At 53.8% G+C, this 101,835-nt stretch overlaps 1 protein-coding gene across 3 annotated transcripts; it reads left to right on the top strand.

The window, feature by feature from the left end:
• The first annotated feature begins 993 nt into the window (after positions 1-993).
• CDH22 (cadherin 22) lies at positions 994-78,674 on the top strand. 3 transcript variants are annotated; one of them, XM_050982173.1, is made up of 12 exons: positions 994-1,127; positions 26,309-27,250; positions 31,108-31,402; positions 41,199-41,318; positions 50,235-50,402; positions 51,336-51,523; positions 52,366-52,619; positions 59,631-59,767; positions 66,720-66,841; positions 67,107-67,293; positions 74,064-74,315; positions 75,706-78,674. In XM_050982173.1, exons 2-12 carry the CDS (start codon positions 27,026-27,028, stop codon positions 76,242-76,244), a joined length of 2,487 nt encoding a protein of 828 aa, XP_050838130.1. In that variant the 5' UTR covers positions 994-1,127; positions 26,309-27,025; the 3' UTR covers positions 76,245-78,674. The 3 variants fall into 3 exon arrangements, with proteins under 3 accessions (XP_050838130.1, XP_030087554.1, XP_050838131.1); XM_030231694.2 differs by having other exon boundaries at positions 67,107-67,224; XM_050982174.1 differs by lacking the exon at positions 74,064-74,315 and having other exon boundaries at positions 67,107-67,224.
• Positions 78,675-101,835: the final 23,161 nt, after the last annotated feature.

Raw genomic sequence — 101,835 nt, forward strand, 5'->3', positions numbered from 1 at the left:
CTCTGGAGAAGGCACCAAAGAGCTGAGGTGGGTGCTGAGGATGCCAACAGTCATGGCCACCTGGTGCACAATGGGAGGGGGTCTGACAGCCCGAGCCTCAGCCCCAGAGATGCCCAGAGCCCCTGACAGAGCTCCTGCCAAGACGCCACTGGGCCATCAATGTCTGGCACCACTCAAAGGCAGCAGCAGCCTGGGCTGGGGTCTCTGTCCCTGACCTGTCTGATGCCCTGGCACCCCGGCTCACTCCCGTGCTCCACGCACCGAGTTAGATCTCAGCACTGGGCACAGGAGGCTTGGCCCTGACCTGGGGGTGGCCAGGTCTGCCCCTGCCCCTGTCCGCGCCCCGCTCCCGCCCCCGGGGCGGCCGGCAAGGCACCGGGCGGCGGAGACGATGCGGGCTCCCGGGCGGGGACACCGCGGGGTGGGGAGCGGACCCGAGCCGCGGGCAGAGCCTCGCCGTCCCGCCGGGGCCGCGCCAGCCCGCGGGGATGCGGGGCCGCATCCCGGGGCCGGGCGGGGTCCCTAGGGCGGGTCCCTGGGGGAGGCCCCGGGGCCAGCCCTGGCCGCGGACCCGGCGCTGCATTCTCAGAGTCTCCAGCAGAGGCTGGGCCGGGCAGGGCTGGGCAGGGCTGGGCTGGCGGGGAAGGAGGGGAGGCAGGCAGGGAGCGAGGGGGAGGAAGGCGGCTCTCGCCGCACATGCAGCCCCCGCCGCGCACCCGCCGCCCGCGCCCCGCCTGCGCCCTGCCCGCCCGGTGCCAGCACCGGCTCCGCTCGCCGCCGCCGCCGCTCGGGGCTCCGCGCTGCTGCCGGGGCTGCGATCCTCTCCGTGCCGGGGCGCAGGGGCTCCGCTCCGCTCCGTGCCCGGCTGCCCGAGCTGCGATCCGCTCCGCGCCCAGCTGCCGAAGCTGAGATCCTCTCCGTGCCCTGCTGCCGGGGCTTCGCTCCGCTCCGTGCCCCGCTGCCGGGGCTCCGCTCCGTGCCGGGGCGCCGGGACTGCGCTCCGCTCCGTGCCCGGCTGCGGGGGCTGCGCTCCGCTCCGCGCCGGGGCCGCGCCGGCGGGTGCAGCGCAGGATGCCGCGGGAGGCCGAGCGCCCGGCGCGGGGGAGCCACCGCGGCCGCCGCCCCAGGTAAGAGCCGGCGCGGGCAGGGGCTCGGGGGCGGCGGGGGAGCCCAACTTCTCCGTCCCTCGCCGCGCCGCAAACTTTGCCGCCGCTCGGCGGGGCTGCGGCGGGCGCTCCCCGCGGGTGAGCGCGGGCTCGGCCCGGCCCCGGGGTCGCCGCCGCCTCGGGCCGGGCAGTCCCGGGCCCCGGGGTGCCCCGGAGTGCCCCGATCTTCTTGGTGTCGGAGGGCGAAGCCAGAGGTTTGATGCCTCCGGCGCGGCCGCGCCAGCTGCGGGTCCGTGCACACCCTTCAATTAAACAGTCCGGTGCTTGAAGAGCTGCAGCTCCTTTTTAAACCGGTGGTATCTTAAAACATCCTCTTTGGGCTCCTTCCTACCCAAGATCCATCTCCCCATTTCTCTCGCTGAGAACTGAGCGTTCATACCCATTCCATGCCCATTCCGCACGGAATCTGCTTTGGGCGCCTGGATATGTGCTGCTATGCCCGAGAAACGCAGCGGGAGCCCTTAGAGCCGGCCGGGTAGCATCTCCCTTCACAGAGCCACATTTTTTTCTAACAACAAACTAAAAATAACTGTTCTAAAACTAGCACTTTCCTCATTTAAAATGTGGTTCCCAACCGGCTGTGCACAGGCCTTCTGGGAGCGGGATCTGCAGCCGCATCTGCTCCCCGGCGTGCCCTGGCCCAGCGCTGCCCCGCCAGGTGCCGCTCGCCGGGGAGCCCACCCTGAGCTCCTGCGGGCACTGCCGTGGGTCTGGGAGTGGAGGGATGCAGTTGATGCCTCTTCGTTTTTCTTTGGTTTCTGACAGTTCTAACATCCTGCTCAGTCTGGAGACATCTGCCTTGTCTTCTCATCTAACCTGGTTTTATGCATGAGCAAGACCAGTTGCAGGGGTGATGGTGTAGACAGCGGCGAGGAGGGGCAGGCTCTGGAGTTCAGACATAACTTCATAAGACAGTGCAGTGCACCTCAGGGGACCCTCTGGACCTGAGAGGGCTACGAAGGATGGGTGCAGAGCTCTGGTTCTCCAGAGCTTGTTTGCATGACCTGAGGAAATAAATGGGGGAGTGTGCCTCTCTGTCCCTGCTCCTGGGCTGGTACTTGCGCTGTTAAAATGTGGTCTGTTGCAACACAGTCTTGCATACCACTGAGGAAATCCCAGCTCATGACTGTTTCTTTGGGACCTGTTTCTGTCTCTTCAGAGTACCCAGTGCACAGAGCATGGCTGAAGCCTGCAGTCTCTGTACTCACAGATTGCATGCCCAGCTCAGAACCTGGGCTTTGCCATGTTTTCCCTATGAAGCTGATGGATGCTCTCCACTTCTTTCAAGAGCACTGGGTAATGAGTATTTGCAGCAAACAATTATCAGGGTTGGAGATCATTGTCCTGGTACATCAGTTTTTAAATGCTGAAAATAAATTGTTTCTCTGGCTTTAAGTCTGGAATGGCTCCTCTGTGCTGGTGCTGTGTTTGTTTGTGTTCAAGGCCAAAAGGTGTTTGTGCTGCTCATTGATGAATTCCCTGAAATGTTGACAAAACCCTGAGAGTAGCACAGGGTAGAGCCCGCTGAAATCTAAATAAGGTGGCCCAGATTCTGTGCTGACTTTTGTCTCACGTATGTCTCTGCTCCAGGGAGGTGAGGGTCAGATCAAGTGAGGTTTGGTCTCTGTATGAAATGCCGGCTGCCGAATAATACAGCGCTGAAATTGGTGGGCTCATGAAAGAAAAAGTATCTGCTGTTTCATAGGTAAAAAAGCCAGTTTTGTTCCTTCTGAAAAAAAAAATGCCCTTTGCTTTTTGGTGCATTGACACTTTATAATATGATATGGTGATTTCATACCTATGACAGAGAAGTGGCTACTGGAACAAGGTCAGTTTTAAAACTCTTTTTCAAAAGAAGCTAGCAGGCCACCGGGAAAAAAAAAAAAAAGGAAAGAAAAGGTTGTATTTGGATTAAAAATAACAGTTAAAGTCCTATTCTTCTGAGCTCCATCCCCAAAAAATATTTTATTTTCATGATTTAAATGTCATGTTTGAAAAAGTCATCGTTCTTTCTTGTGAGTAAGGATTATGAGAAAAGGGTCATAATTTACTGTTTGTTGTTTATGTTGTCTGGTCAGCTTTTGGGGTTTTTTTGCACATTAAAAATAATATTGAGCTAGCAAAGCTTTTTTTGTAGTAAATTTTACTTTTGAGCACATAATCACTATCCCATAGCAGTAAAATTTGGCTGGAAATGTTGCAGAGGGAGTGTTTGTTTATTTGAAGCCCCTTTTTCAACCCACAGACTTTATTTCATTAGAAGGATTAGATTGTTTGTGAAAGCTTTGAAACAAAACTGGACTTCAGGTGGGATTTAATCTGCTGCTAGTCCTTTAAAGTACAATTACTTTTTTTTTTCCAAATAATTAGCTTTTATATTTTAAAAGCCCACATTTTAAAAGTAAAGGAAAGCAGTTTGAAAAAGAAATGGTGTGGTGACACTTGGGTTCTTCTGACATCATGTTGCTGAAGAGTATTTGTGCATAAGGATACAGCCATGTATGAATTTGTGTTGTTATCTTTTAACCATGTGGTTATGCAACTGTGTTTGGGTTTACAAGCAATGACACTTCTCTGCAGATAAGTCCATGCATATCCCGAGGCACAGGCCATTTTGAGTGATCTGCTTTCTTGAAAAATTTCATGTAAAGATGAGGTGGGTGTGAATCCCAAGCAGATTGCTTGCCCGAGGTTGTAGGTGGACACGGTGTACAACTCCTTGCTGTTCTCAGGATCTCTTTTGTCTCTACCACCAGTTTATCCCGTGGTGTTTCTTTGTGGAAGGGGTGCCTGATGGGGAGGGATGTCACCAGCTCGGCCTCAGGCTCTTTGTTGCTCTGGGAATGTCCTGCCCGTGCCCTCAGCACCCGTGTGCTCTTGGCTCTGCTGGGAGCAGGGTCCCCTGTGTCACCTTGTCCCCAGGTGTGTGGCTGCCCTGGGCTGCAGGTGAGGGCACAGAGCTCTGTCCTTTGGCTTGGCTGCTGCAGTATTCTCAGGGCTCATGCCTGCACGTCCCTGTGAGCTCTGTCACTTGTGAGGTCCCTGCTCTACCCCAGCAGAAAAGCCAAATCTTTGTGACTGGATTTTGACAGCAAATTGCTGCAGACTTGGAGCTTGGGGTTGGACTTGGAACTCAGCTGTTCACCCAACATGAGCTGGGTGTCCACTGCCTGCTCAGCTCTGTGGGACATCTGACTCTGCAGTTGTGTCCAGTTTGTGCGTTAGTTCCTGCTCTGGAGAGCTGTGGAGGGCTCAGGCATGGGGCTCTCTGCTCCTGCTGGCAGCCACTGCAGAGACCCATCCTCCCAGTTAGTTCACAGTTTCTTTTTCATTTAGTCATCACTTTCTATTATTTGCAAAGTCCATAAAAGGAATACAGCACATTACAGTAATTTTCAATTTTATCTTTTGCAACAACTCTGCTTTCAGAGACTAGTCCAGACATTACTTTAGCCTGGCTCTGTATTTCTTGCATTTTTCTTTCTTTTTACTGTCCTTTGTGCTGTGGCAGGAAGAAGGGAGTTCTGTTTTATCCTGTTGGGGAATGGTTGTTGGATGGCATTTTTGTGCTGGTTCTGGGTAGCAAAAGTAGATCTTTCTCCAGCAGTGTGTGCCTTTTATTACCCCACAGAGCTGGCTGGGATTCCTGCAGACGGTCTAGGTCTAGCTGTGGGTCTTCTTGGTGATGCTGTTCCTCAGATCCTTTTGCAGTGTGGTTGGAATTCTTCTTGCAAATGGATGTCTCAGCTCTTTGGCATCACAGCACCTTCTTCTGAGGGCCTGTGGGACACTGTGGCCCTGAGCAAGTGGCAGCTGGCAGCTGGGTATGGGGCTCACAGCAGCCCCAGAGCTCCCTTAGCTGTAGATGTTTCCTGGTGCATGTGCAGCAAACAGGAGTGCAGGACTGGGCTGGGAGGTGGGAGCACAAGGAGAGACTGTTCACAGCACGTGGGCTGCCTGGGGTGCCTGTGCCTTAGTGGCTGGGCATGGCTTTGTGTTCAAACAGGTCTCCAGGTGCTGTCTCAGCTGCTTCCACACTGCTGACCCAGCCTCGGTGGTGGTGAGGGCACACACCAGGGTCACCTGGGGGTAGCTCTCAGACCTCCCAGAAGGCATCTTTGCCTAAAATGTGGGGGACAGACCCTGCTAAGCTGAGGCCCCTGCATTTTTCTTCTTGAAAGCAGGTGTAGTTGTGCCCTTGGGCATAGGAGAGGCAGCCAGCCCAAAGCTGGTCCATCTGTGCTCCAGCCCAGAGCTGGACCATCTGCTCCAGCCCAAGGGTCAGGTTTGACTGGATCATTCATTGCTGCTACACCTACAAGCTGAAAATCAAGGTTCTTTCTAGAAAGTGTCTCCTTTCTGCTGGGTGCAGGGCACTTGCTGTGCCCTGTCCTGCTGTCCTGCTTTTACTCACTGCCTTGCTCTGGCAGTGCCATCCATGAGCCTGGAGAAAATAAACCCAACAGAACTCATTCAGTTTTGACTCTGCTCAGTGCTGCACTTCCTGATTTCTCTTGTGGGAGAGCCATGCCTTAGCTCACACTCCTTAACCCACTCCTCTGGGCTAAGTGCCTGTTAGCACTGCTGTCACACTGTTGTGGGCAGGGTCTGCTCCCCAGACAGAGCCACCTTACTTGTCTCACACTGTCACTGCTGTCACATGTGCTGAATTTGGCCCTGCCTGGCTCACGATGGAAGCTGAGGCTGTGATGGAGGTGAAGCACCCACGGATTTGTGGCTGCCCTGTAGGAGCATTTAGTGAGGTGCCCTGTAGGAGCAGAGCTGGGAGCATCCTGACTCTGACAGGGCACTGGTGTGCCAGGGCTGGTCACTGCTTGGGCTGACGTGGTCCTGTGCTTTGGTTGTGGCAGTTCTGGGAGCTTTGCTGATTGGGAAATCCTTCAAGGAATCATGAAAGCAGAACTGTTTGTCCAGTACCCTTTTGCAGAAACCCCCTGCCCCTCTCTGTTGCTCCTCCCTGCTGCAGGACTCAAGAGAACACCGAGGGGAAGGAGACATGGGCTCACTCCTCTTTGACAGTGCCGTGCTCACCATTGCCTCTTCCTCTGGGGCTTTGTAAATCTCTTCCCAATTTGCTGTAGCCAGTGGAAGTAAAAACTGCAGGTGACTTGAAGCTTGAGGCCCTCAGCTCACCTGAAGCTGCTGATGGCCAGAAGCTTTCCACAGCCAATGATGGGATGTGAAGGTAGTCGCCATAGAAACATCTTGGGCAATAAATGGAGCCTTGAAAGCTCTGACTGCCTTTTGGCAGGAGCCCATGTGTGAATGTGGGTGCAGGTAGTGGTGTTCACCCTGCAGACCAAGGCTGTGAGTGAGACATTTGGAAACAGCAGCTGTGGGATCGAGCACAGGAGCTGAACACTGCTTTGGTAAGCTGGCACTTCCCTGAGGTTTTGATGGCAAAAGAGAGTCAGAGCAGGAGGGTGAGATGTGGTCACAATACTGGCCTGGCAGGAGGGAGCTCGTTCCCACAGATGAGCTGTCCAGGTCTGTGCAGCAAACAGCCCCTCCTGGGTGCTGCAGCCCCAGGCTTGGGGCAGCTTCATCCCCAGTGCTGTGCGTGGCAGCCCCTGGGGACCCAGCACAGCCTCTGCAGGTGATGCCTGTCAGTCTCTGGACTCCTCCTTGAGCACTGCTGCCCTTCCCTGTGCTCTGGTGAGCTGTGTACAGACAGACACCAGCCCAGGAAGGGCCCCATGCCCACCTGAGAGGTGTTGGAGCTGGGTACCCTGGGCTGTGTCCCCTTGGCCCTGGCCTGGGTCTGGCCCCTCGATGCCCCTCTGCTGCCTTTGGGGCAGAGCCTGGGTGCCCCTGGCTGGCTGTTTGCTCACAGGCTGGCCAGGGAGTCTGATCCTCTGCCCTGTGGGGCAGATGGAGCCTCTGACCCCACTGTTGGCTAGAGTCAGCCAGGACAGATGAAGGTTTGGCTGGTCCAGAGAAACCATACTGGTCTGGCCATCCCAGGAGGGAAGAGAGCTGGAAGATGTGGGCCAGACCCTTGTTCTGGCAGCCTCCTGCTCTGGAATGGATGCTCCCTTGAGCCAGAGAGTAACTTCTGTGTGTGCCTGGGGATGCCACACTCCCTTCTCCCGTGCCGCTTCCTTGCGTCTGTGTCTGTCACACTGGGATTATCTCCCTCTGCTCCTACTGCAGCTCCTTCCCGGAATCCCAAATCCCCAAAATGCTGTTTCTCCAATAATCCTTGTCATTAAAAGTGGCTCCTAAGCTCCAAGCACCTCCTCCCGTCCTCATCACCCTCTCTAGAGAGAATCAGTTTGAGTTGTGCACATACTAATAGTGAGCAAATCATCTTGTTAACCTGGGACAGGAAACTGTTTTGCTCCCCCCCACTACCAAACTGCAGAGTTACCCTTGAATCTTTCTGTATTTTCACTATTCAGTGTTTTTAGCTGTGTGGAAATGTGATTTCTTTGCTATTGTTGTGACCCCATCTAGGTATGTGGCCATTGACATGTGACAGCGCTGTGCCTGTGTGGACAGGGAATTGTTTCCCCTGCCACTGGAGTCTGGAAGGTTGAGGACAGACAGGTGAGGAGGGAGGCATTGCTTTGAGAGCTGGACTTCACCAGCTTTCTGAGCTTGGCTGCCTTCCCATTTATGAAATACAGCTAAACCTTTTGATGGCAGGTAGGAATAGCTGAGCATCAGCAGAGTCCTTAAGAAATTACATTCCTGCTTAAACTTTTTAAAAGTCAGCTGAACACCCGTTTGCTACAGCCCTCCCAGGCTGTTTCTCAGTGGCACGGTGTTTTTTCCAAAATACCTCCTGCAGCAGCAATAGTGTCCCAAGGCAGGGCACCCGTTCCCTGGGCACCCTGAATCCTTGCAGTGGCAACTCTGGGGTGTTGTGGTGGTGTAGTAAGGCGAGCCCCCAAAGTGTAGTAAAAAAAGGGCAAGGAGACCTGCCTTCTTTTTTAGCACCTTGATTTATGAAATCAGCTCTGGGTGGTGGCCCGAGGGGTCATGCACAGCGCTGCTGCTCCCTTCGGTGACGTGGAGGAGGAGGTAGGCAGCTTTGCCGTGTAGCAGAGCTGGGGCTTCTGTCCTCACGGGAGTGCCTGGGAAAACTGCAAAGCTCGTCGTCTGAAGTCCTCATCCCGGTCCTGTTCTTGTCAGGTAATGGTGACAGCCCTAACACACCGATGGAATAGAGCAACAGCTCCCGAGTAGGACGTGTCACTCAGTCTTTTACACCACAAGCTGGCTCTTCTTTTTAGGGTGTTCTTCTCTCGAATGGTTCGTTGTGTCTCAATTTACCTGTTACACACGTGACGTCACCTTCTCGATGGTTAAAGCCATTTCGGGAAAAAAATGGGCAGGCAAGGGGCCGCTGGGTGAGGTGACCAACACCACTGACAGTTATGAGAATCAACGCATTCAGCTGGGTAATCAACATTTAACATCCAACAAACAGGGCAAACATCGATTTACTGAGTTATCCTATAAACCTGCTCATGTCAGCGGCGCCGGGGCGGGCTCCGGCTGCTCCCGGTACCGGGGGCGGACGCGGACAGGGGGGTTCCCGGTCGGGCCGGTGCCGGCAGAGGGAGCCAGCCTTCCTCCGTTCCTGTGCGCAGCCCGCCGTGCCAATTAACCAATTAATCTGAGAGCTGAGCTGAGAATAGGGTCCTCCATTGGGCAGTGGCTCTGTGGTCTCTCTGAGGCTGAGTGACTGTGTCCTTCCCAAATCCCTCTTTTCTGCTTTGTTGCCCAGATTCATCTCTCGGGTGAGCCCTTGGGTGGGTCTGGCGTGGCCCAGCTTGATGCAGGACAGGAGCAGCCTCGGTGGCAGGTGTGGCAGAGCTGATGGCAGCGCCTTGGCCAGCTGGGTGTGCGGGCAGGGGACCAGCCCCAGGTGCGCACAGGGCTGGGGCTGCCACTGTGAGTCCCCATGGCACGAGTGACCAGGGGCTGTGGCTGACCCTGCAGATGGAGACATCATCATCAAGACATGGCCTTGCCCAGGAGCTGACAATGGATTAGTGAAGGCAGACACGGGGTTTGGGGCTGGAGCTCTGCAGTCCTGTCTAGAGGACTGACTGTTGTGCTGACAGATGATGCTGCTCCTGTTCTTGGTACCACAATGTGATGGACGTAGGGAGTGGATGCAGGCACTGAACCCTCCCCAGCTGGAGTAGCCACCACAGGTGAGCATTTATGGATTTTTCTCTGAAAAAGCGTTTTGTTTTCGTGTAATGGGAGATTTGTGTCTGGTGGGAAGGATGCTGGAAGCATCAGCTGAGGCTTTAATTGGTTTTTCACCTAGAGTGCTAATGTGTTTCAGTGGATTAGATGGGAAGTGGGGTGGTGCTTGGCTGCTCCAGAGCTGGAGATGTGAGCTCTCGTCACAGGACTGAGAGGCTCAAAGCATTGTGCAGGGAGAATGGCAGAATGGAGAATGGCAGAATTGAGAATGGCAGCTTGTCCCTCTCCCTCTCTGCTGCTTTCTGGTTAGTGCCTTTGGAAGGGTGCAGTCTGATTTCCTCTGCTCTGCCTGTGAACGTGGCCTGTACTGGTGCAGCCAAGTGTTTTGGGCCTGTTGTGGGATAGCCTTGGTAAGCAGCTAAGCCCCACACAGCCAATTATTCACTCCCTCATTCCCAAGTGGGTCATGGGAAAAGGAAAGGAAGAGTAAAAGCAAGAAAATGTGTGGGCTGAGATAAAAAAGGTTTAATAAATGAAAGTGGAAGAAGAGAGAAAGAAAACAAGGGATGCAAAGGCAAACACTCACTGCCTTCTCTGCACAGAATGATGAGCAGGAGTTCCTGAGCTAAGGGTGGCAAACCCCCCCAAGATTCCTCCTCTCCCTTTTTGTTGCTGAGCATGCTGTTAGATGGGACAGGGTGGCTTCGTGGTTGACCTGGGTAATCCACTCCCAAACTCAGTCTGTTTGCTGGGGACATGGTGAGAAGCAGAGAAGGCTTCAACACTGCAAACACCATTTGGCAGTAGCTAAAATATCAGTGTGTAACCAGTTTTGTTTTGGTTACAAAGGTAAAACTCAGCACCAAGTAGAGCTAATTAATTCCCTCCCAGCCATACCCAATACAGTTAAACACCTTTTAGTGCTCATACTGAGGGAGATGCCTTGGGAAAAAATCCTTGCCAGACCTGGGCAGCAGGAGATGTAGCCTCTGTCCTGTGGATGTGCTGGCCAAGGCACACCCAGGCTGACCAGGACAGAGGTGTGGGGTGCTGCCAGGCATGGTGTGTGCTGGGAGAAGCTGGAGAAACAGCAGAGTGCTGGAAAGCAAGCCTTGGTAAGCAGGACTGTGTGTCAGTAGTGAGCTGCTGTAAATGATCCTCAGTCCTTCAGAGGGCTGGAGCTGGCAGGACAGGGTCTGACCTGGGACTGCTCAGGGCTGCTGCTCAGCATCTGCCTTCAGCTCCTGGCCACAGGCTCCAGTCAAGTTTGTTCCTTCTAGGGAGGCATTTTCCAAACCTTAGGCTGTCCCAGAAGGAGAAAATCCTGCAGCTGAGCTTGTATTGCTTATAGTAAGCACTGTCAGGGTTGTGAAAATCTGCTGTGAAATAGAATCGAGAAGGAGGGACTGTGAAGCACCAGGCTGGAAGGTCTTTTCTTTAAACTGCAGCTGAGCTGGGCTTAGGCAGAGGTAGGACACAATGTCTGGTCCTGGTTTCCAGAAGGCAGCACATGCATTTCCCTTGTGAGAGATCAAAGGCTGGGACTGAGAGTCATCTCAATCTTTTTTATATCTAGTCCATCACTGTGCTATCTGGTGCTTCCCAAGTATATATAGAAATAGCTTTTTTTTTCCCTTTGTCCTCTTCTAGACAATGCCTGGAGTCTTTGCTGACTTTTTTATGTTTTATATGTTTTTGTGTGTGAGGTCTGGCAGTGCCTCTGTGTACCAAGATGTGGAAAGCTGTTTGATGAGTGAGTGCTCTTGGTGTCCTCCACCACGGGGGCCCAAGGAGTGCCCAGATGCAGTGCTTGTGTCTGGCTTGGTCCTGAACCTCTCAAAGGTCTGTAATCAGCCCTGCTCAGGGCAGCTGTGTCTTGCTTTTCTGTTTTGGGATCACCATGACTGTGTGTTCAAGGTGTGAGTTTTGGTGGCACACCTCTGTGAGGTGTGATGGGAGAGGTGAGGGGCAAGACATGGACAGCAACTCAGAGGCCCAGGGGGGCTAGAATGGCTTCTTGGCTGGACACTGCTTGGCTTTGGATGCCCAAGCTCTGCCTGAGGTTGCTGCCAGCCCAGCAGCCCAAGTTAGGTGGTGGGTTGGAGAGGAGGACAATTTTGTCAGTGCTGCAGTCATGGCTGGCACAGTCCAGTGTCCAGCTGGAGCAGTGGGGGCCTGAGGGTCGGTGTGGCAGCACTCAGGGGGTGATGTGCAGTTTGGATTTCAGCACTTGTGCAAGTGAGAGCATGGATTGGGTGTGGTGGGCTCTGGACTGGGGCTGTGTGAATGGGCTCTGACATGACTTTCATAAAGGAGCTGTGAAGGAGTGTGCAGGGAGAAGTGGAGCAACCCAGAGGACAGAGGGAGTGCAAGCAAGGGTGTGCAGTGTAGTGACAGAGCAGGATGCAAAGGGTTAATGTGTGTGAGGGTGACAAAGCTGGAGGAAAGCCATAGAGGAAGGTGGCTGTGTCTGTAGGTGTGTCCTGCCTCTTCTCCCTCTTCCAGGCACAGAACTGCTTTGGGGGGAGTGGGGGTGCCCAGAGCCAGGGTTGGTGTCTGTCTGTCTGTCTGTCTGTCTGTCTGTCTGTCTGTCTGTCTGTCTGTCTTTGGTTGTGGGGATCTCTGTCAGAGTGGCTGCTGCCCTGACTGGAGATGGCTGGGTCAGGGGAGCTCTGTGTGTGCCCTGGGTGTTCTCAGGGAGATGCCTTGCTGAAGCAGTGCCAGGCTGGCAGCTCCCAGGAGGGAGTGCCATTTGCAGCTCCCAGTCCTCTCAGGAGGACTGGGAGCTGCAAATGGCTACACCTGCCTGTGTGAGTGTCTGTGCCCTCTCCTGCACGCCCACGCTCCCGCATGTTCCAGCACAATCCTGCTTGCTCACGTGGATGTATATCCCCTTGCTCTATTCTTCCCCATGCACTTTGTCCATCTGCTTTTCTGTCCTCCCCGTTGCTACTGTAATCTCTCTCTTTCTTTCTCCCTTTGTTGCCTGGGCTGCTTTGCTGCCTCTTACTTCACCGTGTCCCTCTTTATTCCTTTTGATAATAATAACATTAGAACCTACGTACAAGGCCCCAAGGTCCCAGCTTTGTGCTGATACATGAGGAAAGACCCTTCAAAGCCTGGTGCTGGGTTGAGAAGATTCTCACAGCCTCACTGTTTCCAGGAGTGTCAGAGGCAAAGGGCTGGACTGTGAAATAAGCCCTGTGCAAAACCTCACGCTGTGTCCTCTGTCCATCCAGGAATGTCAGAAGTGAAGATGCCAGTCTTGTTTGATGGAGTTTTACACCAAAGCCCTGAACCCCTGTGCCTGATGGAGGAACTGAATGATTAATCCCCCTTTATCAGTTGTGCTGAGCAGAGTGGTTGTTCCCAGGGCTCCCAGTCTGTCCCTTCCTCTTTGTGCTGTTGGTTTGGTAGTGACATTAAAGTGAAGCTACTTGCAGATTCTGTTCCAGTCGGCTGTGTTCACGTGCTTCAAGCTTTCAGAAATGTTCTCCCTTTCAACTGCAATTTGCACATTTGGCCTCTGCTGAGAGGTGATGCTTCAATGGGATGCTGAAGTCTGGTGGTTGGAAAGCAGAGTTTCTATGATGCACTGAGCTTTGCATGTGTGGTACCCACTGTATTTCCTGTGCTTGAAGGCCCTGTGTGGCTGCTGGGTGCTGGTTCAGTCTGCAAACACAGCACTGGGGGAGTGGTGGAGGAGGAATCAAACCTTTTTCTTCCCTTGACAAAGTGGTCAGTGTTCCTTGCAGAGGGAAGGCTGGTGGTGTATCTGGCTTGCAGAATCACATCCAGAGACCCACAGACTTGTCATAAGGACGTGTCTCTGCTGTGCTAGTCCATCACAATTCAGAGCTAGCAAAGGGCTCTGAAATTAGGAGACACATTTAACACTTTTGGTCCCTCTTAAAGTCCTCCAAGGAATGTACTTCCAGTGTGTAGTGATCTCTTTCAGCCTTGTTCAGCCCCACTCCAGTTTTCTGATGCTTCCACTTCAGCTCTCTCATAGGTGAACCTTCTGTTATTTATGCCTGTGTCCCAAATCTCCTTGCTGAGAGCAGGATTTGGGAAAAGAGCAAGCAGTAAAATCAAAAGCCATCACCTGTTCCTATGGTTTGCTGCTCTTTGCAGCCCTTTGAGTTTATGTACAGCAAATGTCTGTTGCAAAGCCTGTCCCTGCAAACAGCAATAGACTGTTTTGGGGTATTTGCTTCCCCCCTCTGAGCAGCTCATGACTGAAGTACAGTAGATGGGGGTGGGCTGTAGCAGGAGGACCCTCTGGTTTTGTCTCTGAAGTAAAGGGGCTGTAGCACCTGTGCCAGCCTCTTCCTGGGCACCTTGGAGCACTGTGGAGCATTTTTGCCAGCACTTGCATTGGTCACTTTGTTGGAACTGGCTGTCAGCAGGATCATTTCCTTCCTTCTTTGGGCAAAGTGCCTCAGAGAGCCTGAGCACACTTTCTGAGGAGAAACTTGGTCTCTCCACAGACCTGGGGGAAGATGCCATCTGTGGATGCAGCAGGGTTGGCAGCTCTGGGTCCTGCATGTGAAGATTTTGGGAATTCTACCTGGGTGCACCTATGTGTCAGTGCTGGCAGCAGAGAGCAAAGCCAGGGGCTCCCAGAGCAGGTGACCAAGGTCCTTGCTGAGATGTCTAGTCCTGTCCCAGGCTCACCACCCTGGGAAGGGGAAGTGGGTGGTGTTAGCTGGTGCTGCCCTTAGGTCTGTCTGCCCCTTGTTGCTCTGCACCTTCCTGCAGCACTCAGGAGAGTCCCTGATAGCTGAAGGTGGAGGAGGAGAGTGATTTCTCCCTGGGGAAGACATGTTGGAGAAAAATAAACTGGATCTGGCCAGGTGAGATTTTTGAACAGTACTTGTAAGATCTGTTGGGGCTGCTCTGTGGTGGCTGCTTCTCCAAGGGTGTGCATTGCTTTGGACTCATCCTGAAGCTGTTTGGAATGTGGAGGGTGGCATCATTTTGCTTACAGAGGGCTTGTGAGAGGTGTAATATTGCTGGCAGAGCAGGGAAAATTGGTGTCTGTCCAGTACAAGGCACTTCAGACAGGACAGAAATTGAACAGGACTTCGTCACCTGTTGTAACATTTACTGGTGTGTATTGGAAGATTTGCCCTTCCTCTAGGGAAGGAGGAAGGACCAGCCTTGGAAAAGCAGAGTGTTGTAGTGTGTTTTTGTGGTTTATAATGGTTTTGTCTTTGTATCCCCTTATTCTCTCCAAATGGTTTACCCCAGATTGTATCCCCTCCCTCTACCTGTGTAATCCCTCTCCTTTGCTGAGACCATCCCCAAATCCTCACCCCCCAGCCCCACTGGCTCTCTGTCACTCACTCAGCATCCCATCCCCTCCATCTAGAACTTTTGGTCCAGGACATCGAGTGATTCGCCAGAGGCCAGAGGTCAGCCCCCCAAGCATTACCCCATACACTGTCCCAAATGTCCATTTCCCAGTATCCATCCCTTCATTGTTCTTATCGGTCAGTAAATGTTATCTACTTTAGGTTTCCACGTCCCTTTAAATGTAACCTTGGCACCTCTCCTGTGGCTCCCAGCAGGAGAACCCCTGAGGCTGTAGGGGCTCCCCAGAGCTCCTGAAATAAACCTTGGATTAACATCTGCTAAGAATCGGCCCCTTCATCTTCTGTCGTTGTTCCAGGGTCTCCTCTGCTGCAGGAGATCAGCCCGGCTGCCCTCTGTGCCCCCGGGGCACGGGAGAGTGCCCCCTGCCCGCTGCCCGTCGTGTCGGGGCTGGCTGGGGTTCCCTCAGCGGCACTCAGAGAGATCAGAACAGTAGTGGGACTGGTGTGTCACTCTGAACTGTCCCATCCCTCCTGGTGTGCAGACTCTCCTCCTCTTGCTGGTTTATATTAGCATTCCGTTTGTGGAGCGGGCGATGCAATTAACACAGAGGTGCAGTCATTCATCCTGGCTGCAGGACCCGTGGGATCAGATGTGCTGGGGATAGGAAGTGGAGGCTTTCTGCTGGGAAAGAATGTCACAGCACAGCGGCCACAGAAATGAAAAGCTATTAATAATGATCCCGGAACTTCACTTCCATCAGCTGTTTATTTAAAGGTGCTCCATATTCAAAGCCTCCTGATTTATGTGGGCAATAACACTCACAGTCCTGGGATCACTTTTTTAAGCAAGGCTAATGGGGTGAAACCATCATACTGCGACAGTAGAGATCAAGCTGGGAAAATGATACTGGAGAGAAAAATAAACTATTGCCTAGATAATCCCTGAGCAACGCTGGGCTGGGAGCTGGCGTGAGCTCCCTGCTCTTCCAGCATTTATTAAGTCTTTTGCATCCTTTTTTTTCCTTGGTCTTTGTGAACAGAATTTAGTGGGCATGGAAGGACATCAAAATTTGATTTCTACCAGACTGGATGCTAAAATGCTTCTTCATTTGCATGTAAGTGACCTGGGACATGTGGTCTCTCTGTCCCTGCCTCCAGAGCTCCCACCTGCACTTGGTCCATTCCCAAAGGACTGGTTCCTCTGGGGAAGGGTGTCTGTGCCCTCTGCTGTGTGGGTTTTGCCTGCAAAGTGGCACAGTATTGCCTGGGGGGACACAAATGAGATATCCTGGGCTGTGGCACTGAGGGACAAAGGGCTGCTCTGCTCTGGGGGTGTCTCATTTCCGTGTGGGTTCTCTTTATGGGGCTGCTTGCCCTTCCAGGAAGGACTTCTTGGTGGGGCCCAAGTTGGACCATTGACATGTGAATTTTGCAGAAACTCATGGTGGTTACCTTGTTGTGCAGTTAAACCATGACAGGAGGCTGGGCTCAAAGTGCAAGATGGGCTCGGGGCAGAAGAACATGAGTGTGGTGCTGGTTTCTCCTGACTGCAGGTGAGCCCTTGGTGGACAGGAGCTGCTGTCAGCAGCTCCCTCTGGACCTGGGGCAGTGTGAGCAGTGCCAGATGCTGGCCATCAGAGGGTATGTGGTGTCTGCAGGGCAGTGAGCAGCTTTGGGCAAAGGCTGGATGTTTTCCTGGGGAGGTGAAATAGCCCTGAGCCCACCGAGCTTGGTTGGAGTTGCTCTGGGCAGCGAGTGGCTCCTGGGACATGACTGCAAGCACTGCTCATTGTCAGGAGCTGGTAGTGGTGGTGTGATTAGTAGAATGAAGCAAATGATTCCAAATAAATAATGCATCAATCATTAATGGTTGAATGCAAAATTTAGCCTGTTGCTGTTGTCTGCAAGTGGCTTACAAGGAGGTCAGTCCTTTATTTTGCAGGAGCTGTTATCTGCAGCTCATGGGCAGGTGCTGTGCTCGGAGTATTCCTGGCACATCTGCTCCAGTGTGCAGGTCCCTGGCCCTGCAAGAGGCTCTGGTCTCCCCTGCTTGTTCTTTGTGAAGGGGAGCTGGGCTTTGTTTTCAGTGAGTGTCTACAGGGTGACATCCAGAGGCTCCTGTGGGGCTGTGGTGCTCTGGGGCTTGCTCTCCAGAATGCTGCTCACTGCTGGCCTGTTTGTGCTCAATGTGCAGCCTCAGGGACCCAGGAAGGGATGTGGGAGAGCTCTGATCATTTGGGCACCCCCTCTCCTTGCTGGGCTCCTCTTGGAGACGTTGGCTTTCAAGCAGACTTAGCCAAAATGTGCTACCTGTGTTGGAGACTCAGCTGCCAGGGATTCCTGCCAGCTGTGGTGGAGTGTTCTGCACAGTGCTGAGTCTTAGCAAGCATGTTTGCCTCCTCCCTGGGGGATGAGGCTGTGCACCATTCTGCTTCAGGTTCCCAAATTCCTGTGGTACCCAGACGCCTTCTTTTCTTCCTGGTGCTTAGGAATTCCTAAGTAGGAAGGTTTGGAGCATCTTCTTCCAAACCAGAAAAGCTTGTCTGTAGGCAGGGAGGTGTTGGATTTTAGCAGGATGTTGCAGAAACAATTTTCTTACCCATTATGCTATCTTGTTTCTAATTTTTATTTAATGAGCTCCTCTGAAAAAAAGAAAATCGTTGTAACAGTTTTCTTAAGTGTGAGAGATCAAGCTGAAATTGGCATTAAGGAGACTAATTACACTCATTCTTCCACCTTCCTAACAGCTGTTTATTGCTGCAGGCTTGTCCTGAGGTGCTGAGGAAGCCACTTAGCTTGGACCAAAGGCACTCAAAGAGGCATCTGCAGTGGAAAGTAGGTACAGGCTTCTAATCTGGGCTGTGCTCAACCAGATGATCTTGTTACACTGCAGAAAAGTGCTGTGAAAACTGCAGGTGCAGCCACCCAGGTCTTGTCCTTGTTTTTTTGCTGCTCTTCTGTCCTCCCTCACAACCTCTCAGCTTCATTGTGAAGGATCCTGTAGGGGCCTGGTCTTAGTCTCAAAATCCCAGTGTGCTGTCAGGGGAAGGGACTTCCTCATGCCTTCTGTAAAGAGGGGTTGCAGATCTCCTGTCAGGAAGACTGAGGGATTTCCAAGGACAAAATTGCTAAGAGGATTAAGATGTATAGGGAAGAAGAGTGAGCAGCAGCAAGAGACCTTCCTGAAAGTGCTGTGTGCCTGCCATGGTATTTATTTCACTAGAGGACTGAGTCTGAACGTGACCTTGAACCTTGAGAAGCAAATTGGAGGAGGTTTCTTTGAACCTTTCTGACTCACTATAATACCCACTTGTTATTCTGTGTAGGAATTTGAGGAGTCTTTCACAAGAGGTAGAAAGTTACAGACAGAGCTATGAACACCTTCAATTTTCCATTTAATCACACAATATTGAATGATAAATAATTCATGCATCTGCCAAACATTGGCTTAAAAGAGCCCAATTCCCTCCCCATTTGTCAAAGAGGAAGAATTCCATTCTGTGCTTTTTTTATTTTACTTTGTCCTCTAATTCCTATCCAAATGGCCCTTTGTCTGGGCCATCAGCTTTGATTCCACCTGTCCTGTTTTGGGCTCATGCCCTTCCTTTCTTGTCGCTTTTGCTGGTGATCAGAGCCAGAAGAAGTGCAGCAGGAGGCAAGGAGGGGAGCGATGGTGGTCCCTGTGTGTCCTAGGGCTGTGCCACAGGTGCAGCTCTGGCAGGGGAGGCTGGGGAGGGTTCTCTGCCCCACTGCACAAGAGCCCTTCAGGATCCTCAGGAGGTGCTGGGGCATAAAAGATGCAGCTCTCTCAGGAATGCAACTTCTGACTTTATACAGGGTGTTTGTAAGGGAATGGCTTTTGGGTACAGCTCTGTGTCCAGATCCCAAAATGAAAGGCTTGGTCGAGCTCTAGAGCTCTCTCACCACAGCAGGAGGAGCTCTGTCCATCTCAGAAGTTGTGACAGAGGTGCTGTGATGGCTGCTTCCACCTCCGCTCAGAGACTGTTTTTAAAGACAAATTAAAAGTATTGTATTCACGTAGACAAGGCATGAAAATTCTATATTTGGAAAAGAATTGCTGCAGAGCGAGACCGTTATGGCTGTAAAAACCTCTTCCCTAGGGCAAATGTTGAGATTTTCTTTGCAATTAAAATTTCTTTGAAACTTGGACTAGAGAAGATTTGGAGGAAAAAAAAAACCCTCCTAAACTTTGAAAATACTTCTTTCCAAACAATGCTTGTGTGAGAGCTTTAACAAATACTGTTCCTCACAGTGTGTCTGACAGCAGAAAGTGACTGAACATGAGAAGTCAAAAGGTTGTGAATAGCTCCTGCTCTGGCAGTTGCCTCATTTTTCTATTATAATTTCTCAAGGCAGCATCAAAGGGGACAATAATTAAACTTAAAGCAGCTTAAAAAGAAGGGAGAAAGAGGCAAGTTTAGTTATACAGACCTGAGCATTGTGTAGGTACACATTCCTCTGCCAAAACAACTTTTCTCAACCCTGTGCAAGCTGATCTGAGAAGAAAGGCAGATGAAGGAGTTCCTTGCTGGGAGAACAGTTCCAAGGAAGCAGAGAGAGGAAATCCAGAGATTTACTTCAAAAATAAGCATGACTTAACTTTTACTATAGATAATGGGTTTTCTGCCCTGTTGTCAAAGCTGAGGCTATGGTGACATCAGAGAGAGAACTTGATTTTATCATTGTCTGTCTGTCTTCTGTGCTCTCTATCAAGGCTAAAGACTTGCTGAAAGGCAGATTACTGCCAAATCTTGCCTTGCACATCCTGGACCTGCATTTGGGATATGCTTATCCAGTGACTAGTTATATGACCCTTTCACTGTGTAAGTAAAGACAAACGTAATTTAAATATCTTAATTAAAAAGCCTCTACAGTTTTGAATCCTTTTGCCTCTCCAGCATTTGTACACGATGTGATGCTATGTGCTATCCAGGTTAATGTCTCTGGCCATCTCTTGCTAGATTGGCAAAATTTGGTGGTTTTCTGGAAAGAACACTGAGTTAGACTCTGCCTTCTGCAGGGTCCATTTCAGCAGAGGGTGCAGTGGGAGTTTCAGAGCTTGCAGTGGCAAAAGCCTGTCTAGCTTCCAGATGCTCTCTGTGGCACCAGTATTCTGGCTCTTTGTCCGGCTTTATGTGAACATTGAGACTTAAATGCCACTGATGGGATCTGCTGGAATGGGAGCTTGCAGTGCAGTGGCTGTGGTCATCATCTGTCCTGATGTGAGTGGGCATCCCACACCTTTGCTCTCAGCAGTGCTGCCATCCCTTACAGAGTCAGTGATGTGTGCTCATGTTTTCCAGTCAAGGACACTGGTTTGTGGGGGCTGCAGCCAGGTTGTGCTGTAGGTCCCTAGAGTTCTAAAGCTGCAGAGAATTCCCTGTGGGGCAGAGGGCTCAGTGCATTCCACTGTCCAGCCCAGAGGGGGAATCCTGAGGTGCCTCTTGAATGCTGGAGAGGAGCTGGGGGAGGCTGTGGGGATATGGGTGGGTGCTTGGCCAAGGTGCTTGGTGTGGTACTGACATCTCTTGTCAAGAGACAGCGTGTGGGATGTTGGAAGCTTGATTGTGATACACCTGCCTGGCCTGGAGTTGACAGTGTTTTATGTCTGCTGAGATTGCCTCATCTCTCGTCTCTATATTTCAAGGAGAAGTTTATAAAAAGAAAAAAACACTGTATTTGCCTCATCTTGTCTTACAATATCCAGTAGAGAAAGTGAGCTCCAGAGAGCCTGAGTTCATGTCTTAGCCTTAGGCCTGGAGATTATGAACCATCTTAAAGCTTTGCAGCAGCCTTGCCATGCTTGTATTACCTGCACACAGCAGATCTGGGGAGTGTGCTCTAGCCAGCCTGCTCCTTTTCCCAGGAAGGGGAGCTTAAGCGGATTTGAATCCTGTTTAACAGGAGGAGATGTGGCCACAGCCCGTGCTGCACTGTAGGCAGTGCTGGAAAAGAATTGCTCTTGGAGTAATTGCTGCTTTTTCCTGCCCCATCTCCCAGCAAGGGCTGTCTGAGGCTGGGCTGCTGTGCTGCCCACGCTCTCAGATGTGAGGCAGGTGGGCTCCCTGTGGGGTGCAGACTGAGCTGGCACTAATTTGACCCCCAGAGCTGCTCTTGTGCTTGCACGTGGCTTCAGCTGTTCCCTTGAGGTGGCCCAGCTGACATGTGGATGGTGCTGGAGCCAGTGCACACCCTCTGAGCTCTCAGGTAGAGGCACAGTGGGGTCAGAAAGAGCTGGGCAGGGAATGGAGGGGGCTGGCTGGTGCTGGAGGTTGGCTCCACTCTTTAGAAAGCGTCTCCATATGGGTTTGCATGTTCTGGGAACAAGCTGGTGTGAAAATTGTGCCCTTCTTGCTGCTCTGACAGTGGGGCACTTATGGCTGCTTGCTGGGAGTCAAGTCTGTCTGGCTTTCTGTCCTGGGTTGTCTCTAAAGGTGCTGTAGTTCTGCCTGTTGGAAGCAGAGCTGCCTATCATTGACACAGCTGTGACTGTGCTCTGTCTGCACCTCCAGCCTGCCTCTTGGATCTCCCCATGCTCTTCTCTGTAGCCTCCCTGTGAGGCAGCTGTGGTCAGTGCCAAAGCTGGCAGAACAGTGCTGGGCCTGTGTGGCTTCCTCGTGACTGGTCAGAGATACCTGCTCCAGACCCTGGGGATGCAGGCACTCTGCAGCTCTTCTCATGCCCCCTTTGTCCCTGCAAGGTCTGCCCTTGGGAGAGCACACTGTGAGGAGCAGCTCTCTGGCAGCATGGGAGTCCACAAGGTCCCAGTTTTCAGCCACAGGGTTGGGATTCTGCCTGCAGGTGCTGTCCCCACCCCCAGGACTGTCCCTGCTGTGCTGCTCTCTGCTCCTTCCTTGGCTTTGCTGGGTAGCAGGGCTGGAGCTATGTGAGGGGTGCTCCATGAGCTCATTCTGCAGGCAGCTAATCCAGCAGCAAGAGGACTGTGGGTGTCAGACTGAGGTATTGTCTCTGTCCAGCAACTCTCCTTCTGCAGCCTTCATTTCCTTGTGTCCTCTGGGCTGTGGTAAAGCAGAAGAAAGCCAAAGTTTTAAGGAGCTCCTCTCATGTGCTGGGTATTCATGCTGTGGCTCTGCACTCTAAAGGGTGGCACAAGCAGTGCCTTGCTCTTGCCTTGCTCCTCAGCAGCCTTTGTAGCATCCTCGTGGCTGTTCTGAGCAGCTGGAGCAGTCCTGATGCTCCAGGATGCTTGTGCTGGTGGCTGGTGCCACTCTGCTGGGAGGTGTGGGGAGCCAGAGCAGGACATCCAAGCTCTCATTTGCTGAGGCTGCAGACTGGGGTTGAGAAGAGAGGGCTCTCCTTCCCTGCCTTTGCATCTTCTGGTACCTGGTGGGCAGTTCTGTGTTTTCTACCATTTATTAGGGCTTATCAGAGGAGCAGTACTGGTGTGCCAGCCCTTCCAGTAGAGCTATGTCCATGGAAGGACTGCATGAGGTCCCAGGGATGCTCCCTGGCCTCTGGGTGGGACAATCCTCCCTGGGCTGCTGGCAGCAATGCAGGGCTGTGGTGTACTGGGCACTGCTGTCCTGCTGTGCTATTGCTGCCCCTGTCTCCCCCCTCCCCCTTCCTACTTTCTCCTGCATCAGCTTGCATTTGTAAAATGAAATAAATATTGACATGGACGGGATGCTATTCAATTTGTCCTGATCACTGGGCTGCGGTGAGTTCTGACAGAGCACAGTGTAAAACAGAAGCTCAGGATGTAATTTCTACTGTCAACATGATGTACAGTATAGCTGTGCCAAATGCACACCAACAAACTGCACGAGCTCTGCTGGGGAGGGGAGGGGGGAGTTGTGCTGATAATTGGAAGTGGGGATGGCAGAGCAGCAGCAGAGGGGACATCACCCTGGGCCTGGGGCAGTGTGAGGGTCTGGTGCTTCACACTCTGCATGGAAACCTGCTTGGTGTGCTGGGCATGCTGCCATGTGTGCTGCTGTGGGCTGGGCTGGCTGCAGCAGCAGCTCTCATGGTTATTCACAGCCCCACTGCTCAGGTGTGGCAGAGGGAAAGGGCACTTCCAGCTGTTGGTGAAAGGTTTTCAATAACACAGGGAAATAAACACTGTGCTAGTCCTGGTTCCTGTGTATGGGACCTTCTGGGGTGTCTTCATTCCTGCTGCTGTAAGGGCATGAATAGGACTTGGGGCTCCTGGCTTTGCAGCCTCTGGAAGAGGTCTGTGATGTGGCAGCTGGAAAGGTTCTGCACACCAAGGAGAGACGTGACCCTGAAACTGTCACAGAAGTGACACGGGCTGAGAATTTGCCTCTGGAGAAGAAGGATCTGTTTGTGGCAATGAGCCTGGCTCCAGATGTGTCTCTGGGCCTGCATTTTGTGGTGCAGGGGACTGGAGGTCACCACAGGTTCTGCAGTTGGGCTTTAAGGTCTGGGACCTGGATGAGGCAGCTCTGGTTACAGCACCTGCAATGCTGCCCACAGGAAGAGCATGCACACAGCTCAGCTGAGAGTAGCTGAACTTTGGGCATGTGACACTGTCACCAGCAAACTGCATCAGCTCAGATGAGAAATCTGTGAAATATAAACCCTGCACAATAGCTGAGACTCTACATGAGGTTGTGTTTCCCACAGCAACGCAGCCCAGCCCCATGGGTGCTCAGCAGGACTCTCCTCTCCATGGCAGAATCTGCTCTGTGGAGTGCTCAGATGCAACAGGGCTGAGCAAGTTGCCTTGGGAACTGTGGGCCAGCTTGTCTGCCAGCCAGGGAGCAGCTCTGCTCAAGTGGAGCTCACCCCCTGCAGCATCTTCTTCTGCCCTCACTTCCTCCCTCCTGCCTTGCCTTAGTGTGTGCATTTAAGCTGTTATTGTTACTGGTTTATTGATGCTGCTTGGGACTGTGCTGCTTCCACTGGTGTGCTGTAACTCTGGTCAGGCTGACAGAGAAGGCTCAGAGTCCATTTCTGTGCGCACAGGGCTGCCTGCAGTGAGTGCCTGGGGTACCTGTGTCCTGGAGGAAATCAGATGCCACTAAGGTGTGAAATGGTGTGATGAGGGGAATGCAGGTGGCTCCTACTGCTGTCACAGAGCCAGTGTTGGTGCCTTCTGCCAGCTGTGTGCCCAGGTGCTGGGTTCTGGAGGCAACAGGAATGTGCTGACTTCATGTGCCAGCTCAGTTGGACACCCTGGATGCTGATGTTAGTTGTGGTGCCAGGATTTGCTCCACTGGACTGGCTTTCCTGCAGCTTCCCCATGTGTTCAGAAGGCCTTCAGTGTTGCAGAACTGCACCCTGGCACTGGCACTGCTGCCTTGTCAGGCTTCTGGCAGGGCTTTATAAATCAGTGTGGCTGGATCTGCTCCTGGATGGCAAGGACAGGATGCTGGGAGGGCAGAATGGGAGACTTCAGCAGGTGGTGGCTGCTTCTCCTCAATGCTCTGGCTGACATAGCTGTCCTGAGAGCACATGCAGATGGATTCTTTTTAAAATTCTCTTTCTGGCCGTTGAGTTTACCAGCTACAACTCCTTGTACTCAGATTTTGGATGCAACTGGAGATGTTTCCTGTAAAAGTGCTGCAGAGTGGCAGGCAGAGATGCTGGGTAGGGTGTTCTTCCCACACTTACTGTTTGCCCTTGCTGCTGACCTGAAACTCTTGCTCTGGCACAGCTTTTGCTGCTCAGTTTATTGACATGTCTCGCTGTCTGGGTAACCTACTCCAAAATAACCAGAGCTCTCCTAGGTGTGAGAGCTGGGAGAGGTGCTGTTTGTGACAGCAGTGCCCTATGTCTTGCTGTATTTATCTTCTGTTTACCCAGTTAAGTGTGATAAAGCACACTTGCACTTGTGCTGGTTTTGTGAGTGTCTTGCTCTGGAGCCTGCTGTGGGTTGGGCAGCCTCAGCTCTGCTGCTGCAGAGCAGGGACCCCGATCTCTGCATTTGGTCTGTGAAGTTGCTTCACCCTCTGCGTGGGAAGAGATGGCTCAGTCCATCTCCCACCTACAGGACATCTTGCTCCCCTGAGTGTACAGTGTTAAATACTCTGGGGTTTGATAGGGACCCTCACCAGCTGCCCTTTGGGAGCAGGGACAGGAAGCACTTCTGCGTGGGGAGGCCTGGCTGCAGGACACATTGCCAACAGCCTCATCTGGCTGGTGTGGAAATATCTTCATAATAAATGGGCTGGCAAGGAGGAGGGTGGGGAGCAGTGTTACTGCTTCTGTACCATGATTGCTAACATAAAAATACACTGGAGACCCTGTTTTCCTTGGAGCATGAAGTGCACAGGGCTGGCACATGTGACAGCTGATGTGCACGTGTGAGTGGAATGTAGTGTGTGTATATGGGGAGGAAATGTGTGTGCACACAAATGAGACAAAAGAAGCCTGTGTGTATGAGTGATCTTGGCTGGGCATGGGGTGGGATGTGTGTGAGACCTTTTGGTGGACAGATTTGTGCACATTGGGTGACACACAACTTGTGACCCATGAGCAGGCAGTGCAGAATGATGCTTCGTGGTTCCCAAGGAAGTGTTTGTCCAGACAAGTGACTGCAGACAGGAAAGAGTGAAGCAGACATTCCCTGTTTGGGAAATGGCCCAATTGGTGGAGTCACACAGGGGAATGGCAAGTGGGGGAAAGAGCTGGAGAAACACGTGGGAGCTGTCCCTCCTCTGAACTGTTCAGATTTGTGCAGGGGTCTGTGCAAAGCACAGTCCAGTTCCCTTTCTGTGGGGGGTAGATGGACATCTAGCCCAGGATCATTTGCCTTTCCATTCACCCTTTTTCTGCTCCCCTCTACTCCTCCAGAGTAGCAGCTGACAGGAGATGAATTCTGCAGACTGGTGCATGTTTCATGAGTAGATCAGGCTGTGGCTGGTATTGCAGAGCTCTGGTGGAACCTCAGGGTGTTGGTGCAGGGAGAGATGGATGCTGCATCCCCATCTCCTGATCAGGCTCCTTCTCTCCATGTGCTCACTGGGTGCAATGTACCCTGGGCTGAAGGTCTCGTGTCTCAGCCCTCAGTGCCTTGAGGGTGGCTTGAAGCTTATACCAGAGCCTTTTTTCAAACTGTTACCCTCAGAGTCGGCCAAGTGGCAAATTCTTGAACAGCTGCTTTTCTGCTGTCCATGGCTGCAGAGGTGAGATCACAGAGAGGTTCTGCAGGGGGGGCTTGCAGGAGTGTCTGCACAGGCTGCACGTCCCATGCTCAGGGGCTGGTATCCCTCAGTTTGAGCCTTGTCTGCCTGTGCAGGACTGCTGAGCTCTGGTCCTGTGCAGGCACCAGCAGCTGTGCTGTGCCAGGAGGGCTGCTGCACATCTCCTAACAGTGTGGGTGGGCACCAGTGGCTCCCTCCAGGCACAGACCTCACTCCTCTCAACAGCCAGGACCATGTGGTGAGAAGGTGCCCTTGTCAGCAGGATCCTTGGTCTCTGAGTCCCTGCTGGAGCAGATGTCTGCAGTGCTGAGAGCTCTGCAGCCCACCCTGTTGTGTTCCTGCTTTGGCAGGACCTGTGGGATTTGGCCTGGCTGTGGAGCACCTGGGGCAGGGCAGGGTGGGAGATACTGAGCAAGGCTGCAGGAGCAGCACAGGGGGACATTGGGCCATGTTTTCACACCAGCTCTGACACCTTGGCTTTTTCCAGGCTCCTGGAGATGCTGCTGGCTGCCCTGCACCTCCCTGCATGAGCCAGCAGAGAATGGAAGTGGCCGGAATCATCTGGGCAAAGGACCCTTCACCAGGCACTGGGATGGTGTCCCCCTGAAGATGGGAGTTACAAATGGCCTTGTGAGCTGCACCTGTGGCACAGACACCTGCCCTACCACACCCCTTGCACAGTAGTCCCAGGCTGCCACAGGACAGGCAGGCGTTGGCCGCAACATCTCATCCTGTCAGCTCCTCTGTGAAAAGCTTTGTGGAAGAGCTTCCTTCTCCTCCTGTGCATGCCAGCAGTGGGTGTCAGTGCCCCGTGTGCCCACAGGCAGGGTGGGCAGCAGGCTGAGCATCGCCCCCTTCCCCAGCCAGACCCACGGCAGCCCAGCACGGAGCCCTGCAGCTCTATCCCCGGGGACAAATGCCAGCTGCCAGACTCTTCTCTGGAGACCCAGGAGCAGCCTGCGAGGCACCAGCACTGACTGCTCCCACGCCAGCAGCGGGCAGTCAGGGCCACCTCTTGTCACAGATGTGACTCAGGCAGGACAGGAGCGCTCCAGCTGCAGGGCACGGCATGCAGCAGGGCCGGGGATGCTCTGCAGTGACCGGGCGGCCTCACGCTGCTAGTGTGGACTTTCCTCCTATTTGTCCCTAAAGGATGCTGGCTGCACATCCAGAAGCTCCTGCTGATGCAGCCTCCTAGAGTGCCATGGCGAAGGGTCTGCGGGGCTGCTTGTGCACCATGCTGCTGCTGTTCTGTGCCATGCAGGAGCTGGGGTGCTGGGCCATGCACACCCCGGGGCAGGGCCCTGGCCTCGGGGAGCCCGGGGACCCTGCGCTGCTGGCCGGCGGGAGAGTGAAGCGTGGCTGGGTCTGGAACCAGTTCTTTGTGGTGGAGGAGTACACGGGCACGGAGCCGCTCTATGTGGGGAAGGTAAGCTGGCCTGGTGTCTCCGTGGGGCTGACAGAGCCAGGGGCAGGGTGGAAATGCTGTCAGTGCTGAGCAGAGAGAGGGCCCTTGGGAAGGTTGTTCATGGGGGCCTGGCTGGAGAAATACTTTGTAGACTGTGATGGCAGAAGCCTGGTCCCTGTTGGGGGTGGTGAGGTTAATATGCTCCCAGAGCTGATAACAGGACACACCAAGATTTACATCTGTTCTTACAATCCTATACTGGCTTCTTGTGGTGTCTGGGGGTGGGTGCAAGAAGCCCTGTGTCTGTGGGACAGGTGACAGTGCCTTGCTGGGCAGGACTGGGTCTGCAGGCAGGAGCTCACCACACTTCCCTGGTGTGTGACCTCCTGGGAAGGCTGGACATAACCTCTGCTCCCTCCACTCCTGGTGTCCCGAGTCTGAAGGAACATTTCACTTGGGGTTGCTGGGCTTTATCCTTTTCTGGGAGCTTTGGAGAAGCAGCTGCCCCACATGTCAGGCAGATGGGTTGTTTGTATTTGGGTGAAGGCAGTGCTAGCTGTTGGGACCAGTCAGTGGAACACACTGAAGCTGGAGGCATCGGCTCACCCCAAAGGAAAGTGCCCAAGAGCTCATGCAGCAGGGTTGTCTGATGGCCTCGGCTGTCTGGGCATGAGTCTGGAGGAGCTTGAAAATGGGTTTCTTGGCTGGGGGCCAGCGGGGATTTCAGTGGTGATTTGTGTCCGTTTCAGCAGACACTCAAAGCCGCGCTCCCGCGCCGCCCTCGGAGCAGGCACAGCTAATTCATGGCTCCCCTGGGAGCAGCACCGGGCTGTCACAGGCCTGGCAGTGCCTCTGCTCCAGCTGAACCCAGACCTACAGCTCACCCGTTTTACAGCCCCTTTCCACATCACCCACCACATCACCCGCCTGGCTCACAGCAGCAGCACTGACAGCCCTGCCTGTGATCCCCAGGGCTGAAAGCAGCAGGGCCAGGCTCTTCCTGCTGCCGGAGAGGATGGAGCGCTCGCCTGGGACACTCCTTGTCCCCTGCAGTGTGCCAGCCCTCTTAGCACAGCCTGTGGGTCCGGAGCCTTCTTGCACTGGGGCTTGCCCTCCATGGATGCCTCTCACACACCTACATGTGCTTTCTGAAGGGCCAATACCATTTCCATAAAATCTGGGTTCTCTAGCTAATCCTTCTTCTGAACTGTAATTTCCCCTGAGGCTGCTGTCAGTTTGATGTGGATTTCTTTGGGTTTTTTAAATAGAATTATGGGGTCAGCACTAGTTACAAACTTCTGCATGTGGACAGATCTATTTTAGATAGAGGAGAGGATTAAAGGGAAAAAAGCAGATTTAATTAAGTTGCTAATATTTAAAGAAAATTGATGAACTCGGGCTTTATGAGTTGGAGCAAACAGAGTGAGCCTTTATTACAGGCTAGTTTTTATTTGATTTTCTTTCTTTTCTAGCCCCAGAGTCATTTTTTATTTGTGTATCTGTGCTTTCTGTTTAATTGCTTTTAATAAGGAATGTGCACCTCTGTTCATATTTAATTTTGATTTAATTATTAGTATGTAATTAATGGCTTCGTAAGAATTCTGGTTGTAGTCTTTTAGGACAAGGAAACAATTTTCCTGTTTAACAAATGGGACAGATCAGCCTATTGTCCTCCCTCTGGATGTCCCAGCTCTGCAGATACTGCTCTCCTTGCTTGGGGCTGAGCTGCAGGCAGGGCTGGGTGGTCCCTCTGCTCTCGGGGCCCAGTGTGTGCCAGAGCTGCGTGCCATCAGTCTCCTGCCGTGCCCAGGGGTGGAGGGAGCCCTGAGGCTGCGTGGCAGTGTGGTGCTCCCCAAGCCTGCCTGCTGTAAAGGGAGGAGAGAACATCCCTGGCATGTGGTCTGTGGCATCTCCCCTCGTGTTTCTGTAGCCTGCCATCCGGCCCTCCCCCATTAGTTGTTGTTTAGCCAAGCAGCACAGATTTAGCTCTTTTAATCTTCCCCTGTAAATCAATCTCTGCAGCCCCTTGAGCCCAGGCTCCATTTTTCTTCCTAGCATTCCGGTTTGCAGGGATGCTGGTGTCTGCTCCAAGCAGTCAGTGATGAGCAAATATGTGAAGAGGATGTGCTGAGAGCTCAATGTGGTGCTGGATGCTTTATCTCTAGCCTAATTATTAATCATGAGCCCGGTGTTCAGCAGGAAATGCAGGTTTCTGCTGCCTGCGCTGTACAGACCTGGTGCTCCTTCATTCTGAAAATCTCACGGAGTAGCACTGAGAACTGGGAGAGGATGATAAAGTGAAGAGGGCAGCAAGCTCTCCACCAGCCAGTGGGAAGGATTGGGACTGGATGGCCAGGATGGGATGACCATCCCCACAGACCAGGGCAGGACGCTCCAGGTGGCCAGGGCGGGGTGACCGCCCCATAGGCACATTTCCAGCCAAAGCCATCACGGTGGTCCCAGACTCTCCTGGGCTCACAGCCCTATTTGTGAGCTGAGTGAAGGTCTCCTTCCAGGCAAGCCTGGAGAGATCTGTCACCATGGGCAGTAATTTGTGAATGTTGTGCAAAACGCACTGAATTGCCTAACGTGTGGGTCCCTCACTTGTGAAATAAATACATAAACTGTATCTAACAAGACAAATATAATGAAGGCATCGTAAAAAAAAGAGGCAGCTCTGGTATAAATTCTCGCTGGTAGAGCTGTATGTCTGAAAGGTGGATTATAGAACTGCAGTTTGGAAGATTGAATGGCCCATAAACATTTTCATATTTCATTAGCCGATTAATGGACGGCTTTTTTCTTTTTGTGGAGGGGGGACACAACTTTGCTGATTCTAAGCAAAAATTGTAGGAAACAAATGAAAGCAGCTGATGAAACCTTTCCAGGGGCCTGTCCCATTATGGATTGTCCCAATTAATGCCCATGCTGCTCTCTGTCAAGATGCATTCTGCCTGTCCGGTTACTGTTAATAGATTTCTCATAAGTGGCTGGATTGTAAAAACCTCATAACTCAGTTTAATGCCACCAATAAAATTATCTCTGGACGTCTGGCCTGGATTCCAGTCAGCTCTTGGTCTGTGGGGAACTGCTGTTTACCCTTTCTTTTCCTAATTTCAAACATTGTCTTAATTAAAAAATGAAGCAGCAGAGATTGCCTGCAAAGGCATCTTCCTCAGGGTCTGTTTTTAGTCCTGAACATGAGCAGATTTGTCACACTCTTTTGTGAGATTTTGTCCAGGTGGGGCTCTGGGCATTGTGATGGGATGTTGTGACCCCTGTTACCCTGCAACATAAACACAGCAGAGGGGTGCAGCAAGTGTGTGAGCTCTTCAGCAGGGAGACTCGTCAGCTGCCTAGATTGTGGAGGGTGGCTGTGGCTGAGGCAAAGCAGGTGGATCAGGATGGACTTTGGGCAATTTGTTGTGTAGAAGGGGAGGGATGCTGATTGTGCAGCTTGGGAGAGGTGATACCATGCTGCCAGAGTCCTGGGTCGTTGCCCAGAGGGAAGCCTCTTTATTTGGAGTGCAGTTGAGTTGTCCTTTGCTTTTCCATCATCTCATAACCATAATCTTATGGGGTTATCTTATCTCATAATCTTATTAAAGGGGTTTGTCCCTTGGTTTGTAGTGGGGGTAGGCACTGGCAGAATCTGTAACCTGCAGAGCTGTAATGGCAGGCCTGAAGTTTCAGTTTATTGGGCCTTCCTTCATGCACAGGAGTTGTCTGGTGGTGCTCTCTGTCACCATCCAGTCCAACAAAAGCAGAGTGAGCAGAGGGGCATCACACAGGGCCCTTGGGCATCTTGTGCAGGTGGCTGGGGTTGGGTACAAGCACATCCCCAGCCTGCTCCCACCCTCTCCCTCTTTCCCGGGCAGATCCACTCGGACTCGGACGAGGGAGACGGCTCCATCAAGTACACCATCTCCGGGGAGGGCGCAGGCACCATCTTCCTCATCGATGAGATCACAGGTGACATCCACGCCACCGAGCGCCTGGACCGGGAGCAGAAAACCTTCTACACGCTGCGGGCACAGGCCCGGGACAGACAGACGGACCAGCTGCTGGAGCCCGAGTCTGAGTTCATCATCAAGGTGCAGGACATCAACGACAGCGAGCCACGCTTCCTCGAGGGGCCCTACATCGGCAGCGTGGCCGAGCTGTCCCCTGTCGGTAGGTCTGCTCGGGCTGGGAAAGCTGCACCTCTCCCCTGCCAGACCTTTGAGCCCGCTGTACCCCACAAAAACCACTTGCAAATCCCAGGGATTGCAGAGCTAGGGAGCCAAAAGGGAAAAATAAATAAGGTGGCTTAAGAAAAACAAGTGGATAAATCCTCTGAGCTGATTGCCAGCCTTTGGCTGAGCGCTCAGTCTCAGCCCTAAGCCGTGCTCTGGGGACGGGTCGTGGTGGTGCCAGCTGCCTGCTGTGCATTGACTCTGGCTTTGCACAGCCCCCTCCCTCCTAAATGCTGGGTGGTTAGACTAAACCCTCACAAATCAAGGGGCTCACGTCTGCCTGTGGTTCAGATTGGTCTGAGTGGTGCTTCTCCCCCAGCTCAGGCCATCCTCTGTGTGCTGCTTTGCTGCTCTTCTGAGCCCTGGGGCTGCTCAGACATCATCCCTTTGATCGTCCCCATGCAGAACTGCCAGGTCCTTCTCAGCTGGATCTGCCCCTCTCTGAGGGGCCAGGCCTTGTTGACTGAGGTTGGGGAATTCATATCCCTGTGGCAGAAGTGTGTCTTACCTGTGTTAGCCTTAACTGCCCATCCCCTTGGCACCAGGCCCCTCTGAAGTGAGTTGGTGATCAGCCTCACTGAAGCTCTGAGGGCCAGGCTGATGATGATGAGGCTGCGTGAGTCCATCCCGCAGGCATGTCAGAGCAGGACAGGCAGCATTGTGCTCACCCAAGCTTCAGCAGTGGTGCAGGGAGGTGATGTGTGAGCTGCAGCACTGCTGCCCTCGCTTCTGCTGGGTTCCCCTGCTGCTGAGCACAGCTGGAGTCCAGGAGAATGGCTGGAGCTGCACTGCCTGAAGCCACAGAGTTCCCTGTGCACGCTGGGCTCTGTCCTACCCCTACAGCAGGCTGTGTGTGCTGCAAGAGGAATTGTAAATCACTGTTCCCAAAGGCTATGTCCAGGTAGCAGACAGCTCGTAAAAGGCTGGCATTGAAGGTCAGGCAGGACCCCAATGCTCAGCAAGGGCTGAGTCAGCACAGGGGGCAGCAGCAGTGCCAGGACTGCAGAGAGCCCCCAGGGGAGGGGGAGCAGCTGAGAGCACCAGGGGCTTGAGAGGCCAGCTCAGGGGAACCACCAGGTCCTGCTGTGCTGCTGCAGGAAGGTCTGGCTGCAGAGGGCAGGGGATGGTGCTCAGGTCTGCACTGCCTTGGGACAGAGCTCTATGGCTCATGTACAGCATATTGCAAGGCTGGTGCGTGGCCTCCAGCAGGTACAGATGTGCAGGAATTGCACCAGAGGAGCTGCTGCCGCCTGGATTCTGTTCATGTATGGAGAACAAGTTCTCCTGAGGCATCCCAAGCTCTCCTTCTGCTTCCAGTTACCTGTGCAAATCCTCCCCTCAGTCAGAGAGTGACCCTTTGAACTACAGCTGGGTGCTCCTGCAGAAATGAAAGACAGCATGTGGGCACCAAAGCAAGAGGCATCCTGTTCCCAAAGGGAAGAAAGAAATTAAATTAATCTAATTTGCTTGAACAACATTTTAAAAAGCAAGGAATTCTCAACTCTGGGTATTAGACAAGGATCCCAGTTCTTTGAAAATCACTAACAATTATGGAGCTGCCTGATCAGACTGATGTGAACAAGACATATCAAAGGAGACAGTTTCTATGCGAAATTGGAGATCAGAGGGAGAAAGAAACACGGTTTCACAACATGAAAGAAGGCGATTCCTGCAAATTAAAATACTCGGAAGTTAAAAGTGAGAAGTGCTGTGAAGGGCGTGGGCTGCATTTCCCAGCTGTGCGCTTACAGAGCTGAGCTGGAGCCAAGAGCCTGCTCTGCTTTCCAGGCTACCTGCCTGCCACAGCCTCGGAGCCTCCTGCAGTCTGGCCATCCTGGGGAGTGCACGGGCTCCTCCAGAGCAGCTTTGCCCTGGAGATGGCCAGGGAGGGCCTCACACATCATCCCCCCGTGGTGCTGCTGCCTGGGCCCCAGCAGTGTGAGCGCAGAGCGGGAGGGACCCGCATGCTGCTGCTGCTGCAAGTGCCCAGCTCTCTCCCACTTCTCCCTCAGCTTACCAGTGCTTTGCCCAGGAACAGGCAGCACAAAGGACAAGATGGACACAGCCTATGAAAGCATAAACAGGCAAGGCTGGCAAGGAGCTTTCTGCTCAACCCTCTGAGGTTTAGCAGGGAGGTAGATGGGGCTGGTCATGGACCTGCTGTGAGAAGTTCAGCTCCAGATGCTGCAGGAAGGGCTGAGGGTGCAGGATATGGGAAGCTGCTGGGTCAGGGACATGAATTTCTGGATATTCTTGTGGAAAGGGACCTGCCAGGACCTTTTTGTGTGGGAGTGCTCCTTTTGTGGCATCAAGGCTGGGTGCAGCTGTGCTCATGGCTTGGTTGTGGTTGGTATTCATTATTGATATTTGCTGTCTCTGAGCTGGACAGAGCATCTCCCCTAGAGCTGTGGGGTATTTCCATGAGAGTGACTGGGGAGTGTGCCTTGCTGCCTTCCTGAGGGTGGATGGAGGTGACCCCAGCTTGGTGCTGGCCAAGCAGGAGAACAAAGGCTGGAGAACTTAGGTTGGTTATTAGTGTATCAAGATCAAAGCCTGGGGACCTGCTGGCGGCCATGCCTGCTCTCAGCACCACTTGGATTCATCTGTAGTAGATGAATGTAGCAAAAAGAGTGACTGGGTGACTGGGATGGGGCCACTCCAAGGGCAGGGCTGCTCTCCAGCTTGGAGCTGTAGGGAGCTGCTCATTCCCTGTCTCTGCTGCTCTGCAGCCTTTGCTCTCCATCCCAGCCTGAAGAGTTAAGGGCGACCCCTTCTTCCTCCTCTTCTTCCTCCCTTGGTCTTGCCTTCCCAGACCTCGCTGGGGTTTGTGCTTGGGTGGTTTTTGTTCTCACTGAAGGCAGCTCTCAGCTGCACTCTCCATTCCCTGCCAAGAGCAGAGTCCCAGCTCCCAGAGGTGGGTGCCTTCCTGGGGCGTGAAGAGGAATAAACCAAATACAGTCAGATCCGCTCTGTGACAGCAGGAGCAGATCAAAGGACATTATTTGCATAATGAAGGAGTACTAATTGGGAGGGAAAGTCATTTGATTTCCTAGTGTCTAAGAGGGAATAACAAATGAGAGAAGTGCACAAACTCTCAGAGTAACTGGGAGTGCTCTGCAGCACAGCTGCCCTTGCTCTGTGCTGGGGCCAGGGCAGTGTGTTTGTACGTGCTGCCTGAGACTGAGACTGAGGGTGCACTAAAGGGCTCTTTGTTCCAGGATCTTGCCTTGGCAGTGGTCAAAGTGCATTCTTAGGAAAGAGGAACAGCACACACAGGACATGTGATGCTCCTCTTAATATTCTCCCAGCCCGCATCTGTTTTCAGCTTGGAAATTTCTTTGGCTGTGGGTGGTTTCTGGGGGTTTAGTCAGCTTTAGTATCTGTCTTCCATGAACTCATCCAGACTCTTTGTAAAGCTCTGCAGAGGGAAAAGAAAAAGGATTGCTGTTGTTATCTGATGGATCAATAGTGGCAGATGCAGGATGGTCAGGAGGATAAGGGATTTGTAAAGGGCAGAGGTGGTGCCTGGAGCTAGCCCCAGCCTATGAGCCAGGCTGGAGAAGTCATTGTTTTCTACACAGGGATATCCTGCACTTGGAAGAAGCACATCCAAAATGGAAACCGACCCAAGAGCTTTCTCTGGCCCCCCTTGGCACAGCAGAACCTGCAAAGCCAGCAGTCGGCTTTTCTGGAGAAACCTGGTCTGGCCTGGGCCATCAGGAGCAGTGCTGTGGGAGATTTGCAGCCTGGCAGGGAGGGCAGCTGTGTCTGCAGAAGGTTGGGGACGTCCCTGCTCAGCCCCCAGAGGGAGCTGGGCGGGAGGCAATGCCTGGAGTCACCCAGGCTGAGGAAGCCAGGGGCTCCTGGGGAGTATTTTCAGTGACTGCCCTGTGCCCACAGTGTGCAAACCAAGGAGCAGTGTGTGTGCAGGATGGGGCCTGAGCTGCAAATCCTGTTTACAGCTTCACTGCTGTCCTGTCACCTCTGCTGGTCAAGAGCTTGCAGGCTGCTCTGTGCTGGCACCCCAGGCTCAGCCTCTGTGGATACCCCTGGGTGGATCTCTCCCAAACATCACAGTTGAGCAGAATCCAGCACCAAAGGGAGAGAGCTGCAGCTTCAGGAGAATGCAGGATGGGACCCAGCCAACTGCCTTGGAACTGCAGGAGCTTCACCTGGTTACAGGAGGTGCTAAAATTAGCTGTAGTTTGGGCTCCTTTCCTGATCTCCCTGGGGTGTGCTTAGCAGCTGTCTGCTGCACTGAGGCGTGAGCCCAAATCCAGCGCACGGTGCCTCCTGTTAGACAGCTCTGTTGGTTGCACAGGGTGGGTGTTGCAGCCCAGAGCTCACTTGTGGGGTGCTTGGGGAGCAGGCAGGGCCTGGAGTGAGGAGCATGCCAGGAAAGGCATATGCTTCCATCAGAACATCACTCCTCCCTTGGTGCATTTCACTCTCATTTTTCTGTGTAGCACCATGTCCAGATTAGAGGCGATTTGGCTGTACAGACAGAAACTTGGGGTCAAGCCCTGACTCCAGCACAAAGCTGGCTGAATGCAGAAGTGATTATTGTGAAAAGAAATTGTTTAATCTCCGTGCTGGAAGCAGAGAAAAACACTTTGTTTACCGTACAGCCAGAACACTTGCAGGCAATCGGATTTCCCCCCCACACCCCCCTTGCTAGAAAGTGCTAAAGTCACTTGTGTGTATCTGGAAGCTGCTGGGAGCTGGGGCTGCCCTGTCTGTTTGTCCTTGGTGAGGGAAGTCCTTCCCCTTCTGCACTAGGTCACAGGCCAGGCTCCAAACACCGCCCTGCCCGAGTGAGGATCTCATCCAGGCTGTCTTTGGCAGCCCCTCAGGGACCTGAGCCTCTCCATGGGATGCTGTGGTTTGCTCCCCATGGCACCACGTTTACCTGCTCCACGCCAGGGGCTGGGGTGCTTTGTGCAGGGCCTTTCTCTAGCCAGACACCCCAAAAGAAGTTTCACAGTAGCACACTGGAGTAATTGCACCCTGCCAGGTTACTGCCCTGGCTTGTCCTGTGGGGTGAGAGGGCTGTGCAGTGAATCTCCTCTGGGCCTGGCTTTCTACCAAGTCAGGATGTTCATGAGATTGCAAAAAACTCACTTCTGCTCCAGTAATTTTTAAGCTACTCTAGTTCTTTTTTTCCCTGGTGTCCTGCCTGAATTTGTCTGGGGTGCCCCAGCCACTGCAGGTGTTTGGGGCCAGGCAAAAGCTGTAAATTGCATTGGTTTTAAACTCCCACCTGCCTCCTGCCCCATGGCACCCAGGCACCTGGGATGGGAATGCTGCACGCTGGCATCAGGCCAGGGAATGTGGCTTTGCATGACACAGCACTCCTTGCAGGGTCCCCGATGTTCTGTGAGCTGAAGTGCCCGAGTGCTGTCCTGGAGCTGGCCAGACCCACCCAGAAAGGGCTCTCAGCATGGCCAGAAAGTGTCTCTGGTCTCTGCCTGAGCTGAAGGTGGCAACTGAGCCCCAGAGCTGGTCTGGAGAGCATCTGGAGGCTCCTGGTTTCACCACAGAAGGGTGGCTGCTGCCATGAGGAGGGACAGTCAAGTTTAGCAATTGCTGGTTTTTCCTGCTGCTCATTTGCCTCTTTGCCTGCCCAGAGCCTGGCTGTACTTTTGTCCCTGGGGAAGTGACAGGTCCCAGGCACTTGCTTGTGGATTCAGTGCAGGGCCTCTCTGCTCGTGGATGTGTTTGGAGTTTGCCTGTCAACATTTCTTTTAGCTGAACGTGTTTGGAGTGAGTGGCATAGCAAGTGGTCTGGAGCTCTCAGCCTTTTCCTGCAGGGTCGCTGGGATGCCCCAGAGCTCTGGGTCCTGTGGGAAGGCAGTCACAGATGCCAGGACAGGCCTGCATTGGCATTCCAGAGGTGTCCTGCAGAGCCCTGTCCATCCCATGCAGGGCACTGGGCTGAGCTGCTGTGCCCTGCCAGCCCTGGGGATACCCAGCATGGCAGGGGGGCTCTGGGGGCTGAGCTCTGCCCTCGGGGGAAGGGACCCTGCAGAGACACAGCTCCTGCAGCTCCTGGGGTGTCACCATGATATTTTCTGGAAAATCCCTTCACCAGGATTTCTTCTCCTGGAAAGAAGAGAAGCCTCAGCTTCTCCGTGTTTTGCTGCTCTGGAATGTGGTCTGGAGATTGTTTATTCAAACATGGGAATTGTTTTTATTTAATGACCAATCACAGCCAGCTGTCGGACACTCTGAGTCAGTCACGAGATTTTATTATTCATCGTTGTTAAGCCTTCTGTCTGTATCCTTCTCTTTAGTATAGCTTTAGCATAACATTCTTTAATATAATATCATAAAATAATAAGTCAGCCTTCTGAGAACATGGAGTCAGATTCTCATCCCTCACCTTGTCCTGGGGACCCTCACAAACATCACAGTGGGCCCCCCCTGCCCTGCTGACCCTGCTCACAGCAGGGAAGGGATGCTGCTGGCAGAGCTCAGGGCTGGCTGCTGGCCCTGGCAGCTCTCCAGGATGGCTCAGGGTGTGGAATGGGGACAGCCCAAGCAGGGCCCATGGGGACAGAGGATGGCTGGCAGCCACAGCCAGCCAGCTACTGCTCTGGAAGTGAGGGTCTTGCTTCCCCCTTCCTTCTGGAGGAAATCAGGGTCTGTTTGATCTGCTGTGCCAGATCTCACCTTTTCAGAGGGAGAATTAGAGATGGATTCTGACCTGTTAATCTTTATGTAAAATTGTTGGTTTCCTCTGATCTGTGGGGTGAGCTTGTCAGGGGAGGAACCAAGGTCTTATCTCATTTTACATGTCTAATTATCTCTCTGGATATGGGCTCGGGCTTCTTGGTTATGGGAGGCGGGTGATAGAGTACATGATGGATGTTTAGATTTTATTTAGTGTATCTTTTATGGCTAAGGCATGTGCCAGAAAACTAAATAAAAGCTGTACATTCTGTACTTGCTGTGGGCAGTGCTGTGCTTGGAGAGCAGGGACTAATATTGGAGCAGGGTGGGAGCCAGGGAAAGCTTGTCTCTGCAGGAAGGAGGGGACCAGGTTAAGCTGAAATTGAAAACCACTGCTCTTCCCATGGAACGGGAAGGGTGGGAAGGGGAGGATGCTGGGAAGTTAAAACAGTAAATTCCTGATACCCTTTAGGTGACCTTGAGCAGGCACCTTTGCAGACAAGTCAAGGCACAAAGTGGGATCAGTGTTCCCCACCTGGCTGATGTTGCTCTTTTGTTAGTGAGATGGTGTGAGGGCAGGTGGGGAAGGGCAGAGCCTTCATCACCTGTGGCATTGCTGGCTGCAGCCCAAGGGCACTGTGGCCCATCTCTGCCTCTGAGTGAAGGTGTCTTGCTGCAATGCTCCTTGTGCTGCTTGGTTTCCCTTGCCCTTGAGCAGAAAACTCTGGTCCCAAACATGGGGCTCACCCCTGGGACCTGGAGGTGAATCTGCTGCCCTGTTTTTCCAATTCTTGGGCGTGCCCAGCAGCTGTGGGCCAGGAGCTCTCAGTGCTGGCACAGGAAGCCTGAGAGCAGCAGCCCACCTCACCTGTCCAAGGTATGGCTTGGAACGGTGACACAAACTATGCTCTGGGTGGGCACAGGTCCTGCCTCCTCTTCAGACTCTGCAGCTTGGCAGCATCCAGGTAAATTCTGGAACACAGGGAGTACAGCTGTGCCTGACAGGGATGGATTAGGAGGTGAGTTATGCAATTGAATAAATGAATCTTGAGATGCACAGTCTGATGCAAACATTTAGTGGCCAGCCTGTCTCTCATGATCCCTAGCTTGGGATGACTGCACAAACAGGGCTGGAACAGGAGGCTGTGGTGTGGTCTTGGGACACCTGCTCTGTCTGCAATTGTGCAGTCCTGAAACAGGTATACAGGGCAAGGGCAGGGAAATAAACTGATGGGATTGGGTCCTGTGGGTCAGGTTTGAATCTCCTAACCCTCGGCAGGAACAAGCGGTTCTTGGAGAATGGGATGTTAGTGCAAGGTCAGCAGGCTCTGCCTGTGCTGCAGGTGCAGGAGGGGGTGCTGCTGTGGCCACTGGGCTCTCAGCTGGTTGCTGCCAGGCTGCCTCTCTTGTTGCCATGGGCAGGTACTGCTTTCTGTGATTCTGAGACTTTGGCACCTCCAGTATCCCTGGGAGGCTTCTCTAGTGCAACTGGGAGAAGGATATTGGAGACCCTGGTGTCATTTCCCTTCTCTGGTCCCTTTTTTGGCTTTCTGATCAGAAGCTTCCCAAGGGAACATGCCAGGCTGCCCAAGGGAATGTGCAGTGCTGGTGTGGGAGTGATCTGCCTTGGCTCATACCTGCCTGAAGGAGTTGTGTTATGGCAGGGAGAGGAGGAGGAAATGCAGCAATAGTATTTCTTAAACAGTTGTTTGCGAGGCAGAGAGCCAGTGTTGCCGTGGTGTAAAATCTGGACGTGCCTGGCAGGGATGCACCATAACTTCACTGGAGACAGCAAAGCATAAATAAGTTGACTCAAACTAGCTTGTTGCTGAAGACTGATGAGGGGGATTCTCCTGTTATCAGCAGAGCTGCAGCTCTGAGAAAGCTGCCAGGGAGAATGAAAAGCAACCATGGTAACTGCTCGTTTCCCTCAGTGAGCACCCTTTCCAGGAGATCAGAGTGAACTGGACTGGGGGAGCGTGTGTATCCCAGCTGCTCACAGCAGTACTGCTGTCTCTGCTGCCTTATCTCCTGCCTGAGCCTGGGCAGGGCTGGTGCAGGAAATCCCTGCCTTGCCTGCAGGCTCTGGGCTTGGGGTCTGCTGACAAAGGAGGAGGAAGGCACCAGGGATGGTTTCAGCTCCAGATCTGCCTCCTGTGACACAGGAACAGAGGCTGCTTCTGACTGACTGCTGCCAGTGCTTGACCTCTGGGCAGGGATCTGGTGCTGGAGGTGAAACAGGGTAGCCTGTCCTCACAGTGCTTTGGTCACACCACCTCCTTTCTCAAGGTGTCTCTAGGTAGGGGTAGGCTCCCCTTCCTTTCTCCCTTCTGTTGTCTCTCTACATCTCAGCTGCTTTGCTGCTGCCCCCACCTTCATGTCCTGGGTCCTGCTTTTGTTAAATTGAACATGATGTCAAATTAAAGCCATCACAGGGACAGTTGGAGTGAAGTACCCAGTTTAATGAGGCAGCCTTGAAAATCAATAACTTAATTGCAGACATTTGATGGACTTTTATCCAATTTATAGTCCTCCTGCCCTGCTACGTGTAGAGCATGAGGACCTGGTGCTATGTCTGGCTCTGGGCAAGTGAAAGCCTTTCCTCTCCTCAGGCTGCTGTCCCTGGGCAGGTCTGCCTACTGCAGTGTGGATCAGGCCCCAGCTGGGTGGTCCCTCTTTGCTCTGGAGGTGACCATGTCACTCTGTGCTGACAGGAAGGGCAGGTGCCAGTATGACATCCCCAGCTCCTTCCCAGAAGGTCTAGTAGAATGCTACTGGGAGAAAAGCCCCCAGCTGTTCAGACCAGTGATCTCCTGGACAGCAGGTCCTGCTCCAGGATGGCCCAGGATCCTGTCCCTGCTGCCACTCTGCAGCACACCAGAGGCATTTGTGCCTGGAGTCCTGGCTTTCAGGTGTTTGGAGGGGAAGTGATGCTGCGTTTGCACCCAGCTGTTCTCTTTTCCCTCATCATTTACCAGCAATCAGTGTTGGGCTCTGCTCTGAGGTCTGTGCTGCTCTTCTAAACTCCTGCCTGACTGTTTTCCTCCTTGTCCCTGCTGCAGGCACCTCTGTGATGCAGGTGATGGCCTCTGATGCCGACGACCCCACCTATGGGAGCAGTGCCCGTGTAGTCTACAGTGTGCTGGAGGGGGAGCAGCACTTCACTGTGGACAGCAAAACAGGTGAGCAGCACCCAGCTGGGCTGGGCCACCAGATCCCACAGTGGCTGTGGCTCCTGGGCATGGCTGTGAGCCAGATCTGTGCCTCCCTGCTGGCCACTGGTGCTGGATACTGCTGGCAGGGGTGTTGGAGAGGAAGCTCAGCAGCCCTGCTCAGGCTGCTGCCCAGCTCCATGCCCTGCCTGCAGCAGGATCTGCAGCTGCCTGCCCAGAGTGCCTGCTCTGCACCTGCACTGGCCAGAGCTCCTCTCTGCCTGGAGCAGGAATGCCCCCACAGGCACATAAAACTTCGGTGGAGAAGGTTTAAATACTACCAAAGGGGCCTTACCAAAGGCTGCATCATTATCACCAGGGCTTTGATTAAAGGTAACACTTTAAATTAAGGATAGGTTTATAAATGTTCTATTAATATTTAATGAAAGAACAGTAGAAGCTGCTCCATTCCTTAATAACTTATAATAGAGCCTGTTGTAAAATGCCTCTGTAATAAATCCCTGGCAGATGATGCTCTGACATACTGGTTAGGGTAGACCATAACCAGGGGATGTTGGGGTATATATTCTCCTTGCCTCCCAGGAGTTTGACTCTCATTACCCTTAATGAGAGCCTCACAAGCTTGCTAAGAAGAGAAGACACTCAAATGCTAATAAGGGATATTTAAGGCACAAAGCATGCAGTAAAGTGCCCATAGTTTAAGGAAAATTTGTCAAAGGACAAGCAGGCTGAGGAGCTGCAGCTTGTGTTTGAAAACTGGACAGCAAAGTCCTCCCACCCTATTGCTGAACCACAGTGGCATGAACTGAGATCAAACCCTGGGCTGAAGTACCACATCTCTGTCAGGCTGATCTGTGTCTGTGCCGGTATTTTCTAAGGCTGGGGTTTGTTTGGAGTTGCTGGTGTAAGTGCGAAGAAGGTCTGTGAGCCTGAGCCTCTGCACCTGCAAGAAACCCTCCACCTCCTGACAGTGCTCTGGTGCACATGGGGAAGCTGAGCCCAGCCCTGGCTCTGCCACCAGCCTGGCTGATGCTGGAGGAATGCTCACATTTGGGGTTTGGGAGCTCCTACACACCTGACACTGTGGCACATGCTGGGAAATGCCTCTGTCTGGTCTGAGGCTGTGCAGTGGGGAGAGGGCACAAGCAGCAGGCTGGGGCTGTACCCACCCCTTGCTCAGGAGCTGTTGCACCTGGGCTCTCTTCTCTCCCAGATTTGCTTTGTGTGTAGGAACAATAGGCTGACCACTGAAAATTCAGGTGCACGTGAAATCCTGTTAATCTGAGACAGCTTTGTGTGAGTGGAAGTCTGGCTGCTGGAATGGAGAGGGACCACTGGGAGCCAGCTGCACAAGCCAGGACGTGCAGAGGCTCAGCTTCCTGCCACATTAATGCTCTGTATTAAGGCATAAACTAAAATGTGCCCTGTGGGACTGTGGTGAGAATTAATGTCACTCTGGGAATCCAAGCTTCTTGATTCCTTGACTTTTTGTGTCTTAATTCTCAAGCTGGCTGTTTCATACACTGGGGGGTTGATTTACTGTTTTACTTGCTTGTGTTTCACAAAGGCAGAATTGCTGACAGTCTGCAGAAGACTCCAGCCCCTCTTGAGCATGTCTGCTTGCAGGATATCTGGCTGCTAACACAGGTGTTGGGGCTGACTCTGGGGGTCTCTGAGCTGCAAATGGCCTGTGGCAGCTGCCTCACCAGCACTGCAGGAACTGCAGGGCTGCAGCTCTGCCCATCAGCCCCTCAAGTTGTGGCTGCAGCAGTGCTCTGGGGGCACAAGGTGTCATCATATCCACCCAAGCACACCCCAACCTGCTCCCACTCTCATCCTGTCAGAATAAGTCTTTATGCTGCACAGGGGAATCCAAGTCTGATTGCCCGAGGTGGCCCAGCTTCTGCCCTGAGCATAAGATTTAATTATCCATAGCAGCAGCGTAGCTCTCAGAGCCACCATTGTTATTAATGGCCATAAAAAGAACCATAAAAACTTGGCATGTTACATTTCTTATAATATATGATAATGAAGAACAATTTGATTTCCATTTTTGGTTTTGACCTCCTTCTCTGCTGTTTCTTGCAGGTGCATGCATGCATGTGCTGCCTTGCATACCACCTCAGCCCCTGACTCCTTCCAGCACAGGTTCTCTCCTCCCCCCCTGTCTTGTGCTCTTTTCACACCATCCTTCATAGCCCAGCTGTGGCCTGTACAAAAGTGGTTTCCATGCCTGTGTAGATGATCATGGACCCTGTGTAGCTGACTCTGTCTCCTGTTCTTGGATGTTTGCAGTTGTAGTGTTCAGCTGGGATTCTGTATTCAATGGACCTTTCACAGGCAAACCCAAACTGTCTGGCTGCTGTGCTGTGCCAAGTCCTGCCACTCAGTAAGCCCTGAGTGCCTGCAGCATCTCAGGTCTTTTTGGAGGGAGACAAGCATTTAAATGGCTCCACTGGAATAGTGGGAGCAGCAGGATGGCATTTATGCTGTAGGAAGATTCCAGAATTGAATGATGGTGAAGAGAAAGCACAGCTGATGCACATGAGCTTTTCTTTCTTTCGTATACGGCAGCCACTCTCATGCTTTGAGATTAGTTTCACAGACTGAAACTTGTGTGGTGTACACCAAATCAAGTTCAAGAACTCCACCTGTGTGTGCTGGAGGTCAAGGCTGGCTTTTTTTGTGTGAGTGGGGAGCTTTACATGCATAAGCTTTTGAGGTAAGGTTTTCTTGCCAACTGTAAGAATATCCCCGTGGCTTGTTGCAAGAGCCTGCAGGCATTAAGCTTTGTAAGCTTTGTGCTGCCTTCCTCTCTCAGACAGGGTGCAGCCAATGTTTGCTCCTTGCAGCAGGTGAGCAGCAGTGCCTGTGCTGTGGCTGCCCTGATCTGCTCAGGAGGCTGTGCTCTCACAGCAACCAGCACACAGCTCTGCCCTGCTGCTTCCAGTGGAAAACAGCTTCTTCTGCTGCTGTGCTGGGTGTTGGCTCTGGGTGAGAGCACTGATCTGACAGCAGAATCCCCCTCACTGCTGCTGGGCCACGAGCCCAGCTCTCCCAAAGTTACACAGGGTGGGAGGTTTAGTGGCAGCTCCTGTTCCAGCTCCAGGAATCTCATCCTCACCAAGATCTTTCGAGCTTATTCTTTTCCAATATGGAGACGTGCACCTGAGTGTGGGCACTCTGAGTGCATTTACATGGGAGGAGAAATCTGTGCATTTAAATCCACAGGCTGTGTTTTCCTGCTGCTTTACATCACTCTGCATTCTCTGTACCACTGCAGATTATTCACCTTTATAGGGGCAAAGCTCTCTTTTGGCAGGCAGCTGTGCCTGCCTGCTCGTGTCTGTTCCTGTGTCCTTTGCAGTGCCCTTTCTCATCCCTGGGCACTGTGGCTGGAGACTCTCTGCTGCCTGTGATCCCTTCCTTGGGAGGGAGCCTGAAACTGCTCAACACCCCACAGCCTGGTGCCCCTGTTTCCAGCAGTCTTGTTCATCCCTTTGCAGGGATATTGAGTGCTACAGAGCAACCACAGCATGTAACCCCATAGGCTCCATTATGTTTGCTTCCTTAAAAGCCAGCTTGTCAGTTTGGGGCTGTGCATAGGAACCTGGCATTTTACTATAAGGAAGAGGTTGTTCTTCAAATCTGTCACTCTGCTGAATGCAGGGAAAAAGCAGAACTCAGAAGGTATTTGAAATGCAGTCTGGCATTTGTGATGACTTAAACCAGCTCCTGAGTTCTAGAGCCTGTGTCCTGATTTAAAGACTGAGCCATAAGGGCTTGGAGCTTTTGATGCCAGGGAGAATGGAGATACTGGTCTGCTGGGATGAAGCTGATGGTTATTTGTGTGCAGTTCTCAGGTTTTTCATCCCTACCTGCCAGTCTTGCTGTGTTTGGAGACAGACCTGCCTGGTCCTGGGGCAGAAAGGCTGGGCTGGATGAGGAGCTGTGTCTGGGAGCCTGCTGCACTCTGAGCTGGGCTGATGAGCTGTTGATGTGGTGGTGGGAGGCAGAACACGTTTCTTTTGCCAGTTTGTTAAAAATGCTCCTTGGTGCCTGGAAACACAGATGTATCAGTACATGTGTGTTCCTCTGTGCCCAGAGGTTGTGCAGGGCTGTGCCCCATCCCTGTCCCTTATCCATCAGAGCTGTGCACAGGCACAAGGGACTCTGACTGTAAGGCACAAGAGTCTGCAGAGAAGCCACATCTATTTAAGGGGATTCCTCTTGTTAGCAAGACTGATCATTTACAGCTCTTTTCTGAGACTGGTGCAGGAACTTCAGCTGATTTGGGACCAAATTGTATGTTTGGTCATCTTGAGGAAATTAGAGTGTATCTACTAATGTGCTGAGGGAATTAATGTTAAGTGATGAGGGACTTAGCTGCTAAAAGAAGGGACAAAGGGTGAGTGTGCTGGCTCTGCACTGGCATGGACAAGGCTGATTGCAGCCTGGAACAAGCCCTTGTTAGGTGCTCCATGAACCTCCTGACCCTTTGTGCCTCATACTTCACTCAGAGCACCTTTAGCTTCTACCTCTCAAATTGTACTGAGCTGAAAGACAGGATGGGGGCTGGAGGGAGACTGAAGTGCTGGTTCTTGGAGCCAAGACCTCTTCTGGAAGGGCTGACCTCCTCCAGGATGTGTGCTTCCAGCAGGACTCATGTCTTGGCAGATATATTCGTATTTCTGTGTCCCTGCAGACAGGTGAGGGCACAGGTGAGGAATCTGCAGTCAGTTTGGCAGGTGCCTTGCCATTCCTGGCCTGAGGCAGAGATGGGTTTGATCTAACTCACCAGGCTGCTGGCAGAAATTAATCTGTTTTATCCAGCTGAATAGGAGAGGGATAGAGGAGACAGACCCAGATTCTTCTCAGGCATGCACACTAAAGAGACCCAAATGGCAGGAAGTCTAGGCTTGTCACAATGGTGGTGGCACTTCCATCCCTGGAGATACTAAAAGCTTGGCTCTTGATGGCCCAGGGTAATCTCATCTGCCTGTGAAGTCTGCCTGCTTTGAGCTGTAGATGGATCAGGAACCTCCTCAGGATAGGTCCCTGTTTGTTACTCCATGACTTTCTGGCCTATTGCTCCTCCTGCCCTCAGCTGGAAGGTGCCTTGTCCAGGCAGTCTCTGAGGATGTGGACATCTGACCCAGAGGTACCTGAGAGCAGAGCAAAGCCCCTAATGATGGGATTCCTGGAATACCTGCTGAGTGCTTTGTCCTGCTTTGTTTTTGTCACCCAAAGAGAATCTGCTGTTGGAGCAGATTCAGTGGTATTTATGTGATGCTCTAAGTGTCCCCTTGCCTGGTAATTATACTGATTAATCTGGATCATGCTGGAAAGCCACATGTGCCTTGTACCAGAGGGTATGCCACCATGTGTCCACATTATTCAGCTATAACAGATAGTGACAAGAATGGGGGAGACAAGTCTGAGCTTGAGGTTGTTCTCGCTTTGTTAGCAGCATCTGGGAAAGACAAAGTTTGTCAGTTTTTCCAGCTGGAAAGAAGGTGAATCTTGGGAGATGATAGCAATGGCTTTTCTGTGCTCTCTGTACAGCCTTGAGGAAGGAAGGTCTGTCTCCATCCCTTGCAGCTTCTTTGCAGAGTCCCTGGGGGTCAGGTTTTGGGAGCAGAGACTCTGGAAGATGGGACCATGTGGGTTTGCTGCTGGTGGGTGTTTGAGGCAGTGCCCTTAGTGCCACATGGATGTGGAGCATGTGTGGGGACCCTGATCTGCCACAGCCATTAGCAAATGGTGAGTGCTACCTCAGCCTAGGAGACAAAGCCAGCCTGACTCTTGGGCTGGTGGCCTGGTGTGGCCCATGCCATTTGGGAATAGCATCCCAGTGACAATCCTGATGGGCTCCTGGAGGTCTGGCAGTTTGCTTGCAGCAGACCCCCCCCTTTCCAGGATGAACTGGGCACAGAACACCATGAGAGGGAGTTTCTGATCAGGCAGAGACTTTGTGTGCCTTGTGCTGCTGGAGGAACAGGAGCTGGCTGGGGACATTGGCCCTACTCTGCATGTGCCAAACAGCCTGGACTTGCTCCCTGTTGGGACGAGTGACCTTGGAGGTGTTCTGGGAAGTGCCTGAGCACTTTCCTCCCATCCTGCATGGCGTATTATGAGCTATATCATTACGAGCAGCTCAGTTAAGTCATTACAGCCCTGGTGAATGCATGAGCTTTTTCCCTCTCATCCCAATTCATCACTATTGTGCTGACATGAATCATTTTCATTATAAAATGCTTCAGACCCCGTTAATTAACAGAATTGCTTAAATTTCAATGAGACAGTGCTTGCCCAGAAATAAAGGTTTTGTATTCACAGAGGAGTGGCAGGAGAGGCCTGTCAGCACGAGCAGCTGGGGCTGGCCCCTGAGCCCTGGGGCTTTGTGCAGGGCTGGCCCTGCTGCCCAGGTGGGAGGGTGCCATCCTTGCTGAGATGGTGCCACAGGCACTTCCTTGCCTCATTTCCTGCGTCCCCTCTGCCTCCCTGTGCGAGGAGCAGTGGGACTCCTTGCTGAATGGCTTCCTCTGAGCAGAGCAGGGTGAATGAGGGGGTCAGAGCACACCCTGGGCCCCATCACAGGATAATCAGCTGCTCCCTTATCTGTGGGCCTGAAGGCAGGAGAGTCCAGGTAATTGCAGAACCTGAAGTGACAGAGGGACAAGGGAAGCTGGGTGATAATTGTGCCCATCCATGAGAGCTGGAGAATGGCAATGATCTGAAATGGTGGTTATGTCTTTATAATAAATTCTAACAATGCTAATCATTGGAATAATTGCTAGTTTCACAAAAAGAAGGAGTGATAAATGTCTCCTGAACACTTTTGCTAGCTCCTGCTGCACCTGTAATGTCAGGCAAAGGGCGAGGGGAAGGAATTTCCTCCTCCCAGCTCAGTGGCATTTCTGGCTGCCTTTGGGCCACAGCACCAGTGTCTCCATGGTGTGAGCCCTTGTCTGGAGGTGCACAAGGCCACACAAGACACATAAATGGGGAAACTGGAAACCTGCTGGCTGTGGAGTAAAAATAACTGGTAGCCTTGAGGTTATCCCTGTAGCCATGCCTTGGCTCCTTGCAGCCTGCTGGAACTCAGCTCCCCCTCTGCTGTGCTCTTGGTGACTTGGACCTTTGATGCTTAGCACTGCTCGATGTGCTGCACAGCAGCAAATGGATTGCAAGGTGCTCACACCACTGGATGATTCTCTACTGTTTGCTCAGCAAGAGGGGAGCTCCTGTTCCCTCTGGGTCAGACCCCTCACTGGGGACCAGCAGCCTCCTCCAGTTTGTCCCTAGCACCAGGCAGGATTACTGGTGAAACAAAGCAGAGATGAATTTGCAGTTCACAGTAGGAGGAGGTAAAGCTGATAGTTAAACAGAAAATGCTGGAAGAGAGAGGATTTACAAAAACATAAACCAATGTCTAAATCTGTGGGAATGTTAAAAAACTGAGCTGGAGGGGATTTTAAGCTGATTCCTGTCTGCTGTGGGCTGCTGACGGTACAGAGGGACTGGAATGTGGTGCTAATGACCTTGTATCCTTGTAGGCACTCCTTCCGTCCTGACCCTGGTGCCACATCAGGCCGGAGTCTTTTCTTTCTTTCTTTCATCCGCAAATTTTTTTTCCCCTACTTTGTTTCCATTTAAATGAAACAGTCGTGGGTGACTGATGATTTCTGCCGCACGGAGTTTTCAGGCTTTTACTGCTCTTTGTTTCTTGTTTTACATTCCTTTATATTTTAGTCCTGGTCATTTCCCCAATCCCAGATGAATACTGGAGGCCTATAAACACTGGTTTTAAGAGAGTTACTTCTGTAAGTAGTACTAGCACACCATTCATTTTGCTAAGCTCCAGTGCATTCTCTGACACAGAGCATGTGTTTTGTGGTCTCTGGTCTCCTTAACTTAGAAGGACATTTGAAAATAAGGGGTTTTGTGCAGACAGACTTTTAGGAATGTGCTGCCCACCCCCCCCCAATTCTCCAAATCACACAATACCCCCCAGATGTGCCCAGGCCATGGCACCTGGTAGAGCCTAGGCAGGGGCACCCCTGTTCTCTAAGGGGTGCTGCAGCAAGCCTGGCTCCTGCTCAGCAGATCAGGATAAGTGGGCTGTTGCAGATGTGTGCCAGAGCAGGTTTATGACTCAGACTGGGTTTTTACAGAGCAGACCTCAAGGCTGACCCCAGCACAGCCCCCGCATTTGGGTGGGGGGGAGGATGAGTCCTCTCTTCCTGTGACTCCTGCCCCCTCTGACCTCTGCAGATCTTTCACCCACCTCCCAGTCACCCTGGAGAAAAGCACAAACCTCCTCTGTGCCAGGGTTTAACCAAGTGGGAGCTGCAAGTAGCCCACAGGAAAAGCAGCAGTTGGGACTCTTTCACGCTTCATGAGGAGACTTGCTGGGAGCAGGTTGAGCCTGTGGCCATCCCTGGGCTTCAGGAAGATTTTTGGGATGTTTCTGGCTGGCTGAAAACCTCCTAGGCTTTTTCTTCTCCCCAGTGCCCTCCTCTCCCCTTAGTTGGCTTTTGCTCACATGATCTCTTGCGGAGGGGTTCAGCAGGCACTGGTTGTGGCCAGCAGCGTGTTCCTGCTGCAGAGCTGGCCAGCAGCACCAGGGCTGTGGTTGGGGACAGTCTCCCCAGTAGTCAAGGGAGGCGACAGTGCCTTCTTCTGTGCACTGGTGAGATGCAGGTGCTGTACCTGACACCAGATATGATTCTGTGGGTATAGAAGAGTGAGCCCAGGGAAGGGCTGTGAAGGTTGGTGCAGTACTGGAGCATCTGCCCCGTGTGCAGAGGGAGACCCAGCTGATCCTGTTTAGCTCCAAAGTAATCCCCAGTGAGCCCCTCCAGCCCCAGGCTGTCTGTGGCTCTGTGAGCTGCCTGTGCTCAGCTGTGCTGCCCTTTGCAGGTGTGATCCGCACAGCCGTGGCAGACCTGGACCGCGAGACGCAGGACCGCTACGAGGTGGTGATCCGTGCCACGGACATGGCAGGACAGCTGGGCGGCCTCTCGGGGTCCACCACGGTCACCATCGTGGTCACTGATGTCAACGACAACCCGCCACGCTTCCCTCAGAGTGAGTGCTGCTGCCCGTGGGGGTGGGCACTGGGGCATGCCCTGGCTCCTGTGGGTGCTGGGGTGGACCCTGCAGGCTGAGCCTGCCTGGCCACTCCAGCTGCTGGCAGGGTGACAGTAACAAGGGACCATGGCACGCACAGCTCCTGGGTCTGAATGTGTCCCTGCCTGGCAGCACAGTGGGTGCCAGATCCCTGCCCCAGTGCAGGGCCTGGAAGCACACATGGCTTGCGTGGCAGGAGAGCAGGACCAGCCCTTTCCTGAGCCCTTCCAGGCAGCTGGAAGCCAGCAAGGTCCACCATGCTGCTGTCCCCTGGGAGCTGGGGCCAGAACTTGGCTGCTGGCCTTGGCCCCTCCTGGCTGCTCAAGGGTGAGAGCTTGTCACACCCTTGACCCAGTGCAAGGACAGTGACACTGCTCAGGGGCAGCAGCCTTGTCACAGCTCAGCTCTGTTTCCCAGCCTGCTGCCACTGGCCTGTGGCTGCTGCTGGTGTCTGATCTGGGACCCTCTCCAGGCAAGGTGCAGGGTGATCAGGCTGTGAGGAGTGGGTTGTGAGAGCTGCTCAAGGCTGGCAGGCCGGGGAAGGGGCTGCAGCTGGGAGAGGCTCAGCTCTTGGGCTGCATCTCCCAGAAATCAGAAATTGCAAAAGAATCTTTGCAAGGAATCAGAGAGCACTGATTGCAGGGCAGTGTCCATGCAGAGAGAGCAGCCCTTACTTCACACAGCACCTGGAATGCCAGTGCTCCCCAACTATCTTCCCTCAGCCCTTGTTTTTGGCCGGTGCATTTACTTCTCCTGTTGGGGCATTCTGGACTGTGTTCACGGTGGGGTTTGAGCAACCCTCACAGCCCAAAGGTGCCCCAGGGAAGTGTGTGAGGGCTGGGGGCAGTTCAAAGGCAGAAGCAGTGACCTTGGTACCCATTTCTCCTGCAGAGATGTATCAGTTCAGCATTGTGGAAACAGCCCCTGTGGGCACTGCCATCGGGAGGGTGAAGGCAGAGGACTCTGACGTCGGGGAGAACACGGACATGACATACCAAGTGAAGGATGAGGAAGGGGTGGAGATGTTCAAAGTCACCACAGACAGCAATACCCAAGAGGCTGTCATCACAGTACAGAAGGTGAGAGTGTTGATTGAGTAGGGAGGGCACAGCTCCCTAGGAGGACCCTTTTCTTTGGGGCCTGCTGCTGTTGAATCTGAGTTGAAGAAAATGCTCTGAGTGCTGCTCTAGCAGTAGCAGTTGCATTTTTGTGCCTGCTGATGCAGGGAGAGACCTGTCTCTGCTCTGCCTGCATGGCAAAGCACAGGGCTGTGTCTAGGAGGAAATGCAGAAAAGGAACGGTGTAGAGTGCCTGCTGAAGTCCCCCAGGGTGGCTTGGGGGTGGCAGTGAAGCAGTGAGCTGTGCAGAGGAGACACTGTGCATAGGACTACAGAGAGGAATGCTTACAGCTGTTATTGATAGCACCTGTTAGAGGAGAAAAATGCCTACCTAATTCCTGTACCTGACCAGCAGCACTTTAACTGTATCTGCTTTTGGTGGCAAAAACAATCAAGCAAATACTTGGTGCAGGCAGGGAAAAATGATTGTTCTTCAAGGCCACTATATGCAGCTTGCTTCCCCTGTAGAAATAAGAGCAGGGTGATTAATGATGAAAACTCGCTCATGTGCAGCACACACTGCACTGTCTTCCAGTGAATCCTGGCTGCTCACAGCCTGGGCACCCTGTTGGGGGCCCTGAGGGGAGTGGGCTGGAGGCTTCTGCTTCCTCCTGCCCTCTTGGTGTGAGTGCTGCTGGCAGAAGGGCAAAGCAGAAGCCCCCAGGCTGCTACAAAGGTACTGCTTGGGAGCAGGTGGCTTTAGTGGCTCTAGTGCTGCCCCAATGTCTCTGGTGAAGGAAGGGGCAGCAGAGGCGCTCCTTGGGCTGGCTGTGGCTTACCCTCTTCCCTTCCCTCTTACCCAGCCTCTTGACTACGAGTCAAAAAAAGTGCACACTGTGGTGGTGGAGGCCCTCAACAAGTTCGTGGACCCGCGGTTCGTGGACCTGGGCACCTTTCGGGACCAGACCATCGTGCGGGTCTCAGTGCTGGACGTCGATGAGCCCCCCGAGTTCCGGCCCCCCTCCAACCTGCTGGAGGTCCAGGAGGATGCACACGTGGGCTCTGTCGTGGGGGTGGTCACTGCCCTGGACCCCGACACAGCGAACCACCCTGTCCGGTAAAGCGCCATCCCACCCTCACATCAGCCAGCCCAGCAGTGGGCATGGGGTCACCTGCAGGGGACACGTGGCCTGGCAGGGCTTGTGGCCATGGCTGGGGCAGAGGAGGTGGGAGAGTGCAGGTAAAAGGGGCAAGGGCTGCATGTGTGGACTAGTGTGTGTGTGTGTCTCGTGGGACAGGCAGCTGGCAGGTGAGTGGCAGCTGGTGCACAAGCAGGCGCAGCGGTGTCTCCCGTGGCAGATACGTCACTGACAGGTGACAGCTTTGTGAGTTCAAGGGAGTGCCAGGGAAGGGGCTGGGTGATACTTGTGTGTCCTTGCTGCTGACAGCGAGGTATCTGCAGTGGTACCTGACACCAGGAGTGGCAGGAGGACAGTGGTGAAGGGTGATAAATGAGGTGAGGCTTGGGAGGTGCAGAGCTGCAGCCCGGCTGTGTGTGCGTGCGTGTGTGCATAGGATCAAAGATCAGAGGAGTTTATATTTGGGCAGGGGACATAATCCAGGCAGCAGCTTATCTGCACAGGACATTTCCCATTTCCATTTAATTTGTGGCTAAAGAGATTGTTACCTTGTTAAATTGTTATTACCTAAGGCACAAAGCAGCCTTCTGGCCCTGCCAACTGGCCTGAGTCACGAGCAGTTGGGTTGGAAATCTGGTGTTCAGAAAACATCCTCAACGTGTGGAAAATTTCCTTGAAATGTGTGTTCTGGTGCCAGGTGCCAGCGGGGCCGCTCACTTCCAGGGAGCAGCACTGGCTGAGACTGAGAGCTCTGCAGGGAGCCAGCCCTGCAGCAAGGGACTGGGAGGGACAGGGATGGGGACGTGGGGTGGAGAGGGACAGGCCAGAGAGGGCTCAGTTACAGCACTTGGTTGCATTCAATGATGTCCCCCAGTGCCTTTCTGGGGCACTAAGCTCAGTGCTGTGCAGCCATGGGTTTCTGTTTCGTGGTGGGGTGAGTAGGATCTCCTGATCCTCATGCAAACAAAGACTATGATGATTAGAAAGCTCAGAAGTGCATTTACACATGGAAAGCTGCCATCTACAGATGCCTGGCAGCTAGCAGAGAGTACTGTGTCACAAAGCTGGATGCTCAAAGTTGACTTTGGGGGGAATGTGAATGAAATCAGCCTTGGTGTGCCAGGAACTGTGTATGTGAGTGCTGCACCACTTGCACTAGGGGCTGCTGAGTGCTGAATGCATTCTCAACATACTTCTGCTCACCTCATCCAGTCATCATGTGACTCTCCAGTCCCTCTCCAGCCAGGCTACATGTCTGAGTTCTTTTTTTACTGCCCCTGAGCATGTGTCTGTCAGCACACACCCTTCAGGAGAGTGGTGTGTCCACATACCTGTGTGTGTGCACATGTGCATGTGCTTTTTCACTTGACTGTTTCTAGCAGTGCTGCAGAACATAGATTTTGTTTTCTGATCTGTAATTGTAGAAAAGGGACCTTGGGGACAGAAAAATCCTTATTCTTGTTTTTTCTTGTTCTTTGTGCTGCTTCCCTGTGGAGCTTGCTGCATTGTTTGCAGACAGACCAAAAGAAAGCAGTGAAGGGTAGCTCTTAATGCTGTACAGAAGGCACTGGAGATTTGGACTGGAGAGAAGCAGATTCAAGTACTGGGCAGGAATGAGATGGTGAGAGCCCAGACTTCACTTTGGGAGTCTCTCTTGCAGTGAGCTCAGTGCTGGCAAGGCAATGCCTCGTGCTCAGACACAAGGACCCAGCCAACAGGACTCCCAGGCATCTGCTGCAGCTTGGGAATTGCCATGTGTTTTCCCTTGGCAGGGTTGATGCATTCAAATACGTGTCCTGCCTCCAGCTATCCCCAGGCAGGTAGCTCATCCTGTGTCCCCCATGCTGCCCTGTGGGACTTGGTCCATCCCTTCACTCCCCTGATGCTGGCAGTCCCTGCTGTCAGGAGCATGGCAGTGCAGCAGGGTGAGCCTTGACAGACATTTAACACGTACCAAGTGCAGCTGCAGGTTGATGTTGGTCATGCTGATGCAGCACCAATGCAAGAGGAAGATAGAGCTGGATTTCTCCTGCTTCCCTGTCCTCTGGCTAGCCAGGTAATTTAATAAAATACTTTGCTGCGTAGGCAGCTGTTAACAGCTTCAAAGCAGTGCACAGACATTAATGCCAGCACCCTGCAGCACCAGGATGTGACACTAACCCGTCAGCAGGAGAGTCACTAAGTCACCTCTCGTTTCAAGTGTGCTGCTCAAAGTACAGTCACAAGAAGCCAGCACTTGTACTTCACCTCTGATACATGAGAGAGCACCTGGTCCTGACGGCATGACCAGCATTTGATCCTCAGTGCCTTGAAGTTGGTATGAACCCTTTGAAGTTGCTGCAGTTCAGTGGATCCCTTTACCTTCCTGCTCCTCATGTGCAGCAGTGGGAGCAGAGGCTCGGCTGTGCTCCTGCAGGGGCTGCTCTCTGGACTCAGGGCTGTGTGCTGGCTCTGCCTGTGAGCAGGGGACAGCCACCACTTCTGTCACATCGTCGAGATGCACTCTCCCCTTGAGGCAGGAAAGAACAAGGATTGCCAGAGACAGCAGAGCAGAAATCAGCTCCGTCAGGGTTTCCAGGTCCTGCTGACACCAGGCTGCCAGTAACGAGGTTTAGGAGGTATTTTTAGCCAAACGGGAAGGGAGGTGCCCTTGGCTTTTTGTTTTCAGCCCCAGGCCAGGAACAAGGCTGTGCAACTCCTGCACTGCCGAAAGCAACTGCTAGAGGCACATTCTGGCCTGATGTTCCCCTGCCTTCCTGGTGATCCACAGGATGCAGCAACTTGGTTTGAGAACAAATCCCTTCCCACAGGCTGGACTGGGTCACAGTGACCTGTTACCAAGATGTGAGGATTGAAGGAGTGTCCCTGAGGCACCACTTCACTGCCTCACTCCAGCTGCACAGAGCTCACTCTGCTGCCTGCCGAGCCCCTGGCAGCTGCCTGCCTTGGGTGTGAGGAGGCACCTGGAGATGAGCCCATCTCTCAGAGAAGGACACCCTCCCAGTGACACCAGTGCATGAGCAGGGAGCTGTGCTGAACTCAGCATGGCCAAGCAGCTCTATGAACCCTCTGTGGGGCACAAAACCTTCTCTGGTACCAGTGTGAACAATGCCTTCCTAAAGGTCCAGTTCTTTTTGTTTTATTCCATCCCTGGTTTTTTTGCTTATCAAAGGCTGGAACTGTTTCTTTTCAGAAAAAAAAAAAATTAGTTTCCAGTTGGCTTTTTGGCTTTAGCTGTGTGTTTTCTGGGCGTAGTGCAGTTTTTCTCAGCTGAGCCATTGTATGAAGTAATACAGTGATAGACTGTCTGTGTGTGAGGCTGTTTGTATGGGAGCCTTTTGTTTCTCTCTCTGCAGTGGGAGCCTGTGCTCTGATTGTGTGCATTCCAGGCTTTATCAGCACTGGGAAGATGTTGCTTGGGATTTAAGGTTCTCAGAGATATTCTTGTTTGGCATTCACAAAATCTGGAGACACGTGTTGGACATGGGCATTTTATAGACTCCAACAGCATAGCAAGAACTACAACCTGCTTCAATACAAAAGGGAGAGGAGAAAAAACAAACACAACAAAAAGCTTTTCATACAGTGTTTGAAAAGCTCCCTATTAACAAAACACATGGCATAAAATGTGCTTCTTGTTGTGTTCAGGGGGAAAGTGAAACAAACTGCTTGAGAAACGCATTCATGGGAAAGATGAGCACCGAGAAAGCTGTCGAAATTAAACAGTCACTTGTAACATCCAGACCAACAGGCAGTGCCAGCAGGAAGAGAGGGAAATGGAGTACAAGGTCTGCATCCCAATCAGAGCTGGGCTCTGCAGTTCCACAGCACCAGCCAGTGCAGGAGAGATGAGCATAGGTCCTGTCTCTGAGTACCTGGAGGAGGAGGCATTAAATGCTGCCTCTTCCCAGGTGAGAAGCACTGTTGGACTGCAGTGGGGTGGGTGAATATGAAGCTGGAGTAGAGGTGGAGAGGCTGGTGGTGAAGGTTGTATTGCACAAAGTGATGTGAGTGAGCAAAGCAAAGCACTGCTCTCTCCAGCATGGGATGAGATGGAAGCTGTTGGAAAATGAGCTCTGTTGTGAGATCTGTAGCTCTGAGCAGCTTATGGCTGTGGCTTGCAGGGGTTGATGGACATCCCTGTGCCACCCTCCCAGACCCCAGCTCCCACAGCAGCCAAGCACTCCAGAGCATCCATGGCCTTTGGGAGCTGCAGACCCACCTGGACTGGCCACCTCCACAGTCACAGTGAGTGCCAGCAGAGTCAGTCCTGCATAGGCAGTGTGCTGAGCTCTGTCTCCTTCCTTGGGGCATACTGAGAAGGTGACATTTCTCTGTAGCAGTGGTGCCAAAGGGATCAGAGTTGTGGTTTGGTTTGTGCCTGGCCATGGAGCACAGGCAGCATGTCCCAAAGAGACCATCCAGAAGGGACAAGACATCCTCAGCAGCAAAGCTATGAGAAGCATAAGAACAGGATTCCAGTGGCATTACCCTGAACATCCTTCTGCCCTCTGGCTGGGCAGGCAGCCCTGTCAGATGTCCAGGCTTGGGGGTGTCTCCCATCACTAACTCGGTTTTTCTCTGGTTTTGGTTTGGTTTTTGTGTGTGTGTGTTTGTTTGTTTGTTTTTTTGCAGATGTCTCTGTTTATGACAGAAGTGTGATCAAAACAGGCATGTGCTTATCCAAGAGGCAGGGAAGCCATGGGAGGGTGAAGTACCATCTTGAACTTAACAGCATGAAAAAGTGGAGTGGAAGGCAGGACATGTTCAAGGTCAGGGGGTGTGGGAGAACAATGGAAGCAGTTATGTAGAATTAGTTATGCTATTGGAAAGGTATCAGGTGTTGTCGTCCCAGTTTCTGTTCCTCTTTCCAGCAGAACATTGGACTGATTTGTACAATTCAGAGTGGCCATACCTCTCCTTTTCCTCTGCAGTGAGTGAACAGAGAGTGGATGAGAGGCTGCAGTACATGCCAAGACAGTGTCACTGTCCCTTTTGGAGTTGGCTGTGTGCCTGTAAAAGCTCTGCTGCCAGCTGGGAGTTGGGGCAGAAAATGCAGGCAGTCCTTAGTAGCTGGTTTTGAGATACATGAGCTTGTACCTGGCTTTGTGTGAGAGATGTCCATCACCTCTAGATGCAAGGGATTAGGAGGAATTTTGCTACATAAGTACTAGATGGTGGTTGGGTGCAAGTGAATTTAAATAGTGACTTTTGAATGTTTTTATTTGGCTACAAGCAAGTGCTGTTGTATTTACTCTCTCATCTCCCCATCTGTCTGAAAGGGAGAGAGCTAGGAAATGTGATCTGGTACTGTGTAACATGTTGAACTGTAGGAATGCCTTTTTGTGTGCCTCCATCAGAGCTGGAGCTGTGTGGGTGGGCAGGGGCTCTGCCAGAGGCACTCCCATCTGCAGCTGGTCCCATCCCAGGGCATGGGGCAGAACAGCACAGGGCCATTGCTGGTCATGAAGAAGGTGAGCTGAGTTCCCTGGCTGTGAGCCATGTGGGTGATGGACCCACAGCTGGAAAACTGCTCTGCAGCACATGGAGCACCTCCCCTGTCCTGAACCTGCTGCTAGCCTGGAACCTGCCCTGCTCTGCTCCTGTCCACTGCGGCCTCTCAGTCCTACCTCACCAGCTTTCCAGTTTGCTTTGTCCCTACATTTATCTTCCTTCTGTGGTTGGACATGTGACTGAAGGCTTTAATTTATTCACAGCCCTGCTTTTGGTAATTTATCCTTTGTACTCTTTGCTGTCTTGTATTATTTAATTCTGTGAAGCACTCTGGGATTCAGTGTGTGTGAAAGATGCTGTACACAATAACATTATGCTGTATTGTTTGTGATTTGCAGGCCTTCTGGATTTCTAATTCTGATTGCAGTGGTGGTTTGTGTTATTTGTGCTATGGCTGTGCTCAACAGCCTCAGCTGGATCAGATTTCCCTTCCAGCCCTTTCCTTCAGGAGCTCACACCTCGTTGTGCCCTGATTTACTGTTGGCTTGCTCCATTCCACGTGTAATGGTTGGAAATGCAGGAGAGACCACTGGGACATGCAGGGATTTGTGGTGTCCTGGTGAAGGCTCAGGGCCAAACCTGGTGTCTGACTCCTCGTGGACTTTGGGGCTGCCCTTGGGGAGAAGTGGGAGCTGTGCTCTCTGGAGGTGGCCCAGGGAGTCCGTGGGTTCCACCCTCAGGAGGGGCTGTTTGGGGCAGCACTGAAGCAGCAGAATGAGCAGAGTGAGAGCTGCCTGTGATGGGTCTCTGCTAAGCACTGGACACAGCCAGAGCTGGAGGAGCTCATCAGCCTCTTCCTTGTGGGGCAGGAGGCTCAAAATAGGGCAAATCTTGGGGCTTCTGGCATGATGTGCTGTGTTGATGGGGGGATGCTGGCTGCTGCCCACTGCTCTGCTGCCAGGATTGCTGCACCAGCTGCACATGGTCAGTGCAGACCCTGTGCTTTATGCCAGCTGTAGCTGCAGTTGAGATGTCTGCAGATGTGGCTTACAGCCTCCTGTGCCCTGCCCTCTGGGTGTCTCACTTGGGAGGATGCAGTGGCAGGAGCAGCACAGAGGGTAGTAGGTGAGATGGGCTCCTCAAGCAGGGGTGCCCACCTTCCGTTTGGTTCATGCTTTTCCTGAACCTGCAGCGCTGAAGTTTCCCAGAGTCACAGGTGAAGTTACAGCCCACAGTTTTTGTATTGCTCTGTCTATCCAAAGCATAAGGTTCCCATCAGAGCAGGTTATTCCCCTTGTCCAAAGTCTGTGCACAGTTCCACTTTATGCACCAAAAGCCACACTTGAATTTTAGTCGAAGGCTCGGCGCCTGCAGCCTGGTGGAAATGTGGCCTTCCTGTACCATGCTGCAACCCAGGACAAGGAGAGCAGTGACACAGGGCCTGTGGTGTTGGATCCCAGTCCCCCTGGGGCTGGTGGTAAGGGTGGGCTGGGCACCTCCAGCTGCTCATGGTTTCCCCTTTTGCCTGGTCACAGGTACGCCATCGACCGCAGCACGGACGCCGAGAGGATCTTTGACATCGATGCCAAAACGGGGGCAATTGTGACAGGAAAGGTGCTGGACCGGGAGACAGCAGGGTGGCACAACATCACTGTGCTGGCCATGGAGGCAGGTGAGATGCAGGAATGCTGCGTGGAGCAGAGTCTGTGGGGCAGGAGGAGGAATATGGGTGCTGTCATTGCCGGGGTGGCCAAGACACAAGTGTTAATCAACACCGAAGTAAAAAAGAAAAATAAATGCAGCAGCACCGAGTCTGACATCTCCCTAGACAACCTAAAAATACTCTTCCTGAGCTGAGCATTAATAAGGGAGCATGGTCGAATAGTATATTTGATGAACACTAATCAAATTTGTGTTATCTCTGCACCATCTCTGCCAGTCATCCCTGCACAGCCTGCTGCCTGCACTCACACCTGCTGAGCAGCACCGGGGGCTCCCGGGGGGCTGTGCTCACATCACTGCCTCCCCCCAGATCAGTCCTGTGCCCTGGTGGATGTCCCCTCAGCTGGAGCCCTGTGGCACTGCAGGACTGTCAGCACTTGCTTCTGCCAGAGCTCTGAGTGTCTGGGATTCACAGACTGCACCTGCACCTGGGTGTGTAGCTCTGGATGCCTCCTGTGTGCTTGGGGTGGTGCAGGCTTGGCACAGAAGGAATGGATGGGAGGTCCTGTGGGAGCAGGATGCCCCAGGCACCATGCTGGGAAACAGAAAGGCATTGCCATATTCTTCAAAGTTTTCTATATTTTGGAGGTACAAGTCACCAGGGTAGCCTGGGCCTTGCTGTGCTCTGCCTCTGCCCTGCAGTGGGTGCCAGGGAGCTGCTGTGGCTGCAGAGCACCTCCTTATCCCTGCTGACATGTGCCAAGGCCTGCCTGTGTGTGGGCAGGAGCCTTCTCCAGGCTTCGCTCTGAGTGTTTCTTTGCTCATTCTTGAGTGTTGAAACTGCTGTTCATGTTCAAGGAACCAGGTCAAGGCATGACTTGGGTCCCAGAGGTCACATCCTGCCACCCACTCTGGCCAGACAAGGGCACAGGACCTGTAGCCCTGGGAGAGGAAGGGTAAGTGGCCCTGGCCAGACCCCCAGTGCCCAGAAGGGATATCTGTGGCTCCGTGGTGCATCCCAGTCCCTCTCTGTGCCAATGCTCTGTGCTGGGTGATGGGAGTGACCCCTGCACTCTCTGGCTGTGGCACTGTTGTGAGCCCTGCCTGGTCACATCCCAGGGAGGGCACTCCATTGCCCAGCTGTGACCTGTGCTGGGGGCTCCATGGGGAGGCTCAGCAGGGAGGAGGGGATGGCAGCATTGCAGCACAACTCAGCATCCAGAGGAAACGTGAGGTGACAAGAATCAGAAGGACAATATTTACACGCTGTGGCTAGGATTTCAGAACAAGTCAGTAAATGCTGCAGCTCCCCTCTGGCAGGGAAGCCTGTCAGGCTGGATTGCTTCAAAAGCCAGGGAGACTCTTCAGTGCTCTGACTTCTCCCATGGTGAGCTCTGACTCATCCGTTTTAGCTACCCAGACATTCTTCCCAGTGACATTATCCTTAACGTTTTGTAATCATGAAATATTAATGACTGATATTGAATTTAAAGTACAATTTATGTCTGGATCCTCTGGTGGAAAGGGCAATTGTAAAGGTACAGCCTTCAGAGTGATGGAGGGGTTGGGAGCAGGGCTGTGCAGCAGCTGTCAGGATGTGCCTGGTGCAGTGGGACCAGCCCTGGAGTGGGAGTGGGGAATGCAGGGCAGCTGGGGGCTGGCAGCTGCACACCCAGCAGTGCAGTTCCTGGCACACAGGTGTCTGGGGCCAGGGGTGCTGGCAGGGCTCTGTGGTGCTCACCATGGCCTTGTGGGGTGCAGCTGGATGCCACAAGGCTGGACATCACCAACTCCATCAGAGGCAAGTGGTCATATATTCTCTTTCCTTAGTGAGATGTAAACTTGGCAGGAGGAATGGAACATACCCAATGGGAGTCCTACTGCCCAGGATTGTGCCTGGTACCTCAGCTCGTTGGGGCTGGTGGGAAACTGTACCCACTGAATTCCCATGGTGCCAGGGCTCACTTGATTCCCATGGCACCAATCACAACGCCTGGAGTGCGTTGTAACAAGATATTTCATCCCTGTGGCCTCCTCAAGCTTCCCTCCTGGTCTGCTGTCAGGACTGTCCTGGGCAGGGTTTGAGCCCTGCAGGCTGAAGGACAGCCAGCCCCACTGGCTGTGCCACTGGCCAGCTCCACTGGCAGCACTTTGGGCTCAGCAGCTCCAAACAGGAGCTGTGGCTCCTCCCTGGAGAGCCCTGGCTGGCACCCACTGCTGCTGCTGCAGCAGAGACCTGTGTGCAGGTAATTTCCCACCTGTGCATAGCAGAGTGCATTTGCCCCTGAAAGCAGTAAGAAAAGCTGCAGAAGGTGCCCAGCTGTGCCTATGAGCTCTCTGGGCTTCCCAGAGCTGCTGTCAGGAGCAAGGGCAGCTCAGTCCCCCCAGCAGGAGCTGCCCAGGACCAGCAGAGTGCTTGGCCTGCAGCGTGGCAGCCAGCAGGAAGCATGGGGGCTGTTCAGCTAATCTGGCCTGGGACCAGGCCAAGCCTTTCCACAGATAAATCTTCATCTCCCTCGCAAGCTGTTTACCTTCCTTGGGCTAATATTAGTGATTCTCTTCCTGTTTTCCTCTTTGCTCATGTAAAATGATGAGGCCTTGACTGCTGTGTCCACTGCTGGTAATTGAGATGATAAATCTTCCTGCTGGAGACTGGCTTTAATCAGAGCATTGTGTTTGGATGCAATTTAATGACTCTCATGCTGCTGAGTTTGGGCAAGACTCAGGAGAGGTGAGAGCCATTTATGTTACTTGGCTTAACTGCTGCTTCCACTTTGCTTCCCCTCAGCTGGGGACCACGTTTTCAGCTCCAGCCTCTGATACAGCCACCTGTCAGACAAGTCATACCCCTGGCATGCCCCTGCTCTGTCCTTGGCAGCAGCACTCTGGTTTGCAGGCAGGAGCTGCACAACAGCTACAAACCCACCCTGTGCCTCAGAGCCATGGCATCAGGGCTGGAGAGCAGAGTGGCACATCACAGTCTTCTGTTCTGCATTTTCTTCTCCCAATTTGCTGAGATAGTGAGGAAATAAATTCCACTCCTGCCTCTTCTGACTTTCTTACTAATGTAAAAATTTTGAATTCAGTATTGCACCAATTTGGTCTCTACACAGAAGAGCAGATTGGATGCTGTGCCCAGCAGTGTCCCTGAGTTGGTCTGCTCCAGGTGCTGCAGCTGCACGTGGCAGCCCACAGACCCCTGGGATCTCCTCAGACCCAGAGAAGCTGCTGAGCACTTTGGGGTGTGTGTAGGGTGGAGGGCAAATGGCATTTGCTGCATTTGGAGCTCCACAGGAGAGGAGAGGGTGTAAAAATGCAAAGTGTTTTATTGTGAGATTGTCTGAGGGTCTGGAGGAGTAAGGGCTGGATCCTGGCAAAGCAGAAGCCACAAGTCCCCTCCTTTCCTGCCCCAGCAGGGGTGACCAAGCACTGTCAATCCCTTCCCATCCCTGGGAGCTGCTGCAGAGCTACAGCATTGCTGAGCAGTTGCCCAGAGCTGCTCGGTGTCAGTCCTGTGAGCACTCAGCTGTCTGCAGCTCAGGGAGAGGCCAAGCTGGTGTTTTGCATCTGAATATTGAAGAGGAGAATATTGTCCTGTTGAGATTACTTACTTACATGATTAATTAAATCAGGAAGTACTCTGGGATGTGGATGAAGATTCCCCTGAAGCACTTAACTCTTGGCCTGAGGGTTGCTGTGCAGCAGGACTGTGACCATCTCATGCTCCAGAACCCTGGCGCTGCCTGTCCCATCCCTGCCAGTCCTGTCCCAGTGCTGCCTGTTCTGCTCCATGGCACCTGGGCAGGGTGGCTGGCTGAGCCCTGAGCCACGCTGGTGGCTGTGTTGAGGCAGGCACAGATGCAGCAGTGTGGAAGCACTGGGCAGAGCTCTGTCCCCCACGCACAGCAGCTCCAGTGGCTCTGAAATAATTCCTCCCATGTTGGCAAAGGCAGCTGCCAGTCACCAGCCTGGAGCTCCCATACTGCACGGCTGTGCTTCCAGCATCTCCCCCTTGTTCTGTGTATTTTCCATGTCTCTTTCCTCAGTCTTTTCAGATTAATAGCATTCCAGCTCCTGAAGGAAATGCAGAAAAACGGCATGTTTAATTTTAATTTAGGGAAGCGTTTAGGTAGCAGCCTAGTTTTCTCTCTGCTGTCAATCAGGTTTTCTCAAGGCTGACATCAATTAGTTTAAAAATATTGAATGTAATTTTGCCTGACACAACATATTGCAGCCACTGCAAAATATAATTTATTTTAGAAGAAGAAATAATTAAACTAATTTGCATGTCAGTCAGCTGAGCTGGAATACCGAGGAGAGAGGCTGCAGTGGAAGATGGTTATTTTCCCTTCCGGGTGCCCTCAGCCAGCACGTGCTGCCCTCGCCTCTGTCACGGGCCAGGTGAGCCTTCAGCACCCACACCACTGCCTCATCCCCCCTCTCTGCTTCTCTCTCTGGCCCTGGCACCTGCCTGCTGAGCCTTTGCCCCTGTGCTGGGGCATTTTGGGTGCGTGCACACAGCACTGCCAGAGTTTCTGACCTCGCAGATGTGAATCCTGTGTTAGTTGAGGGCTCTGTGCCTTTCATCACAGATGAGCTCCAACAATCTCAATAACACTTCTGACCATCGTAATATCAGTTTATGCCACTGTCAGAAAAAACATATTTCAGATGTTTTGAAGATAACTTCTTTCAAATACATCCAACCATTTTTCATTTTTTCCACCCGTAAATCCAGGTACTGGCTCAAAGGATGAGGGAAGTTGATAAAGCGTTGAGAAACCTTCAAATATACATTGTACAGCCAAAATAAAAAGAAGCTGATGTGTGCCTCACTGGAAAGGTAGACAAGAGTGCAGCAGTTGCCTTTCTAACCTTGATGTTCCTGGACACGTCAAATTTTGACCCCGTCACTGAGCCAGGAGTGAGCACGAGCCTCAGGCTTCAGCAGTTTTGGAAGGGCAGAAGGAGAGTTTTTGTATGACAGGGTGCATTTGGAAAGGTCACTGTCTCAGAGCTGGGCTGGGAAGCAGGACATGAGCCCTGGCTGGGGAGGGGTGGGTGCAGGTCCCCAGCTCTGTGCCGAGGCAGGGATGTGACCTCGCTGCCAGCAGCTGCGGCTGGGGCTGAGCACGGCCCTGTGCTTCTGCCTGGCTCTGAACATGTTGCTCACATCCCTCCTCAGGGGCTGGGGGAGGTGGACTCAAAGAGAAGCTGCTTTGTCCAGGATCACCTGGATGACCAGAGCTGGCACGCACCATCCCAGCAGCTCCTGGGTTGGGCAGCGCTGGGATGGGCTCCTGCTCACAGCTGGAGCCCACACTGTGAGGCACTAAGGGAGCAGCTCCTCCTCTGGGTTACAGTTAGGAAAGGAAAGAGCTGGGGTCCTGGAATTCCTCTCCCTCTCCCTCTCCCTCTCCCTCTCCCTCTCCCTCTCCCTCTCCCTCTCCCTCTCCCTCTCCCTCTCCCTCTCCCTCTCCTCTCTCCTCTCGCCTTTTCTCATCTTTCTCTCAGCCTGCTCCAGAGCTGAGCAGCAGGGATGGTTATCCATCTTTCTTGTGGGTTGAGGAGGGGGTGATGAAACGCTGTCATCCTCCTTCTTGCAGGAACTGAACCCTTTTTCTTCCTGCTCATTTGTGGGCATCAAGCATACACCCCACCGCCTCCCCGGGCTCCCTTCTCACCCCGCTGCCTCCCCCTTTCTCTCTTCCTGCAAGCAATTTCAGTGCACCAATATGCCTTTTAAAATAACACATAGTTCTAGGCTTTTAGTCACGACTTCAGCCTCCCTCCCCCAAAAACAACTATCTAATCACCAGAGCAGCTGGTCTGGGTGAGAGGGAGTGATAACGTGAGAACCGGGTGAAGGCAGCTCTGGGGAGGGGGCTTACATTCCTGGCTAATTATGGAGCAACGCTAAATCTCCTCTCCCCTGGGTCCTTCCCCCACCTGATCAGTTGGGGCCAGTATTAATGTTATAGACAAACAGGCAGCAGAACTCCTGCCTGAGCGTGGAGAGAAGCATTAGTTCTGTCACAGGTGCAGCCTCTGGGTAAAACAAAGGAGATGGAGTAAGAGGGAGTTCTCATTTCTGGAGATATATGAGGTGCTTCAGCAAACATCAGGCCCTCCAGAGTGATTTATAATCCTGTGCCACGGGCTCGGTGTCCCTCGGCAATGTGTGTGTGTGCAGCTCAGTGACGTGCAGCGAGTGGAGGTGTAAATGCTGCTCCATCCCACGTGCAGAGTGAGCCCCAAGGGAGGGGGGTCCCCAGGACCACTGCCTGTGGTGAGAGGCTGGGCTGGTGAGTGCCAGGGGAGAGGGCTGCCCTCAGTCTTACTGCATGCCCCCCTCATGCCAGCTGGAGGATGATGTTGTGTTTGAGTTTAACAAAAACCCAGTGTCAACATGAGAGGCCTGAGTCCCTGGGCAGAGCCTCGTGCCTCAGTGGGGCACATTTGACCCTGGGTCACCAGGGCACAGCGGAGGTGGATGGACAGATCTCACCACCAACCTGTGCCCTTAGCTGATGCAGCTGTTTCATATCCCAGCTCCATTTGCTCAGGTCCCAGATGTTGCTGCCAGTCTCAAGCACCTACAGATCAGGATCCAGGTCAGAGGGGGATCTCACATCCAAGTTTTCTGCCCCATCTTGGTGCTGTTTTGCTGCAGCACAGATCCTGACCGTTATGGCTGGGACTAGCTTTGGGCTGCTCCAGTTTTCCAGGGATAGATCAGGTGGTGTTTCAGGACTCCTTGGCACACAGCAGGGTGCAGTGAGGCTGAAGCATGCTCTACAGGTGCTGCTGTCCTGCAGACAGTCTGTGCACAGGCAGGCAGAGGTGCAGTGCTCTCAGCAGCCACAATGGCCTCTGGACAGATGGGGATGAGGGGGTTTGCTCTCTGATAGCAGCATTTGTCCCTTTGTCCTGAAGCTCTGCTTCTTCTCTTTCTGTTTCAGATAACCACTCCCAGGTGTCGAGGGCCTCTCTCCGTATCCGAATCCTGGACGTCAATGACAATCCACCTGAGCTTGCCACCCCCTATGAAGCTGCTGTGTGCGAGGATGCCAAGCCAGGCCAGGTAGTGAGAGTCCCCCAGCCCTGGTCTTGGGCTGCAGGCAGCACTCTGGACTAGTGAGAGCTTGTCCATCTGTCCCCTTCTGCATGAGAGCCTTCCTGTGCAGCCCCTGTCCCAGTGGGAGTCACTCTGCTGGTCCCACTGCAGGGCTGAAGGCTCGTCCCTCTCTGGCTGCAGCCAGCAATGCTGCTGGCTGGACCCTGCAGGTGGGACCCTGGGAGAGGCTTTGGGAGCAGCTCTGGTGCTCACCTCTGCCTTCCCCCCACAGCTGATCCAGACAATCAGCGTTGTGGACCGGGACGAGCCTCAGAATGGCCACCGTTTCTACTTCACCTTGGCGCCTGAAGCCACCAACAACCACCATTTCTCTTTGCTGGATATCCAGGGTGAGTCCTGCTGTACCCTTGGCCCAGCATCCTTCAGGCTGAGCAGCACCTCTGGCCACGGACAGGGAGGTGGGTTATGGTCTCTCTGTGCCAGCTCTGGGTGCTTTGGGCATGATGCAGAGCTTCTTGTCAACCTGAAATGGTGGGACTGATCAGCTAACAGCTTGGATTTCCTCAAGGAGGCTCTGCCAGCTTTATTCCTCGCTGCAAGCAGCTACAAAGCTCCTCTCATGCTGTCTGGTTAAGCCTTTGGTATTTTCAGGGCTCTCAGTCCCTTTCTTGATGGGAAATCTCCAACCTGCCTGCAGGCAAGGAGATGATGTGGATTTATAGAAGAACATGCTCCCATTTTGAGTGTTATGATTTATTCCTCTCCAAGGTAAATCCTGGAGCATGGGTCATCTTGGGGCTGCCATGTGAGTGGCTACCCTGTGCCCCTGACAAATGGGAACAGCTCCAGAGCCCTGGGAGGCACTGGAGCCATGCTGTAGCCAGCCCACAGACACAGTGGGTTCTCTGGGACACAGCCTGCAGAGCCTGATTCCCTGTCAGGTGGTGGCTCCACGGTGCAGTTCCTCTGTTTCCTGGGGCTCATCCTCTCCTTTGGGACAGGCAGCCAGGCAGAGCCTGTCTGTTCCTCTGGGCAGCTCTGGGGTTCTCTGCATCCCTGAGCTCAGTAACTCATCAATGTTGCTGTGAGTGATAGGGTGCCATGCAGGTTCTGCTGGCAGCTGTTGGACTCTGCAGGCTGCATTTGTGTGGACAGTAACAATCCAGAAAATCAATTATCAGGATGTTTCCTATTTTTGGTTGGTGTTAAGGGGGAATTTAGGTGCTAATTGTAGGAGTAGGTACAGCAGGGTCCCCTGCAGATACTGGGACCTTCTCCAGCCCACGTGCATGTGCTTGTCACAGGGCCCAGCAGATCACATTGAAATTCTTCTGTGGTTTTGGTTGGGTTTTCTTTTAAAATCATTCTTTTCCTCTGCTTTTGCAGTTTTATCTGTCAAAAGCCTGGTTTAGTTTGTTCTGAGCTTATCACAGGAGCCTTGTGCTGACGTAAGATCCTGCTTGCTCAGTTTGGTTCAGCATTATTAGGGATAGTCAAAATGGAAAAGCTTCAGATGTGATGGTAGCACAGCTGGATATTGCTTTGTGTCCTGAGTAGCACAGCTGTCCCTGACCTGAGTCCCTCCCCCTCTGCTCAAGAGCAGCTGTTCAGAAGACCTTCATTTCTTATCATGTAAACAGGCTTTAATCCTCATCCAGATTTTGCCCCACACCCAGTGATTAACTTCCCTCACTTTCTTTGGAAAACCTTATGAAAATGTGCTCGAACACACTGATCTACACCCGGGTGTCCATTCCCTCGTGAGGATCCGAGCTCTGGGCCAGGGTGTCTGCCAGGGCCAGGCTGCCATCCCAGAGCCACCACTGCTGTTTTGTTCATTTGGCAGGGCATGTGGCTGGGGGTGTATGGGGCTTGGCAGGGGCTGCTTGGCTCCCTGGCTCTGTGTGGGAGTCCACCAGTAGTGGCCAAGAGCTGGCCTTGCAGGAGATGCAGGACACGTGTGCCACCATCTCTTCCAGAGCTGCTGCTCTCTTGAGTGGGATGAGGCTCTGGTGGCACAGGGTAACTCTTTGTGCTAAATGATCCCTGGAGCTTTATGTGTGGTGTAACACTGCATAAAATGAGTAAAAGCTGGCATCACCTCCCGCCTCCTGCTCTTGGGAAAACCAATGTTGTTGCTGCAGGGTTATTCCCAGAGTGTTTGGAGACCCTCCCAGTTGCTGAGCAGTGCGGTCTTCCACAGCCAGAGGAGGTGGCTGCCTGTGGCAGATGGAGGCACCCCTCGTTTCTAACAGGGTGCCTTGGTGCCATCTCCCTCCCTTTGATTTCTGCCCCTTCTCCAGTCCATCAGCTGCCCTGGGTACACTCACCTTTGCCCCTGCTCTCTAGGTGACCTTGCTGCATCCTCCCTTGTGTTCCCCCATTACTTCCCTCTCCTGCATTCACCCCTCTCCACCATGCACTTGTCTCTACTCCCCCGTGCAAATATCAGTGGTGACAAACTGCTACCACCAGCCCATCTGTTTCTTTGTACAAATTTGTAGCCAGTTTTGAAACGTGATTTATAAATATTGCTTTTGCAGCCAAGGAGTGACACTGATGGATGTCAGCACAGATGGATTCTCTAAGCTCTTGCTTAAATCCTCTCTTTTGCTTTGCACCTACTTCACTTGGCTCCTTTGTGGCACCAGAAAGCCACCTCGGGGAGGGACTTGTTCTCAGCAGGGTGGGGACCAGCACTGCTGGGGCTCCCTCCGGGTGTCCTGGGTGGGGCACACAGAGCTGTGCTGGCTCAGGTGCTCTGCGCTGGAGGTGCAAAAACCAAGGGTGTCCCTGCAGACACGTAGCTGAGTTACAGGTGATTGGCAAGTTGGGCTTTTGGAAACAGCACCATTGCCTGTTGGTGCCTCTCTTTCCCTGCTTCTGCTCTGAGGGAGCTCTCACACCCTTCCTGATTCATCAGACAAGAAATAAATGTCACCTGTGGTAACAACAGCGAGCATCCAAGAAGAAGATGCTCATCATATGGAGTGACTAAAGGAAGAGATGGAATTAGAGAAGCTGACCATGTTAAGATCCAACTGGTGCCATTCCAAAGGCATTCACCATCCTCTCTTTCCTAACTCGCCTTTTGCTGGGCCTTTCTGGCCTGAGAAAATTGATTACAGCAGGATCAAAGGCAATTAAAGCCTGAAATCATGTTCTCCAAGAAATGCTAATTGTGTTGGAAGGGATGGTAGGAAGCATCCAAGCCCAGCAACCTGGAAGCAGTGCTAGGTAATATGGAGTGACACATGGAGCTACTGACTCCAGGGCTCAAGGGCTCGGCAAGCAGATGTCTGAACTCTCTGCAGGTCTCATTAAGAGCATGTAATGGGTGATAGAAGATCTGAAAATCCTAACAATCAAAAGCAAAATGTTAGGATTTGAGGATTGCCTGAGGATAGAGGAAGCCTCCTGCAGCCCCGCAGGGATGCCCCTCTCAGCACAAGCAGTGCAGATGCTCGTTTGGCTGGGGCAGGGTTGGGGTGTGTGTGTGTAAAAGAGCATCAAACCTCCTCGGGGCTGAGCAAACAGAAAAGGAGCAGCGCTGCAGTGGCCTGGCCTTCTACCCAGAGAACTCAAGAGAAGGAAGAGGCAGAAGGGAAAAACAGGATGTTTCTTCTACCAGCTGCACCACCTGGGGCTGGAGGAGGTCTGCTCCCTCGGGGCACTCTGGCAGCAGTGTGCCCGCAGGCCCAGCTGGGTGTTCCTCCCCAGAGATGCTGTTCCCAGGCTCTGGTGCAGCAGGCCAGCTGCTGGAGAAGGGGAACACAGGTGCTCACAGGGCCCTGTGAGTGTGGGAGAGGGAAGGGACACCAAAATCCCTCCTGCTCTGCTAGCGCTGTTTGAGATTGAGTTATGAGAAGGATTTATTCGTTCTATCTTCAAGGCTGCCAAGAGCCTCTTTGCAGAGGGAGTCTGGGAGACTTAATTATTTTATTATTCCTAGTGACATTAAGCTACCTCCAGAGTATATTGCCTTTCCAAACTTTCCTCTTAGGGCAGCATTGATGAGTCCCTGAGTGTTCAGCTCATGTCAGTCCCTGCCCTGTCCAGTGTCCTGCTCCTCAGGTGGACAGAGGGACCATCTCCTGCCCTGTCACACAAGGTGATGTGATGTAACACAGGATAATGTCACTGCGTGATCAGAGAGAGGGTGGCAGTGGAAACCTACAAAGAAAATGTCAATTTGTGCAGCAGGAAAGCAGTGATAGTAAAAGGTTTGGGTTGGGGCATCAGAGGACACTCAGCACAGCCTCAGCAGAAGGTGCAGCTTTGTGGGGACTGGGCAGGAAACCAAGTGTGGAGACCCAGAGTCGTCTGTTCAGGAGAGCTGTGGATTAACGTCTGCTCACATTGCAGTGCTGCTCCTGAGAAGAACTGCTCCTCAGCTCATCACCCCAGAAATGGATTTGGCAGGAAACTGCTGCAGAGGGCTGCGGGGCCAGGGCTGCCTGGGCTGTGCCAATGCAAACAAATCTGCACCAAGACTCATCCCAAAGCAGCTGCTGTGGGTCAGCCACATGTAAAGAAACAACTGCACCAAGAGAAATGACAATTGTTTTGTAGGAGGTTGCTTTGGATACATTTTCCAGGATACACATTCCAAGATCTGGGCAAAATTTTCCCAGATCTGTGCTCAAAAGGACTACAATCGCATGGCAGAGCACTTTTTTTGGAGTATCTCAGAGGGGAACACAGAAGTTTGTGAGTGACAGGGGTGTGAACACCCAACGGAGAAGAGTTCATGGTGGTGGGGAGCAGGGGGTGGTGGGCAGGTGGTGGAGCCATTTCAGTGCCAGGGGCAGGTGGTCCCTGCCAGGCTGGGCTCTGGCTGTCAAGCCTTGGTGAGCAGTTTCATTGCTGTACATTTGAAATCTCTGTGCATCTCCCTCCTGGGATGGAGGGAGCCTGCCACTATGTTCAGGAGATAAAATATAGTTTCATGACGTTTAAAGCAGCATTTGTAGTTGTGATTTTTGTTGCTCCCTTGCATCAAGTTTTGGGTCACAGGGCAAACCCTCAGCCCCTTCCTGAGGCGAGGTTTCTCTGAGCAGACCTGTCTGTCATGCTGCTGTTAAATTTAACTACCACCTTCTTTATTTTGACTTGGTGGGTGGCAATATTTCTTTTTCAGTGGTGCCAGGCTGCCTAAACTGTCTGGGCTGAACTGAGGTTGCTGCCTGCCCCTCTGCCACTTGCATGTGCAGTTCCCCTTGGTTTCTAGAGACTGTTTCTAAAAATACAGCATGCCTTGTCACAGGTCCCTCACAGGAGCTGGAGCTGGCTGTAAACAGAAGGGAGTTGCCAGCCTCCTGCTGCATTTCCAGAGAGGTTTGGTGCTACCCCTGCATTTACCCAGTGCTGAAGAGCAACTGGGGGAGTTCGCAAGCCCTGTGTTCCATCAGCCTGGTGTGAGAGCTGGGCTGAGCTGCAGGACTATGTGCTCAGAGATCCTCTGAGCCAGGATCTGGCCCCAACCCCAGGCTGGTGTGACAGTGACAGCAAAGGTGACCTTCCTGGGCTGTGGCCAGAGCCTTGCCCTCTTGACAGCATTTTGGTCTGTCCTTTTTGTCCTGTGGTTTTATCCCCACTCCATCCAGGCATCTGAGGCTTACTTTTAGCTGGACTATCTAGGAGTTAGTCCTGGTCTCTTGCTGAGATAGTGCCATTAACGTTATTTATATCCCCTGCTACACTGCAGCAAGGAGGGGGGACCAGCACCAAATGAGATCTCATTACCTTTGTGCAAACGATTAGCATAACAATAATTTTTTTTTTGAAGCTCATCTTTGGCAGGCCACAGGCAGCTCTGAGAAGCTGCTACCACCACACTTGGTTCAGTCTCCTTGCCCCCAGGGGCCAGTGCTCCCCTGTTCCTCCTGACACCTCTGCCCAGTTGCCATGGTGCTGCTGCCACTTGCTGCTCCAGGAGTCTCAGCCACAGTGGCAGGTGTCCCACAGGACAGGAATCTGTGCTCTACAGTGCCCTGGCTGCCACACAGAGCCTTTGGGATCTGCTTCCTGGCTGACCAGCAGATTTTCCATCCTGGCTCACCTCCTGTCCCCACCATGCCCTGTGTGCTCTCGTGCAGCCCCCAATCCATACAGCAATTTCCATGATGGCAGCAGCCCAAGGGCCAGAGTTACTGTAGGTGTCTTTTCCAATGGAAGGGCTGATTCATAGAGAAAAGGGATGGTCTGGCATAAATCAGGTCTGATGAGCAGAGTCTGTAGACAGCAGCACCTTGCTGTGAGTGGCCAATCCATGGTTTATTAGATAAAGGCTGCAGACAGTCGGCAGTGTCTTGTGACACCTGGCTCCAATTGTCACCTGCTGTTCAGCCCTCTCCTGCCCATGCTGCTGCTGGCTGGCAGCCTGCAGCACCCCTGAGCAGGGAGTCAGTCCCAGTGTCAGTCCCTGTCCCTGCCCTCCCTCCCTGCTCCTGGTGGGCAGCAGCTGCTCCTTGGGTTCATCGCTGGCACCAGGGCCCTGGAGGGTCCCTGAAGTGGCTGTGTTAATGGGATCTTAACGAGTTGTGCTGTGCCAGCTGAGCCCCTGAAGCAGCAGGGTGTAAGCAGATGGGGAGGAGGATGCCTGACTTGGCTGGGAGGCTTGGAAGAAGCTCTGCCTACTCCTTCAGGAGTTACAGAGGATTACAGGGGTATCTGGCCCTCTGGCTGAGGCAGGACCATTCACTCATGGCTTTTGGCTTTGGAAGAAGCAGTGTCTGCTCTTGCAGTCTCAGTGCCACCTTCAGACCCTGCCTATTCTTGTGTACCTGTCAGTACTTGATTTTTATCCTGACTCTGTGCCACTCCCAGAGGGTCTTTTGGAAGTTTTTCCCCTCTCTCTGTGCCACCTGTGATGCCAGCGTGATTCAAACACTCATGTGCTGCTGCTACTGCTGTGCCAGGCTCGCTCCCAGGTGCGGTGACAAAGGAGATGCCAGGCTGGCCCTGAGGTGCTTCTGGCAAAGGGGAATGTGCTGGAGTGGAGCTGGCCATGTTCAGGCACTCAGGCTAGAGGGGGTCTGCAGTGCCAGGGAGCCATGAGCTGGGTCCGTGTGATGGAGGAGGAGGAGGCCCCAGGCTCTCTCAGGACAGTTGCTGGATGTGGTGCAGGAATAGCTGCTGTTCACCCAGAGCATGGAGGAGCCCCTGGCAGGTGCTGCAGGCTGTGATGTGGGGGTGACTTTGCTGAGGTTTCGTTTGTTCCCTGCAGACAACACGGCAGCGGTGCACACACAGAGAGTGGGCTTCAACCGCCAGGAGCAGGACGTGTACCTGCTCCCCATCCTGGTGGTGGACAGCGGCCCCCCAGCCCTGAGCAGCACAGGGACCCTGACCATCCGTGTGTGTGGCTGTGACAGCACCGGGGCCATCCAGTCCTGCAACAGCACCGCCTACGTGGTGTCAGCCACGCTGAGCCCCGGCGCCCTCATCGCGCTGCTGGTCTGCGTCCTCATCCTGGTTGGTGAGTGCCTGCCTGTCCCCTGAGCCCTCCCTGGCCTGTCCCTGCTCCACTCACTCCATCAGCATCACGTGAACATGGGCACAGAGCTGTGGGCACAGAGCTTCTCTGCATCTGTCTCCTCCCTGGTAGCTGCAGCATGGGGGGCATGAACCTCAGCCCCTGCCGGGGGGACCAGTGGGGAAGCTCCCATGTTGGCCACAATTCATGCTGCTGGGCTCCACAAGGCAGCCAGAGCAGAGTTCCCCATGCCAGGCAGGTGCGATGCTGCCCAGCAGAGCCTGGAGAGCTGCTGGCTCGCTCCCTGCCTGGACAGGCAACAGCCAAAAGCTGCTTGCCAGCTGCCATGCTGTGCCCACAGCAGGCGTCTCACAGCAGATGGGACTGTGTGATCCCAACGTGTGGGCAGGGGTGCTGGGTGTGGGGCACACAGGTGTGCTCTCACCTGAAAAGGTCAGTGTTAGAGAGTGTGTGAGTGTGTGGGCAGCATGCAGAGCTGGGCTGTGGTCAAACCAGAGTGCTGCCTAGGTTAGGAGCTGTACCCTGGGAGTGCTGCTGCCTGCCACTGGCGCACTGGCACAAACTTTGCTGGGCATGGGGAGCGTGTGCTTGTGGGAAGGGGCTCTGAATGAGGGGTGTTGCAGTGCCCTCAGGTTTAGCACAGGACAGTTGATGGGTGCAGCTGCTGAAAGCCCTCTCTGGCCCCAGAGCTGGCTCCTGGCTGGCTCCAAGGCTTGTCCAGACACCTGTGGGAGGCAGCACATTGTTTGGTGAGGTTTCCTCTCCTTGGCATGGCTCCAATCCCTGTCTCCTGCTGCATCTCCGTTCAGAAAACCCTTTCCCACAGGGTGCACTTTACACTGGTTTCATTTTCCAACGCAGTGCAAACAAATTTCTGCCTAATTGCCCAGACAAATAAAGTGCACATTGGTGCTTTAAAGGTGATGGGCTGAATGGATGATGATCCAGGACACAGCTGTGGCTCGCTGCTCAGGCTCTGTGCCATCTGCTCCACATTCACCCAGCAGCATTTAGCTGCTGCCATGAATCATGCACCCCCTTTTCCTGCTCACCTTCTGCAGAGCCCATCCGTTTGTCTGTCCAGCTCTGTGTTTATCCATCACTCCCTCCTGTCTGGGTGGTCACGCTGCATGGCAAGGGAAGCTCCTGCTCTGCCCTGGAGCCTGGGCAAATCTGTCTCCAAGCCAGTACACAGCAGGGCTGCTGCTTGATGAGCCTGGCTGGTGGAAACCCTCTGGCATCCCAGCAGGGCTCCCTGTGCCAGGGGTGCTGTGCCTCCACCCCTGACACCAAGCACGGGGTCCTCCTCACCCTGCAGGAGCACAGTGTCCCTGAGACTCTGCACCCCTCTGACTGTCTCCTCCTTTCCCAGTGCTGGTCCTTCTCATCCTCACGCTGAAGCGACACCACAAAAGCCACCTGACCTCTGAGGACGACGAGGACATGAGGGACAATGTCATCAAATACAACGATGAAGGAGGTGGTGAGCAGGACACAGAGGCCTATGACATGTCAGCCCTGCGCAGCCTCTACGACTTCAGTGAGATCAAAGCTGGTGATGGAGGTGGGGGGCCAGGAGAGGGGGGCCCAGGCAGAAACCCAGCCTCGGAGCTCCACGCCCTCCCCCAGTGGGTGCAGAGCCCAGACCTGGACTTCTCTGTGTTCAGAGACTATATCTGCAGGAAGGTGGAGCAGGCGGATGAGGACCTCTCTGTGCCGCCCTATGACTCGTTCCAGACCTATGCCTTCGAGGGCTCGGACTCGCCAGTGCCCTCCCTGAGCTCCATCAACACCTGGTCCAGCGGCTCGGAGCAGGACTTCTCCTACCTGGGGGGCTGGGGGCCCCGATTCCGGCAGCTGGCAGCACTCTACGCGGGGCGCAGGGGCGACGAGGACTGCGAGGAGTCCTAGCTGCCCCTGCAGCCCCCGGGCTCCGGCCACCTCCTGGACTGGGGCTGCAGCCCGAGAGGTGCCACACGGGCATCGTGTGCTCCTGGGCCAGACTGCACAGCTGCCGGCGAGAGGCTGCACCGGGGGACTGCTCCTGTGCAGCTGCCTTCGGCTCGGGTGGGCTCCGCACCCGCGTGGGGAGCCCAGAGGAGCCACCGGGGTGTCCTCATCTCCTCAAAGCCAGTCTCCATTAAAGCACTACCATTGACTTAAGAAGGAGAAAATCTAATTCAAGAGGGTTTGGAGAGGGTTTCTCCCCCACAAATTATCATTTAAATAGATCTGTTCGGTGATCCCCATCCAGGAGAGGAAGCGCAAACCGGGAGCCTTTTGTTGTCTAAATTGTTTTTGTCACTCGAGTCAGAGCATTTAAAGAGCTTTGATTTCTTTAAGAGCTTTCCTTGCTGAGGGAAACAAGCTTTTAACTTCTGTTCAGATTTTCCCCTCCTAAGTTTACTTGCTTTTTGAAGTCTTCCTTCTCGCTGCTCCCTGTGGGGCTCTCAGCAGCCCCCGGCTGCGGGCATGGTGTCGGAGGGAGGATGCCACGCTGGGATCACATCCTGCAGAACGGCTGCTCACAGGTTTCCCTTCCGTGCTGCCAATCATTTCACCCCTGTCTGGTGATCACAGAGATGCTGGTGATGTGAAGGGGATCCCCAACACTCCCTGCACAGCAGACATTGTCTTTGAAGTCCTGGTGTGCCCCACAGCCCCAGAGGCAGACAGGGATGTCCCACCCATCACCGAGGCACAGTGTTGTGTCCTGGGCCACAGAGCAGCTGTGGTGCTGGGCAGTGCCATCAAAGTACCACCCCCATGTGGGCTCTGCCAGCCCCTGACACAGGACCTGGGGTTTGCAGGGCTCCCAGCCAGGCACTGGCTGTCACCAAATGGTGTGAGCTGCACAGGGCAGCAGGCAGGACGCCAGTGCTCCCTGGCCCACAGTGGCTGGGGGAGAGCTGCATTCTATGGAGAACCTTGCTGCAGGGTGCAGGAGAACCCCAGCCCCTGGCTGGGAAGAATAATTCCTGCTTGCACCCAGCTGACAGCAGAGCATCACCATTAGCAACAGAACAGCCATCCCAGAAGGTGTGTCTGAGGCCAGAACCTGCTGGCACAGCTCTGGGGCCGAGCTGGCTGCAGGTTGGGCAGCACATCTGTGACACCTCAGGATACCCAGGGTGTCCCAAGCCCAGCACAGGATCCTGCAGCCAACCAGCATGAGCTCACAGCAGGATTGCTTTTGCATGTAATTCCTGGGTTTGGGAGGCAGGTGAGGAAGGTGCCAGTGGGATGTGCCAATGCTCCTTAGGCTGCAGATGATGCTGGAGGAAAGCACTGGGTGCCCAGTGCCTTCCCAGCTTGCCAATTACCCCAGGGAAAACTGAACAGCCTGTAGAAGGATGTCCTTGCACAGCACCTCAGGCCATCCTGGCTGGTGCAGCTCCTTATCTGTTGGGAAAAAATCAATTATATCATTGATAGGTAACAGATACAGTCTCCCAAGGCCTGACACATCCTGGGCTTGTCATTGGGTTTGTCCTTTTAGTTTAACTACAGCCACTGTTTTCTCTCTTTGGAGAAGGTTTAACTGTAGATGTCTATGCGTGTCCATTTTTTTACTGTGTGTTGCTTCCCGGCTGCTGGCATTGCTCCTTTGGCTGCAGCACGAGACCCGGCAGCAGAGAGGGACAGGACCTGTGCCTGCCCTCAGCTGCTCCTGCCCAGTGCCACCACGGCCCCTGTGCAGAGCCCAGCTGGGCTCATGCTGGCACCGGGAGCCCCTCAGGGCCCCTCTGGTCCCTCTGAGGAGGCGATGGTGCTGTGGCTGGCACCTGTGCCCAGCGTGCTGCTGGTTCACTGTGATGATGCTGAGGAGGCAGCCGTGCCAGCTCTGGCCACACCATCTCGAGCACGTGGCACCCCGCGCCTCCAAGCAGGAGAACGGAGAAATCCCTCTCTTTCCTCAGGAATGTGTTCGTGTTTTCCCTCTGGGCTGCAGAGCTGAGCCCCTCCGGCACTGGCCCTTCCTCTAGCCAAGTGTTGTGCAATAGCAGGGCTCTGTCCTAGGAGATGGGGTCTGACAGGGTAGGTGTTTAGCACCCCTCCCTCCCGGCGGGTTCTGCCGTCCCCGAGCAGCCCGTGCTCCGCATGCACTCACGCTCGCGTTTTCCTTTCTGTCCCCCTGCACACACCGGAGGAGCAGCGCGGCGCCCGCGCCCCCTGCCCGCCCCCGCAGGAGGAACTGGCAGCTGCCACCGTGTCCGATGGAGTCACTTCGGTTTTGTTTCTCTACCCAGATGAAATTAGAAGGTTGATTTCCTCACCCTTGTTATTTTTTTTTTCAAGGTCTTTGTGGGACCTGGAAATAAATTATTTCCTTGTCGTCTAGCCTGTGTCTTATGAGCTTTTTTTGGTCTTTTTTCTTTTCCTTATATTGCCCTGTCATTGTGGTCCCTTTGGTGCCTTCCACGAGGGGCTGGGTGGCTGATGGGCCGTGGCACAGCCAACCCCTGCAGCAAGTTCCCACTGGCAGGATGCTGCATCTCTGGCTTCTTCCCATTTTTCATTGAAATGCTCATCAGAAAAAACTTCTTCAGGAGAAGGGTCATTTTTTCTCTCTGAGCTTGAAAAAAATGAACAATGAACAATGAAAAAAAATGCCCTTGGTTTTCTCCATCCCTTTCAGGAGAAAGTTGAGTTGTGCTTTGAGCAGCCCAAACCATTGTATGATTCTGTAATTCTTGATGGATTCAATACAGCTGAGCATTGCCAACAGATTTGGTACCTGACCTCATTTTGGTGATGCTGTGTGTTACAGCAGTGTTCAGTTACTGGCAGCAGCTAAAAAAAACCCTCCTTCAAACTCAGTTTTAATACTGAAACAATGCAAATAAATGACATTCTGGCCTGACCCAGCTAAATCCATTGCTGGTGGTTTCCTTGATGGCCAGGGGCTGGGGAAAGATCAAGGTGCTCATGGCAAAGAAGCATGACCCTCCCTGGGCCTGGGGAGCCTCACTGGGGTGGCTGCAAATGCTCCAGCACCCACCAACAGTGGTGCACCATGGAGGGATGGAGCAGGCACAGAGAGAGGGGACATGGCCGAGCCCAGTGGTGGCCACAGTGTAGGTCAGCAGATAGAACAGGTAGACTTTAAACTGCTCCATAAAGGAACAGCCATTTAAACAGCATCTTACAGTCCTGGCTCCAAAACAGGATTATTGTTCCCCCAGGTCTTTGAGTGTTTCCTTATCCTTCACCATCCCCTTGCCTCCACTCCATCCTGCTCCCCTGATTATTCACTAAATGTTATGGAAGAAGCATCTGGTGACCTTTGATGACAGCAGTTAGTGGATGCTGTGACAGAAGGGGGAAGCCTTGAGGCCGGAGGGTTTTCCAGAGGCACAAGGTGTGCTGTCAGACCTCAACATCCATGCAGTTTTCCTTCTCACACTTACAGTGAGTGCCTCTACATCTGCCAGCCTTGAGGAAGCCTTTCTGCCATTAATTGCACCATTAATTGCAACATTAATTGCCCCCTCACAGCAAGTCAGTCAGTGCTGTGGTCACAGCCACCTGCTCTGGCAGGTCTGCACACTTGGCCCATGGCTGTTTGCAAAGAGCTGAGTGTTTGTACCCGAGTTTCCAGCCCAGGTCCTTGGCAACAAGAACTCTCATCCAGCTGCAGCTCTCCAAGTCCTGCTGTCCCACTTCAGGCACCCAAACACTTTGGGATTCTAGAGGCTGGGGTCTGGAGTGTTCTGGGAACTCCACGTTGAGGAGGAGGTGTCTGCAGTCACTGTGCTCATTGCAGTGGAGGTGACAAGTGCCTGGCATTGAGTGTGAGCCTGTGCTGTGCAGGAGGATTTGCTTCTTGTATATTGTGGGGAAATGGAGAGAGCTCAAAGCAACAAATTGCCAGTCAGAACCAGACCCTTCACGACAAAAGAGGAGGATTATTGAGAGCTTTGATTGCAGAAGCATCTGTGAAGATGCTTGAATAGCTCCATGCCTCCTCAACACAGCCCCTTCTGAGGAAATTCTTCTATAACAGCTTCTCTCTCTCCAGCAGTTGCTCAACAGCCTCCTTGCAGAGCAGGGTAAGGGCAGATCCCTCTCCTCCTCCTTCTGCAGGAGGAGAAGCCAGTTCTGCTCTGCAGATGATGCTTCTCACCACATGGGACGTGACCTGTGGCTGTCTGCTGGCAGTGCTGGCTGAGGACAGTGGCACTTGCCACACATTCTGAACGGGTCCTACAGGGCTGGTGCTGCTGTGTCCCATCAGCCATGGGCTGCTGCAGCCCCTTTGCCATCCCCAGCACAGGGAGGCTGCATCAGTCACCTCCAGTGCCTGCACTGAGCCATGGCAAGCTCCAGAAGGCAAGGTGTCCAGGTCTCCTCTAGAGAGGCATTTGCAAAAGATGGATGTGATCTGCTGGGATCATTAAAAGGAAGTGAAAAAAAGGGCAGTGATACCTTCACCCCCAGGAGGAAAATCCATCTCTGGTAGCTGAATGTAGCAAGGCTGTGTCAACCTCTACCTCCCGTTCCCACTGGCAATATCTTGCTCTAGAAGGTGATCCCTTCTCTCCCCATACCCTCTGAGGAAGCTGCTTTATCACCACAAAGCTGACTCCTTTTAACCACCTCTACCACAGCTAATATCCCAGCCCCCTACATCCTTTCATTTACCCAGCCCTTGAGCTGCTTTCAGGGTTGGTGTCAGACTCTCCCTGCTCAGCAGAATCTCTGTTTTACATCTCTGCCCTGAGCTTGGTGCAGGCAGCAGCTCTGTCTTGTCAGGGCTCTCTTGCTGTCACAGAGCTCTGGTTTGTGCTCTCTACTTGCTGTGGCTCTGCTGCCTACCAGCCCATCCCAGGAGTGTTCCCAGTATCTGGAGATGACCTGGCTCTGTGCTCAGCAGCAGTTCTTGCTCCCCTCTCACTGCTGGGGGCAGAGCTCTGTTTCCAGCAGCTGCCACAGCTCTGTCACCAAAGCCAGAGAAGTTGGAGAGAAACAAAATCACTCAATTTCACTTGGCCCTGGAATTGTGCTTCTGGGCAGTCAGTGGGGCTGAAAACACCCCTCACTGTGTGGAGCAGCCAGGGCAGTGTGGTGGAGAGCTGATGTTTCTGCTGCCAGCAGGACTATGCCCTCTCAGGGTGCTGGTGCCATGCTGAGCAGCCAGGCTGGCCATCATCTGCCACTCCCACATCCCAGCCTGAGCTTTCTCCAGCCTCACTTTCTTTCCAGATCAGTGTGGATTTAATGACTATTCTTCAAATTTTTAGGGAAATACCTTTGGCTTTGCAAAGCTGAATCCAGCATGGATGGGCAGAGTCTGAAGCAGTTTGCACAGCAAAGCACAACCAGGGCTCCCCACGCAGCAGTCACACAGCCCTGGCTCTGCCTTGGCCCATCCCATCCCACCTGCTCTCACCAACACTGTGTGTGAGGGGTCAAATCTGGCATTTAAGAGCATGACATTGGGCATCAAGAAAGGGTGAAAGCAGGAGCCCAGTGCCTCGGTGTTTGCCTCCCCTGGGCTGTGCAGTGAGTCTCACCATCCATCCACCTCTGCTGTGTGCCCATTGGCCATGGTTGGGAGGCCAAGTGGTGATTCTTGGACATCCCTCATCTGTAGTCAGTGACAGCAAGTGTTTGTGGCTCAGGGTTGTTAACTGCCCTGTCCAGCTCCACTGCAGGTTTATAGACATCCATTTTTCATCTCTCTCTCCTTCGTTGCTGTGGAGGAGCTGCTCAGGTGAGCATGAATTGGCCCAGCTGTTCGCTAGGGAAACAGCCACCAGCCATTTCTAAGCACAACACATCCCCTTAGCTTGTGTTTTAACCGTGGTAATTCGTGGAGTTTTAATCCCTCTTCTGCTGGGGGAAGCAGACGTTGCCATCCACCCCGGCAGAGCCGGCCCACGGCAGCCTCTGCCACGGTCAGGAGTCACTCACCTTTAGCCAGGAGCCAGGCAGCTGCTGAAATCCCTTCACACCGCACGCAAATTAGGCATTGAAAACACTCATTACAGGCAACATGACACGCCTTCATTATTCCAGAATAATTGTCTGAAAAGCTCAGCTCGCAGCACAAGCTTCGCATGGTGCAGGAATGTGATAAAAAGAAAACAGGAAGTGCAATCAATGCTTGTAATCCTTTTAAATAAAAAGGTACTTGCTACTAGCTGCCAACATCTTTAAAAAGCTGTGATTTCCCCGGAGAGAGCCCTTATCAGCTATGACTGCGTGTCATTCTGGCAGTCTGTCAATCCATCAGACTTCAGTGCCACTGACATTAAGAAGCCAGGCGTTAAGATTATCACATTTACCCGTAATGTAGCACAGATTGTGTTGACATTTGGGAAGTATTCCACCACAGGAGCTATTTGACTTCAATTCTTTCTTCCTGAAGAAAAAAATGCTTTGAAATACTCGAGGGCAGGAGCCTGCTCTGTCTTCAGCATGCTGGCATGGGGAGCAGGAGGACAGTGAGGGTGCCCAAGCCATGACCCAGGATGTAGCCCAGGAATTCTGCTCCCCTGTTCTTTGGCTGCACCTGGCATGGAGCAGGCAGGTATTTGGGTTGGCTGAGGAGGATTCCCCTGTGCCCTGCCCTGAGGCAGCTGTGATTCAGTCTCCATGGGGACCCAGAGAGCAGCACCATCTGCTTGCACCCCCCTTCCTCCTCCTGGCACTCCTCCTCCTGAGAAGGCCTCAGCTCTGTCCCCAGTGGAGAGGGAGATATTCCAAGCTAGGTCATGGTAAATGACCTAAAATGAACTGATTAATCTCTTTAAATAATTGTGAAGCCATTTTCCAGAAAAAGTTAATCTACTCTAAATGGCTTTGGTGTTTTTCTTGGGCTCCAATCAATATGTAGTCACTTGCTTTTCATGTGTAATTCACAGTAATTGCAAAAGAGCATTTTCTGAAGAAAATGACACTCTGCAAGCAGAAATGCAGGAAGACACAAAGGCCAATTGTCTTTAAATCCCAGCACAAGGCATGCTGTCAGACACACTGGTGAGCTGGAGGTGCTTCAGCATCACAACTCTGTGTCCTAGGTTCTTCTCTGGGAAGCTGCTGGAGGTGCTGGAGCGTGTTGTGTCCAGATGGCTTGATTTGGAATCTCATCTGCTTTCAGGTCTGGCTGCCAGGGCCCTGGCCTGTGGACCCCTAGCCCACCAGCTGCACAGAAAAGTTGGCTGCAAGATTACAAGGTTAGGCAGAAACACATCCCTTTCCTGTCACTGCAGACATTGCTGGGATCCAGAGGCAGCCATGCTCCTTTCCAGGCTGTCCCATCCAGGGCTGCACACAGCCAGCACTGCCCATGCACAGCAGCACCCAGCCATCACCCAGGGCCTCTGGGGCCTGGGATGAGTCCTGTGTGCAGAGCTGGTGCAGTCCAGTGCGATCACATTCCCAGGTCTGTCCTGTCTCTTTCATCTCCTGTTCAAGTTTCCACCAACCAGGCTCGCTTCATCCGCACCCAGCCTCGAGCCACAGCTGTCTGATGGTAGGACAGGCATCCCCTTCCAAAGTGTCCATTGCCTTTCCATCATATGCTGTAAAACCAGAGCATAATTTTCCAGGATGTCATTCTAATTCTCCTGAGAAAGCTTATTACTTGTGATTTACCCATAAAAAAGGCCCGGTGACTTATGCTGGTGTGTCTGTGGGTTTGCCCATCAATCCATCACGGCAGCAGCAGGCTCTCCTCAGGGCAGGGGGAGCAGATCCAGGGCTGAGGTGAGCATGCCACTGTGATTGACACGCTGCTTTTAGCGGCCATAAAGCCTCTGACATATTCCTTTTGGCTGGCTGCAGATCCGCACTGCTGAGCTCCAGCACAAATGTCATTAAAACATGTTCTACCCATGGTACCTATAAATAATTGAGGCAGCAGGTCTGCACTGAGCTCTGTGCTGCAGCTTTCTGCTCCTCCAGAAGGAGATGACCTCTCCTTCTCCCACTCACCATCTTAGACATGAAGGGGCGCCTGACATTTGTCCCCACACCGATTTCTCTGCTGCTCCCAGGGCTGGGCTCTGGGCTGCTCCCTGCAGGGAGGTGAGTGCAGACCCTCGGGCTCCAGACCCTGCCTTTCCTGCCTCCTGCCTGGGGCACTGCCACGTGTGGATGTGTGGGAGAACCCGGCACGTGGGTAGAGGAGCCCAGTGATCTCAGCGACTCAGGAGCAGCTCCTGGCTGTCAGTGCCCACCACTTCCCAATCTGTTGAAATTTCCAGAGCTGCCCAGGGCAGCACCTGCAGGTCTCCCTGTGCCTGCACATGGCCAGCACAGTTAATGCTATCTGAAATAGTTTAATGTACTCAGATGCATTTCCAATATTGTCACTAAATGTGTGAGAAATTCACAATCCATGGCTGGGAGTGCTTGTTGCTGCTGTGGCCTTGGAAGCACAATCTATACCTGAGCATAGCTTTCCTCACTCACCTGGCCATGAGTATTGGGAGCATCCTGTCCCTTGTGAGTCCCACCACGGTTCTGTTCACCAGTCAGGCCCTCCAGCCCTTCTGCAAGTCCTGGCACAAAGGGCAAGTGCAATCCTTGATCAGGCATGAGCTGTGGGCTGGCAGATGAGCTTGCAGGCAAGGCTTACCTGTGTGGGATATTCATGTGGGACACCCATGTGGGACACCTGTTGGCAACATCAGCAGGTTGCTCTGTCCCTGTTGAGAGGGGCAAGTTCACACCTTCAGCATCAGCCCCCTACACCTCCCATCACATGGTTCTGGCTCCCTTCATGCCCACAAACAGGTTTTTTCTTTCCTTCCTTCTCATGACAGCCACAGCTCCCCCGTAGCAGTGGGAGTAATTAGCAGGCATCATGCTGGGAATGTGCAGTGTAAATATGGAGTGCTGATATCCCACTTTGCTGTGCTGGAAGCAACAACCCCAGACTGACACTGTTCCCCTGGCAGCAGCCACCCATCAGTCTGACCCTGGGTGATCCACAGGCTCCTTCCTGCTCCCTGGGGTCAGGAGGGCACAGTGCAAGAGAGCTGTGTCGTGGCCACACAGGAAGGCATACAGGGACACATCCATTGCCCAGCACAGAGACACACATGGAGCCACAGCAAGGTGCTCTGGTGATGGAGGAAGCACCTCCTGCCCCAGGGACACATCCTGGACAGCAGTGCTGAGCCTGGCTGTCCCGCCCCTGCACACACATGTGCAGGGTGCTGGGCACGTGCAGAGGCAGGTGCTGTGTGCGTGTGGAGGTGTGCAGCCATGCAGAAGCATGCGTGTGCTGAGGCAGACGCTGTGCTGTGCAGGCTGTGTGTGCCCTGACAGATCCTGAAGGTGTATTAAACAGCAGCTGTCGGGCTCCTCCCGTGCACAGCAGTAACACAGTTGGGACCATTGTGATGTCTTCTTAATTTAAACTCGTGTTGTCTTTCAGCCACGTGCTAATGAGGGCTAATGGGAAGATCAGCTTGCTGTTTGCCAGCGTTGCTGTGTGCATTGCCATGGCCCTGTCACTCCTGCAGCCTGGCTGTCCTCACTGGCTGGTGTCTTTCCCTGCCTTGCTGCTCTGATGGGAAGAGGGACTCGGGGTCTGCTCCCCCTGGGGTTCATGTGGCATGTCAAAAACTGCTCCACCAAGCCAACTTCTCTGACCACAGAGCAGCAGGACTCATCTGGGGAGCAGAACCTCCCAATGCTGTCCATGGGCAGCCCCCAGGATCTCCAGGGCTCCCTCGTGTCACAACAACAGTCCCAAAAGCTCAATTGGCCCCTGTGGCTGGGACACCCACAGTGCTGCCATATCCCCTCGTGTCTCTGCAGCCCCAGGACAACCACATGACCCTTGGGATGCTCCTCTTAGAGAAGGGGCAGCCAGCTACCCATGGAGTCTGTGCCACCCCTCCTGCTGCCCTGCTGTGACTCGGGGTCTGAACAGGGTACAGAGTCACTGGTACCCACAGAAGAGATGGTTTGGCCACAGCTCAGTAACTTGTTGTCACCTGCATGCCCATCCTGGCTCACATGGCTGTGGTGCTGGTGCCTGGGGACAGAGCAGCTCTGCATGGGGACAGAACATCTCTGCCCCACAGGCCTGGGGCCCATTATCCCTCTCCCTGTGCCTGTCCCCTGCTCTCCCTGCTCCCCAGCCACAGGTGCCAGCTGCACAGCAGGACACTGTCCCAGGGCTGCTGGGTGCCAGCACCGACCCTCCGGAGCGGGAGTGGAGCACAGGGAGCTCCACGATGGCAGCATCCCTGGAGCTGCTTCTCCCAGCACTAACCCACACATTTATCAGGATTAATGAAGCGTGCAGCAAACGGATCAGGGAGGCAAAGAAAGCAGCGGAGACAGAGCCAGAGGCTGGCAGCAGGCAGGAGGGAGATGAGGGTGTGTGTGGGTCAGCAGAGCTGGCCAGGGCAGCACAGGAGCAGCACACCTCCCTGGGTACCTGCTCCCAGCTTCCCACATGGACACACAGGAGTGCTCACATTAGCTCATCGTGGTGCACACAGGCACAAAGAAAAGAGAGACAGTCTTACCAGAGATCAGCCATCAATATTTGAAAAAAGCCATTGAATACTAACACAGCCACTTACGCCATATTTGCATTCTTGCTTAATAAAAAATTATGGCCATTCAAAGCTCAATCATTAATTACCCAGCATATTTTTGTTTAACTCCCTCCCTTTTTTATTACAGACTAAGCTGTTTTCCTGCTTATTCAGCAAAAATTCCCTACTCTTCCACCAGGACGAGGCATGCAATAAATATGTACTTATTAAGTGTGCATTACAACTGCACGAGCTGGGAGAAGTAATAACAGGCCCAACATAAAGCTGAAGTATTTATGCATGTACCTAGGGCCACTTTAGCTATTTATTTTCACAAAGAAATTAAATTAGATAGTTTGATAGCTCTCAGTGTGACTATGGTGGGAATTTACATAGGCCCCAGCCTATCAGGTGGGATGGGCTTGAAGGCACAAACCCATGATAAGGACAAGCTGCAGAGGTCCAGGTGTGCTGGGCAGGACTCCCTGCCAGGAGGGTCAGTGCCCAGCCAAGCTCCTCTGCGTCCCAGTTGGGAATCCCATGGGACACCAGGAAGCCAGAATGGACACCAGGCAGGCAGGATGAGGCTTCCCACTGTTGGGACCATGAGTGACTCTGTGAGAAAAACACAGTGGTACAGTGTCCTTGGAGAAAAACTGTTGGGATGTGAAGAGGGATGAATTTTCTCAGGAAAAATTACTTTTCAAACCCTTCTCACTTGAAAGAATCCCAGCGCCTTTGTTAGTGTTTAACGCCCACTCTCCACAGATGCCTTTGACAAGAGATGTGACACCTGGCCGGGACAGGAGAGGGGATGGGGAGGGCAGTGCCACCCTCCTCCGCGCCCCCCAGCCCTCACCACCCTGCGGGAGGCCCCGCAATTAGTGAGCGACCTGATTAGCGCTGATTAGGCACACACCGCCTGCCGCGGCGGAGCTTGCGGTGCTGCCTGCGGGGCTGCCAGCTCTGCCCCACCGCGACCCCGCACCAGCCCCAGCCCAGGGCACCAAGCCCGGGGGCTCTCAGCCTGCAGGGGACACTGAGCCCGCAGGGGACACTGAGCCCGGGGGCCGCCTGCCTGTTCACATGGGGCTGGGACCACCTGCAGCACCCCCTGCTCCCCAGGGAGTGGCTTCCCCTTGTGCTTGTCCCCTTGGTGTCTGACATCTCCCTGTGCCTGTCACGCAGGTTCCTGATGTCTCCAAGTTATTAAAGATGGGATTTTTAAATAGCACAGAGGATGTACAAGTTTTGCAGTGTCAGCACGGGGGAGTGACAGGAGTTGCTGGGAGCCAGCCCAACCCCGGCAGTGACAGTGTCCTTTAATTACAATTGATGACCTGGCATCTCCCTTCCCCAGTGCTCATCAGGTCATTGCCTCGCAGCAGGACAATGGGACCCCAGGCCCTACCCAGCCGCTCCCTGAACCCAGCACAGCCTGCTCTGCTCCTCCAATTGCTCACATTTTATCCAGAATAAAGGAAACTTTGGCAAGATGCCTTCCCAGGAGGCAGAGACATCTCTGTGAAGTGCCCAGTGCCTGCCTATCCATGTGTATGAGGCTCCATGGTCCTGGTCATCCTGTGGCCTCCAGCAGCTGCTTCCAATGAGGGCTTGTAGAGAGACCAGCAGCTGCCAAGCACGGGGTGGTGTTTGCAGGCAGAGGAGTGAGGAGAACTGCCTCTGCCTGGGGCATGGCTGGGGTGGAGGCACACGAGCTGCACGCCGGGGCTGGCCGTGGATGTGCCAGCTTGCCAAGAGAAGTGTGAGAGCTGCCTCTCGCTGGTGGAACAGGAGGGAGCACAGCTCAGCAATTACAGCACAATTAGCTCAAACAGCAGGTTGATTGTAAATTGCAGCTCTGTGCCAGCTACAAGTACGGAGCGAATGGCTGGCGGGAGCTCTCCTGCAGCCCGGCTGTCTCTGCTCGGGTCTGAGCCAAGCAGGACGTGTAGGGCCATGGCCCACAGCATCCCCTGTGGGGTCTCTTGGCACTTGGCCCCACAGCCTCTCCCTCGAGCTGCTGCAGACACAGGAGAGGTGGTGGGCAGCCCTGTGGCTTTGCTAGTACAGTCCCTCTGTGGAGAACTGCCAGGAGCAGCTCTGCAGAGAGGACCTGTTGGCCGTTCTTGGGACTACAGGGGATAAGAGCCATGCTGCCTTCCCAGAGCATCCCTTGCTCCAGAAGAGCTCCTGGGCCTCCCCTGCTCCATGCTGGACCCTGGACTGCACTGGCTTGGAGCCCAAACAAGCAGTGCCACCCAAGGGTTCCCAAACCAGGTGTGCAGGATGCAGCAGCCTTGCTGGAAAGTGGGTAGTTGTAACACTCCTCCTGCATCCTGTGTGGGGAGCAGCCTTGGGGAGGGCACCTCTCAGAGGGGGACCCCCAGACCTGTCCCTGTGGGGCAGGGAGTCACGGCTGAGCATGGGCTCACCTTGCAGGCTACAGCCAAGCAGTGAGTGTGGTTGTTGTGCTGCCAAGGGATGTGTGGCAGTGAACATGTGCATTTCTCTTGGGCATGACTGCCTCAAAGCAGCCTGTTCCCTCCACCATCCTATCATCCCATGCTGTCCTGCCCAGTGTACACAGGACAGGAACTGTCAAGGACTAGGAAGGGCCCTGGAATGGGCTGTCTCTCATGCCCACACAGTCATCTCCCCTAACCCCTGTGCAGAGTATGAGGCAGCCTGGCTCCTCCTCTGCACCTCCTGTGCAGCCCTAGGGAGGGACAGGCTTCTGGGGGCCCACGGTGGAGCCCCACTCACTCAGCTGTGCTGGGGGAACCTCAGGTACAGGTGCAGGAGGATTCGGTGCTGCCAGTGGGGCTTGCAGCAATTCCTGTCCCCCAGGACAGCACCCCTCAGAGGGATGGCAGGGGATGATCACAGGCAGCTTTGGGGATGGCTCTGCCCTCAGCAGGATGTCCTGTTGGCTCTGTCCCCCGGATTGTGCTGGCCGTGGGGTCGATGTGCATGGAGCTGTGTGCTCAGTGGAGGCAGCAGACGGACACGGAGTCTGTGCCAGGGAGGGGCAGGAGGGGCCCTGGACATGGAGTCTGTGCCGGGGAGGGGCAGGAGGGGCCCTGGACATGGAGTGTGTGCCAGGGAGGGCAGGAGGGGCTCTGGACATGGAGTGTGTGCCAGGGAGGGCAGGAGGGGCTCTGGACACGGAGTCTGTGTCAGGGAGGGGCAGGAAGGGCCCTGGACACGGAGTCTGTGCCAGGGAGGGGCAGGAGGGGCTCTGGACATGGAGTCTTTGCCAGGGAGGGGCAGGAGGGGCCCTGGACCCTGCTGTCCCCGTGCGTGGGCTGCCAAGGGGCCTGGGGCAGGGGGGGGCAGTGCCTGTCAGCCTGCTGAGGCTGATGCCTTCCATCTCTGAGTTACTGGCTCGTGTCAGGGCAGAGCTGGAAATGTCAGGGACTGCTGCAGGGTGACCGTGCAGAGTGGCAGATGGTCAATGATGGATTTGTCACTTCAGATTCAGGCGGTTTTTAAATATTCAGCAGAATCGGAGGTGACAGCTCATGGCAGCAGGCAGAATTTCTGTACGTCTCAGTAAGACCTCCTGGCCCCCTGGGAGGGGGGGCACAGCAGGACAAACCCCGGCACCTCCTGGCAGTGGCTGGGGACAGCATGGGCTGGGACTGTGGTGATCAGGGCCAGGGCTCCCTGTGCTCCCCGTGGCTGGTGACCCAGGGGAGGTGCAGGAAGGATGCTGCTGCTGAGCCTGTTCTGCTCCAGCTGCTCCCTGCGAGCTGGAGCATGCAGGTGGTGCCTGTGCTGCCTGCAGCCACCCCCCTTTGTCAGCACCAGTGCATTGGGGTGTCTCAAGAGCACTGGGGGCTCCCACCAGCTCCACACCAGAGCTGGAAATCCCCAGCCCTCTGGGGATGGCCTCGGCAGCCACATCCTGAGGAGAGGCCCAGCAAGTGAAGGAGGCTCCTGAGCCAGGAAGAACAGGGGTCTGGGCAGGCTGGCATTGCAAGGGGTGTGGGCAGAGCCAGCACAGGAAATATCTCCTGCTGCAAGAGGAGAGCCAGGATGGAGTGTGAGTCCTAGCTGATCCAAGGGAGATGAGCTTTCCCTCCCTGGGGGTATGTGTGGCTATGGCCACTGGCAGGAGGAAGGCAGCAAGGTCATTGCAGTAATGAACACACTCGCCCTTGAGGGCAGGGGATTCAGTACTGACTCTGCATCCCCTGTGCTCGCTGCCTCGAAGAGAGCTCTGCTCACACCAGCTGGATTGGCTGGTCTGTCCCTGTGCCACAGCTCATCAGGTGCAGCCCTGGCTGCAGGGCGCTGCCAACCACACACATTTGCATCAGACTTTGCTAACGGTGCAGGTCCTCCTGTACATCCACTGTGTCTGCAGAGGTGCCTGGCTGGGGGGCATAAGCAGAGGGGTGGCATGCTCCCCCTGATCCTCCTGCGCTGCAGGCAGGTCTGAGTAACCTCCCTGCCTCCCTCCAGCCCAGGGAGTGGTGCCCTTGCAGTACAGATTTGCAGTCCAGGCTGCCCATGCAATCCACAGGGTGGGCAGCACTGAGAGTGCTGTGTCTATCTGGGCTGTCTCTCCATGCCCCTGAAAGGCAAAGCACCTTGGCTTGGGGCTGAACAGGTGAAACTGCAGCCCCTTCCTGCCACTGCCCAGCCCTGCCAGGAGCCTGATAGGCAGTCAATGATTAATGCTGAAGTCAAACCCTTCCACCAGCTCCAACCTTAGAGTGCCTGCAGCAGCTCTGCAGCCCCCACCAGGGAACCCCAGGAGAGTTCACAGACCACCCTGAATGTTGTGGCTCTGCCCTGCTCCACAGAGCTGGCTCCTCTTCATTGCTGTGTCTGCTGTCAACAGCCTGTTCCTCTCTCTTGCCCTGCGTGTGTGATCTCAGTGGCTTCCAGCAAGGCAAGTTCTCTGCAGCCCAGCCCAGTGCCAAATTCTTCATCCTTTATTAGGTGCTTCTCTGATCAGCAAGCAGAAGGCAACTTGCTGGTCAGACTCTCCTGGAGGAGCTGAGCTTGGCTCTGTCTCCAGCCTGCGCTTAGAGCAATTTAATATCAGCAGCAGGAGGGGATGGGGAATTAATTTTGGTTGCTGCCACCCCTTCGGGCCACACCTACGTGTGCTGGGTAGTGCAATGCGCTGGCTCCCCCCTTCCTCTGCTGGAACAGCTGCTTGAATTTCCTTGTCCTGCCTTCATCCCTCCTTGCATTAACTGTTTCTCAGCCACGAAACACGGAACGGCTGCAGCTGGCTCTGCCCAACAGGCTTGGCCCTTCTGCTGATGGAAAAGCACAAAGCTGTCAAGGAAAGCACAGGCCATAAATCAAGGGCAGCAGCAGCATAAGGCAGCCCTTGGCTCTGAAGGGGCCTTGTGAGCACAGCTCAGGTGCTGGTGGCCACCAGCCCCCCCAGATGACTGCAGTGGGACTCTCGGGGGGGTGCAGAGTCCAGGCTTTACAGGGCAGCCCCACACAGCAGCAGAGTGTCAGGTCACATAGCACAACACGCTGTGTCCCCACCCCTGGGAGACAGCCCAGGATGTGTCCCAGCTCGGGTCTGGGGTGCTGGCTCTGGGGGGCACTGCCTGAGGAGGTGGGGCTGAGCACTCTCCCTGCAGAGGGGCAGGCAGCTCCAGCTGACTCTGAAGAGGTTAAAAATCTTTCTAATCGCTCAGTAAGACCTTCTCTAAGAATTTATCTACTTTCTGCCTTCCAAGAACATATGGTTAAAATCCCCCTGAGCGGGACTTACATTTATAGCATCTATTACTGAGATCAAGGTTAATCCAGAGTAATCTAATGGGGTGAAAAGGACTTTATATAAATCTGTTTTAATCTATGGGACATGATAGCCTGACAAGGCCATCAGAACACTCCTGCACCACTGCTGGGGCAGTGAGAGGTGCCAGAGTTACACAGGGGATGCAGGAGGGAGAGCTGGCTCATCCAGCACCCACCAGTCTGAGTGCAACGGGGTCAGGAGACTGGCAGGGCTGGAACATGGCCCACCAGGCTCAGAGCCAGGCCAGCTGTCCTGGTGTGCAGCTGCTGCTGGTGTCCCCAGAGAGACTGAGTGGCCCTGTCCCTGTAGGAATGCTGTGCCATGGCACTGGGGAGGCTGCAAGTGCTCTCAATTAAGAGTCATCCCTGATAGGTGTAATTGATCCACACTTAAAGAGAAGGGATTCAGCAGGGAAACACAGAAGGTGAACTTCAGTGGCTGCCAGTGCTGAGGCTGCACCCTGTGTGCTTGCCCATGCTGGGCACTGGTGGCTCCAGCAGGGCTGGTGCTTGCAGCACGTACACAGGGCGTTCCAGGTGGGCAGAGAGGAAGGACTGCCCCTGCCAGGATGTCACACTGTGGTCCTTGCCTCACCCCATCTCCCACAGCTGGCTGCCTGCACCCCTTCTAAACTGCCTAGTGCCAAGCACTGCTCCCTCTGCTCCCTGTCCTGCCCCCACCAGGCTCACCCCAGCCCTGAGCCCTGCAGAGCCTGGGCTCTGCACCCACCTCAGCTGTGCCTGGGCTCTGCACCCACCTCAGCTGTGCCAGGGCTGGTGCTGAGGGCAGCCTGTGCCTGCTTTGTGCCCAGGCAGCCAGCCACAGGAGTGAGTCCCAGGGACACAGGAGGCCAAATAAGGGAGTTCTCCAGAGCATGGCGTGTCGTTTTACATCTGCTCAGATGGAGACTGAGTTATCCAGGTCCCTGAGTCCCAGACCCGCCAGAAGACAGTATCTCAGCTAAACGATGCAAAAATGATTTAATGGAGGGAACTAATCAAGGAATCCAAGAGAGACTGCTCACCAAGGGCTGATGCAAGATTCAATTAAACTGCAGCCTTTGTGGGTTCACCATTTTAATTTTCCACAAATTAGCTTAAAAAAGGTATGGAAATGAAGATATTAGATTTTTTTTAAGTCAAAAGGAAAAATCCTTTGAGGATTATATTAGCTATTTCGCTTTAACAAACATAATTTCTATACTCATTTTCTTGTTTTAATCTCAGCTGTTGAGATACTCTTTCCATCCCACTCCAGTGTCAGTGTGGAAGGCTGTTAACCCTTCCCAGAGCAGGTCCCACAGCCTAGCTGATGCAGTGCCCCATTCCCATGCCAGCCATGGCGCTGGGGCAAGGGCAGCATGATGGCGTGGGAACCCTCCTTGGTCAGCTGGGCTCCAAGCTGGTGCAGCAGCACCAAAAGAAGCAAGTCCAGCCCCACAGCAGTGATGGAGATGCCTCCCCAGTTCGAAGGCTCTGCTCTGTCCCTGCCTGTGCCAGGCTGGTTGGACAGAGGCTGGCTGTGAGTGATTCCAGTGCAGACAGGGCTGCGGATCTGCCCGGGGCTGCAGCAATGCTAAGCTCCAGACACCCCACATTTTCTGTTACTTCACCTGCTTTTGCCCTCAGGCAGCTGGAGATAAACACGGAGTTACAATGTTGTGTGTCGGCTGTGATTTGTCTTCTGCAGGAGTATGTCTTGCACTAAGGATCTCCTGTGAGAAACAACAGCTGCTGTTGTGGCACCTGCTGGCCTGGCATGGCTGGCCTGGCATGGCTGGCCTTTTCCTGCCCTGGGTGGCCCAGCTCCAGGGCTTGGCTGGAGGCTGCTCTCCAGCAGGAATGGTGCCTTGAGAGTGTCAGGGCTAGTGGCTGGTTCAGTGGGCTTTGCCTGGCCACACAGCCTGCTCCCCACCCCGAGGAACAGTGCTCCTCTCCCTGGGCTCCTGCTCATCAGTAGAAAACAAGTCCCCATCAGCAGCATCACTTATTGGTGAGGGGGCTTTGCCAGGACCACAGTGGGTCTGGCTGGGCCACCCTGGCCAGGGCTGACATGGCCAGGCCTTGGTGCCAGGCATGTACCTGGGTGCTGAGGAGCATCATCCACAGAGCCCCTGCTCCCAGGGTGGGTTCAGCTCCTCCTTGCCCCCTCCTCCCAGCACTGCCTGCCCCTCTGGCACTGTCAGTCAGGTGCCACATCCACCATCCCACCCTGCTTGCACCTTCCTGTCCTGCACTGTCCCCTCCTGGACCCCCCTTGCCTTCATCTGGCTCCTGAGTGACCTTCAGCTTGCAGCTCCTGGAAGCACCTCCCTGTCCCCTTCCTCTGTGCCTCGAGTGGAACAGAGCTTCATTTGTCACTGTCTCTTTTAAAAGGTCCAATCTCTTCCGTGGGGTCACCTGGCTGCTCTGCCAGCAGCTCCTCGTGCTGGCACAGCTCTGCTGCAGCCACTGCAGCTGCCAGTCCGGGATGCGTCATCCCTGTCCCCGTGTCCTTGGGGTCCTCAGTGGTCCCCTCTCTGCCCATGGAGCACTCCCAGTCAGAGCCCAGCCCATCCCATCCTGATGGAGAGGAGCAGCAGAGCCAGGAACATGGAGCCTCTCCTGCACCACCCTCCCAGAGCAGTGGGTTGTGCAGGGCTGGTTTGGGCCCTGGCACAGGTCTGGCAGTGGAGGCTTGGCCAGGACCCTCCCCACCCTGCACACACTGAGCCCTGAGTGGAGCTCAATGCAGAATTAATTTGTCATATTGACACTGATCGTTTATTAGGGAGCAGAGTGGAGCCCATTCATTTGAACAGAAAACATTTCATCTTATCTCCTGCCTTTTCATGCCTCAGCTCTCACTCTTTAACCTTGGACAACGAGACATTCATAATTTCCTCACTGGCTCTATGGCTCCTCTAGATAAGAAACTTATTTTTTAATCTTTCTTTCTATTGAATTTTAAACATGTTCCATTACAAAACCTGATGCACATAACAACACGTTTTGCCCTGAATTAATGTGGCCATGCTGTGCTGCAGCCCTGCCCTGAGCTGGGCTCCTGGCCCTGCCATTCCCTGGGACCCAAGAGCCCAGGAGCAGCTCTGGTTTTCCAAATGCCTGTAGGGGCTCTGGCAGTGGTGCAGAAGCAGGCAGGGCCCAGGCAAGCCTCTGCTCTGGGGACAGTGTGACACCAGGTTGCTGCCTGCAGAAAGGTGCCCAGGTCTGCAGGGCTGGATCTGCCCACTCCAGGGATTGCAGCCAGTGGGACTGCAGGGGAATGGGTGCTACAAGAGGAACGTGCTGTCACCACCTGATGGTTTTCAGCAATTCCCATTTGCTCTAACATGGTTTGAGATTGGCAAAGCATTTCTTGTTTGGGGATGGTCAGTGGGGAGCCGACGTGTGACTGGGAGCTCTTGCAGCCCCACACCTGAGCCCCACTGCAGCCCCACAAAACAGTGCAGGGTCTGCCCCAGCCCAGGGCCATGAGCAGCTGCAGAGAGATTTGTCTCATTTCCAGTCCACAAAGCTACTGCCCCAGCAACAAATAGCCCCACCAGGGCCCCTACAAGGAGAGGCCATGATTGCTTTCCATGTGCAGAAGAGCCACAGAGATAAGGCTTTCACCTCCAAGGCTCTGCTGAAAAATTAGGGATGGGAGGTGGGAGGGAGCAAATTGAGATAAATGAGCGCGCTGCGTGGCATCCTGCCTGCAGGATGCTGAAATAAAAAATCAGTAAATAAAAAATCACCAGTCTTTATCTGGTCAGAGCCTGAATGGGCTGTGTGATAACTATAACGGATGAGCCTGCCATGAGAGCCTCTGAGAGGGACCTGCTGGCCCTTGTGCCACGTGGGAAAGCACCTGCTGGCGCTGGGGACACAGCAGTGGCACGCACAAAGGACCAGGACAGCAGCTCTGCCGTCACACACTGGGTGCTGTCCCTCTGAGTGCACCCTGCTGGCTGCTGCACCAATCCCAGGTGGCTCTGGGAAGGGCTTGGCTCCTTCCTCAGTGTGAAATGCACTTTTCCAAGTCGTCCTTCACAGTGAGAAAAAGGCAGATCAGATGCCGAATTAGCCTGCGAGAGCCGTGTTCCCGTCTCTCTTATCTAACTCACTGTAACAAGCTCTTTGCATTTATTCTACCAAATGTGCTGCAGAATTGCGTTACAGCTCATGGCTGCGAGCCATCTGTGGAGAGAAATCCAGTTATACCTTGTATAATAAGTTCCTGACAATCTTACAGAGGACTCCGGGTCATAAAAGTCTCCCAGTTTTATCGCCAGTAACAGACACGGAGAGAAATTAAGTTGTCTTATCAAATTTAGATAATATATATCCCTCTGGAGTGGAAGGTTTCTGATGGATCTTTTACAGTATTAGAACATTTAGAGGGGCTAGCAGAAATGCACAGTGGGGGTGGGAGAGCAGTGGGGTGCAAAACACCCTGGGGCATCCAGGAGTGCTGTAGCCACTGGGCAGAGACCAGCCCTGGAGAGCCCTTGGAAAGCAAAAGGGAGGTGAAAGCTGTTTGCAGGCAGGAGCCATGCTGAGAGGGGGGCTCTGCTCCTGCCTGGCTCACCTCGAGCTCTCTCATGCAGCTATTAATGAAAGCAATAACCTCCAGCATCCTGATACGCACGCTCCTTCCTGCTGCCTCTGTGCCTGGCACTGCGGGCAGCAGGAGCCACAGGGTGTCTGCTGAGTTCCTGGGATCTGCTGAAAGCAGGAGCCAAGCCCTGAAGGGAGGCTGGAAATGGGATGTCCCTGTCACATATCCTCTGTGGCCAGTGCAGGGATGAGGATTCCTGGTTCTGGAAGGGTCCTGCTCTAGCCGCCTGAACAGTGTTGGTCCCGTCTGGGCTCTCCTTGCAGATGTTGGCAGGGAGAGGAGTGATGCTCCATTCAGGCAGTAATTTTAAGCTCCTTGGAGAAAGCTCCCTGCTGATCCCATTGCCAAGGGCTGTGTCTGTCCCTTCCCCTGGCTCAGGTATCAAGGCTCCTGCAGCCAGGGGGCTGGGACAGGGATGGTCGCCACCTGGACTGACCTGTGGCCCCTGGCCAACCTCTCCCTCCTGGGGAACCAGCTGCCCAGAGGGATGGCACTGGTGGCGTGGGAGGGCTGGGATCCTTGGCACACCTGCTCCGTGTTCAGTATTTAGTTTCTGCAGAGGCAGAGTGCAGTAGCCATGGCAATGCAGCGGGCAGGCCCAGCATCACCGGTGCGCCGTTTATTATGAGCTGAGCAGTCTCTGGGCACTGGGGATGCAGACACATGCCTCCCCCGAGAGCCCTGTGCTAATAAAAAAAATGAATCCTCACTTACTGATGATCTCTGTATTTTTAAAGATTGGTTACTCTATCTTTTCCTTTTTCATTCATTTTTAAAAAACTTTATCTTGCCGTTCAGGGCAGAATTATCTGTTTAGCACCGTTGTTACTTTAATCACAATTAGCTTTCCCACTCCATTAATAAGTCTCTCAATAGTGCTACATCATGGGAATGTGCCTTCACAGCCATCCTGGCACTCTGCCGAGTCTGATGCCCAGGGTTTGCTCTCCCTGCAGCTCTGGCAGCCAGTGCTCTCAGTGCCATGCTGTGCACTCATCTCCACCGCCCCCGTCCTTCCAGGGGGACTGAGCCCCATGGCCAAGCAGACTCTGGGGCAGGCAGGAGCTGGCAGCTCTTCCCTGGAAGGCTGAGCTGGAGCTGTTCCCGCTCCTGGCAGCAGGAGCAGAGAGGCTGGGAATTAGGATTTAACCTCAAGAGTGGGTCAAGAGACTACCTCGCCTCCCCACATCTTTTCTTCAGAGCATTTGGTGAACAATGCATGCAGAAGGCTTTTTATTTTTGTGTAGAAACGTGTGTCTAATGAATTAGCCATGGATTTGAGCCTAACATGGGTAATTTACACTGAACATTCACTTGCTCAGAATCATGCATCAATTTTGTACCACATTAAAACCCACGTCCCGCCCTGGGAGTGTGTGGCTGGTGCTACACTGCAAGTCTCCCTCCCAGCACATCTCTTGGTCCAGTGGGACTGCTCTGATGCCCTCTGCGGAGAGGGAGACTGGTGTGCCACAGGCTGTGGTCACACTGGGCTGGCCACTTCGGGGGAATGGGATTTGCCCAGGAGTCATTGGCATGACATGGGCAAACGTGAGGACAGACACAGGGTCCCTGTCCTGCAGCCTCTGGGCACAGGGTGTCCCTGTCCCAAGGCACTGGGATCAGCCAGAAGCCCTGCTGTGTGCTCAGTCTCCCCCAAAAGCACAAACAGCTTTCCTGCTGGAAGTCATGTCCCCTTGGCTTACAATGTTGTGTGAGCCTCAATTGCCTGCCTGGGGCAGGCACCAGAGCCAGGACAGGATGCTGCCACCAAAAACCAGCATGGCCACAACGGGGCACCTTGTGACACCAGCAGGGTGTGGGGGGTAGTTCATAACCATGCCCGGGGCAGAGCAGGCAGCTCACCCCTTGCTCAGGAGTACTGTGCCCCCCTCCTCCCCACCACTGCAGGGACACCCCCCCCCGGGGAGGCATTACTCGAGGGAATTGCTGGCACAGGCGTAATTGCTGAGATAACTGCTGATTGTGGAGTTTGCAAACAAAAAATAGAGTGGCCGGGGTCAGTCATAATTGGTAAATATTTGTCTATCTAATCAAAAGGCCTTTTAATTAACAATTTTCTTCTTGCAACTGGTTTAATTTTTTTAAGAACTTCTGCGGGAAGTCAATTAGACCCAACAGATGGTGAAGAACATCCCAGCATCAGCACATCCTGCCATCTGCCACCTCTGGAAATGGCAGTCCCACCAAAGCCTCATGCCCCATGGCAACCACCCCTGGGACAGGACAGCTCTGACACTTTGGCCCCCATGGACCACAGACAGGTGGGATTCTCTCAGCAAGAGTCATGTGCAGCCAGTGCTGGTGCAGATTCTGGGGCAAGAGGAGGGGCTGGAACTGCCTGGAGCACACGCCAGGGGCCTCTGGGTCTGCAACTCCACCCCATGCATTTTGCCTCTTTTTTCCTGTCCCTGGGCAGCTTTTGAGCCCTGACCCAAGCAAGCAGCAAAAAGGGAGCTCTGCCATGCCACAGCCTGGTTCCTGGTAGCATTAGCAGCTGGCACTGTTCAAGGTGGGCACAGATTTCTCTGCCCCATAGCTGGAGATCACAGCACAGCGACCCTGCCTGCTTCTGCCCATCGGGCTGCCTGGCCCCTGGTCCCCAGGTGGACTGTCCCTGCCAGGATGGGACAGACCTGCCCAGACCTTGGCTGAAAAATACATGCAGGCACACAGGGCACTGCCACATGGAGACACAGGGCTCTGCTGTGCAGGGACACAGGGCACTGCCATAGGGAACACAGGGCTCTGCTGTGCAGGGTCACAGGGCACTGCCACATGGAGGACACAGGGCTCTGCTGTGCAGGGACACAGGGCACTGCCACATGGGGACACAGGGCTCTGCTGTGCAGAGTCACAGGGAACTGCCATAGGGGACACAGGGCTGTGCTGTGCAGGAACACAGGGCACTGCCACATGGGGACACAGGGCTCTGCTGTGCAGAGTCACAGGGAACTGCCAAATGGAGACACAGGACACTGCTGTGCAGGGACACAGAGCACATGCTGTGCAGGGACACAGGACACACTCCATCTCGCATCCTCCCCACTGTCCTCCCCTCCACCCAGGCAGGAAGGGCTCCTCTCTGCAGGTGAGCTGGCAGCACTCGCACCTGCGGCTCTCCACAATCAGGAGATTGCTGTGCACAAGAGGCAGCTGACGCATCTCTTCCTCAATCAGCTGCTCTTGACGCCCAGCTCCGTGCCACTCGCTGTGCCACTCTCGGTGCCACTCGCTGCTGATTGCCCTTTGTCTCCCGCATGGCAGCGCAGACAGCAGGGCCAGGCCGCTCCCGTGGTGCTCCTGTGGTGTGGTTTTGCCCTCTACTCCCCATGAACCCACAGTTCCCAGCAGAGGAAGATGCTGGGGCTCTCCCAGCTCCGGGGGATTGAGGGGAGCCCCGGGGATGGGCTCTCTGCAGGGTGCTGGCTTTGGTCCCATGTGGATGCAGGATCCTGCCCTCAGGAGGTGTCCAGAGAGCCTGCAGCCAGCTGGGTCTTCAGGTCAGTCTGGGGATCAACCATGGGGCAAGCAGATGGTCCTGTAGGGCAAGGCAGGGCAGGGAGAACTGAGAGTGAGCAAAGGGCTGTTCTGAGAGCCAGGCAGAGTGCCCGTGCCCCGGGGCTGGGTACAGGGCAGGAGGGGGTACAGCCAGCCCAGCACCACAGCCCGGCCACACCACTGGCACATCTCCAAAGCACTAGGGAGCAAAGCACCTAAATCTTTCCTGCCAGGCCCTCCGGAGATGTCCCCCTTTATTCACAACTGCTTTTTAATTGCCTTTTGTCAATTACAGCGAGATGGATCGGGCTCCTCGGGGAGGCAGCAATTAGCGCGGGGATGAATGCCGAGGCAACCAAGCTCCCTCTGCACGCAGCAGCGGTGATTTGTAAACCTGTCACCCAGACACCGAGCTCCGCTGCCAGACACAGCGGGAGCACCATCGCACCTGCCCCTGAGCGACAGGAGCGGGGCACCCGCCCAGCGCTCCCTGCCAAGCGCCCCAGCCGTGTCCCCTCGGTCCCGCTCCGGGGAGGGGTGTCCGGCCGGTGTCCAGGCGAGGTGTGCCCTGCCGATGGATCTTGGGGCTCATGCAGAGCACGGTGAGGATGGGAACATGGTGCCAGGGCCGATGAGAGCTGCTCTGGACAGGCTGGGTGGCAGGAGCCCCTCTGGATGGGGCACCACCCCTGCCAGAAAGAATTAACACCTACAGTTTCCAGCTGGCTGTGGCCAGCCTCCTAATTAGGTGTGGTGACAATGGCAATTAGTCATCCAGGTTCCCCGCTGCGGTGCTTGGGACGTGCAGGGAGCTCTGACCATGTCACTGCTTTCCATGCTGTGGCTGCAGGTGTCCTCTCCATGGCTCAGCCTGCAAGGATACACTGCCTGCTACTGCACAGCCACCTCAGCTAACTGTCCTTGAGCTCAGGATGCTCTTAATCATCCCGAATTCATCCCTCCAGATTGCCTCATCGGTGATGGGACAACCTAGGCAGGGCTTGTCTGTACCCAGAGGCTCAGCCTGCCAGGGGCTTGTTCTCCCTCAGCCCCCATCCCTTCTTGGCACTCACTGATGCCTCTCACC

The sequence above is a fragment of the Serinus canaria genome, chromosome 20 (assembly GCF_022539315.1).
Source record: "Serinus canaria isolate serCan28SL12 chromosome 20, serCan2020, whole genome shotgun sequence".
In the NCBI taxonomy this organism is placed as follows: Eukaryota; Metazoa; Chordata; class Aves; order Passeriformes; family Fringillidae; genus Serinus; species Serinus canaria.

Bases quoted from the DNA above. Each gene is read 5' to 3' on its own strand.
- CDH22 (XM_050982173.1), top strand. From the start codon at position 27,026: ATGGCGAAGGGTCTGCGGGGCTGCTTGTGCACCATGCTGCTGCTGTTC. The intron at 50,403-51,335 runs GTGAGTGCTGCT...TTTCTCCTGCAG, and splicing joins CCCGCCACGCTTCCCTCAGA to AGATGTATCAGTTCAGCATT. The intron at 52,620-59,630 runs GTAAAGCGCCAT...GCCTGGTCACAG, and splicing joins ACAGCGAACCACCCTGTCCG to GTACGCCATCGACCGCAGCA.